The sequence below is a fragment of the Leucoraja erinacea genome, chromosome 11 (genome assembly GCF_028641065.1).
Source record: "Leucoraja erinacea ecotype New England chromosome 11, Leri_hhj_1, whole genome shotgun sequence".
In the NCBI taxonomy this organism is placed as follows: domain Eukaryota; kingdom Metazoa; phylum Chordata; class Chondrichthyes; order Rajiformes; family Rajidae; genus Leucoraja; species Leucoraja erinaceus.
Window position 1 is genome coordinate 689,866 of NC_073387.1, and position 144,179 is coordinate 834,044.

The 144,179-nt window shown below is 46.4% G+C and overlaps 2 protein-coding genes across 4 annotated transcripts; both read right to left on the reverse strand.

The window, feature by feature from the left end:
* Positions 1–26,789: 26,789 nt before the first annotated feature.
* LOC129701403 (polyadenylate-binding protein-interacting protein 2-like) lies at positions 26,790–90,328 on the reverse strand. Of its 3 annotated transcripts, none has more exons than XM_055642552.1 (5): positions 90,149–90,328; positions 89,245–89,391; positions 53,748–53,927; positions 43,065–43,108; positions 26,790–27,019 (listed from the first exon to the last, which is right to left on the reverse strand). In XM_055642552.1, the coding sequence occupies exons 1-5, from the start codon at positions 90,311–90,313 to the stop codon at positions 27,004–27,006; spliced, it is 552 nt and encodes a 183-aa protein (XP_055498527.1). In that variant the 5' UTR covers positions 90,314–90,328; the 3' UTR covers positions 26,790–27,003. The 3 variants fall into 3 exon arrangements, with proteins under 3 accessions (XP_055498527.1, XP_055498530.1, XP_055498529.1); XM_055642555.1 differs by having other exon boundaries at positions 90,098–90,216; XM_055642554.1 differs by lacking the exon at positions 43,065–43,108.
* A 41,418-nt stretch (positions 90,329–131,746) lies between these two features.
* On the reverse strand, positions 131,747–135,882 carry LOC129701404 (early growth response protein 1-like). The gene is given in 3 exon segments (XM_055642556.1): positions 131,747–132,742; positions 132,745–134,228; positions 135,350–135,882. Coding segments are annotated over 3 exon segments (1,893 nt in total). The 5' UTR covers positions 135,525–135,882; the 3' UTR covers positions 131,747–132,508.
* Between the last annotated feature and the right edge of the window lie 8,297 nt (positions 135,883–144,179).

Consider the following 144,179-nt stretch of genomic DNA (forward strand, 5'->3'; position numbering starts at 1 on the left):
TTCAATATGATCATGGCTGATCATCCACAATCAGTACCCTGTTCCTGCTTTCTCCCCATATCCCTTGACTCCACTATCTTTAAGAGGTCTATCTAGCTCTTGAAAGTATGCAGAGAAACAGCCTCCACCATCCTCTGAGACAGAGAATTATCATAACTCTGTGTGGAAAAAGTCCTAGGTTGTAATCTGAGGGGCAGCCTTTTCGCGCAGATGGTGATGTGTGTATAAAACGAGCTGCCAGACAAAGTGGTTGAGTTGGGTACAATTACAAGATTTAAAAGGCATTTGCATAGTTACATAGATAGGAAAGGTTCAGATGGGATATGGGTAAAATGTAAATGGTACTAGTTTAGATTGGTCGGCTTCAACAAGCTGGGTCAAAGGGGCAGTTTGCATGCTGATTGATTCTGTGTAAATACTGGTCAGGAGGTTGTCTCTGGTGAGGGGGAACTGATAAAGTTAACGGAGACAAAGGATAACACAGTAGTGTAACGGGTAACAAGGACGTAGTCAATCAGGAAGATAAATGGATACAGTATAAACAGAAGGTTGTATCAGACTCTAAAGGAAAATTGTTGAAAAAGATAACATCAAATTGTAAAGGAGTAGGGGGAAGCCACATGAGATAAGACCGTTAATTAATTAGAAACAGAAAGCATTGGTGGAAATTGTCTACAGTCCCCAAAAGAGAAATAGAAAATGTGGTATCAATTGGGAAGATAGAAGTGTCTGCACAAAAGGATGATACAATGATCACTGAGGACTTTAATCCACACTTAGAATGGGAGAACCATTCTAGATTAGGATCTTGAAGAAACAACAGGAAACTGGTTATGTTAAAACCAGTTTTGTGTAGAAACAGAAAATAGGTGCACGAGTAGGCCATTCGGCTCTTCGAGCCCGCACCATCATTCGATATGATCATGTCTGATTATCCAAAATCAGTACACCATTCCTGCTTTCTCCCCATATATCTTGATTCCATTAGCCCTAAGAGCTCTATCTAACTCTCTCTTGAAATCATCCAGTGAATTGGCCTCCACTGTGTTCTGTGGCAGAGAATTCCAGATTCACAACTGTCTGGGTGAAAATGTTTTTCCTCATCTCAGTCCTAAATTACCTTATTATTACCCCTTATTATTAAACTCTGACCACTGGTTCTGGACTCCCCCAACATTGGGAACATTTTTTCCTGCATCTAGCTTGCCTAATCCTTTAAGAATCTTATATGTTTCTATAGGATCTGGTCAATCCATTCTTTCATCATCCGGGAATTGACCTGGTGAACCTATGCTGCACTCCCTCATTAGCAAGAATGTCTTTCCTCAAATTAGGGGACCAAAACTGCACACAATACTCCAGATGTGGTCTCACCAGGACCCTGTACAACTGCAGTAGGACCTCCTTGCTCCTATATTCGTCCACTTGCTATGAAGGCCAACATGCCTTTTGCTTTCTTCACTGCCTGCTTTCATGTAACCCTTGCTTTCCCTCTTACTCCGCCTCTCCCCCATCTTAGTTCTCCAACTAGTTATACTGTCCTCCTGATTAAATATTACTGATATAGTATGCTGCATTGTCACCTTCTCCTCTGCTACCAATAAACCATTCTATAGGGACAATAGAGAAATTTTGGTTAACTTTTAAAGAATACACAATTGACAAGGAAAGCCAATCTTAAATTGCTACAATCTTTAAAGCAAAACCACCAATAAGGGAAACTTTCCAGGCAAGGTTACGTAGAAACGTTGGTGAGGGTAGAGCTGTAGATATGTACACAGACTTCAGTAAGGTGTTCGACAAGTTTCCGCATGGTAGGTTGCTCTGGAAGGTGAGATCGCATGGGATCCAAGGAGAGATAGCTGAATGAATAGCAAATTGGCCCCATGGAAGGAAGCAGAGGTTGATGGTGGAAGGATGCTTCTCCGGCTGGAAGCCTGTGACTAGTGGTGTGCCTCAGGGTTCGGTGCTGGGCCCGTTACTATTTGTCACTACATCAATGATTTGGATGAGAACATACAGGGCATAATTAGCAAGTTTGCTGAAACAAAAGTTATTGGTTTTGCAGATCGTGAAGATGGTTGTGAAAGATTGGAGCAGGATCTGGATCGATTGGCCAGGTGGGCCAATGGTTGATGGAATTTAATACAAAAAAGTGTGAGGTGTTGCATTTTGGGACGTTGAACAAGGGCAGGAACTACACAGTAAATGGGAGGCCTCTGGGTAGTGTGTCGAGCTGAGGGATCTAGGAGTACAGGTGCACGGTTCCTTGACGGTCAAGTTGCAGGTAGATAACGTGGTCAAAAAGGCTTTTGGCATCTTGGCCATCATCAGAGAGTATTGAGTATAGAAGTTGGGAGGTGATGTTGCAGTTGTATAAGACGTTGGTGAGACTGCATTAGAGTATTGTGTTCAGTTCTGGGCACCATGTTATAGGAAAGATATTGTCAAGCTTGAAAGGGTTCAGAAAAGATTTGCGAGGATGTTGCCAGAACTAGAGGGTGTGAGCTATAGGGAGAGGTTGAGTAGAATGGGTCTCTATTCCTTGGAGCGCAGGAGGATGAGGGGAGATCTTATAGATGTACTAGACTAAGTGGGACCCGTTGGATCACAGTCACACAGGAGGCCTTATCCCCCAATGCAACCCATTCCAGAAACGCAATATTCCACCACTAATCCATTCCCCTAATGCAATATTCCACCACTCACCAATAGCCTTTAACTGACCAGGCACAGCTAATTACCTCTCATCCCCAAGCACTCCCTCCCCCTCCTCTTCATGTGTGGGAGGGGAAGGGGGGAAGGAAGGAGGGTGTGGGGTGGGAGAGGTGGGGAGGGGAGGAGGGGAGCGTGTGTGGGCGGGGGAGTGTAGGAGGGTGGTGTGGGGGAGGGGTGGTGTGGGGGGAGGGGGGTGTGGAGGGGGAGGGGTTTGGGGGGGTTGTGGGGTGTGGGTGAGGGTTTGCGGGGGAGAGGGGTGTGTGGGTGAGGGAGGGGTGTGTGGGTGGGGCGGGGTTGTGGGGCAAGGGGCGTAGTGGAGGGAAGGGGTGTGGAGGGGGTGAGTGTTGTGGAGCCGGAGAGGGGAGGGAGGAGGGTGTGGAGGCGGGGGGGGGGGGGGGGGGGGGGTTGTGGGGGAGTATCACGGGGGAGGGGGGCAGGAGCCAGCGAGGGGGGCCAGAGGGGAAGGGGCTGGAGGACTCACAGCGGGCCATGTGGACTCACAGCGGGCGCTGGTCGCTGGATGTTCTCTGCCGGGATCAGAGTCTCCGTTTTCCGTTTGGCGACATCTCCGACTCCGCGCCGGGTTCGGGCCGAAAAAAAAAAAAAAAGACTTCCAGTTCCTCCGAAAATTGTGTCTGGTTGGAGACCTCCGTCGGCCATCCAGCACCTCCCTCAGCTCCGGTAAAGACGCGATGGCGCGGAAGGGGCGCATTGTCCCGTGGAGTGACAGGAGAAAAGACCAATCCATGTGACTGGCCGAAGAGTAGATCGATCTGCGCATATTTAAACCTCGCTGACTTTTACATTAGACCACTGATCGGAATGAAACTTAAATATAGATACAAAATCATGAGAGGAATAGATCGGGTAGATGCACCTAGTCTTTTGCCCAGAGTAGGGGAATCAAAGACAAGAGGACAAAGGTTCAAGGTGAAGGGGAAAAGAATCCAAGGGGTAACTTTTTCACACAAGGGTTGGTGGGTGTAAGGAACAAGCTGCCAGAGGAGGTAGTTGAGGCTGGGACTATCCCATCGTCTAAAAACAGTTAAACAGGTACATGGATAGGACAGGTTTGGAGGGAAATGGACCAAGGGAAGGCAAGTGGGACTAGTGTAACTGGGACATTATTGGTCGGTGTGTGCGAGTTGGGTTGAAGGGCCTGTTTCCACACTGTTTCACTCTACGACTCTATAAGTTAAATGTGGAAAAGGGAAAATCAATTAGCCTGACGTTAGTTGCAGTGGGGTGGAATGGGAGAATACTGTACAAGCAACCTTTAGACTTTAGTGATACATCGCGGAAATGAGCCCTTCGGCTCAGCGAGTCCACGCAGATCAGGGAGTCTGTGCAGACCACCTGTACACTAGCACCATCTTACACCCTAGCGACAATTTATAATTTTACCAAAGCCAATTAACCTACAAACCCGCACAGCTTTGGAGTGTGGGAGGAAATCAGGGCACTCAGAGAAAACCCACGCAGTCACAGGGAGAGTGTATAAACTCTGTACAGACAGCATCCATAGTCAAGATCCAACCCGGGTCTCTGGCACAGTAAGGCAGCAATTCTGTGACTCTGCCATTGCGCCACTCATAAAATAGAATGTGTTTTATGCATGTTTGACTAATGCATTTTTGAAATAATGTGCTTGTTTCTTTAATACCAAAACTTGATTTACACACTTGTATTTTCAGAATGACATACTTAAATTTACTGGTGACAGCATATATACATTGTGCATATATATATATAGTGCATATATATGTTTAATCTACGTAGATTTGAATTACGCCCTGCTTTTCAAGCACTTAACCCTACGTAAAGCAAGAGGTGCCTATAATTGGAAATGATGCATTTATAAATAAACTAGACCAAGTGCAGACCCGTTGGGATTGGGCTGTTAGCAAGGATTTATGAATGGGAATTGTGGAAATGTATTACATTTTTTAATTGTAACAAGCAAATAGAAAGCAAATAGATAAGACTAAATATGAAAAAACATTAACGGCGTTGATGTGGAGAAGGCTCTTGGGGTCCAGTACCATTGCCCGATGAAAAGGGCATCATAAGTACAAAAAGTTGTAAGAAGGTACATGGCAAGCTTAAGACCATAGAACATAGATGTAGAATTAGGTCATTCAGCCCATTGAATCTGCTCCGTCATTCAATCATGGCTGTTCTATTATTCCCTCTCAACTCTATTCTCAAGCCATCTCCCAGTAACCTTTGACGCTCATTCACAGATCACAGTCGGTTCGTATTGGTGGAAATGTGTCAGCCTCGATAACAATCAGCACAGGAGCAAGGCTGCGTGCTCAGCCCCCTGCTGTACTCACTCTATACTCATGACTGCGTAGCCGGTCATAGTGTGAACTCCATCATCAAGTTCACTGACTATATCACTGTTGTGGGACGTATCACTGATGGGGATGAGTCAGAGTACAGAAGTGAGATCGAGCAACTGTCCAAATGGTGCCAGCACAATAACCTGGCCCTCAACACCAGCAAAACCAAGGAACTGATTGTGGACTTTGGAAAGGGTAGGATGGGGACCCACAGTCCCGTTTATATCAATGGGTCAATGGTGGAAAGGGTCAAGAGCTTCAAATTCCTGGCCGTGCATATCACATGAAGAGCTTTCCTGGTCCGAGAACACTGATGCAATCATAAAGAAAGCACATCAGCGCCTCTACTTCCTGAGAAGATTACAGAGAGTCGGTATGTCAAGGAGGACTCTCTCTAACTTCTACAGGTGCACAGTAGAGAGCATACTGACCGGTTGCATCGTGGCTTGGTTTGGCAAATTGAGCGCCCTGGAGAGGAAAAGACTACAAAACGTAGTAAACACTGCCCAGTCCATCATCGGCTCTGACCTTCCTTCCATCGAGGGAGTCGCTGCCTCAAAAGGGCTGGCAGCATCATGAAGGACGCACACCATCCGGGCCACACACTCATCTCCCTGCTACCTTCAGATAGAAGGTACAGGAGCCTGAAGACTGCAACAACCAGGTTCAGGAATAGATACTTCCCAACAGTCACCAGGCTATTAAACTTGGCTCAGAGAAAACTCTGAACATTAATAGGTCATAATCTGTTTATTTGCACTTTATCAGTTTATTTATTCATGTGTGTATATATTTATACAATGGTATATCAAGAGTCAAGAGTCAATTTAATTGTCATTTGGACCCCTGGAGGTCCAAACGAAATGTCGTTTCTGCAGCCATACATTACACACAAATAGACCTCAGACACAACATAATTACATTTAACATAAAACATCCATCACATAGCTGTGATGGAAGGCCAAATAAATTTCTCTCTCCACTGCAGGGACTCCCCCCCCCCCCCCCCGATGTCAGAGTCAAAGTCATAGCCCCCGGCTGGCGATGGCGATTGTCCCGCGGCCATTAAAGCCACGCTGGGTGGTGCGAGGTCGCACACCGGGTCTTGATGTTGGAGCCCCCGGTGTGCGCTCGCAAAGTCCGCGGCCATTCCAGCCGCGCGGGGCAGTGATGTCAGGCCCCGCTCCAGGAGCTCTTCGACCCCGCAACTCGGGCGGGAGAAGTCGCCGCTGCAGAAGCCCCGAAAAGCGGTCTCCCCCCAGGGAGCCGTGGGCTCCCAGCGCCGCCGTCCACAGACCTGTAGAGAGCCTCCGACTCTCCGGCAGCTGCAGCAGCAGCAGCAGCAGCAGCAGCAGCAGCAGCAGCAGCAGCAGCGCTCCTCCACCGCTCCGGACTCGGCCAGCTCCGCGACGGTGAGGTGAGTCGACACCTGAGTCCCCGGTCTCTTCCTGTTGGAGGCCGCTCCTCGTTACGGCCTCAACGACGACTGAGACCCGACGAGAAAAGGTCGGGTCTCCAGTGCAGGGAGAGATTCAAAAAGTTTCCCCCCCCCTCCCACCCCACCCCCCACCCCCCCACACACACACCCCAACTAACAAAAAACTACATAAAAACACAGACAAAAATAATAAAAACGCGGACAGGCTGCAGAGGCCGCTGCTGGCCAGAGCCGCGCCGCCTACCGGTAACCGCCTACCGGTATATGAACACACTGACCTGTTCTGTATTCGTGCCTACTATGTTCTGGTGTGCTAACGGAAAGCAAGAATTTCATTGTCCAGTCAGGGACACATGACAATAAACTTTCTTGAATCTTAAATCTATCAATCTCTGCTTTAAAAATAGTCAATGTCTTGACTTCCACACCCATCTGTAGTAATGAATTCCACAGATTTATCACCCTCTGGCTAAGGAAATTCCTCCTTATCTCTATTCTAAAGGCAAGTCATTTTATTATTTTATATTTTCCAGCCTGTGACTCTGCCTCGGCTGGAAACATCTTTTCTATATCACTCTTAGGCCTTTCATTATCTGGTAGATTTCGATGAGATACCCCCTCATCCTTCTAATCTAGCGAGGTCAGATGCAGCACCTTCAAACTCTCCTCCTACATTAACCCAATCATCCCTGGGATCATTCTCGTAAACCGCCCCTGGACCACCTCCAAAACCAGCACATTCTTCCTCAGATGTGGGGCTCAAAATTGCTCACAATATTCCAAATGTGACTTCGCCAGGGCCTTACAAAGCTTCAGCGTTACATCCTTGTTTTCATATTCTTGCCCCCTTGAAATAAATGCATTTGCCTTCCCTTTTGGAATCTTGTACCAGCACGCCCATGTCCCTTTGTACCTCCGATTTCTGAATTCTATCCCATTTAGAAAGTAGTCTAAAAACCTTTATTCCTTCTTTCTTTTTTCTCTTTTTTGTTTTGTATGGATTTATTGACATTTGATCTGTTCAATTAATTTAATCAATCTCTGTAAAGCACTTTGGTTCAAATACTGGTTTTGTTGAAAAGTGCTATATAAATAAAGATTATTATTATTATTATTACCAAATGCATGACTGTATTCTATGTGGCATTTTTTGCCCACTCTCCCAATCTTCTGCAGCCCCCTGCTTCTTCAACACCACCTGCCACTCCACCTATATTCAGATCATGCACAAACCTGGCTATAAAACCATCAATTCCACCATCCAGATCATTAACATATAATGCGAAGAGCAGCGGACTCAACACCGACCCCTGCGGAACACCACTAGTTACCGGTATCCAACCAGTAAAGGCCCCTTTCATTCCCACTTTTTGCCTTCTGCCAGTCAGCCAGTCTTCTATCCATGCTAGTACCTTGCCTCCAATACAATGGGCTCCTACCCTGTTTAGCAGTCTCACGTATGGCACCTGGTACCTAATCGAAGGCCTGATGATAATCCAAGTAAACACCATCTCCATCCCTCCCCCACCCAAGTCGTACCAGCTTCGGTCCACATCACGAAGAAGGGTTTCGGCCCGAAACGTTGCCTATTTCCTTCGCTTCATAGATGCTGCGGCACCCGCTGAGTTACTCCAGCATTTTTGTGTACCAGCTTCAAAGTCGTCTTGTTGAGTCTCCTTGCCTTTAACTTGTTCTCACCTAACACACAGTTAACAATGGCCTGTTTGGTTCATCATCGTTACTTTTTTGCCTATATTTCATTCAATTGTTCTATAACACTCTACATCACATTCTACATCACATATATTTCCCTTTCCCCCTGACTCAGCCTGAAGATGGGTCTTAACCCGAACTTCACCTATTCCTTTTCTAGAGATACTGTCTGACCCGTCGAGTTACTCCAATATTTTGTGTCTATCCACTGATTCTCCTTTGTCTGTACTGCTCTTCCAAAAAATTCAACAGATTTGTTAGGCAAGATCTCCCCTTAACAAAAGCATGCTGACTTTGGCATATTTTATCATGTGCAACCTAGTACTTCTGAACCTCATTCTCAATAATGGAATCAACAATCTCACCAATCACCAAGTCTGACTAACTGGCCCATTATTTCCTTTTTTTGCCTTGCTCTCTTCTCACATAGTGATTTTCCAGTACCCTGGAATCATTCCTGACTCTAGTGATTCTGAAAGATCACCACTAATGCCTACATGAGCTACCTCTTTGAGAGCCTGGGCTGAGGTCCATCTGGTCCAGGTGGCTTTTCCACCTTCAGACCTTTCAATTTCTCAAGCACCTTCTCAGTAATAGTGACTGCAATCATTTCTGTCACCCGACCTTCTTGAATTTCTGGCACATTGCTGTTGTCTTCCACTTGGAAGATTGATGCAAAAAACAGTTCATTCAATAAACAATAGGTGCCATTCGGCCCTTCGAGCCAGCACCGCCATTCAATGTGATCGTGGCTGATCATCCTCAATCAGTACCCCGTTCCTGCCTTCTCCCCATATCCCCTGACTCCGCTATCTCTAAGAGCCCTATCTAGCTTTCTCTTGAAAGTATCCAGAGAACCAGCCTCCACCTTAGGCAGAGAATTTCACAGACTCGCATCTCTTTGTGAGAAAAAGTGTTTCCTCATCTCCGTTCTAAATGGCTTACCCCTTATCCTTAAACTGTGGCCCCTGGTTCTGGACTCCCCCAACATCGGGAACATGTTTCCTGCCTCTAGCGTGTCCAAACCCTTAACAATCTTATATGTTTCAATAAGATATCCTCTCATCCTTCAAAACTCCAGAGTATACAAGCCCAGCCACTCCATTCTCTCAGCATATGACAGTCCCGCCATCCCGGGAGTTAACCTTGTAAACCTACGTTGCACTCCCTCAATTGCAAGTATGTCCTTCCAAGAATGTCCAGTTTAGGAGACCAAAACTGCACACAATACTCCAGGTGTGGTCTCACTAGGGCCCTGTACAACTGCAGAAGGACCTCTTTGCTCCTATACGCGACTCGTCTTGTTATAAAGGCCAACATGCCATTCGCTTTCTTCACTGCCTGCTGTACCTGCATGCTTACTTTCATAGACTGATGAACAAGGACCCCCAGATCCCGTTGTACTTCCCCTTTTCCCAACATGACGCCATTTAGCCTCACATTTATCCACATTAAACTTCATCTGCCATGCATCTGCCCACTCCCCGAACCTGTTCAAGTCACCCTGCATTCTCATAGCATCCTCCTCACAGTTCACACAGCCACCCACCTTTGTGTCATCTGCAAATTTGCTAATGTTACTTTGAATCCCTTCATCCAAATCATTGATATATATTGTAAATAGCTGCGGTCCCAGCACCGAGCCTTGCGGTACCCCACTAGTCACTGCCTGCCATTCTGAAAGGGACCCGTTAATCCCTACTCTTTGTTGCCTGTCTGCCAACCAATTTTCTATCCATGTCGGCACTCTACCCCCAATACCATGTGCCGTAATTTTGCCCACTAATCTGTTATATGGGACCTTATCAAATGTTTTCTGAAAGTCTAGGTACACTACATCCACTGGCTCTGCCTTGTCCATTTTCTTAGTTACATCCTCAAAAAATTCCAGAAGATTAGTCAAGCATGATTTCCCCATCGTAAATCCATGCCGACTCGGATCGATCCTGTTACTGCTATCCAAATGTGCCGCTAATTCATCTTATAATAATTGATTCCAGCATCTTCCCCACCAGGCTAACTGGTCTATAATTCCCTGTTTTATCTCTCCTGCCTTTATGAAAAGGTGGGATAACATTAGCTACCCTCCAATCCACTGGAACTGATCCTGAATCTATAGAACATTGGAAAATTATCACCAATGCATCCACGATTTCGAGAGCCACTTCCTTAAGTACCCTTGGATGCAGACCATCAGGCCCTGGGGATTTATCAGCCTTCAGTCCCATCAGTCTACCCAACACCATTTCTTGCCCAATGTGGATTTCCTTCAGTTCCCCCGTCACCTCAGATCCTCTGGCCACTACTATATCAGGGAGATTGTTTGTGTCCTCCTTAGTGAAGATGGATCCAAAGTCCCTTTCAACATCTGCCATTTGCTTGTTCCCCATAATAAATTCACCTTTTTCCATTTTCAAGGGTCCAACTTTGGTCTTAACTAATTTTTTCCTCTTCACATACCTAAAGAAGCTTTTACTATCCTGCTTTATATTCTCGACTAGCTTACCTTCGTACCTCATCTTTTCTCCCCGTATTGTCTTTTTAGTTATCTACTGTTGCTCTTTAAACATTACCCAATCCTCTTGCTCCCCGCTCATCTTTGCTATGTTGTACTTCTTCTCTTTTATTTTTATACTGTCCCTGACGTCACTTGTCAGCCATGGTCACCCCTTACTCCCCTTGGAATCTTTCTTCCCCTTTAGAATGAACTGATCCTCCACCTACTGCATTATTCCTAGAAATACCTGCCATTGTTGTTCCACTGTCACCCCTGCTAGAGTATCTTTCCAGTCAACTTTGGCCAGCTCCTCCCTCATGGCTCCATAGTCCCCTTTATTCAACTGTAACAGTGACACCTCCGATCTACCCTTCTCCCTCTCCAATTGTAGATTAAACCTGACCATATTATGGTCACTACCTCCTAATGGCTCAAGTTCCTTTATCAAATCCGGTTCATTACATAACACTAAATCCAGAATTGCCTTCTCCCTGGTAAGCTCCAATACAAGCTGCTCTAAGAATCCATCACAAAGGCACTCCACAACCCATGACTAGTTTAGAGATACAGCCCGGAAACAGGCTCTTCGGCCCACCTTGTATGCGCCGATCGCTGGATCCATGCATTCTACATACTAACACTATCCTACACACTCTAGGGATCATTTACAAATGTACCAAGCTAATTAACCTACAAACCTGTATGCCTTTGGAGTGTGCGAGTAAACTGGAAATCACAGAGAGCAGGTTACAGGGAGAACGTACAAACTCCATAGAGACAGATCCTGTTGTCAGGATCGTACCTGGATCTCTGGCGCTGTAAGGCAGCAACTCTACCACTGTGTCACTCTGCCACCCCTAACTATACTACTTATGCAGCATCATTTTCCAGTGGTCCAATGTCCACTCTTGCCTTTCTTTTACCGTTCATTTATAGCTATCTATATACTGTATTACTGAAACTCTCATCTTGTTTGTTTCTATGTGTGTGTGTGTCTGCGTGTATGGATGTGTGTGTATGTGATCCCGGAACTAAGCCAAAGAGAGAGTACAGAGGAGATTTACTAGAATGTTGCCTGGGTTTCAGCAACTAAGTTACAGAGAAAGGTTGAACAAGTTAGGGCTTTATTCTTTGGAGCGCAGAAGGTTAAGGGGGGAATTGATAGAGGTTTTTAAAATGATGAGAGGGATAGACAGAGTTGACGTGGAAAAGCTTTTCCCACTGAGAGTAGGGAAGATTCAAACAAGGGGACATGACTTGAGAATTAAGGGACTGAAGTTTAGGGGTAACATGAGGGGAACTTCTTTACTCAGAGAGTGGTAGCTGTGTGGAATGAGCTTCCAGTGAATGTGCTGGAGGCAGGTTCGTTTTTATCATTTAAAAATAAATTGGATAGTTATATGGATGGGAAGGGAATGGAGGGTTATGGTCTGAGCGCAGGTATATGGGACTAGGGGAGATTATGTGTTCGGCACGGACTAGAAGGGTCGAGATGGCCTGTTTCCGTGCTGTAATTGTTATATGGTTATTATATGGTTATATGGTACAATATAGCGCTACAATTTTTGGACCACCTTACTCACAATTGTTTTGTGGTGTCTTTTTTAATCAAGTTTCGTTCACATTGATGTTATATTTTACAGGTTATTCACATTTTTAACTTTACAAAATCCAGTTTGAGAAAGAATCACTTGAACACTGCAGTGGCAGTTACAGCTATGATGTCACAATGAGATCTTATTTACATAAACTGTCCGTGAGCAGTGCTCCACCCGACAGTGACATCACAGTGGGATCTTATTTACATAAACTGCCTGTGAGCAGTGTTCCAGCCCACAATTCCATCATAATGGGATCAACAGCTTCCACCTCAAGGGGGGCTGGGGAGGGGAGAGGGGTTATGGAGGGAGGGAGTGAGATTTTAAAAAAAAATCAGTTTTAATCAAATTCTTGGGAGGTTTAATTTACTACAAAAAAAATGGTTTTCATTGTAGATTTTTTTCTTTCTTGTGGGGGGGGGAGGGGGGGGGGGGGGGGGGGGGGGGGGAGATGAGCGCCGACGCCGCCCGCCCCCCACATGGGGACGTTTGATTGGCTCCGTGGAGCGCCGAAACCGCCCCCAGCAAGAGGTTTCATTTACAAAAAAAAAGTTACGGTTTTCATTGTGGAGGGGGTGGAATAGGGGAGAGGTTTCATTTATTAAAAAAATCGAGATTTTCATTGTGGAGGTGTGGGTAGGGGGGTAGATGAGCGTCGCCACCCATGTGGGGATGATTGATGGGCTCGAGGGAGTGAGGGTAGGGGAAAGGAGAGGGAGGTAGAGGTCAGGGAGGGAGTGGGGAATGGGGAGTAGGAGAAATGTTATTTAAACATTGTGTTCAGTGGGGGAGTGAGATAGGGGAGAGGTGAGGAGTGGGGGAGCAGGGAGATAGATGTAGAGGAGGAGGGTAAGAAGGGGGGGGGGTTATGGAGGGAGGGAGGGAGTGACTGAGGGTAGGGGAAAGGAGAGGGAGGGAGAGGGAGGGGGGAGTGGGTGAGGGTAGGAGGAGAGCAGAAAGAAGTGGGAGGGCGAAGAGGAGGGGAAGGGAGTGCTGGGGATGAGGGGAAATGAGCTGCTCCTGCACAGTTGGGGGCTAGGGGTGAGTGGTGAACTGTTGCGTTGGGGGAACGGGTGAGTGGTGGAATATTGCTTTGAGGGAACGTGGCCCAACGGGTCCCACTTGGTCTAGTACAGTGCATTCAGACCACTTTTTCCACATTTTGTTACGTTACAGCCTTATTCTAAAATTGATTAAATAATTTTTTTTAGCATCAATCTACACACAATACCCCATAATATAAAAGTGAAAACAGGTGATTAGAAAATTTGCAAAGTAATTAAAAATAAATAACCGAAATATCACATTTACATAAGTATCAGACTCTTTACTGAATACTTTGTTGAGGCACCTTTGGCAGCGATTACAGCCTCAAGTCTTCTTGGGTATGATGCTACAAGCTTGGCACACCTGTATTTGGGTAATTTCTCCCATTCTACACTACAGATCCTCTCAAGCTCTGTCAGGTTGGATGGGGAGCGTCGATGCACAGCTATTTTCAGGTCTCTCCAGAGATGTTCGATCGGGCTCAAGTCTGGGCTCTGGCTGGGCCACTCAAGGACATTCACAGACTTATCACGAAGCCACTCCTAAATTGCCTTGGCGGTGTACTTAGGGTAATTGTCCTCCGCCCCAGTCTGAGGTCCAGAACGCTCTGGAGCAGGTTTTCATCAAGGATCTCTCTGTAATTTGCTCTGTTCATCTTTCCCTCGATCCTGACTAGTCTCCCAATTCCTGCCGCTGAAAAACATCCCCACGGCATGATGCTGCCACCACCATGCTTCACTGTAGGTATGGTATTGGCCAGATGATGAGCAGTGCCTGGTTTCCTCCAGATGTGATGCTTGGCATTCAGGCCAAAGAGTTCAATCTTGGTTTCATCGGACCAGAGAATCTTGTTACTCATGCCTTTTGGCAAACTCCAAGTGGGCTGTCATGTGCCTCTTACAAAGGAGTGGCTTCTGTCTGGCCACTCTACCATAAAGGCCTGATTGGTGGTGTGCTGCAGATATAGTTGTCCTTCTGGAAGTTCTCCCATCTCCACAGAGGAACTGGAGTGACCATCGGGTTCTTAGTCACTTCCCTGACCAAGGCCCTTCTCCCCGATTGCTCAGTTTGGCCGGGCGGCCAGGTCTATGAAGAGACATGGTGGTTCCAAAGTTCTTCCATTTAAGAATGACGGAGGCCACTGTGCTCTTCGAGACGTGCAATTCTGCAGAAATTGTTTTATACCCTTCCCCAGATCTGTATCTCGACACAATCCAGTCTCGGAGATCTACGGACATTTCCTTCGACATCATGGCTTGGTTTTTGCTCTGACATGCACTGACACTTATATAGACAGGTCTGTGCCTTTCCAAATCATGTCCAATCAATTTAATTTTCCACTGGTCAACTTCAATCAAGTTGTAGAAACATCTCAAGGATAATCAATGGAAACAGGATAAACCTAAGCTCAATTTTGAGTGTCATAGCAAGGGGTCTGAATACTTATGTAAATGTGATATTTCAGTTATTTATTTTTAATTACTTAGCAAAATGTTCTAAACACCTGGCTTTGCTTCTTCATTCTGGGGTATTCTGTGTAGATTGATGTTAAAAAAAATGAATTTAACCCATTTAAAAATAAGGCTGTAACGTAACAAAGTGTAGAAAAAGTGAAGGGGTCCGAATACTTTCTAAATGCACTGGTATCCATATCATCTCTATATCTATCTATATAATATTAAAACTGTGTGTTTCTGCCTGTCTTGTGGTTGCCAGCCTGTGGGTGCCAGCCTTTGATTCGTTGCTACGCCAACACCAGACCCACAAACGCCCAGATTTTTTCCATTTCGGTAGAGATTTCACTTTTCATTCCTAGTATTCCTGATTAAATTTTGTCGTGTTTATGTACACATTTTTAATAAAATCCTTCTCCCTCCCCCACTCACTCATTTTGTCGCCTCCTGCTGGCCAGCGACCACAACGGCTGCTGGCGCCCGCCTCTCGCCTCAAAGACGCCATTTAAAAACAGCCGCACTGCTGAGTGCTGGAATCTTATATTCAGGAACGGCTTGGGTTGGAGGACCACGTCTCCGGTGGGGGTTACGGGTAGGGAACGGCTGCGTTGGGGGAGCAGACCCAACGGTCTGCACTTGATCTAGTACCTATTAAAACTCTGATCTTGGATGTGTGTGTGTGTGTTTGTGTATAATCACACCTTCTCGATAAAACGACACCCTGGCGATACATTTTTAAAATATTCCGCTAAAGATGTGATGATGCGCCCCCCACCCCTCAAACTCTAACCCCCTACCTCTCTGCGCCACCCCCTCTCTCTGCCCCCCACCGTGGGGGCTACAGATAGGGGACGCCTGCGTTGGGGTAAAACTCGAGTTATTAATGAAAATGTTCAAAAATCTGAGAAAACGTTGAATCTAAACAAAATGGTCTCGGCGATGACATCACAATGGATCTAACCCGCCCAGCCTGCGCTGTGTTCCCCGGGGTATGAGTGACGTCACCCCCCCCCCCCACACCACCCCCGCCAAACTCGCAGTCCTTTGGTTGACACCCGTCGCTCCCCCGCTGCCCCCCCTCCGCCTCTCCCTCATCTCCTCTCCCAAGCCCCTCTCCCCCCCCTCCTCCCCCACCACTCCTCTCCCCTCTCCCCGGCCTCTCTCCCCACCTCTCTCTCCCCTCTCTCCCCCCCTCTCTTCTCACCCCTCCCCCCTCTCTCTCTCTCCCACTCCTCTCTTCCCCCTCCGCTCTTCCCCCTCTTTTCCCCTATCTCCATCCCCTCTCTCTCCCCCCTTTCCACCTCTCTCTCCACCTCTCTCACCCTCTCTCCCACCCTCTCCCCCCCCCCTCACCCCACTCTCCCCCCCTCTCTCTCTTTCTGCCCCTCTCTCTCTGTCTCTGCCTCTCTCTCTCTATCTCTGTCTCTCTCTAACCGTCCTTTCTCTCTACTCTCCCTCTCTAGATGCACCTGCGAGTTGGGGGTTATGCGTGAGAGGATAGGGCGGGGATGGGGTAAAAGGAAAAATATTAAGATAATATCAAAGGGGGTGATTAATGTGTATGTGTGTGTGTGTGGGGGGGGGGGGGTGGTTAGTGTGTGTGCGTGTGGGGAGTGGTGGTTAGTGTGTGTGTGATGCCGTAGGCCACCCACCCTCCCGCAACCGTGCGTTGAGGGGCGGGACCCGACGGGTCCCATTTGGTCTAGTATATCTATATACTTTAAAACTATGTGTGTGTGTGTGTGTATGTCATTTTTTTTACCTTTGATTCGTTACTCCGCCAAAACGGACGCTAACATGCTGAGATTTTTACCATTTCGCAAGCCATTTAACTTTTACATTCGCTCATCCACTCATCATTAAATTTAGTCATTTTTCTGTAAACATTTTTAATAAAATCCTCTCCCCCCCACTCACTCATTTGTTCGCCGCTGCTGGCAAGCGACCGTAACGGCTGCTGCCCCGGCTCTCCTCCAAAAACGCCGACATTTTTCCCATTTTGCTACCGATTTTACTTCCTCCACTTACCCCCGGCCCGGCTCTGTCACGCTGGCCGAAGCCAAAGATCGCCTGCTCCCCCCGCTGCTTTTCGCCATCCTCGCTGGCATGCACTGTCCGAAAATCCCGCGCGTCCACGGCCTGTCGGCCCGCAGGCGCATTGAGGGCGTACGCAGCGTCTCGACGTCGTACGCGGCGTCTTGATGGCGTACGCAGCGTCTTGACGGCGTACGCCTAGCGCGTGGCATTGCGCGATGATATCATGCTGCCCCCTCCCCTTGCAACCGCACGTTGCGGGAACAGACCCAACGGGTCTGCACCTGGTCTAGTCTATATTACTAAAAGTTTGAACTTGACCGCTTTTGGCTCGCTGTGGCGTGATTTCTGAGAAAACGCCGCCACCTATGGCCATCATTTTTGGCCACCTTGCTCAGAGCCCCACTCCGCCTTCCGGGACTGGCGGAATTTTCCCATCGATAAAAAATCAGAGAGATATTAATGTGTTTTTTTAAATTGCAATTCTCTCTGATCCCCCCTGCTGGTGGGAGGGGGGAGGGACTATAAAAGCCGGAAGTGGTGTGACTCACTCAGTCTCTGCAAGATGGAGGAACCAAGAGGATCACGTTTCTCTGAGCTCTGAATAACACTGAACACATGTGTACTCAACTGTGAGTGCCCTTAATGTGGTTTGAAAATGAAAATATGATTGGTTTGAAGTAAAAATGCACTGCTAATGAAGTAAAAATGCACTGTTAATGAAGTAAAAATGCACTGCTAATGAAGTAAAAATGCACTGCTAATTAAGTAAAAATGCACTGCTAATGAAGTAAAAATGCTCTGCTAATGGTTGTTTGGGTTGAAGTAAAAATGCACTGCAAATGGTTGTTTGGGTTTAAGTAAAAATGCACTGCTAATGGTTGTTTGGGTTGAAGTAAAAATGCACTGCTAATGGTTGTTTGGGTTCAAGTAAAAATGCACTGCTAATGGTTGTTAGTTTTTAAAAAATGTTGAGAATCTCTCACCTGTCAATCACACCATGAAGGCCACTCCTTTTCCGGTGGAAGGGTGAGGGATTATAAAACCCGGAAATGTGGGTTTGGCTCAGTCTCTGTATGATGGGGAGGGAGAGGTCACAACTCTGTCTGAGCTGTGAATCAACTGAACACACTGAATGTCTACTGAACTGTGTGTGGTGTATTGCTTGAAATGGTATGAAACAGCACTTGAATATGGTGGTTTCACCTTGCTTGAAATGGTATGAAACAGCATTTGAATATGGTGGCCTTGCACCCCGCTTGAAATGGTAGGAAAATGGATTTGAATTTGGTGGCCTTGCACCCTGTTTGAAATGGAATTTCAAGGAATAGCCGTGAGTCAACTGCCAGCCCACCAGCCGTGAGTGAGCTGTCAGCACATGAGGCTTGAGGGACTGAGCTGCCACCCCAAGAATCCATTTGGGCCACAATGTCCATACTAGCCCTCTGGAGACCAGTAGTCCCTGCAGCCAACAACACCCATACCAGCTCTCCAGAAAGCCCCGCCCCCCCACTGGCCACCAATATTGGAATTGGTGGAGAGGTGGAATATTGCGTTGGGGGACCAGCCCTACCTTGTGAACATGGGACCCAATGGGTCCCACTTAGTCTAGTATATTACTAAAACTCTCATCTTGTTTATTATTATGTCTATGTGTCTGATCCTGAAACTACGCCAAAACGGTACATGATAGGCTACAGTTTTGGCCCACCTTACTCACCACTGTCCTGTGGTGTGCTGTATCAAGTTTTGTTCAGATTGATGATATATTTTACAAGTTATTCACATTTTAAACGTTCCAAAAACGACTTTGACAAAAATCTCTTCCATCTGCACTGGCACTTAGCAGCGTATGACGTCACAATGGGATCTCATTTACATAAACTGCCCATCAGCAGCGTTCCACCCCACAATGACATCACAATGGGATCTCATTTACATTAAAAAAAGACTGTTTTAAAAAAAACACAGCAGCTTCCACCTCACAATGACATCAATGTGGGTAGGGAGGGAGTGACTGAGGGTAGGGGCAAGGAGAGGGTGGGATAGGTGAGGGAGGGAATGGGGGAGGGCAGGAGGAGAGGTGAAGAAGATGGAGGGTGAAGAGGAGGGGGTGGACGTGCTGTGGATTAGGGGGAATGGAGGAGTATACAGGTAGGTAGAGGGATGGCGAGGCACACTTGGGGAGGGTTCCTCATAAATCTTCCTTGCACCCTTTCCAGCTTAACATCATCTTTCCTATAACAGGGTGACCAGAACTGAACTCAATGCTCCCAATGAGGCCTCATCAATGTCTATATTCAATACTCTGACTGATGAAGGCCAATATGCCGAAAGCCTTTTTGATCACTTTATTTATGATGCCGTTTTTAACGAACTCTGTACCTGCACACCCAGATCCCTCTGCTCACAACACTCCCCAGAGCCCTCCCATTCACTGCTTAGGCTTGGCCCTGTTAGACCTTCCTCTGCAAAAGCTTTTGCTATCTTCTTTTATATTATTGGCTACCCTAACCGTATTTCATCTTTTCTCCCCTTATTGTTTTTTTCGTTGCTTTCAAGAAACAGATGCCTTTAAGAAACAGTTAGAAGGGTGCATGGATAGGACAGGTTTGGCATGACATGGACCAGACTATGGAGGCAAGATGGGAGAAGCTGACCAAAATTGACTGGAAAGAAACCTTAGCAGGGATGACAGTGGAACAACAATGGCAGGTATTTCTGGGAATTATACAGAAGGTGCAAGATCAGTTCATCCCAAAGAGGAAGAAAGATTCTAAGGGGAGTAAGAGGCAACCCTGGCTAACAAGGGAAGTCAAGGCCAGTATAAAAATAAAAGATAAGTATAACATAGCAAAGATGAGCGGGAAGCCAGAGGATTGGGAAACTTTTAAAGAGCAACAGAGGATAACTAAAAAGGCAATACAGGGAGAAAAGATGAGGTACGAAGGTAAGCTAGCCAAGAATATAAAGGAGGATAGTAAAAGCTTATTTAGGTATGTGAAGAGGAAAAAATTAGTTACGACAAATGTGATGTCCCTTGATGACAGAAACAGGTGAATTTATTATGGGGAACAAGGAAATGGCAGACGAGTTGAACAGGTACTTTGGATCTGTCTTCACTAAGGAAGACACAAACAAATCTCCCTGATGTACTAGTGGCCAGAGGACCTAGGGTGACGGAGGAACTGAAGGAAATTCACATTAGGCAGGAAATGGTGTTGGGTAGACTGATGGGACTGAAGGCTGATAAATCCCCAGGGCCTGATGGTCTGCATTCCAGGGTATTTAAGGAGGTGGCTCTAGAAATCGTGGACGCATTGGTGATCATTTTCCAATGTTCTATAGATTCTGGATCAGTTCCTGTGGATTGGAAGGTAGCTAATGTTATCCCACTTTTTAAGAAATGAGGGAGAGAGAAAACAGGGAATTATAGACCAGTTAGCCTGACATCGGTGGTGGGGAAGATGCTGGAGTCAATTATAAAAGATGAAATAGCGGCACATTTGGATAGCAATAACAGGATCGGTCCGAGTCAGCATGGATTTACGAAGGGGAAATTATGCTTGACTAATCTTCTAGTATTTTTTGGGGATGTAACTCAGAAAATGGACAAGGGAGAGCCAGTAGTCCCACGTAGGAGATTAGTGGGCAAAATTAGAGCACATGGTATTGGGGGGTAGGGTACTGACATGGATAGAAAATTGGATGGCAGACAGGAAACAAAGAGTAGGGATTAACGGGTCCCTTTCAGAATGGCAGGCAGTAACTAGTGGGCTTCCGCAAGGCTCGGAGCTGGGACCGCAGCTATTTACAATATACATTAATGATTTAGATGAAGCGATTAAAAGTAACCTCAGCAAATTGGCAGATGACACAAAGCTGGGTGGCAGTGTGAACTGTGAGGAGGACACTGTGAGGATGCAGGGTGACTTGGACAGGTTGGGTGAGTGGGCAGATGCATGACAGATGCAGTTTAATGTGGATAAATGTGAGGTTATCCACTTTGGTGGCAAGAACAGGAAGGCAGATTATTGTCTGAACTGTGTCAAGTTAGGAAAAGGGGAAGTACAACGAGATCTAGGTGTCCTTGTTCATCATTCACTGATGTACAGCAGGCAGTGAAGAAAGCTACTGGCATGTTGGCCTTCATTACAAGAGTATAATAATAATATATAAGTATAGGAGCAAAGAGGTCCTTCTGCTGTTGTACAGAGACCTAGTGAGACCACACCTGGAGTAATGTGTGCAGTTTTGGCCTCCAAATTCGTGGAAGGGCATTCTTGCTATTGAGTAGGTTCACGAGGTTAATTCCCGGGATGGCGGGACTGTCATATGTTGAAAGAATGGAGCGACTGAGCTTATATACACTGGAATTTAGAAGGAGGAGAGGGTATCTTATTGAAACATATAAGATTATTAAGGGATTGGACATGCTAAAGGCAGGAAACATGTTCCCGATGTTGGGGGAGTCCAGAACCAGGGGCCACTGTTTAAAAATAAGGGGTAGTGTAATTCTCTGCCTCAGAAGACAATGGAGGCCTATTCTCTGGATGCTTTCAAAGGAGAGTTAGATAGAGCTCTTAAACATAGCGGAGTTAAGGGATATGGAGAGAAGTCAGGAACGGAATACTGATTGTGGATGATCGGCCATGATCACAGTGAATGGTGGTGCTGGCTTGAAGGGTCGAATGGCCTATTCCTGCACCTATAGTCTATTGTCAAACACAGGCAGGTGGGACCAGCGCAGTTAGGACATGTTGGCTGGTGTGGGCAGGTTGGTCCGAAAGGGCCTGTTTCCACATTGTATGACTCCATGACTGGTTTTTAAAAGCTTCCCAAATCTCTAGCTTCCCACTAATCTTTTCTTTAGCTTTTATGCTATCTTTGACTTCCTTTGTCAGCTATGGTTGCCCCGTTCTCCCCTTACTATGCTTCTTCTTCTTTGGGATGCAAAAATGCTGCCATAATTCCTGCTGGGATCCCCTTAACCCAGCTCCTCCCTCGTGCTCCTGTGGGTGCCATTACTCAACAGTAATACTGACACATCTGATTTCAGCTTCTCCCACACCGCAGGTTGAATTGTGCATTGATTTAATTGATCACTGCCTCATAGGGGTTCCATCACCTAAAGGGCCTGTCCCGCTTACGCAATTTATTTCGCCCACTTGCCGGCCCCCGTCATAGCCGCAGCAGGTTGCCGAAAATGTTCCACATGTGGCGGGGTGACGCCTGTTTGGTGGTGAGTAGTCACCCAAAGAGTCATACCTTTTTCTGGTAGCCGCTGGATTTTCAGCATGTTGAACATTTTCGGCAACCTGCTGCCCCTTGAAGCTTCCTATCCAAGCTTGGTTCATTGCACAACATAAAACCCCAAATTACCTTTTCCTAAGTGGGCTCAACCACAAGTTGCTCTAAGAAACCGTATTATAGGCATTGTACAAATTCCTTCACTTAGGATCCAATACCAACCTGATTTTCCCAGTCTACTTGCATATTGAAATCCCCCATGATCGCTGTAACATTGTCATTTTTACATGCCTTTTTCATTTCCTGTTTAATTTGTGTCTTGCACCCATTCGGACTGTATATAACCCCCCTCAGTCTTTTTACACTTGCAGTTTCTTAACTCTACCCACAAAGATTCTACATCTTCTGATCCTCTGTTGTTTCTTGCTGATGATTGGATTGAATTCCTTACCAACAGAGCCACCCCAGCCCCCTCTGCCCACCTGCCATTCTTTTCGATATGTACGTATGTGTACGTGTGGATGTTCAGCACCCAGCTGTGATCCTCTGTCAGCAGCGACCCTTTGATGCCCACAATGTTGTACCTGCCAATTGCTAACTGCGCTACAAACTCATCCTCCTAGTTTTGTATCTTGCTTGTATTTAGATGTAGCACCTTCAGTTCTGTATTTACCACCCTTCTTCTCAAAATGGTCCCATGTTGCCTGACGTTAGACTCTCAAAACTTCCTGTCTGATTACTCATTCCGAATGAATGCATACTTTATTGTCCCATTTGACGAGTCTCAGCGCAATTCTGAAGACTTTGGTAACCTCTCCTGTACTCTCTTTCCCTTTATCTTTATTCATACTTTTCCAATCTGTTGTAGCCCCCCCCCCCGGATTTACTTTAAAGCCCTGCCATACAACTCTTGTTATGCGATTCACCAGGACCCTGGTCCCAGTATGGTTTAGATGTTGAACCACCAGTTGCCAGAAAATCGGTGGTGGACCTTTTCATGCATTCGAGTAGACAGGGCTGATTAGGGATAGTCAGCATGGTCTTTTACATGGGAGTTTGTGTCTCATGGTTCTGATTGAGTTTTTTGAAGAAGTAATCAAAAAGGTTGATGAGGGCAAAGCTGTAGATGGTGTCTATCAATAGACGTTGCCTTCAACAAGGCATTTGATAAGATTCCACATAGTAGGCTGTTCTGGAAGATTACATTGCATGGGACCCAGGGAGAACTTCCTGAATGGATAGAAAATTGGCTTCATGGAGGAAGTGGAGAAGGAAGATTGTGTTTTGGACTGGTGGCCTGTGATTAGCGGTGTGTCTCTGTGATCTGTGCTGTGCCCATTGCTGTTTGTGATTTATATCAACGATTTGGATGAGAATGTACAAGGTCTGATTAGTGAGTTTGACACAAAAAGCTGGAGTAACTCAGCGGGACAGGCAGCATCTCTGGAGAGAAGGAATGGGGGACGTTTCGGGTCGAGACTAAAGGGTCTCGACCCGAAACGTCACCCATTCCTTCTCTCCAGACATGCTGCCTGTCCCGCTGAGTTACACCAGTTTTTTATGTGTATCTTCGGTTTAAACCCGCATCTACAGTTCCTTCGTACACTGATTAGTGAGTTTGCAGATGGCACTAAAGTGGATGGTATTGTAGATAGTTGGTTATCAAAAATTACAGCAGGATCTTGATCAGTTGGGCAAGTGGGTTGAGGAATAGTTAATGGTATTTAATGCAGATAAGTGTGAATTGTTGCATTTTGGGCAGGACCTTCACCTGGGCAGTACCTTCACATTGAATGGCTGGGCTCTGGGTAGTGTTGTGGAGCAGAGGGATCTAGGAGTGCAGGTACTGTATATCGTTCTTCGAAAGTGGTGTCACAGCCAAATGACATGGGCAAGAAGGCGTTCATCACCTTGGCCTTCGTCAATCAGGGTATTGAGAATTGAAGTTGGAATCTATTTTATAGTTGTACAAGACATTGGTGAGGCCACATTTGGAGTATTGAATTCAGTTTTGATCATCCTGCTATATGAAGAATGTTGTTACATTGGAAAGGATGCAGAGCAGATTCAACAGGATGGTGCCAGAACCTGAGGGCCTGGTCTATAGGGAGAGGTTAGGCAAGCTGAGCCTTAGTCCTTGGAATGGAGGATGATGAAGGGTGATCTTAGAGAGGTGTATAAGACCATGAGGGGAGTAGTAGGGTAGATACTTTTACCCAGAGTAGGGAATCTTGGTGGCATGGCCAAGTTGGGCCAAAGGCCTGTTTCCATGCTGTAAGACCCCACGGCTATAAAATGTGTGGGACAGGTTTTTCAAGAGTGGTGGGTATCTGGAACACACTACCTGCGGTGGTAGTAGAAGCAGGTACGACAGTGATGTTTGAGAGGCTTATAGAGAGGTGCATGGGTAGGCTGGGAACGGAGGGTTATGGATCATCTGCAGCCAGGGGGATTAGTTTAAATGTTCAGCATGGACATTGTTCTGTGCTAACTGTTCTATGTTCTAACAGGTTACAGAGTCATAGAGTCCTGCAGCATGGAAACAGGCCCTTCAGCTCTACTAGCCCATGCCTACCAAGATGCTCCATCTACACTAGTCCTGTGTTTGGCCCATATCCCTCTCCACCTCTCCTATCCATGTGCCTGTCCAAATGCCCACTGATCGTTTATATAGTACCTGCCTCAACTAACTCCTCTAGCAGCTGGTTCTATATAACCACCACCCTCTGTATGTAAAAGCTGCAATGCAGGTTTCTATTAAACCTTTCCCCTGTCACCTTAAATCTATGTAGACTGTTTAGGTTTTAGTTTATTGTCACGAGTATCGAGGCACAGTGAATAGCTTTTTTGAAGCTTTCAACGTTCAGGGCCATCGTTGCAAAACAGGGAAGGAACCTCTTCACTTCCTGATCCTTATCTCCTTTGTCTTGTTGACATCTTGCTACACCAAGTCATGAGCTTCTTGATCTCCTCCCTGTATTATAGTTGTACAAAACGTTGGTGAGACCGCATTTGGCGTACAGTGTGCAGTTTGGTCACCCTGCTTTGGGAAGGATGTCATTAAGATGGAACGAGTGCAGAGAAGATTCTTGCCAGGATCCGAGGGCCAAAGGTGTGAGGAAAGGTTAGGCAGGGTAGGACTTTATTCCACGGAGCACAGTGGCTGATCTTATAGATGTGTATAAAATCACAAGGGGATTAGATAGGGTGAATACACCCAGAATCTTTTACCCAGGGTAGGGAAATCAAGAATCAAAGGCATAGGTTTAAAGTGAGCAGGGCAATATTTAATAGGAACCGAGGGGCAATGTTTTCACTTAGATGGTGGGGACTAGATGTAACGAGCTGCCAGAGGTGGTAATTAAAGAAACAGATACTACAACAGCATTTTAATCTAGAGATACAGCATTGAAACAAGTCCTTAGACTCACCATCTCCACGGCTACTATTGATCACCCGTTCACACTAGTTCCATGTTATCCCACTTTCTCATCCACTCCCTACGTATGCCTGCAACTGGGAACTCAAGAGCTCTGCAAATTGGTTGCCTGGTCTGCCCTTTGTCTCGTGATGCAGAGAAGGCCACATTAGGAGCACAGGATGCAGTAGCTGAAGATGAATGGGCTGCAAGTGAATTTTGGTTCAGCTGGAACAGCTGTTTAGGCGACTGGATGATTGTGAGAGTGAAGGTGTAAGAACGTGTGCGGCACTTCCTGGTGTTATGGGAGAAAGTGCCATGGGTCAGAGAGGGGTGGGATCCGGAACAAAGTCATGATCGGAACAGACAGTCGTGGGTGGAGCTATTGCATTGCAGCTGACGTAAAAGATGACGAATGATGTACACAAATTGCTGGAATAACTCAGCTGGTCAGGCAGCATCTCTGGAGAAAATGGATAGCTGACGTCTCGGGTCGAAGTGAAGAGTCCTGACCTGAAAAGTCACTGAACCACTGTCTTCAGAGATGCTGCCTGACCTGTGAGTTATTTTGGCATATTTGTCTACTTTTGATATCAACTACTGTCTGCAGTTCCTTGTTATTACATGAAGAATGATGTGCTCGACTTGGAGATTGATAGGGTGAAAGGTGAGGATGAGAGGAACTCTATGTCTATACAAAGGGTGATGTGGAAGAGCAGAAGTATATGATACAGAGCAAATGCAATCTGGGCTCCAACCACAGTGGAAAGGAGCCTTGTTTCCTGTAAAAGGCGGATGCTGTGGGAGTCAGTGCTTTTGCGTAAAAGCCAGTTGATGATTTTTCCTCCGAGTTGGAGACAGAGAGATGATGAAAAAGAGGGAAACGGTGTAAGTATGCCAAGTTGATTAAGTCGGAGATTCCAACATGTTGAAAGAAAAAAGCCAGCTGTGCAGGAAGGAACTGCAGATGCTGGTTTACACCGAGGATTGACACAAAATGCTGGAGTAACACAGCGGGACAGGCAGCATCTCTGGAGAGAAGGAGTGGGTGACGTTTCGGGTTGAGACCTTTCTTCCAAGAATAAATTTGTGGAATTAGCTGACCAGTTCCGGCCCCACTCAGTCACAGGCAAATGCCAATCTCATCTTTCACCTGGGCAACGTGCAATAAAGAAAGAGTCCACCTGGATGAGTCAAGACAGGAATTCTGTTCCACACTGTCTATTCCTCACGTGGCACATGTACGAGGATTGTTTTCATCAACAACTAGAACCATGTTATTGAATAATAATAGTCTTGGTACATTTATTTAGCATGCAACAGCAAGTGAAAACTTTGGCAAGGCATGAGTGTAACACAGTGACATAGAAGGCAGCTTCTATTATTGATTGCTCTGTTACTGACTTTGCAGTGTGGAGATTGTGCTACATTCACCCGCAGGTTAACAGTGTCAGTACTTTATCCCAGGGACGAACTCCTTCGCATTGGGGTTCAAATTGCTTCCAGTCTGCAAACAAAAAAGTTAACAAAGTATAAGTCAAATCACTTCAACTCAGTGAAAACGCTACTGCATCACTTTTTTGCACATTGATAATTCCATCACATTCTAACACAAGCATTGCCCATAGCCATTCAAACATCACAGCTGATCATATCTTAGATGAAATCCACACCTGTTTCTTCATCAGGTCATTCAATACTCTTATCAAAAATATTTTAAACTTCTAAATAGTAAGTTATATTCAAAAGATAAATTTATGTGGCAGGGATAGATACAAAATGTTGGAGTAACTCAGCGGGACAAGCAGCATCTCTGGTGAGAAGGAATGGGTGACATTTTGGGTCGATCAGATTCAGATTGAATCTTTATTGTCATAGTGCAGTGTACAGTACAGAGACAACGAAATGCAGTTAGCATCTCACCCAGAAGAGCGAACATAGAATAATGGAGCAGTAAAATATATATATGTATATACAGTAGCAGTAGTGCAATTTTTCTGGGGGAAGGAGAGTCCGGGGGGCGGGAGGTGACTGGCAATCACCAAGGTGCAGAGTTAAGTTGTGTAACAGCGGCAGGGTAGGCTGCCAATAAAGGCTGCCTATATTGGCAGTTTACAAACAAACCGTCATCAAATGAATATATCGCCAATTTATCAATAATACATCCGACCTCCCACGGCGACCAGCGTTCACAGAAGGCCTCCGGTCCCCGTGGACACGTGTTCCCGCTCCAGGGACACGCGGGCACGGACGTAACCCTGGGAAAGGGGGAGGCAGTCGACCCCGGTGTGGCCGTCGACTACCCGCTGCCTGGACCCGTGATCGGCCATCTTGGCCAGGCCCAGGCGCAGACGGACAGGGAGATCCCTCCCCTCCACCTTCTGTACCGGGTGCCCAAATATCAGTAGTGTGGGGCTAAAATGTAGCCAAAACTTGAGGAGCAGCCCCTTCAGATAGTCGAACTGGGGCAGCAACCTCGCGCACTGCATGTAGACGTGGAACACGGTCTCTTCCTCGTCGCGGCTGGCGAGTCCATGAACCGGCTCAAGTACCTGTTACAGGCCACAGCCATGTGCATGAGCCAAGGACTGCTCTCACCCCAACCATGGACTGTTTACCCTCCTACCATCCGGGAGGCGCTACAGGTCTCTCCGTTGCCGAACCAGCAGGTCGAGGAACAGCTTCTTTCCGGCGGCTGTCACTCTACTAAACAACGTACCTCGGTGACTGCCAATCACCCCCCCCCCCCCGGACACTTAGTATTTATTTTTTATTCAAATCGTTTGCTATGTCGCTCTTCAAGGGAGATGCTAAATGCATTTCGTTGTCTCTGTACTGTACACTGACAATGACAATTAAAATTGAATCTGAATCTGAACAGTCTCCATCCCAGGTCCCCGATGTAAAGGAGGAGGAGGCGGACTCCCTTATACTCCACTGGGGACCGCTCCCCGCCGTCAGGTGGTGACACAGGCCGCCAGGGCATGCCTGGACGGAAGACGAGGGCGTGGAAATGTGGCGTGTGCAGGAGCAGCCTGTGCAGGAACAGCCTGTACAGTATGCGCCTCTCAGCGTCACGCAACGGCACGTTGGGCATCTCATGTTCCATGGGGCCGGCTCTCGGGAAGGGACCCGGGCTGTTTATCCTTTCCTTCCACACTCTAAAGACGTGCAGGTTTGTAGGTTAATTGGCTTTGGTACAATTGTAAATTGTCCCTAGTGTGTGGGATAGTGTTAATGTACGGGGATAGCTGGTTGGTGTGGACTCGGTGAGCCGAAGGGCCTGTTTCCAAACTGTGTCTCTAAACTAAACTAAATTCATTCCCATTGACAAAAACAAAATTCCAAATGAGGTTCAATGGAAGGAAAAGGCATGTTCAAAACGACGGGGGCCTGGGAGCAGAAGCTGAACACAGGAAATATTGGGATATATCCAGCCACAAGTTGTTAGGTAGCTCACAACTGCCGTTCTGTTGTCACAGAGAGGGGTTGTGTTTATCATTATGGTCAGGTGTACCCAGATAATGTAAAGCTTGGTTTGCGTGCTATCCAGTCAAATCATTCATTACAGGAGTATAAACATGTATATGCAAGTACAGGAGGGGCAAGGAGAAAGTTCATAGTTGCAGAGTAAAGTCCCCGGTTTGCAATGAGGTCTGTTGAAAGATTGGGACTACACCCTAGCTCAGGGGAGGACCATTCAGTAGTCTGGGCAGCGGGGAAGAAACTATTTTGGAATTTGGTGGTATGTGTTTTCAAGCTCTTGTATCTTCTGTCCAACAGAAGAAGTCAATGAATGCGGTGAAAAAAGTGTCGGAAAAGCTCTTCCACCCCCATTACGATCAGTCTGAAGAAAGGTCCTAATCTGAATCCTCATCCAACCATTTTTACCGAGACACAGTCTGACCCACTGAGTTATCCAGCACTGTGTGTTCTTTTGTGTAAACCTTGTTTCTACACTGAAAAAAGTCCTTGATTGAGTTGACTGCTTTCCCGAGGCATAGATGGAAGTGTAGATGGAGTTAATGGTCAGGAGGCTAGCCTGTCTGACGGACTGGGCTACAAGCATAACTCTGCAATTTATTGCAGTCTTCAGCAGAGCTGTTGCCAATCCAGGTTGATTACGTTTGCTCAGTTGCCCCTCTGATTCCCTTCAGGTAGAGCCCAACTGATTTTGTTTCCACATCCCTAGAGGTGGTGAATCTCTAACTAATGAAAAACTATTGTGGAACGGGTGATATTTGCAGAAATTCAAAGCAGAATAGGTAGAGATGGACTATTTGGGAAAATCAGTGTGTTTGAATGGCACTGCAAACCCTTTACTTAATTTCTGCCCTCGCCCCCCACCCAGATGTACCATCAGTGCACCGTGATCACATTGTATACCTGCAAGGAGCACTGCAGAAATATGCCCAGGCTTAATTTGGTATTTCCTGCCAAACCCTAAATCTCCACTACAAGGCAGTATAAGAGCAGTAGGGCAGAAGGACTTCACTCCCTGATTCTATTTCATAAATAATCCTGACGTGCAAATGTATTGCTGCTGCTGGGTCTCTTTACCTGTGGAGTACTTTCACAACATAGACTGCAGTGGTTCAGGGTGGCAGCTCACCTTGACCTCCCACTGAGGGGTTGGTTATAATACTGACTGCAGCCATGCAGGACTGATTAAACTGCAGGACAGCTACAGTAAACTGCAGCAACCTACAAGGTGCAAACATTAACGAGGAACGGTTTTATGATTCTAAAGGGAGAAGGATGTCTATAACAAACTACTTCAACTTGTGCAGAATACTAAATTTGTTCTTCGAGTCATAGAGTCATACAGCATGTGCCTTCAGCCCAACTTGCCCGTGGCAACCAACATGCCCCATCTACACTAGTCCCACCTGCCTGCTTTTGACCCATATCCCTCCAAACTTACCCTATCCATGTACCTGTCCAAATGTTTCTTAAACATTCCTCCAGCAGTTCCTTCCATGCAACCACCACCCTTTATGTACAAAAGTTACCCCTAAATCTTTCCCACTTCACTTTAAACCTATGTCTTCTGGTTCTCGATTCACCGACTCTGGACAAGAGACTCTGTGCGTTTGCCTAACCAATTCCACATGATTTTGTACACCTCTAGAATAAAGCTCTAGCCTGCTCAACCTCTCCCTATAGCTCAGTCCCTCGAGTTCTGAAAACATCCTGGTAAATATTCTCTGAACCATTTGCAACTTAACATCTTTCCTATAACATGGTGACCAAAACTGAACACAATAGACAATGGACGATAGGTGCCATTCGGCCCTTCGAGCCAGCACCGTCATTCAATGTGATGATGACTGACCTTATCCCTGCCTTATCCCTATATCCCGACTCCACTATTTTTAAGAGCCCTATCTAGCTCTTGCTTGAAAGCACCCAGAGAACCTGCCTCCACCGCCCACAAATGCCTCAAAACTCATTGGCCAGCTGTTCATTCTACAGCAAGACAATGATCCCAAACATACTGCTGAAACAACAAAGGAGTTTTTCAAAGCTAAAAATTGATCAATACACTCTAGTGTTTTATTTATACTGCTCCCTCCATAATGTTTGGGACAAAGACCCATCATTTATTTATTTGCCTCGGTACTAGTTGTGCCAATGAAAGTCAAAGAAGTCATTATGAGACAGGGAAACAAGAATAAAACTGTTAGATACATCAGCCAAACCTTAGGCTTACAAAATCAACTGTTTGGAACATCATTTAGAAGAAAGAGAGCACTGGTGAGCTTAATAATCACAAAGGGACTGGCAGGCCAAGGAAGACCTCCACAGCTGATGATAGAAGAATTCTCTCTATAATAAAGAAATATCCCCAAACACCTGTCTACCAGATCAGAAATACTCTTCAGGAGTCAGGTGTGGATTTGTCAATGATCACTGTCCGCAGAGGTCCTAATGAACAGAAATACAGAGGCTACACTGCAAGATGCAAACCACTGGTTAGCCTCAAAAATAGGATGGCTGGGGGTTAGTTTGCCAGAAGTACTTAAAAGAGCAAACAGTTCTGGAAAAAGGTTAATGGACAGATGAGGACAAAGAAGTTATATCAGAGTGCATGGCAAGAGCAAAGTATGGAGGAGAGAAGAATTGCCCAAGATCCAAAGCATCCCACCTCATCTATGAAACACGGTGGTGGGGGTGTTATGGCCTGGGCATGTATGGCTGCTGAAGGTACTGGCTCACTTATCTTCATTTATGATACAACTGTTGTTGTTTTTTGTTATGTAAATGTTATTTTTTGGCCCGTTTTAATGTAGTTTTTATTTTTTTGATGGGGTATGTGTGTGTGTGTGGGGGGGGCGGGGGGTGGGGGGGGAAACTTTAAAAAAAAATTCCCCTGCACGGAGAACCCGACCTTTCCCTGTCGGGTCTCCGTTGTCGTTGGGGCTGCACCGTGAAGCGGCCTCCGGCAGGAACGTCCTGGGGCTCCAGCCACGGAGCTGCGGTCCTACTCACCATCACGGAGCTGGCCGAGTCCGGAGCGGGAGGAGCGGTGGTGGCGCGCTGCTGTGACCCGACCCTCGGAGATTTGGAGGCTAACCGCAGGTCTGGTGGACAGTGACACCGGGAGCCCGTTGGTCCCTGTTGGGAGACCGCTTTTCGGGGCTTCTGCAACGGCGACTTCTCCCACCCGAGTAGCGGGGTCGAGGATGACCTGGAGCGGGGCCTTACATCATCGCCCGGTATGGCTTCAACGGCTGCGGGACTTTGCCAGCGCCCGTCCGGGGCTCCAACAACAGGACCTGGAGCGCGGCCTTGCATCACCCGGCGCGGCGTTAATGGCCGCGGGACAATTGTTATCGCCCGCCGGGGGCTTTGGCTTTGACTCTGACATCGGGGGGAGAGGGAAGTGCAGGGGAGAGATACGTTTTTTTTGCCTTCCATCACAGCGAGGTGGAGATGCGCTGTGATGGATGTCTGTGTAAATTGTGTTGTGTCTTTGGTCTTTTTTTCTTGTATGTCTGACTGCAGAAACAACATTTCACTTGTATAAATTGTATTGTATAGATGGTAGTAGCATAATGAATGCTGAAGTGTATAGACACATCCTATCTGCTCAAGTTCAAACAAATGCCTCAAAACTCATTGACCGGCGGTTCATTCTACAGCAGGACAATGATCCCAAACATACTGCTAAAGCAACAAAGGAGTTTTTCAAAGCTAAAAAATGGTCAATACTTGAGTGGGCAAGTCAATCGCCCGATCTGAACCCAATTGAGCATGTATTTTATATGCTGAAGAGAAAACTGAAGGGGATTAGCCCCCAAAACAAGCATAAGCTAAAGATGGCTGCAATACAGGCCTGGCAGAGCATCACCAGAGAAGACACCCAGCAACTGGTGATGTCCATGAATCACAGACTTCAAGCAGTCATTGCATGCAAAGGATATGCAACAAAATACTAAACATGACTACTTTCATTTACATGCTGTGTCCCAAACATGACATTGCTGTGTCCCATTTTTCACATGCATCACGGTGCTCTGAAATGTGTAAAAATGGCCTTTATTAAAATCTGACAATGTGGACTTTAACCACATGTGAATTTTTCTATCACAAATCTCAAATTGTGGAATACAGAGGCAAATAAATAAATGATGGGCCTTTGTCTCAAACATTATGGAGGGCACTGTATATCCCACATAGAACAATGAAATTCTTATTCGCAGCAGCACAACAGAATATGTAAACATAGTGTTCTATAGACAATATATATACATACACTTAAAAACAAATAAACAATAATAGTGGAAAACCAATGCCCCCAAGTCTATGTAAATCAGAGCTTGACTAGGAAGAAAACTGCAGATGTTGGTTTAGATAGACACAAAATGCTGGAGTAACTCAGCAGGCCAGGCAGCATCTCTGGATAGAAGAAATGGATGATGTTTCGGGTTATGACAGTCTGAAGAAGGGTCAACCCGCAACGTCACCCATTTGTTCTGTCCTGCCCCACTGAGTTACTCCAGCATTTTGTGTCTAGTTCAGAGCTTATAAGGAGTTTGTAGTGTTTAATAGCCTGATGGCTGTGGGGAAGAAACTGTCCTGAACCTGGATGTTAACAGTTTTAACGCTCTTTTTCCCCCGATGGCAGGGGTTGAGGGTGGTGAGGGTCTCTGATGATGATGAGTCTCTGACCTGTAAATTCATTCGATGGTTGGGAGATCAGAACCCGTGATGGACTGGGCAGTGTTCACCAACTTTTTGTAGCCTTCTTCACTCCTAGACATTCAAGTTGCCGAACAAGGCCATGATGCTCTCTACTGTACACCTGTAGATGTTCAAGAGGATCCTCTCTGACGTACCAAATCTCTGCAATCTTCTCAGGAAGTAGAAGCGTGGATGGGCTTTCTTTATAATTGCATCAGTGTGCTGGGTCCAGGAAAGATCTTCGGAAATATGCACGCTCAGGAATTTGAAGCTTTTGATTCTCTTCGCCATCGTCCTGTCAATATAGACAGGTTTGTGGGTCCTCATCCTTTCTCTTCCAAAGTTCGCAATCAATGGGCGGCACGGTGGCGCAGCGGTAGAGTTGCTGCTTTACAGCGCTTGCAGTGCAAGAGACCCGTGTTCATTCGGGGATTCGGGTGCTGTCAATACAGAGTTTGTACGTTCTCCCCATGAATGCGTGGGTTTCCTCTGAGATCTTCAGTTTCCTCTCACACTCTAAAGACGTACAGGTATGTAAGTAAATTGTGTTGGTAAATAACAATTGTCCCTAGTGTGTGTGTGGGATAGGGTTAATGTGTGGGGATTGCTGGTCGGCGCAGACCGAAGGGCCTGTTTCTGCGCCAAATCTCTAAACTAAAGTTTCTTGGTCTTACTGACATTGAGAGCAAGGTTGTTGTGCTGCCACCATTTGGTCAGTCGACCGATCTCACTTCTATACTCCGACTCATCATCTTCTGTGATCCGTCCAACAAAAGTGGTATCATCGGCGAACTTGAAGATGGAGTTTGCACTGGGTCCATGGCTACACAGTTGTGAGTATAGAGTGAGCAGAGCAGGGTACTGAGCATGCGGCCTTGAGGTGCTCCCGTACTGATGGTTATCGTGGAAGAAGCGTTGCTGCCAATTCAGACTGTGGCCTGTTGATGATCCGGTTGTACAGGGATGCGGAGAGACCTAGTTCTGTGAGCTTAATAAGTAGCTTGGGGATGATAGAATTGAAAGCTATGCAGTAGTCTATAAACAACAGCCTGACATATGTGTTTTTATTGTCCAAGTGATCCAGTGCAGAGTGGAGAGCCAGTGAGGTCGCATCCTCCGTTGACATGTTGTGGTGGTAGGCAAATTGTAATGGGTCTAGGTTCTTCATAAGCTCATAAGTGATAGGATAAGAGCAAAATTATGCCATTCAGCCTATCGTCTACTCCGCCATTCAATCATGTCTAATCTATATCTCCCTCCTAACCCCATTCTCCTGCCTTCTCCCATTAACCCCTGACACCTGTACTAATCAAGAATGTATCTATCTCTGCCTTAAAAATATCCATTGATTAAAAATATCCATTAGCAGGTTAACCTATGATGAGCATTTGTCGGAACTGGGCCTGTACTCGCTGGAGTTGGACAGCGGGGGGGGGGGCACAACGACACATTGGCACATGCAGAATAGTGAAAGACCTGGATAGAGTGGGTGTGGAGAGGATGATCTGTAATACCTCAGTCTCACATTCCTGTCTACATTGTGTTATATAGTCAGTCAGACAGCCAAACGTACCCATACTGACCAACGTGGCCTATTTACACTAGTCCCACCTACCTACCTACCCATGCACATCCAAGTACCTGTCCAAATGTCTCTTAAATGTTGTGTTAGTACCTGCCTCAACCACCCTCTCCTGCAGCTCATTCCATTTACCCTCCACTCTTTGTGTTAAAAGATTACCCTCAGGTTCCTAATACATCTTTTCCCCCTCACCTTAAACCTATCACCCTTCCACCTCACCCTCTTTCCTCCATGAAGCCAATTTTCTATCCAGTTGGCTAGTCCAACCTGGGTTTGACGTAATTGGGCCTATATTAGCTGAGTTTAGAAGAATGAGGGGGGACTTCATTGAAACTTACAGAATAGTGAAAGGCTTGGATAGAGTGGATGAGGAGGATCTTTCTACCAGTGGGAGAGTCTAGGATTAGAGGTCATAGCATCAGAATTAAAGGACGTTCTTTTAATTTGGATGCCAAGTCAGTGGATATTTTGAAGGCAGAGTTAGATAGATTCTTGATTAGTACAGGTGTCAGAGGTTATGGGGAGAAGGCAGGAGAATAGGGTTAGGAGGGAGAGATAGATCAGCCATGATTGAATGGCGGAGTAGACCTGATGGGACGAATGGCCTAATTCTACTCCTATCACATATGACCTGGCTTATGACCTTATGACAGCCTCCACAGCCTTCTGTGGCAATGAATTCCACAGATTCACCACCCTCTGACTAAAGAAATTCATCCTCATCTCCTTCCTAAAGGAACGTCCTATAATTCTGAGGCTGTGGCCTCTGTTCTGAGCCTCTCCCACTGGTGGAAACATCCTCTTCGTATCCACTCTATCAGGCCTTTCACTATTCGGTAAGTTTCAATGAGGTCCCCTTCGTAAACTCCAGTGGGTTGAGGGCCAATGCCGTAAAATCCTCATCATATGTTAATCCACTCAGTCTTCACAAATCTAGTCTTCACATATCTAAACCAAAACTATTTTTAAAAAAAGGAAAAATTTCACATAACAGGAAATCAATAGATAAAATCCAAGTAAAATATGCAAAACAATCTGGTTTTGCACAACATTCCTTTCAGTCCATTCCTGGGATCATTCTCGTAAACCTCCTCTGGATCCTCTCCAGAGTCAGCACACCCTTCCCTCAGATAATGGGACCCTAAATTGGTCACAATACCCCAAATGCGGCCTGACCAGCACCTTAGAACATTACACCCGTTTTTGTATTCCAGTCCTCTTGAAATAAATGCTTGCATTGCATTTGCCTTCTTGTTGAGGTAGGTGTTGATATGTGCGATAAATAACCTCTCAAAGCACTTCATCATCACAGTTGTCGTTGAGGCACGTCACCTTACTCTGCTTGGGCAATACTCTTAAAGCAGGTGGGAACCTCAAACTTCAGTACAGAGGTTGAAAATGTCTGCAAAAACTGCAGCCAGTTGGCCTGCGGGGTTTTTAAGAACACAACCAGTTATACCATCAGGTCCAGTCGCCTTCTGAGGGTTCACCCCGCCTGAGGATCTTCTGACATTGGCCTCTATGACTAAGATTGGAATAGCATCTTGGGGGAAGGCACATCAGTGTTCTCCCAATCAAAGTGTGCGTGGAATGCTTTGAGCTCGTAGGGAGTGATGCTTCCCTGTCCCTTGAGCTGCCTCCTGATTTTGCCTTGTAGGAAGTGATGGCATTCAAGCCCTACCACAGTTGCTGAACATCCGCCTCATCCTCCAGCTTTGAGCGGATGTCTCTTTTGGCTTTTTTATGGCTTTGTCAAGATCATATCTGGCCTTCTTGTATACCTCTTCGTCGCCAGACTTGAATGCCTGGGATCTGGTCCTCAGAAGAATGCGGATCTCCTGGTTCATCCAAGGCTTCTAGTTGGGAACCACTCAGATGGTTTTTGTAGGAACACACTCTTCCACACATTTCCTTATGAAGTCAGTAATAACTGTGGCTCAAGTTGCTGAGTCCTTGAACATTGCCCAGTCTATTAACTCCAAGCAGTCCTGTAGATGTTAATCTGCCTCCCCTGACCAGCTGTGTGCAGTCCTCACTGCTGGGGGTGAACTCTTCAGTTGCTGCCTGTATGCAGGAAGAAGCAGCACAGCTGAATGGTCAGTTTCCCGAAGTGAGAGCGAGGGATGGAGTGATATGCATCTCTCTGATAGTCGTATGGTCAAGGGTGTTTAATCCTCTGTGGCTGCAGGAAACATCTTGGTGGTAGTTCGAGAGTGGTTTTTCAGGTTGGCTTGGTTGAAGTCCCCGTTTATGTTGATGGTAAAGGCTTTGGGGTACGCTGTCTGGTGCTTGTTTAATAAAAAACTGCTGATGCTGGAAAAATCAAAGGTAGACAAAAATGCTGGAGAAACTCAGCGGGTGAGGCAGCATCTATGGAGAGAAGGAATAGGTGACGTTTCGGGTCGAGACCCTTCTTTTCAGACTGATGTCGTGGGGGGGGGGGGAGGAAAAAAATGGAAGAGGCGAGGACTGTAGGCTATGTGGGAGAGCTGGGAAGAGGAGGGGAAGGAGGGAGAAAGCAAAGACTATCTGAAATTGGAGATGTCAATGTTCAAATTGGTGTTTGTTGCCCACGGTGTGCCGCTCCTCCAGTGTTAGACGGACGTCTGCCTAAGGTGGGGTGTCCACTGCCGTCATGATGATAATGGTGAATTTTGTCAGGAGTTAGAAGGGGCGACACTTCACCGCCAGATAGTTAGACAGGACTGCCACATCTGAGCACCACGCAGAGTTGACCATGAGGCAGACTGCCCTGCCTATCCCTTTCCCCGATGCCTGCGATGCGTTTGGTTCATACGATGGATGGGGAAACCTTCAGGTTGGATGACTAAATCTGGGGAGCTGGTGGTGAGACATGTCTCTGTGAAACAGAGCAGACAGTATTCCTTTGATAAAAGCAGCCTTGACCTTACATCCTCCACTTTATTTACCAGTGAGTGTACATTGGCCAGTAGAATGGTGGGTCGTAATCCCCTGTGCTTCAGTCTGACATAGTCCTGCCCGTTGGCCATGTTTCCGAACACACACTGGAGGCCTCCCTGTTGTTTCCAGGTACTGTACTCGCTGTTCCTGCGATCCCCGCGAGGTCGGGGATTCCCCTGCGATCCAGAATTCTCGTTGCCGTCGGTAGATCGCAATAGCGCTAATGCGTTTAAATGCATTAGGAGCTTGTAAGTTACAGCACTAATATTTGCTGTTTCTTTTATCTGCTAAGCTCAGAACTAGTATATTTGATTATTTGCTGTTGTGCAGCTTGCAATATGTCACCACATTCAGGTGCCATCTTCAATCACATTGTCCTCACTAATGTCTTATACAACTGTAACATGAACTCCCAACCTCTATGCTCAGTACTCTGACTGATGAAGGGCAATGTGCCGAAAGCCTTTTTGATTACCCTATCTACCTGTGATGCCAGTTTCAAGGAACTATGTACCTGCACTTCTAGTTCCCTCTGCTCTACAACACTCCTAGAGGCCTACCATTCACTGTGTAGGTCCTGTCCATGTTAGACTCCCCGAAATGCAACACCTCACACTTCTCCGTACAGTATAAAATTTCATCAACCGTTCCTCAGCCTACTTGTCGAATTGATCAAGATCCTGCTGTAACTTATGATAACCACTATCTACTATACCACCCACTTTAGCATCATCTGCAAACTTGCTAATTATGCCATGTACATTCTTAACCAAATCATGGATGTAGATGACAAACAGCAATGGGCCCAGCACTGAACCCTGAGTCACAGGCCTCGGGTCCGAAAACCATCCTTCCACCATCACCCTCTGCTTCTTTCCATAAAGCCATTCAGCTATCTCTCCTTGGATCCCATGCGATCTAACCTTCCAGAGCAGCCTACCATGCAGAACTTTGTCAAATGCTTTGCCGAAGTCGATATATACATCTACAGCTCTGCCCTCATCAACCTTTTTGGTCATATCTTCAAAGAACTCAATAACGTTTGTGAGACACGACCTACCTCATACAAAACCATGTTGACTATCCCTAATCAGCCCTTGGCCATCTAAATGCATGTTTATCTTATCCTTCAGAATATTCTCTAGTAACTTTCAGACTATAGAATGTAGCCCCCAGCATTTTCCCTGCAGCCCTTCGTGAAAAGAGGCACAACATTTGCCACCCTCCAGTCTTCTGGCACCTCACCAGTATTTAATGACGACTTGTCAATTTCAGCCAGAGCACTTGCAATCTCCTCTCTAGTTTCCCACAGTGTCCTCGGATATATCTGATCAGGTCGAGGAGATTTGTCTAACTTCATATACGTCAGATGTTCAGCACCACTTGGCTGTAATACTGACTGCTCTTAAGACACTTCCATTGACTGCCCCAAGTTCCCCAGTCCCTCAGGGCTTTGTTTAAAGTAAAATCAGAGGAGAAATACTCATTGAGGATCTTGCCCCTCCTGTAACTCTACATAGAGTTGACCGCTTTGATTCCTGATTCTCTCCCTGGTTACAATTTTCCCCTTTATATACACATAAAATCTCTTGGGATGGTCCTGCCTGAGCTATCTCCTTTCCCTTTTTTGCCCTGATTTACTTCCCGCTTGCTTCTCAGGTGGAATTGATTCTTGATGGAATTTAATTTGAATTTGAAACTTATCTTTATAAATGCTATTTCAGCAAACAACTCATCCATAGGTGGAGGAGTTCCCAAGTGAACGGCGTTAACAGTTTCAATCAGATGTAAGTTGGCAGGATTCTTACAGAAAATACCACGAGGAGGAAGTATAACTGATACATTAGACACGGTGATGTGATTCACTCTTCCAGTCAGAGGAAAGAATCCATTTTTGTCAAGTGAAGCATTTTGGGAAGTTAAACCAGGGTAGGGGACAGGGTATGATGACATGCTTGCCTTCATCACTTGAGGCATTGAGTATATGAGTTGGGATGTCATGTTAAAGTTTGGACAACACATTGACTAAACCACACTGCTCTGGTTCTGTACTTATCTGGTCCCCACACCATTAGCATACATAGGCATGATAGATATGGTGGGCCAAAGGGCATGTTTCATCCTGTACTGCTCTGACTATAACACTGCGCGGGAGATTCTTGCAGCTATTTTGAGAAGGTTTGTTTTGAAGTTGGAAACGTCAGTAGAGGGCACAGTGCAGGCTTTGGAGAAGAGGGCAAGCAGAAACATGGTAAGGCAATGTATGATATTCTATTTTCCTTCAATTGTTAAAAGAATTATGGCAGTCGGCCAAGTGGTTTTGTTTAGTTTATTTAGTTTAGATTAGAGATACAGCGCGGAAACAGGCCCTTTGGCCCACCGTCCGTTCCTGCAGAAATGATGTTCCTCCAATTCACATTGGGCCTCACTCTGACAGTGGAGGAGGCCCAGGACAGAAAGGTCAGTGTGGGAATGGGAGGAGGAGTTAAAGTGTTTAGCATCTGGGAGATTGCGTAGGCCTGGGCAGACTGTTCAGCAAAACGATCGCCCTGTGTGCGCTTGGCCTCCCCGATATATAGGTGTCCACATCTAGAACAGCGGATACAGTAGATGAGTTGGGAGGAGGTGCAAGTAAGGCCAAACATAAATTGGAAGAACAACACCTCATATTTCACGGGCAGCTTACAACCCAGCGGTATGAATAGTGATTTCTCTAAGTTCAAGCAACCCTCTCTCTCTGTCCCTCCCCCACCCTAGTTCTCTCCTTCTAGTTTCACTGCCCTCCTGATTAATTTTACTGTTTGTATGCCTCATTGTTACCTTCCCCTCATCCAATAATGAACCATTGCACATTTCCTTGATCATCGTCGGCTTTGATCTGTTCTTTTCACCTTACATGTTCGTTGAAGCATGCAGAGAGATGGGAAACGTTCAGAAAGAAATGAAACTTGCAGTCAGACACAAAATGAGCAGAGGAACGGGAACCATGCAAAGGGAAAGGAATCATTCAGGGAAGAGCAGAAGTGCGGAAAATGAAAACAATTGTGAATGAGGGCTCTATCAACCTGGAGTAGAAAGCTTCACTTCGATAACACCCGAGGCAGAGATGAAGAAAGAGATCTATCTTGGTTTGCAAGTCCACTGCTTCTTGAAACACCAGTAGATATAGAAGTAAAGAAGGCCCATGGCACAAGGCAGGCTGTTGGGTATAAAAGTTAGGAAGCCATGTTGCAGTTGTATAAAACTTTAGTTAAGCAACATTTAGAGCATTGTGTGCAGTTCTGATTGCCGCATTACAATAAGGATGTGTGGGCTTTGGAGAGGGTGCAAAGGTTTCACCAGGATGTTGCCTGGATGAAAGAGTATTAGGTTTAAGGATTTGGATTGTGTTCTCTGGAGCGTTGGAGGCTGAGGGAAGACCTGATGGAAATGTATTAGATTAAGAGAGGCAAAGAAAGAATATATTGGTCAGAATTTGTTCCCCTAGAGGGAAGTGTCAAATTATAGATGGTTTAGATTTAGATTTAAAGATGTACAAGGCATGTAATTTTACCCTAAGCGGTAGATGCCTAGAACATGCTGCTGGGAGGGGGTGAAATTACTTCTGATAACAACATTTAAGAAAGATTTAGACAGGCACATGAACCTGCAGGAAATGGATACCAGCCACATAAAGGCAGGAGCAGCTGAAACTGGCATCATGGTTGGCACAGACATTCTGTTCCTGTTCTGTACTGTTATATGGTCTAGATGTGTAAACAAGATTCCCCAGGCCCCTGTATAATGGAGCAAAGCATCTCCACTCTTGTGCTCATAACCTCTTAAAATAAAGACTGGAAACATTGTAGGTGAGGGATATATCAACAAGCGACAGCAGAGATGGAGAAACTGAGAGGAAAATATCTACCTTGAGGTACAAGTCCATAGCTCCTTGAAAATGGCACCACCAGTAGGTGAAGAATTAAAGAGGCCACATGGGCACACTGGCCTTCACCACATTGTGCTTTGCATCTTAATTGCTTTCTGAATCCACACACAATTATAGCAACATGAGGACACCCTGGTTCCTTGAACACAAACATCTCCCACCATTAAAAAACTAGATTTGCTAATTTTCTGCATATTATGTGTGATCTGCCACAACCCTATCCATTCTCTTTGCCTATATGTCCCTAATGCCTCTCTATCCTCATCACAGTCCACACTGTCTTCCTCTTTTTATTACCTGCATTACTTGATCCCCTATCATTGATGTGAACCATTGGTGTTCCTGCACTGGTATCTGGGGTCCACTGGTCACGGCCTTCCAACCTCAACATGACTTGTTTATTCCCACTCTTGCATTTCTGTTTGTTAACCAGTCCTCAACCCACATCAGTCGTAATCCAATGCGCTCTAATGTTGCACCCAAAACCTCTTTGTGGTGCACCTTATTGGAGGCCTTCCCAAAATCCTAATATACGATATCAACTGGTTTCTTCTTACCTATTCTGCTGCAAGCTCAAAATTCTTCGAACAAATGTCACAAATCTACACTGCTCCCGTCCAAACTTATCTTTATTTTGCCAGCCTCCTGCTACACATTCTTAACAATAGATTCCAGCATTTTTCTTTCTATTGGTGTACTGGAAGTCAAATTAATTGGTCTACTATCTACTTTCCTTTCCTTTAAGCAGTGAGGTTACTTTGCTAAATTCCAATTGCACAGAACCATTCTAAAATCTTTGGACGATAACAACCAGCTCCTGCACAATTAAGGATGTATGGAATCAGGCTGGCATTTATTGCTTTCCAGTCCCATTCATTTATCCAATACTAGGATTTTACTAATTCTAATTTCTTCTCCTCATTCTCGTGAGACCTGTAGTTCTCCAATATTTCCGAAGGTTTTCTGTGTCTTCTTCCCTGAAGACAGATACAAAATATTTGTTTAATTTCTCTACCGTTTCCATATTCCACCATATAAAATTAATCCTGTCTCTGTCTGCAGGGGATCCACTTATCTTTTCCATTTTACTTAGGTATGGAAATTCTTAGTGTTGCTTTCATGATTCTCGCTCATTTTCATTCATATTCTACTTTCCTTTTCTTTATCAATGCTTCGGTTTTAGTGGAATACTGAAATATCCCCAATCCTTGGTATACTGCTTTTCCATTATTGTATGTATGTACACATATGTATGTATGTAAGCATGCGTGTATGTAAGCATGTACATATATGCATGTATGCATGACTTTCTTTTTTTCTGTTTTGTGTAGGAAAGAACAGATGCTGGTTTAAACCAAAGACAGACACAAAATGCTGGAGTAACTCAGCGGGCCAGGCAGCATCCCTGGAGAGGAGGAATAGGAGATGTTTTGGGTCAAGACCCTTCTTTAGACTGAGAGTCAGGGGAAAGGTAACCGAGAGATATTGACAATGATATAGAGAAATATAGAACAAATGGATGAAAGATCTACAAAAACATGACGATCATCAAGGAAAGGTAGAGCCTACAATGGTCCATTGTTGGCTGTGTGCTAGATGATAACGAGTTATACAGACAATGAAACACAACAGGACAGTAAAACTAGAATGACGACTAGGGTGGGGGTAGGGCGGAGAGAGAGAGGGTTACTTGAAGTTAGAGAAATCAGTATCATACTGCTAGGTTGTAAACTGCCCAAATATGAGATGCCTCCAAATTGTATTTGGCCCCACTCTGACAATGAAGTAGACCTGGGTCAGAAGGGTCAGTATGGGAATGGAAAGGGTAGTTAAAGTGTTTGGCAACTGGGAGATCATGTAGGTCAAGGCAGATTGAGTGAAGGTGTTCAGCAAAAAGTTTGCCCGGTCAACGTTTGGTCTCGCCGATGTACGAGTCCACAACTGGAACAACGGATACAGAAGATGAGGTTGGAGGAGGTACAAGTGAACCTCTGCCCCACCTGAATGGACTGTCGGGGACCCTGGACAGAGTCGAGGGAGGAGCTATAAGGAGAGTTGTTGCATTTCCGGTGGTTGCAGGGGAGGAGGTGGTTTGGGTGGGAAGGGGGTGAGTTAAACAGGGATTTGTGGAGGGAACGGTTCCTGTGGAAGGCGGAAAGGGGTGGAGATGGGAAGATGTGACTAGTGGTGGGATGCTGTTGGAGGTGGCAAAAATGATGGAGAATTATGCGTTGTATGCGATGACTGATGGGGTGAAAGGTGAGGACTAGGGGGACTCCGTCCCTGTTGCGACTGGGGGGAGCGGAAGCAAGGGTGGTGCCCTATAGAATGGTTTATTATTAGCTGAGGGGAAGGTGACTACGCGGCATGCAATCAGTAATATTTAATCAGGAGGATAGTAGAACTAGTTGGAGAACTAAGATGAGGTAGGGACGGAGCAAGGGGGAAAGTAAGGGTTACGTCTGGGGTGGAGATGGGAAAATTTTACAACTGGTGGGATCCCATTGGTGGTGGCAAAAATGTCGGAAGATTATGCATGCGACAGCTGATGGGGTGAAAGGTGAGGACAAGGGGGACTCTGTCCCTGTTGCAACTGGGGGGAGGGGGAGCAAGAGTGCTGCAGGGTACAGAGGAGACGTGGACCTCATCCACGACAGAAGAGGAGAATCCCCGTTCCCTAAACAATGAGGACATTCAGATATTGGAACACCCCATCTTGGGTGCAGATGCAGCGTAGATGGAGGAATGAGTAGGGGATAGTCTTTGAAGGAGACAGTGTGGGAAGAGGTGGAGTCTAGATAGTTGTGGGAGGCAGTAGGTTTATAATAGTCAATAGTCTATCTCCTGTGATGAAGACAGTGGGATCAAGAAAGGGGAGGGAGATGTCGGAGATAGTCCAAGTGAATTTGAGTGATGGTTGGATATTGGTAGTGAAGTCTATGCTTCTGCATGGGTGCAGGAGGCAGCACAGATGCAGTCATCAATGTAGCGGAGAAAAGGGTTCGGGGGATAGGGCCAGTGTACGCCAGGAACAGGGATTGTTCGATGTACCCTACAAAGAGGCAGGCATAGCTGGGGTCTGTGCGAGTGCCCATGGCTACGCCTTTGATTTTGAGGAAGTGGAAAACATTGAAGGAGAAGGTGCCAAGAGTGAAGACCAGCTCTGCTAGGTGGAGGAGAGTGTTAGTAGAGGAAAATTGGCTGGCTCTGCGGTCGAGGATGAAACAGAGGGCTTTAAGGTCCTCCCGGTGGGGGATATAGGTGTCGTGACTGAACATCCATAGTAAAGATGAGGGAACAAGGGCTTGGAAATTTGAATTAATTTCCCTTATTTTTTTTTTTAAACTTATTTTGGTTGACAGCTGCAGCACATGTCCTGTTCATATTTGTTGCCTTAAAGGGATGTGTATAACTTAGAAACGGCATTATCTCTTTAAAGGCTAGCCACTATTTTGTTGCATAGCCCTCAGTGTATTTCCCAATTTACAATAACTTTCTATGCTCATACCTTCCCAGTTCATTATTTTAAATCCTGGTTTCAAATTCATACAACATGTTATCATGTTGTGATCAATCCCCTGATACTCCTCTTAATTAACTGATCACGATCTCCCATTACACAAAACTAGATAGTTACTCCAACACTTTGTATCTTTTTTTGTATGTACAGTTCCTTGCATCTGCAGTTCCTTGTATTTCCTCTAAAATTAACCCGTTTCCTGGCTCTTTGGTTGCTTGATTCATAAAATAATCTCTTACAAACTCCTTGAATTCACCTGCTACTACTACTGATCAATTGGTTTATCTCGCCTATGTGTAAATTGGTCAATGTATCACCCTTTTACAGACACCAATACTTTCTCAATTTATACTGTGTCCTGCATTGCCATCATTCTTTTAGAGACCTTCAGTCATCTCGCACTCTCACAAAATTAGTGTACACGGTTTTTATGTAATATACTAGTGGCAATGGGGATTGGTCAACAGATAGAAAACAGTCAGAATAAACACCTACAAACTGATTTCACTAATTGATTTCCTGAGCTGAGATTCACCTACTAAACTGTACATTTTTATATCAGCTACCACCCTTCCTTTTATATTTTTTTGTATTTCCTCCAAAATTTAAATATTCTGTTTTACTTAATTTCCAATCTTGATCAGATTCAGATTCCAATCTTGAAATGCATTATTTTGCAACTATTCTGTAATGGCTAATACACTTAAACCTATTTAATTCCGTTTGTACCATTAATTGGCATACCTTGATTCGAATGAAGATCCATCATTTATTCATTTGCATCTGTACTCGCTAGAATTTAGAAGATTGAGGGGAGATCTTATAGAAACTTACAAAATTCTTAAGGGGTTGGACAGGCTAGATGCAGGAAGGTTGTTCCCGATGTTGGGGAAGTCCAGAACAAGGGGTCACAGTTTAAGGATAAAGGGGAAATCTTTTAGGACCGAGATGAGGAAAACTTTTTTCACACAGAGAGTGATGAATCTCTGGAATTCTCTCCCGCAGAAGGTAGTTGAGGCCAGTTCATTGGTTATATTTAAGAGGGAGTTAGCTGTGGCCTTTGTGGCTAAAGGGATCAGGGGGTATGGAGAGAAGGCAGGTTCAGGATACTGAGTTGGATGATCAGCCATGATCATATTGAATGGTGGTGCAGGCTCGAAGGGCGGAATGGCCTACTCCTGCACCTATTTTCTATGTTTCTATGTTTACTCCACAATTTGAGATTTGTAATATCACTTGTGGTTAAAGTGCACATTGCCAGATTTTATTAAACGCCATTTTTCTACATTTTGGTTTCACCATGTAGAAATTACAGCTGTGTTTATACATAGTCCCCCCATTTCAGGGCACCATAATGTTTGGGACACATGGCTTCACAGGCGTTTGTAATTGCCTCCTTAATGCAGGTATAAGAGAGCTCTCAGCACCTAGTATTTCCTCCAGTCTTTCCATCACCTTTGGAAACTTTTATTGCTGTTTATCAACATGAGGACCAAAGTTGTGCCAATGAAAGTCAACAAAGTCATTATGCGATTGAGAAACAAGAATACAACTGTTAGAGACATCAGCCAAACCTTAGGCTTACAAAATCAACTGTTTGGAACATCATTAAGAAGAAAGAGGGCACTGGTGAGCTTACTAAACGCAAAGGGACTGGCAGGCCAAGGAAGACCTCCACAGCTGATGACAGAAGAATTATCTCTATAATAAAGAAAAACCCCAAACACGTGTCCGACAGATCAGAAACATTCTTCAGGAATCAGGTGTGGATTTGTCAATGACCACTTTCTGACCACTGAAGACTTCATGAACAGAAATACAGAGGCTACACTGCAAGATGCAAACCACTGGTTAGCCGTAAAAATAGGGTGGCCAGATTTGTTTGCAAGAAGTACTTAAAAGAGCAACCACAGTTCTGGAAAAAGGTCTTGTGGACAGATGAGACGAAGATTAACTTATATCAGAGTGATGGCAAGAGCAAAGTATGGAGGAGAGAAGGAACTGCCCAAGATCCAAACCATACCACCTCATCTGTGAAACACGGTGGTGGTGGTGTTATGTATGGGCATGTAGGCTACTGAAGGTACTGGCTCACTTATCTTCATTTATGATACAACTGCTGATGGCAGTAGCATAATGAATGCTGAAGTGTATAGACACATCCTATCTGCTCAAATACAAACAAATGCCTCAAAACTCATTGGCCGGCGGTTCATTCTACAGCAAGACAATGATCCCAAAAATACTGCTAAAGCAACAAAAGAGTTTTTCAAAGCTAAAAAAATGGTCAATTCTTGAGTGGGCAAGTCAATCGCCCGATTTGAACCCAATTGAGCACGTATTTTATATGCTGAAGAGAAAACTGAAGGGGATTAGCCCCCAAAACAAGCATAAGCTAAAGATGGCTGCAATACAGACCAGACACCCATTTCCATGAATCGCAGACTTCAAGCAGTCATTGCATGCAAAGGATATGCAACAAAATACTAAACATGACATTGCTGTGTCCCAAACATTATGGTGCCCAGAAATGAGGGGGGGGGGGGGGGGGGGGGGGGGGGGGGGGGGGGGGGGGGCCAAAATGTGTAAACACTGATTTTTGTAATGAGGCAAAGAAATGAAACAGGCCATCTCGGCCCTACAAGTCCGTGCCGAACAAATGTATAAAAATCCCTTCTCATCCATATGCCCAATTTATTTTTAAATTATTAAAATCTGACAATGTGCACTTTAACCACAAGTGATTTTTTTTCTATTCCAAATCTCAAATTGTGGAATACTGAGGCAAATAAGTAGATGATGGGTCTTTGTCCCAAACATCATGGAGGGCACTGTATATATGCACTATCCCTTTCTGCAAGATGCTGGCTGGCATTATCTGTTATAGTGTACTCTCCTTGGTGTCCAAGAGGGGAGGGGAGGGGAGGGGTGGGTCAACAGTGGTAGAGTAAAAGCAAAAAGAATTTACAGGCAGGAAAGAGAGAGGGATAAAGGGTCAGAGTAAAGGAAAGAGTGTGTCAAATGACACATAGAGAAGCAGCAGCAAAGACATCATTGTAGGAATAGATCAGGGAGTGATTGAGATGTGAAAGTTATCAGGATACAAGGGATAAATGGAGCCAAAGTCCAACAGCATGGAAACAGGCGCACCTCGTCCAATGCCAACCAAGATGCCCCATCTAAGCCTCTCACATTTGCCTATTTAACCTATGTCCTTCTAAATATTTTCCTATCCATGTACTTGTCCAAATGTATTTTAAATGTTGTTATTCTATCTACCTCAATTACTTCCTCTGGCAGTTCATTCCATATGCCCACCATTCTGCCTGTCCATATGCCCACCATTTCTCCCTCAGGTTCCTATTAGTACTTCTCCTCTCATCTTAACCCTATGTCTTCTAGTTCTTGATTCCCTTACCCTGAGAAAGATACTCTGCATTCACCTTATCTATTCCCCTCATGATTGTATACACTATAATGTCATCACTCCTCAGCCTCCTGCATTCTAAGGAGTAACTCCTAGCCTATCCAACTTCTCCCCAAAGCTCATGCCATTGAGTCGTGACATTCCTCGTAATCTCCATTTTCCAGCGTAATGCTAAGCTTTCTATAACAGATCAAAGCTGATCACAATACTTTAATGCTCCAGGTGCAGCCTCACCAACATCTTATATGAATGTAACATAATGACCCAACTTCCATGCTCAATTCCGACTGATGAAGGCCAACATACCAAAAGCCTTCTTCACCACGCTTTCTACCTTTGATCCTACTTTCCAGGAGCTCTGTATAAATAACTGTTGATCCCTCTGCTCTACAATACTCTTGTGGACAGTCCTGTTCATTGTCAACATTCATCCCTGGTTTGGCATGCCAAAATACAACAGCCCACACTTATCTTAATTATACTCAATTCGTCATTCCCCTGCCCACTTGCACAGCTGATCAAGATCTCTGAGTGTTTTCTGTCAACCATTTTCACTGTCTATGGTAGCACTTACTTCAGTGTCATCTGCAAACGTATTCACCATGCCTTGTACATGCTCATCCAAATCATCCATATAGATGACAAGCCGCAATGGGCCAGCAGCAATCCCTGCTGCACACCACTAGTCACAGGCTTCCAATCTGAAAAACTAACATGAACCACTACCGTAGTTGGATTAAAAGGCATTGGATTAGTAGAGAGTCTATTCCAGTGTTGCAGCAGCAGGAGAGTTTAAGATGCAGCTGTTGGATTTGGTCAAGTGATCAAACTTGGCTAACTGAGCAGCTAATAAAAAGGCAAGTTGTAGCGGAGGGGGCTAATGGGAGCGGCCATGTTGGGAGACAGGCTGTGTTGCAGTGAACTGCTACATTGAGGGTAAGTGTGATGCTTTCGCTCAAGAGGTTTCGGCGAAGAAGCTCAGCAGAGGAGGACAAGGCGTAAAGGTACAGTCTGCTGTTTAGTTTTGAGACACAGTGTCAATAAAGGCCCTTCGGCCCACCGAGTGCATCCTGACCAGCAATCACCCATACACTAGTTTTATCCTACACGCTTAGGACAATTTTACAGAAGCTGCTGTTCCACATTGTCGTGTGTGATTATTGTGCTATTTTGTCCTTTGGTGGTGATAGTGTAGAATGGTGCCATGTTCCTCCTGCAGGATGTGGTGAGTCAGGAAACTGCTGGTGTCCCTGATGACTACACCCGTGGGTATTGTGTCAAGGTGCAGCTCCTTACAGACCACGATAGGGAACTGCAGTTGGATTCATAGAGAGGAGTTATAGAAAAGTGCTCAGGAAGAGAGTAGGTGGGTGACCATGAGGAAAGGGAGCAGGCAGAGAGTGCAAGAGACCATTTCTCTTCAATACAGGCATAACCTTTTGGATTCTTAATTCTTAAGGGGTTGTACAGGCTAGATGCAGGAAGATTATTCCCGATGTTGGGGAAGTCCGGAACAAGGGGTCACAGTTTAAGGATAAAAGGGAAGTCTTTTAGGACCGAGATGAGAAAATCATTTTTTACACAGAGAGTGGTGAATCTGTGGAATTCTCTGCCACAGAAGGTAGTTGAGGCCAGTTCATTGGCTATATTAAAGAGGGAGTTAGATGTGGCCCTTGTGGCCAAAGGGATCAGGGGGTATGGAGAGAAGGCAGGGATGGCATACTGAGTTGAATGGTCAGCCATGATCATATTGAATGGCGGTGCAGGCTCGAAGGGCCGAATGGCCTACTCCTGCACCTATTTTCTATGTTTCTATGATTCTGTTGCGGGGGGATGGTCCATAAGGGGTGAACAGCAATAGGGCAGTGACACTGAGCCTGGTTATGAGGCACAGCAACAAAGAGTAATATCAGGCAGAGCCATAGTGGTAGGTATCTCTATTGTTAGGGGAGCAGATAGGAGATTCTGTGACAGCATTGAGACTCCAGGATTGTGTGTTGCTTCCCTGTTGCTAGGGTCCAGTATGTCTCGGAGATGCTGCATGACATTCTCAAGCGGGGAGTGTGAGCAGCCATTAGTCGTTGTGCACATTGGCACAAATGACATTGGTAGGAATAGGGGCGAATATAGGGAGCGAGACAAAAAGGTTACAAAGCAGGACCTGCTGGATAATAATCTCTGGATTACTCCCAGTGCCATCTGCCAGGAGGGTAGGAACAGGAAGATATCATAGAGTGATACAACGTGGAAACAGGCCCTTCGGCCCAACTTGTCCACACCGACCAACATGTCCTATCAATGATAGTGGCACCTGCCTCTAAACCTGTCTATCCATGTAACTGTCTAAATGTTTTTTAAACATTGGGATAGTGCCTGCCTCAACTACCTCCTCCAGCAGCTCTTCCATACACCCACCACCCTTTGTGTGAACAAGCTACCCCTCAGGTTCCTACTAAATCTTTCCTCCCGCACCTTAAACCCATGTCCTCTGTTCCTCGATTCCCCTACTCAGGCCAAGAGACTCTGTGTGTCTACCCAATCTATTCCTCTCATGATTTTGTACACCTCTATAAGATCGCCGCTCGTCCTGCTGTGCTCCAAGGAATAGAACCCTAGCCTGGCCAACCTCTCCTTATTGAATGGCGGTACAGGCTCGAAGGGCCGAATGGCCTACTCCTGCACTTATTTTCTATGTTTTCTTGCTGAAATTAATATATACATCTCTGCCTTCATCAACCTTTTTGATCACATCATTAAAAAGTTCAATCAGATTTCTGAGACACGATCTCCCTCGTACAAAACCACCCTGGCGGCCTGTGACTATCCTTATCTATTTGAATGCCTGGTAGACAAAAATGCTGGAGAAACTCAGCGGGTGAGGCAGCATCTATGGAGAGAAGGAAAAGGCGACCCTTCTTCATCTGTATATCCTATCCCTCAGAATACTCTCTAGTAACTTTCCGACTACAGATGTTAAGCTCACTAGCCTATAGTTCCCAGCATTTTCCCTGCAGCCCTTCGTGAATAGACGCACAATATTTGCCACCCTCCAGTCATCCGGCACCTCTGATGTATTTAATGACGACTCATAAATCTTGGCCAGGGCTCCCGCAATTTCCTCTCTTGCTTCCTACAATGACGCAAGATGTATCTGCTCAGGTCCGGGAGATTTATCTATCTTCATGTGCATCAGGACCTTCAGCACCTCCTCGACTGAATACAGACGGCTCTCAAGACATTCCCAATAACTGCCCCAAGTTCCTCCATCCTCCTGTCTTTCTCCACGGTTGAGTCAGGAGGATGGAGGATCCTCATTGAGGATCTTGCCCATCTCCTGTGAAACCCACTCTCTCTGCTTCTCTTTCCGTCCTTTATTTATATAAAATGTCTTGAGATTATCCTTGGTGCTATTGGATAATGTTGATAGGGCAGATGAAAGTGTGGCTGAGATGTTGGTGCAGGGAGCAGTGATTCAGATGTTTGGACAATTGCGATCTCTACGGAGGCAGAGGTGACCTGTACAAGAGGGACGGGTTGCACCTAAACTGGAGGGGAACCAATATTCAGGCAGGCGGGTTTGCCAATGTTACATGGGTGGGGGGGGATGTAAGACTGAGGAAGGTGAGAGGCTGATAGTCAGTATGGAAAGTGATGAAAGAAAGTTTAGTGGATAGAATAGGCAAGAGCACAACAGGGAGCGAGGAAGGACTGTTGGATTGAATTGCATTTATTTCAATTCGAGTCCTGACATGCACGATGGATAAATCAGGGTATTGATAGGTCCGTGTGACTGGGATTTTGTAGCCATTATGGAAACCTGGGTAAGAGAGGAACAGGAATGACAGCATAATGTTGTAGGATACAGGTGCTACATGAGATATAGAGATGTGGGGGAGAAAAGGAGGTTTTAGAGATATAGCGTGGAAACAAGCCCTTCGGCCCACCGAGCCCACACTGAGCAACGATCACCTGTACACTATTTCTATGTTATACCAGTTTTGCATCCTACACACCAGGGGAAATCTACAGAAGCCAATTAACCTGCTTCATCAGTTCAGGAGAATGTCATGGCAGTAAGATGATGCGAAGATAGGTGGAGGGGCAGGTGGTGTGGAGAAAGCGCGGACTCTGCAAAAGGACTTGGACCGCCGGTTGGGAGAGTGGGCAAAGAACCAGATGGAAAATTGAATAGCAAAGTGCAGTTATGCATTATAGTAGTACGGGTGAAGGTGTAGAATATTTTCTAAATGAGGGGAGCTCAGAAATTGGTCCAAAGGGACTTGGGTGTGGTAGTTTTCAAAAAGATCATTTGCAAATCAGGCATTCGAGAGGGTCCATTGGAGATCCACAAAAATCATCCCAGAAATGAGGGGAGAGAGGGAGGGGAGGGAGAGTGAGATAGAGAGAGAGAGAGAGAGAGAGGGAGAGGGAGAGAGAGGTGCAAAAGGAGCCAAGAGCCAGTGAGAGCAAGGACAACATAGCCAGAAAAGGGGAGCGAGTGACAGAGAAACGTCCACATACAGAAAGGAACAGATCCATCTTCCATTTTGTAAAGGTTATCTAAAACAAAGGAATGACATTACTTTCTCCTATAAAGCATCCACACAACACGGTGTCATCCATGTTTGCCCCGCACCATGTTCTCATTCAGATATGAGCTTGTCCTTACCACGATGTTCTCCAGTGATCCGCTGCTGTTGATCATGAGCCCACTGAGTTGATCCTGGATCTGTCCAATGGTCTGGGGAAGATCCCTTGCTGGAATAAACCATTCATGCTCCTCTTCTTCCTCCAGCATTTCCTGAAAACAGCGCTCGATAAATTCTTCCTCCCATAACTCCTCTACAATCTAGGATCAAAGAAACGTTTGGGAAAGCCTTGTTATACCAGAAACCCGTCTCCTGAACATGTACAAACGAGCAATGGTTTCTAGTGACTGTCACAATGGAGCAAAGTGGCTTGAGTACCAGTGAAATGTTCGTGGTGCAGGGAATCTGAATTGTGTTGATTCATGATCCAGAGATGCCTCAGTTTCATGTCTCTCAATGGCTTTTCCCTTTCCTCTCTCCCTTAATCATCTCCAGCCAAACATTTCTACACACCTCCGATTCTGACCTCATCCAAAATCAAGTTTTTTATTGCTTCATCAATAATAGCAACAAACACTGGACTGTCATCATTAATGCCTCAGAATCTATCTTTCCCACCTTAGAGATGCCTGAGAAATCTTTTATGACCATTTGTGAGATAACATCTCCTCAGGTGACCTAGTATCATCACATGGTTTGATAAAATATAGAAACATAGAAAATAGGTGTAGGAGTAGGCCATTCGGCCCTTCGAGCCTGCACCGCCATTCAATATGATCATGGCTGAACATGGCTGAAAAGAACATAGAACAGTACAGCACAGGATAAGCCCTTCAGCCCACAGTGTTTGTGCCAAACATGATGCCTAGCTGAACTGATCTGCCTGTACATGATCCATGTCCCTCTATTCCCTGCACTTTTATCTGAAAGCCTCTCAAATGCCACTATCATATCTGCCTCCACCACCACCACTCCTGGCAATGGGTTCCAAGCCCCCTTCACCCTCTGTGTAAAAACATTTGCCCCACACATCTTCATGAAACTTTCCCCCTCTCACCTTACAGCTATGTCCACTAGTGGCTCCAGGGAAACAGAGCAGAACTGCACACAATACTCCAAATGCAGCCTAACCAAAGTCTTATAAAGCTGCATCATGACTTCCTGACATATTCAATGCCCCCACAATGAGGGCATGTATACCATGTGCCTCCTTTACCACCCGTACTACTTGTGCTGACACTTTCAGTGAGGTGTAAATTTGTACTTCAAGATCCCTCTGCACATCAACACTGTTAAGGAACTAACCATTAACTGTATACTCTCTCCTTATATTCAAATTAGCAAAGTGCAACACCTTCCACTTGCTTGGTTTGAACTCCATCTGCCATTTCTCTGCCCATTTCTGCAGCTGATCTATATCCCGCTATATGTTCTGACAGCATTCCTCACTGTCGTAACTCATCCAATATTGGTGTCATCAGCAAACATATTCACCAACCCGTCTACATTTACACACAGGCTATTTATTACCAGTGCCCTCCATAATGTTTGGACAAAACCACATCCTTTATTTATTTGCCTCTGTACCTTTATTAAAATCGGACACTTTAACCACATATGATTTTTTTCTATTAAAATCTCAAACTGTGGAGGACAGAGCCAAATAAATAAATGATGGGCCTTTGTCCCAAACATTATGGAGGTCACTGTGTATCACAAACAACATTGAGTGTAAGAGTCAGGAAGTGACGATACAGCTCGGTAGAACTTTGGTTAGGCCACATTTGGAATATTGTGTGCAGTTCTGGAAAGATGCAAGCGCTTTGGAGAGGGTGTAAAGGACGTTAGGTGTTTTCAGCTACACGCAGAGGTTAGATAGACTTGGATTGTTTTCTCTGGAATGCCGGGTGTTGAGGGGAGACTTGATAGGTATGTAAAATTCCCTGTTGCTATCAAACTACTGAATGAACTTCACACAAGCTAATAGGGCAGTCTCCGATCTCCCAACCAACCTCATTGTGGCCCTTGCAATTTTTTTAAAATCTGCACTTTCTCTGAAGCAGCAACTCTATGATACTGTATCACGACAGTCTGCAGTCTGGCTATGTTTCTCTCTTCACTACCTGTTGTCCTTATGTATGGCTTGATTGTACTCATGTATAGCTTAATTTGGGCAAATCACAAAGAACTGGAGTAACTCAGCAGGTCAGGCAGCATCTGTAGAGGACGTGGATAAGCAGCTTTTTGAGTCAGGGCCCTTCTTCAGACTTTTTCAGCTTGGGACCCTTCTTCAGAATCCGTAATTTCTTGCGTCTGGTATAATTGATTGGATGGAATGCAAAACTATTTATTTCACTGTATCCGAGTACACATGACAATATAGATTCGTCATGTGTATTGAGATACCGTGAAAAGCTTTTGTTTGGGTGCTATCCAGTCAAAGAAAAGACTATACATGAACACAATCATCACAGTGCACAGATACAGGATAAAGGATACACATTTAGTGCAAGATAAAGTCTGACTAAAGATAGTTTAAAGGTCTCTAGTGAGGTAGATGGGAGATCAGGACAGCACTCTAACTGATGACAGGATCGTTCAGTTGCCTGATTACAGCTAGGAAGAAACTGCCCCTGAATATGGAGATATGTGTTTTCAAATGTCTGTACCTTTTGCCTGATGGGAGAGGGGAGCAGAGGGAGTGACTGGGGTGAGACTGGTCCTTGATCATGCTGGTGGCCTTGCCGAGGGAGCGTGAAGTGCAGATGGAGTCAATGCAAGGGAGGTTGGTTTACGTGATGGTCTGGGCTATGCCCACAACTCACTGCAATTTCTGGCGGTCCTGGGTGGAGCTGATCCCAAAACATGCATCCTGATAAAATGCTTTCTACAGCACATCTGTAGAGGTTCGCAAGGGGTGTACAACACATGCCGAACTCCCTAAGCCTTCTAAGGCAGTAGTCATGTACTCATTATGCTGGTGGCCGATTGGGAAAGGGGGAGATGCAGCGAGACCTGGGTGTCATGGTACACCAGTCATTGAAGGTAGGCATGCAGGTGCAGCAGGCAGTAAAGAAAGCAAATGGTATGTTGGCTTTCATAGCAAGAGGATTTGAGTATAGGAGCAGGGAGGTTCTACTGCAGTTGTACAGGGTCTTGGTGAGACCACACCTGGAGTATTGCGTGCAGTTTTGGTCTCCAAATCTGAGGAAGGACATTATTGCCATAGAGGGAGTGCAGAGAAGGTTCACCAGACTGATTCCTGGGATGTCAGGACTGTCTTATGAAGAAAGACTGGATAGACTGGGTTTATACTCTCTAGAATTTAGGAGATTGAGAGGGGACCTTATAGAAACTTACAAAATTCTTAAGGGGTTGGACAGGCTAGATGCAGGAAGATTGTTCCCGATGTTGGGGAAGTCCAGGACAAGGGGTCACAGCTTAAGGATAAGGGGGAAATCCTTTAAAACCGAGATGAGGAGAACTTTTTTCACACAGAGAGTGGTGAATCTCTGGAACTCTCTGCCACAGAGGGTAGTTAAGGCCAGTTCATTGGCTATATTTAAGAGGGAGTTAGATGTGGCCCTTGTGGCCAAGGGGATCAGAGGGTATGGAGAGAAGGCAGGTACGGGATACTGAGTTGATGGTCAGCCATGATCATATTGAATGGCGGTGCAGGCTCGAAGGGCCGAATGGCCTACTCCTGCACCTAATTTCTATGTTTCTATGTTTCTATGTCATTGGTCATGGCTTTGAAGTTGCTCTGGGATGCTAAATGCTTTCAGCTACGAAACCAAAACTGTCCTTGCTTCAGTGTATGGCCTTATAGAAGTTCCACTCTTCTCTTGCTACTTTCAGTTGTTGAACATTTCAGCATAAATAAGATTAAAGGACAAAAAGGTACCAATGGGAACTGTACCATGTCCTCTATTTAAAATCTGAATTAATTACTGGATGAAAGTACATGATAGATAAGTGTGAGGCGGAGACAAATCGCTTGCAAAGGGATGCAGAATGTTTATGGGATGAGTGGATATCATGATGGGAATGTAAACAATGTCAGGGAGTGTGTTATTATCTCTTTTCAGACAGTATAAGTAAAGAACGGTAAGAGAGCTATGCCACAGGAAGCTGTCCTATATTGCTGTAGGGAGGATGTTAAGATGGAAAGAGTGCAGAGCAGACTCACCAGGCCGTTTGCCAGGACTTGAGGACCTGAGCAATAGGAAGAGGCTTGGCCGGCTAGAACTATCTTCCTTAGAGCGCAGGAGGCTGAGGGGTGATCTTAAAATCATGATATTAAAATCATGTGTAAAATCATGAGATTCAATAGATCAGGTGGATGGATAGAGTGGGCCGAGTGTAGATTGGGCATCTGGGTCGACATGGGTAAGTTGGGCCAAAGTCTTGATTCTGTGCTATGTGACTCCATGGCTGGAAATAGGAAATGTTAATGTACAGAGTGTGCTTGCACAGGAAGTGCAGATTCAGCATGCAGTACTCATTATTGCAAGGACAATAGCAGGACAGGAATCTTGCTTGTTTGCCTCTCCCCTGACTCTCAGCCTGAAGAAGGGTAAAGGGCCTGTCCCACTTGGGCGACATTTGCACCTCATTTACGCGACATCCTAATATATTGGTTGGATTGTCGTGATGCGCGCATGGCGTGTGGCGAGACTTGGTGGCGTATGCAGTGAAGTGCGGTAACTGCAAAACCCCCAGGATTTTGCAGCGCTCAAAATCCTCGCGCGGCACCTGCATGACATATCCCTCGCGCACGCTGACATACTGATGGCATACGCTGACGTATTGACAGCGTACGAGTAGCACGTGGTGATGGATGGATACACACGGTGACGCACGAACATTGCCTACGCTAATTTATTACGCGTCACCGTGCGTCAACGTCCGTAACCATGCGCCGCCCGTACGCTGTCGGCGCGCCAATTGCACGTTATTGGAGCGCCGCACCACGTGACCACCTGGGTATAAAGCGCGCGTAGTTTTGAAAAATCTTCACCATAGTATCTTTGATTTTCACTGGGAAAATCCTTGCCAAGGAGATCGGAATAAGTACGAACGACATCGCAAATGGCTACCAAAAGATGCGGGCCCCTCAAGAGCATTTGGCGCGCGACTGTCGTACTGCTAGACGATTTTCCCGTGACTGTCGTGCGTCAGTCACTACCGGCCTGTCGCGTAAATGACCCGCAAATGACGCCCATGTGGGACAGGCCCTTTACTCCCACTGAGTTACTCCAGCATTTTGTGTCTATCTTCGGTGTAAACCAGCATCTGCAGTTCCTTCCTACAGAAGAATCTTGCTATAGTTCTGCTGGACTTCCACAAGGACACACCTGAATATTATGTGTAGCTGTGATTGCCATTCCTTAAATACACACTTGAGTTTAGTTCATTGTCATGTGTACCGCAGTTTTTGTTGCGTGCTAACCAGTCGGCGGAATGTCTACACATGATTACAATCGGGCCATCCACAGTGTACAGATACGTGACAAAGGGAATAACTTAAATAACGTTTAGTGCTAGATAAAGCCAGTAGTCCGATCAAAGTCAGTCTGTGGGTCTCCAGTGAGGTAGACAGTAGTACCTGTTGCCCCATAGTAGAGGAGCAAAGAGGGAGTGGCCGGATTGCGACTGATCCTTGATTATGCTGCTGGCCTTGCCGAGCCAGCCAGTGGTGAAGGAGCCAATGGAATGGGGGTTGGTTTGTGTGATGGTCTGTGTGGCATCCACTATTCTATGTAATTTCTTGTGGTCTTGGATGGAGCTGTTCCAAAACCATGCTGTGATGCATCCTGATAAAATGCTTTCTGCAGCGCATCTATAGAAGGCACCTATTTTCTATGTTTCTATGCACAGTACTCTTGGTGTACAACAGTGCGATAGTGTCATAGTTAAAATTGCTGAGGCTCCAAGTGTTGAGAGGCTCTGCCTCCAGCATCTTCTCAGCAGTGCACTCCAGATTCTGGGTGCATTTTCTTTTTTTTTAAGATTTCCTCTTACTTCTTTAACAGACTTACTTCCTCACCTATGGCTTCTATTCTTTGTCATCTCCATTAAAGGGATAAGTTTCTCACTATCCATCCATCCTCTCCAACTGATCGTCACCACGGGATTTCATTCCAGGCAAAATGCTGGTGAATCTCAAAAGTGCATTCCAGACTTTCAAAAGTGCATTCACGTCCTTTGTATCATGTGATGATTGGAACTGTATTCCATCTGTGTCTACAAAAGTATACTCTATGCTCAGCTAATGAAGGCCAGCATCCATCCCCCATACCTTCTTCGCCATCCTATCTACCTTTACTGTCACATTTACTGAGCAGTGTTGTACACCAAGTTTCTCAATGCTCCATCGATGCTGTATGCCCTATGCTATTAAACTCCTCAAACTGAATCACCTCTCAAATTCAATTTACTAATCCAGTAACTTAATTGTATACTACTATACCCACTCTTGAGATGCCCCACAAAGGCAGAATAAGATTGGCCCATACTCGCTGGAGTTTAGAAGGAGAGGATCCCGTTGAAGACTGGTGCTGAGAGCTATTTCCCCTGGCTAGAACTGAGGAGAAAAATGTGCTAGTTTAGGACTCAAATGAAGACACGTGCCTCATTCAATGGGTAAGGAATATTTAAATTCCAGAGGATTAGGTTATTGAAAACTGCAACCACTATACGTTTAACATCCTTGGAATCATCAAATATGGATATCGGTGGGAAACAAGACTGAGGGAGGAGATCAGCTAAATCATTGGCTCAAGAGGCTGCCGCATGGCTTCTTTTGGTGCATGTTCTGACATTGTTTCTGCTGATATCCTTAACCTTTTCACTTTGAATAATCCTTTCAAACTCCATGCTTTGCTTTTGTTTGCACGACTCATCATTATAACTGTCATCTATCCTGACAGCCATTGCACACTCACAGCATGGCCCCATACAAAGAGTCCACAAAAACCTTCCACCAGTCATTGTTCTTCAGTGTTACAGCTTGGAAACACACTGCCCTTCAGTCCACTGAGTCCATGCTGACCAAGTATCACCCACACATTCGTTCTACATTATCCCACTTTCATATCCCTCACAATAGGCATAAGCCAATTAACCTATAAACCTGGATGTCTTTGGAATGTGGGAAGTAATTGGAGCACCCGGAGAAAACCCACGTGGTCACAGGGATAATGTACAAACTCCGCACTGCCAACACCCTGACGTCGTCAGGATTGAACTTGGGCCTCTGGCTCTGTGAGGAAACGCCCCCACTGTTCACCACTTGTTACCCTTCACAGTGGAGTCACCATCCTATCTATCTTTAATGTCATCTTTACTGAATAGGGGAGTTGTACAGCAAGATTGCTCTGTTCCTCAATACTCGACAGAGCATGGGCCATGAATGGTGGCAGACGCTCCCCAGGGGGCCATGGAGAAGCTGGGCGTCAAAGCCTGCCTGGACCAATGGAACCTCATGGCACGATGGGGCCTCAGCGGGGGCGTTGGGGCCTTGGCGGCAGCATTGGAACTTCATGGTGAACTAAGCCTCGCGGCAGCGGCGGTGAAGCCTCGCGGATCAACCCGTGGTCGGCGGTCAATGAGGGAACTGAGTCCACACCGATCCATACACTATAGTCCCATGTTACTCCAGTTCACATCCTACACAGCACGGGCAATTTGATACATACAAACCTGAATGTCTTTAGAATGTGGATAAAAACAGGGGCACATAGGAGATAGTGATCAACTTCAGGAAAAGTTCAAATTCCTAGGAGTAACTATCACCAACAGCTTCTCCCGGACCACCCATATTGAAGAAACGACCAAGAAAGAAAGCTTAGGAAGTTCGGCATATCACCAACAATCTCTCACCAACTTTTACAAATGCAACATAGAAAGCATTTTATCAGGATGCATCACAGCTTGTTTTGGAGCAAATTATGGACGCAGCCCAGACCATCACACACACCAAAGCTGGACAAAAATGCTGGAGAAACTCAGCGGGTGAGGCAGCATCTATGGAGAGAAGGAATGGATGACGTTTCGGGTCAAGACCCTTCTTCACACAAACCAACCTCCCTTCTATTGACTGCATTTACACTTCACGCTGCCTCGGCAAGCTCAGCAGCATAATCAAGGTCAAGTTGCAACCTGGCCATTCCCTCTTATCCCCTTGGGCAAAAGGTATAAAGTGTGAAAACACACCCTCTAGATTCAGGGACTTTCTTCCCAGCTGTTATCAGGCAACTGAACCATCCTAGCACCAACTAGAGAGCAGTCCTGAACTATGATCTACTTCACTGGAGACCCCCGGGCTATCTTTGATCGGACTTTATTGGCACTAAACGACAGGTGGCACAATGGGCTAAGTGTTCGGCTGGCAACCGGAAGGTAGCCGGTTCGAATCCCGCTTGGAGTGCATACTGTGTCGTTGTGTCCTTGGGCAAGACACTTCACCCACCTTTACCTGCGTGTGAATGTGTGTGAATGTGTGTGAGTGATTGGTGGTGGTCGGAGGGGCTGTAGGCGCAGATAAGCAGCCACGCTTCCGTCAGTCTGCCCCAGGGCAGCTGTGGCTACAGAAGTAGCTCACCACCACCGAGTGTGACTGAGGGGTGAATGAATAATGCGATGTAAAGCGCCTTGAGTATCTAGAAAGGCGCTATATAAATCCCATCCATTATTATTATTATTAAACGTTATTCACATCATTCCTTTTATCCTGTGTACACTGTGGACGGCTCGATTGTGATCATGTATTGTCTTTCCAATGACTGGATAGCACGCAACAAAAGATTTTCACTGTTCATCGGTACATGTAACATTAAACTAAACTAAACTATCAGGGAACCTCCTTGCCTGAGGTATTCTGTTGCCAGTCCTGATTTGTCCTGGCGTTTTTTTCTCGCCTCCATTAACCCCCCCCCCCCCACTACAAATAGTCTGAAGAAGGGTCCTGACCCGATTCATTTTAATTTAGTTACAGTGCGGAAACAAGTCCTTCAGCCAACCGAGTCCATGCCGACCATGGATCCCTACACATTAAAACTATCCTACACACACTAGGGATAGTTTACATTTATACAAAGCCAATTAAACTACAAACTTGCACGCCTTTGGAGTGTGGGTGGAAACCGAAGATCTCGGAAATAAACGCACGCAGGTCATGGGGAGAACGTACAAAGTCTGTACAGACAAACACCCATAGTCAGGATCGAACCCGGGTCTCTGGCGCTGTAAGGCAGTAGCTCTACCACCGTGCCACCGACACCATCGTGCTGCCATCATTTTCTCCAGAGGTATTGCCTGACCCGGTGAGTTATAGTCATACAGTCATAGAGTGATACAGCGTAGAAACAGGCCCTTCGACCCAACTTGCCCACACCGACCAACATGTCCCAGCTATACTAGTCCCACCTGCCAAAACCTATCCTATCAATACACCTGTATAACTGTTTCTTAAATATAGGGCTGGTCCCAGCCTCAACTACATCCTCTGGCAGCTTGTTCCATACACCCATCACCCTTTGTGTGAAAAAGTTACGCCTCGGATTCCTTTTAAATCTTTTCCCCTTCACCTTAAACCTATGGTCCTCGATTCACCTACTCTGTGCATCTACGCGATCTATTCTCCTCTTAATTTTATACACCTCTATAAGATCAGCCTACTCAACCTCTCCTCATAACTCATACCCTCTAGTCCTGGCAACATCCTCGTAAATAGAGTCATTGAGTGATGCAGTGTGGAAACAGGCCCTTTGGCCCAACTTTCCCACACCGGCCAACAATGTCCCAACTACCCTAGTCCCACTTGCCTGCGCTTGGTCCATATCCCTCCAAACCTGTCCTATCCACGTACCAGTCTGTTTCATAAACAATGGGATAGTCCCAGCCTCAACTACCTCCTCTGGCAGCTTGTTCCATACACCCACCACCCTTTGTGTGAAAAAGTTACGCCTCGGATTCCTTTTAAATCTTTTCTCCTACACCTCGAACCTATGTCCTCTGGTCCTCGATTCCCTACTGTGGGCAAAAGAGTCTGTGCATCTACCCGATCTATTCCTCTCATGATTTTGTATACCTCAATATGATCTCCCCTCATCCTCCTGCGCTCCATGGAATAGAGACCCAGCCTACTCAACCTCTCCCTATAGCTCACACCCTCTAATCCTGGCAACATCCTCGTAAATCTTTTCTGAACCCTTTCAAACTTGACAACATCTTTCCTGTAACGTGGTGCCCAGAACTGAATATTCTAAATGCGGTCTCACCAACGTCTAATACAACTGCAACATGACCTCCCAACTTCTATACTCAATACTCTGACCAAAATGCCAAAAGCCTTTTTGACCACGTTATCTACCTGCGACTCGACCTTCAAGGAACCATGTTCGCCGAGATCCCTCTGCTCTACAACACTACCTAGAGGCCTACCATTTACTGTGTAGGTCCTGCCCTTGTTCGACATCCCAAAATGCAACACCTCACTCTTCTCTGTATTAAATTCCATCAAACATTCCTCCGCCCACCTGGCCAATCTATCCAGATCCTGCTGCAATTGTTCACAACCATCTTCACTATCTGCAAAACCACTAACTTTTTGTATCATCAGAAACTAACTAATCTTGCCCTGTATGTTCTTATCCAAATCATTGATGTAGCTGACAAACAATAGCGGGCCCAGCACCGAACCCTGAGGCACACCACTAGTCACAGGCCTCCAGTCTGAGAAGCAACCTTCCACCATCACCCTCTGCTTACTATCCATTCGGCTATGTCTCCTTGGATTCCATGCAATCTAACCTTCCCGAGCAGCCTACCATGCAGAACCTTGTCGAATGCTTTACTGTAGTCCATGTACACAACATCTACAGCTCTGCCCTCATCGACCTGTTTGATCACGTCTTAAAAAAAAATCAGATTTGTGAGACACGACCTCCCACGTACAAAACCATGCTGACTATCCCTAATCAGCCCTTGCCCATCCAAATGCCTGTATATCCTTTCCTTCAGAATACTCTCCAGTAACTTACCAATGACAGATGTTAAGCTTACCGGCCTATAGTTCCCAGCATTTTCCCTGCAGCCCTTCTTGAATAGAGGCACAACATTTGCCACCCTCCAGTCTTCCGGCACCTCTCCTGTATTTAAGGATGACTCGTATATTTCAGGGCTCTTGCAATTTCCCCTCTAGTTTCCCGCAATGTCCTCGGGTAAACCTAGTAATAAATCCAATAAGACTGCTTAGTCTGAAAGGTCTTGACCTGAAACGTCACCCATCCAGAGATGCTGCCGGTCCAGCTGAATTACTCCAGCATTTTATGTCTATCTTTGGCCATAACTGTACACAGTACTCCAAATGCAGTCTTACCAACATCTTGTACAACTGTAAGGTGATGGTACTCAATGCCCTGACCAGTGATGGCATACCACCAATTTTAATGACATCTGCAAACTTACTAACTATGCCACCTACATTCACATCCCATTGATATAAATAATCTGTAATAGTGGAGCCAGCAACGTCCCTGTGCTATAACATTGTCTCCATGCTTCCAGTCTGAAAAATAAACCTCTACCACAATCTCTGCTTTCTACATTTCAAACCAATTTTGTATCCAGCTGGATAGCTTGTCCTGCTTCCCAGCTAATCTAACTTTCCAGACCAGCCTACCATGACGTACCTTATCAAAGGCCTTGCTGGTCCAAAGGCCTTGCGGACAACGGCTACCCCACTGCCAACAGCCTTCTTGGTCACCGCTTCAAAAATCTCAAATATCCCTGCCTATCCACATGCATGTAGTCCTATCTGTCAGAACCTCCTCCAATAACATGGCCTGGATAACAAAAACACACCAACACTTCTACATCCTCTGAAAGCGAAAGAAATTGACTCAGTGACTCTTAGTAATTTGTACAGATGTACCACAAAGAGCATCAGGCCTTGGTACAACATCTGCTCTGCCCAAGATCACAAGAAAATGCAGAACTTGTGAAGACCATGCCGTGCAGTACACAAACCAATCTCCCCCGCCGCAATCAACTCCTACACTTCACGCTGCCTTGGGAAGGCAGCCAACATAATTCAGGACCACTCACTACCTGGTCATTCTTTCTTCTCCACTTTCCCATAGGCCAGAAGGTATGAAAGCTTGAAACTGTGTAGCACCAGATTCAAGAAGATGTTATCAGACTTTTCAACGTGCTTCTCTTATCCTTGCAAAAAAGACTGATATCCAAACCAGCCTTGCTGTGACACTTACATATTTGTACATTTTCTGTAGCTGTGATAAGACCATATAGGAACAGAAGTAGGCCATTCGGCCCATTGAGTCTATTCCACCATTCGATCATGGCTGATCTGTTATTCTCTCAACCCCATTCTCCTGCCTTCTCCCATAACCTTTGACGCCCTTACTAATAAACAAGCTATCAATCTCCACTTCAAAATACCCAATGATATGGCCTCCACAGCCATCTGTGGCAATGAATTCCACAGATTCACCACCCTTAGGCTAAACAAATTCCTCCTCATTTCCATTCTAAAGAGCCTGTCCCACTTGGCCGTCATTTGCGCCTCATATGTAAAATAGGTCGTCACGTTGTGACGCACGTGTAGCGTGTGGGTAGCGCAGGACAGGCGCATGGAGAGGCGTGGAGGAGTGTGGACTTGCGCGCGGTATCGTGCGGCGCTCCAGGATTTCGTCCTGTACGGAATCCTCGCGCGCCGCCCGCGTGACGTATCGTGTAAGCAGGCTGAGGCATTGGGTACGCACACTGATGCATTGGCGTCACACGCTGTGGCCCGACGTCTCACGTGTATCGCGTGGTGATGCATGGTTACGTCACTGTGCGTAACCATGCATCGCCGCCGCCGTAGGGTGTTCTAATGACGTCATGCACCAGGCGGCATGAAGACGTGTGATTTGCGCGTGACGTCACGTGTAACGGCGCGTCGACCTATTTTACATATGACGCATAAATGAGGCGCAAATGACGGCCAAGTGTTATATGGTTATATTAAGTGCGTCAGGCCCTTAAAGGTACGTCCTTTTCACAGAATCATAGTCATACGGCGATAAAACAGGCCCTTCGACACAATCTGCTCACGCCGACCCACATACCCCTGTAGTGATATTAGTCCTATCTGCCTAGGTGTTTGGCTCATATCCCTCTAAACCTATCCTAACTATGTATCTGTTCAAATGTTTCTTAAAAGTTGTGATAGTGCCTGCCTCAACAACTTCCTCCGGCAGCTCGTTCCATACACCCACCACCATATGTGTTAAAAAGTTGTCCCTAAGATTTCTGTTAAATCTTTCCCCATCACCTTAAACCTATCGCCTCTGGTTCTTGATTCCCCAACTATGGGGAAAAAGACATTTACCCTATTTATTCCTCTTACGATCTTATACACCTCTTTAAGATCACGCCTCATCCTCCTGCGTTCTAAGGAATAATGTCCTAGCCTGACCAACCTCTCCCGAGTGCTCAGGCCCTCAAGTCCAGGCAACATCCTCATAAATCTTCTCTGCACCATTTCCAGCTTAACAACATCTTTCCTGTAACAGGTGACCAAAACTAAACATAATACCCTAAATGTGGATTCACCAATGTCTTGTACAACTGATGAAGGCCAATGTACTAAAAGCCTTCTTGACTACCCTATGTACTGATGATGCCACTTTCAGGGAACGATGTACCTGAACTCCTAGATTCCTCTGCTCCACAACCCTCCCCGGAGTCCTACCATCCACTGTGAAAGTCATGTGCTGGTTTGATGGCTCAAAATGCAACACCTCATACTTCTCTGTATTAAACTCCATTAACCATTCCTCAGCCCACTTGCCCAACCGATCTAGATCCTGCTGCGATTTTTGATAACCATCTTCACTATCTTTGTATTTTTCAGCTTGAAATTGTGCAATCTGGTGCATACTGTAGCGAGTCTTTTAACTTACACTTGAATGCAATATTTATGCTTTAATTTGGTTTAACTATGAATAAGGTTAGGCTAAATTATTCATAATTACATTCCACAGTAGAGACAGGCTCTGATCAACAGGTGCAGCACATGAATGATCTTAGTATATTCATGCATGGAAATCAGATTATAATCAAACACTTGGCCCATGTTGACCAACCTGGGTCTCACTGCACACCTGGCACTACTACTGACCCTGACTCCAGTTGCATACCTTCTCTCATTCCTGACGCTGAGTCCAGCCTTACACCTGGCCCCCTACTCTGCCCTGATCGTTGCTGCTTACCTGCTTAGGTTCCCAGTGCTGAACACTCCCATTGTCCCAGCTTTGACTGCACACCCAGTACTATTCCAGACCTTGACTCTGGATGCACACTTGGCCTTGCTCCTAGCCCCTCTGCACTGACAATATATCTGGCCCACACATAAAGCCCCATATCTGACCCCCTGGACTTAACCTATTACGTTCAAGTCCACAGGTGCTTATCTAATGCGGTAATCTTTTATGGGGCACTTCACAGACCAAATTTTGAATAACAAAATTTGCTACATCCATTGGCTTCCTTGTTATCTAACATGCTAGTTACTTTGTCAAAGAAGTCATCAATTGGTTGAACACAATTTCTCATCCATAAAATTATACTCACTCAGCTGTATAAGTATTCTGTTACCATTTCTTTCATTTTCCTAACAAACTGTCCTGAAGTCATTTTCACCCCCAATATTTTCAGTATTTTGCTGTCTTCCTCTCAGCTGGGACTTTTCCGAAATGCAAAGTCCAATAACTATATATTTAAGCAATATTATTCTATTAAATGTGATCTTGAGAGTACATAATATTTTCTATGGTATTCATAACACAACAATGATAAAAAGATCTTTGTTTTGATTGCACCTACCAACATGCAAACATTATTATATTACAGTTAACATGTACCGAGGGCAACGTTTTGTTCCATTGCACCCCATTCCCAATTACTTTTACATTGAAGTGCTTGAAATCCAAGTGAAGTTTAAATAGCATCAGAAAAATAAAACCTCCGGAATGGATGATATTCATCACGAGGTTGGTTGGAATCAGTATCAGCACAATTACTATATTAAACTTTGAATCTGCAGATGTCCTGGTTCAAGTTAAAACTAAAGACAAATAATAACCTCCTCACACATTCCCCTGCAAGTGTCTCTGTCACTCCTTTCAAATATGCCCCTTCTTTGAACAAGCTCTTAAACATTGCATCTGAATCAGTTTCCATCTGATTCCATCCATCTGATTCCATCTATGTGTTCAATTAATAAAACAACGAGATTGGGGACATTTCTATTCAAACTGTCAAAGGAATTTGGGGGGAGGGGGTTAGAAATATTCAGTGAGGTAAACAAACATAATAGTTGAGTGGCAAGTGACAATTGTGGTACCTTCCCAATACTGAAGGAAATATTGGGTTATGTATGTTGTGACAGACAGCCTGACACCTTGCATGTCATTTTATGATTACACTTATCCCATCCCCCGGGATATTCTGGATTAATAAATTAAGGTTTTGTCAATTAATTACAAATCTTCAAATTACAAATCAATAACATTAGCCAACTCTGAAACACGAATCACTGAGCATTGGGATCCAGACATCACAGACAACTGGTCTCAGTTCCCCGCTCACATCTGGCAGTGTTCTCTGTCTGAACCAGCATTTTTGAAAGTGGGGGGCTGGGACTTTTTGAAATTTGATGTATTAAAATCATGTTTTAGTGCATTATAGAAGTATGATTTCAATTTTTTAAGAGGTAACTTTTTAAGGGTGGTGGGTGTATGGAACAAGCTGCCAGAGGAGGTAGGTGAGGCAGGGACTATCCCAACATTTAAGAAACAGTTCGACTGATACATGGATAGGAGAAGGTTTGGAGGGATATGGACCAAAAGCAGGTAGCGTAGCTGGGACATGTTGGCGGGTGTGGGCAAGTTGGGCCGAAGGGCCTGTTTTCACACTGTATCACTCTATGACTACATTATGCTTCCACTATGCATGAATACTTCAAAATCAAGTGGCCGAGTTTTATTGCCATATACTCAAGCATAGAAACATAGAAAATAGGTGCAGGAATAGGCCATTCAGCCCTTCGAGCCAGCACTGCCATTCAATATGAACATGGCTGTTCATCCAAAATCAGTACCTCTTTCCTGTTTTTTCCCCATATCCCTTGATTTTGTGAGCCCCAAGAGCTAAATGTAACTCTTGAAAACATCCAGTGAATTGGCTTCCGCTGCCTTCTGTGGCAGAGAATTCCACAGATTCACAACTCCCTGGGTGAAGAAAGTTTGTCCTCATCTCAGTTTACCCTTTATTCTTAAACTGTGACCCCTGGTTCTGAACTCTCCGTAACAGCGAGAACATTTTTTCTGCAGTTACAGTAAGTGAAAATCTAGCAGGCAAACAGGATGCTTTCTCCAACCACCCCCATTTGAAGGCCACTATCTTCCACCGTTTCTACCCAGTGCTTGGTATTACTTCCAGCAGCCACTGGTTGTCCTCCAGGATGCACCGAGCCGCACCCTGAATGGTTAATGCTAGTAAAACTCGTCCCTGACAGTCACCAAAAGAGTCGCCTCAGTGGGACAGGCCCATAAGTGCGTGGGAATAGCATAGATCAGGGTAGTCGCAGCCAGCTGTGTCACTCGTTGTCCAGCCCACTCTCCCAGTCACCGATAGACACAAAAAGCCAGAGTAACATCCAATTTCCTCTCTGTGTCTGTGGACCGACTCCAAGCACCAGATGCCCATTGATCTGCGTTGCTGCTCGATACGTGATTGGCTTTGTAGAGATCAGAGACAGATGTCACCGTGTCCCGGCACTCAGCCCTACATAGCCCTGCTAGCCGTACAGGGTTCAGTTTAGAGATACAGCGTGGAAACAGGCCCTTCGGCCCACCGAGTCCGCACCGACCAGCAATCGCCTCACATTAACACTATCCTACACACACTAGGGACAATTTACACTTATACAAAGCCAATTAACCAGACCTTCAGTCTGAAGAAGGGTCTCGACCCGAAACGTCACCCATTCCTTCCCTCCAGAGATGCTGCCCGACCCGCTGAGTTACTCCGGCACTTGTGTCTATTGGTTTAAACCAGCATCTGCAGTTCCTTCCTACATCTCAAAGTCAAGTCAAGTCAAGTCAAGTCAAGTTTATTTGTCACATGCACATACGAGATGTGCAGTGAAATGAAAGTGGCAATGCTCGCGGACTTTTGTGCAGACAAACAACAAAACAACCAAACAAATTATAAACACAATCATAACACACATATTCTTTTACATAATAAATAATAGAAGGAAAAACGTTCTGTAGAGTTAGTCCCTGGTGAGAAAGGCGTTTACAGTCCGAATTGCCTCTGGGAAGAAACTCCTTCTCAACCTCTCCGTTCTCACTGCATGGCAACGGAGGCGTTTGCCTGACCGTAGCGGCTGGAACAGTCCGTTGCAGGGGTGGAAGAGGTCTCTCATGATTTTGTTTGCTCTGGAGTTGCACCTCCTGTTGTATAGTTCCTGCAGGGGGGTGAGTGAAGTTCCCATAGTGCGTTCGGCCGCACGCACTACTTTCTGCAGAGCCTTCTTGTCCTTGGCAGAGCAATTCCCGAACCAGATGGTAATGTTCCCGGACAAGATGCTTTCCACCGCCGCTGCGTAGAAGCACTGTAGGATCCTCGGAGACACTCTGAATTTCCTCAATTGCCTGAGGTGGTAAAGGCGCTGCCTTGCCTTACTCACCAGTGCTGAGGCGTGTGATGACCATGTCATATCCTCAGAGATGTGGACTCCCAGATATTTAAAACAGTTCACCCTATCCACAGGATCCCCATTTATACTCAATGGAGTGTACGTCCTCGGATGATGTGCCCTCCTAAAGTCCATGATCAGCTCCTTCGTTTTTTTGATGTTCAAGAGGAGGCTGTTCTCCTGGCACCAGAGTGCTAGATCAGCCACCTCCTCCCGGTAGGCCTTCTCATCATTGTCTGAGATCAGGCCCACCACCACAGTGTCATCAGCAAACTTAATTATTGAATTGGAACTCAAAGGTAGGAGTTTCTCCACAAACATAGGTAACTCTTTCTCCTCCCCAGCTAGCATTTGCTGCAGGGTTCCACAAGGCTCCACCCTAGGCCCCATTCTCTTCTCCCTGTACATGCTCCCCTTAGGCCAAGTCATCCAAAGGCATGGCATTTCCTTCCACTGCTATGCAGACAATACACAACTCTATCTCCCCCTCAAACCCAACAAACGATCAAATCTACTCAGCCTTACCCACTGCCTCGAGGATATAAAGTGTTGGATGGCTCAGAACTTCCTCCAACTAAATGAGAGTAAGTCTGAGGTCGTCCTACTCAGCCCCTCGGACTCCATCAAAACGATAGCAGGCAGCCTTGGAAGCCTTACCCCATTATTCAAACCTCATGTCAAAAACCTTGGTGTGATATTTGACTCTGCGTTGAAATTTGACAAACAAGTCAATGCCGTAGTAAAAGCTAGCTTCTTCTTCCAGCGATAGCTAAAATAAAATCTTTCCTCCGATTTGACCACCTCGAAAAGATCATCCACTCATTTATCTCCTCCCACCTTGATTACTTTACACTGGCATCAGCCAATCATCCCTGTCCCGCCTGCAATTGGTCCAAAACGCCCCAGCGAGACACCTGACGGGCAACCAAAAAAGGGATCATATCACCCCAATTCTGGCCTCTCTCCACTGGCTCCCTGTGCGGTTCCAAATCAATTTCCAGCTCCTTCTTTATGTTTACAAAGCCTTTAACTGGCTTGCCCCCACCTACATCAAAAATCTGCTTTCCCACCACACCACCTCCAGGTCCCTCAGGTCGGCTGACTTGGGATTACTGAACATCCCGCGGTCTAGGCATAAGCTCAGGGGTGACCGCACCTTTGCGGTTGCAGCACCTAGACTATGGAACAGCATCCCTCTTAGAATAGAATGCCTTTTATTGTCATTCAAACAGACAAGTTTTGAACAAAATTGCATTCCTGCACTCATGACATTACCAAAACAAAAAACCAACACACACACTTAACACAATTTACACAAACATTCATCACAGTGAATCTCCAACACCTCCTCACTGTGATGGAAGGCACAAGTCTTATCTCTTCCTTTTGTTCTTCTCCCGTGGTCCAGCATTCCAACTGCAGCGTCGAGGCGACTGGGGCTCACGATGTTAAAGCCCCCGGCGGGCGATGGTAAGTCCCGCAGCCGTTTAAGCCACGCCGGGCGATATTAGGCCCCCCCTCCGAGTCATTTAAACCCCGTGATTCCGGCGGGGGAAGTTGCCGTTGCAGGAGCTCCGAAAAGCGGTCTCCCACCAGGGACCTGCGAGCTCCCGATGTTCCTGTCCACCGGGCCTGCGGCCGGAGCCTCCGAAGCTCCGAAGTCGGGTTGCAGCCGCGCGCCACCACAGCTCTCCCCGCCCCGAAGTTGGCCAGCTCCACGATGGCAGGTCCGCAGGCACCGCGACTGATGTCCTCAGGTTGGTTCCGCTTGGAGGCCACCGCCGGCTCCATTATGTTAGGCCCAACGACACCGGACACCCTAAAGGGAAAAAGTCGGGTCCCCGTACAGAGTAGAGATTAAACGGTTTCCCCCTCCCCCTCACATATACACAGCTAAAAAATAATAAAAATTATAACCAAAAACATACATCTAACGGGACAAACAATTAAAAAAAGACAGACGGACTGTAGTCGAGCCGCTGCCGTTAGGCGCCACCACACTCCACACTTCCCATCAGAACTGCCCCCTCCATCAACTCTTTTAAGTCTAGACTTAAAACTTATTTCTACTCTCAAGCCTTTCTTGAGGTCCTCTGAGGGAGCGCTGTATGTATGTGTTTATGTTTGTATTGTTAGATCTATGTACCACTGTATGTATCACGTTAGTACCTGCACTGATGTGAAGCACTTTGGTCAACGAGAGTTGTTTTTAAATGTGCTATAGAAATAAAATTGACGACTTGACTTGACGTGTACCTGTCCAAATGCCGTTTAAATGTCATTGTGGTAATTTCAAGTGTAGAATGAAGACAAGTGTGTTTAGTTGTCGCGTGCAGCGACATCAGAACAATAACATTCTCAGTTGCTGCATCTTAACAGGCCGGTTAAAGCAACAACACACAGATATATGTAAATAGATTGATTTAGTTTACTATTGCCACCTGTAGCGAGGTACAGGGAAAAGCTCATGTTGCTTACTACCGGTAAATGCAAGCAAGCCGCTCACAATGTACAGATAAAGGAGAACGGGTGCAACATATATAATCAATAATATAATGGATTAATAATCAGTAATATTGGGTAATCATCCCGGCATATCAGCGGAGGCCCATGTATTAGCATTACAATTAATGCCCCACAGCGCCGGAGACCCGGGTTCGATCCTGGTCTCGGGGGCTGTTTGTGTGGAGTTTGTACATTCTCCCTGTGACCGCGTGGGTTTCCTCCGGGTGCTCCGGTTTCCTCCCACATCCCAAAGACGTGCGGGTTTGAAGGTTAATTGGCGCTCTGTAAATTGTCCCCTAGTGTGTAGGGAGTGGATGAGAAAGTGGGATAACATAGAACCAGTGCGAACGGGTGATCGATGGTCAGCACGGAGTTGAGGGGCCGAAGGGCCTGTTTCCATGCTGTATCTTTGAATTAATTATAATAATTTGAACAAATCAAGACTTACCTATCGGAGTTGAACATGAACAATATTATCCCAAGGTTCCAGACTATTTGAATGGCATTTACTGCAAAATCCCTGAGGTTATTCTTTGTAAAGTGAAGGGCAAAGTTCATCTCTACAAGTTTCATTTTCTGCAGTTAATTTGTAGTTTATATTTACCATCTTGCCTTTGCTTATTTGTTCCCATGATACATGAATCCAAGACTTACATTTAAAGATGAACAAAATATCAATTTTAAGACAGATATCAACTAATTTCCCTGATTGAGTATGAATATCGATTTCTTTAACATCCCCACTCTCTCCGTCCCTCCGCCACCCGTGGTACTAGCTTCAAAGTCGTCTTGTTGGGTCTCATTGTGTGAGAAGGAACTGCTGATGCTGGTTTATACCGAAGTGAGACACACAATGCTGGAGCAACTCAGCGAGACAGGCAGCATCTCTGGGAAGAAGGAATGGGTGACGTTTCGGGTCGAGACCCTTCTAAGGTTTCGGGTCGACACCCTTAGAAGGGTCTCGACCCGAAACGTCACCTATTCCTTCTCTCCAGAGACGCTGCCTCACCCGCTGAGTTTCTCCAGCATTTTTGTCTACCTTCGATTTTTCCAGCATCTGCAGTTCTTTCTTAAACCAGGGCTGCCAACTCTCACATATTGAGCGTGAAACTCATGCATTTCGACAAATTCTCACGTTTTGTCGTGAGAAATTCTGTAATCAACAAGAATTTCAAAACTCATATCAACTGCATGGGCCACGGGTGTTGGAGAACCAGGGCTGAGGGAGGGATGGAAGCAGAAGCAGCGGCGGGTACAGATACGGACGGGGAGCCGGTGCTGGCGAGTGTTTGCCGGGCTGGCAAGTCGCTCGCTGCAGCTCCGGCCACGGAGCAGCCGCAGTGCAAGAGTCCCGGGACGTCGGAGGCGTCGGAAGCGTTGCGCCGCTGCCATTTGAGTCTCTGTGCCGAATTCCTTCGCTCCATAGATGCTGCCTCACCCACTGAGTTTCTCCAGCATTTTTGTCTACCATCCACTGTAGTGTTTTCTGCAAACTTACTAATCATGCATTGTACATTCTCTCCTTGGATCCTATACGATTTAACCTTCCAGAGCAACCTACCATGAGAAAACTTGTCAAATACCTATCTGAAATCCATGTATATGTCTGTAGCTCTGTCCAGATCAATCTTTTTGGTCACATCTTCATAAAACTTAATCAGATTTGTGAGACATACAAAATTATGCTGACTATCCTTAATCAGCCTCTGACAATCTAATTAAATGTATCTTTTATTCCGAGGTTGTGCCCTCTGGTCTTAGACACTCATGATCTTATAAGATCACCCTCATCCTCCCATGTATCAACAAATAAAATCCTAGCCTACTGATGAAGCTCTCCCGATAGCTCAGGCCCTCAAGTCCTGGCAATGTCCTCGTATATCTCTGCACACCTTCCAGCTCTTTGCAACATCAGGGTGACCAAAACTGAGCACAATAGTCTAAATGTGGCCTCACCAATGTCATGTACAACTGACCTCCAAATTCAGTAAGGTTCAATGAGATCCTCCTTCATCCTAAACTCCTGTGAGTACGGGCCCAGTACCGTCAAACACTCTTCATACATTAACCCAGTCATCCCTGGGATCACTCTCATAACCCTCCCCTCGACCCTCTCCAATGCTAGCTCATCCTTCCTCAGATATGGGGCCCAAACCTGCTCAAAATATGGCCTGACTAGCTCCTTATAAATCCTCAGCATTACATCCTTGCTTTTATAGTGCCATCCATAATGTTTGGGACAAAGACCCATTATTTATTTATTTGCCTCTGTACTCCACAATTTGAGATTTGTAATAGAAAAAATCACATGTGGTTAAAGTGCACATTGTCAGATTTTATTAAAGGGTATTTTTATACATTTTGGTTTCACCATGTAGAAATTACAGCTGTGTTTATACATAGTCCTCCCATTTCAGTGCACCGTAATGTTTGGGACACATGGCTTCACAGGTGTTTGTAATTGGTGGGGTGTGTTTTAATGCCTCCTTAATGCAGGTATATGAGAGCTCTCAGCACCTAGTCCTTCCATCACCTTCGGAAACTTCTATTGCTGTTTGTCAACATGAGGGGCGGCTTGAACTTACAATCTGGAGCCTGGGTTCCCTCGCCAGGGATCCCCGAAGAGCCTACAACATCCTGAAGCCTCGGTCTCCGGTGGGGAAGTGCCAATTCAGGACTTACCGTCCCGACGAGAGGTCCTGTACATCCGGTCGCACGTAGTGGCAACTGCAGAGGTTTATGGCCCCGACCACAGGGGAACAATGGAGGAGGACTGACTACTTTGTGCCTCCACCACAGTGAAGAATGCTGTGGTGGATGTTTGTGGTACATTTTTATTGTGTATTGTGTGTTCATTTTTGATTGTACCGCTGCTGGCAAATTCATTTCACTGCACTTTATTGTGTATGTGATGAATAAATCTGATTGATTGATTGAGGACCAAAGTGGTGCAAATGAAAATCAAAGAAGCTATTACGAGATTGAGAAGCAAGAATAAAACTATTAGAGACATCAACCAAACCTTAGGCTTACCAAAATCAACTGTTTGGAACATCATTAAGAAGAAAGAGGGCACTGGTGAGCTTACTAATCACAAAGGGACTGGCAGGCCAAGGAAGACCTCCACGGCTGATGACAGAAGAATTCTCTCTATAATAAAGAAAAATCCCCAAACACCTGTCCGACAGATCAGAAACACTCTTCAGGAATCAGGTGTGGATTTGTCAATGACCACTGTCCGCAGAGGACTTCATGAACAGAAATACAGAGGCTACAATGCAAGATGCAAACCACTGGTTAGTCGCAAAAATAGGATGGCCAGGTTACAGTTTGCCAAGAAGTACTTAAAAGAGCAACCACAGTTCTGGAAAAAGGTCTTGTGGACAGATGAGACGAAGATTAACATATCAGAGTGATGGCAAGAGCAAAGTATGGAGAAGAGAAGGAACTGCCCAAGATCCAAAGATGGCGGCGCTGCCTTAGCAGCTGCGGCTCGCCTGCAGTCTGTCTGTTTTTTTCTTCTTTTTTTGTGTTGTTCTTTTGTCCTGTTTAGTTGATTTTTGGTTTATTATGTTGTGTCTGTGGGGGGAACACGTTTTTGGTCTCTTCCTTCAGGGGATGCGACTTCTTTTGTCGTATCCCCCGTCTCCGCCTGCGGCGAGGCCTAATGGCGGAGCTGGCAGCCTCGGAGCTGGGGCAGCAGCAGCGGCCTCGGCGCAGAGGGAGAATAAGAAGGGATGAGACAAAGACTTAAGACTTTTGCCTTCCACCACAGGGTGAGGAGGTGCCGGGTGAACTCACTGTGGTGGATGTTAATTTGTGTTTATTGTGTGTTTTTGTCATTTTTTACTATATGTAGGACTGTAAGGCAACAAAATTTCGTTCAGACCGCAAGGTCTGAATGACAATAGCTACTTGTTACTGACAATAAAGGCTAGTTGTTATACCACCTCATCTGTGAAACACGATGGTGGGGGTGTTATGGCCTGGGCATGTATGGCTGCTGAAGGTACTGGTTTACTTTACTCAATCTCATACTTACTTTATTAGCCAAGTATGTTTTGCAACGGACAAGGAATTTGATTTGCCATACTGTCATACTAATAAAAAGGTCACAGAACACACAAAATACATTTTAACATATACATCCACCACAGTGATTCCTCCACATTCCTCACTGTGATGGAAGATGAAAAAAAGTTTAAATCTCTTCCCTTCTTTGTCCTCCAGCAGTCGGGGGCCTCTAACCTTCCGTATGGCTGCTGAAGGTACTGGTTCACTTTTCAGCATTGATGATACAACTGCTGATGGTAGTAACATAATGAATGCTGAAGTGTCTAGACACATCCTATCTGCTCAAGTACAAACAAATGCCTCAAAACTCATTGGCCGGCGGTTCATTCTACAGCAAGACAATGATCCCAAACATACTGCTGAAGCAACAAAGGAGTTTTTCAAAGCTAAAAAATGGTTAATTCTTGAGTGGCCAAGTCAATCGCCCGATCTGAACCCAATTGAGCATGTATTTTATATGCTGAAGAGTAAACTGAAGGGGACTAGCCCCCAAAACAAGCATAAAGATGGCTGCAATACAGGCCTGGCAGAGCATCACCAGAGAAGACACCTAGCAACTGGTGATGTCCATGAATCACAGACTTCAAGCAGTCATTGCATGCAAAGGATATGCAACAAAATACTAAACATGACTACTTTCATTTACATGACATTGCTGTGTCCCAAACATTATGGTGCCCTGAAATGGGGGGGGACTATGTATAAACACTGCTGTAATTTCTACATGGTGAAACCAAAATGTATAAAAATACCTTTTAATAAAACCTGACAATGTGCACTTTAACCACATGTGAATTTTTCTATTACAAATCTCAAAATGTGGGGTACACAGGCAAATAAATAAATGATGGGTCTTTGTCCCAAACATTATGGAGGGCAATGTATGTTCTAGTTCTCTCAAAATGAATGCTAATATTGCATTTACCTTATTTACTACCCACTCCACCTGTATATTGGGAATTCTGCACTAGCACTCCCCAATTCCTTTGCATGTCCGATTTCTGAATACTCTCTCCATTTAGAAAATAGTCTGCACCTTGATTCCTTCTGCCAAAGTGCATGACACTCTTTGCTACACTGTATTCCATTTGCCACTTCTTTTCCCACTCGCCCAGCCCATCCTAGTTCTTTGCAGACTCCCTGCTTCCTCAACACGACCTGCCCCTCCATCTCTCTTCGTATCGTTAAAGCCACCGTCCATAATGTGAAGAGTAGCGGACCCTGTGGAACATCACTAGTCACCAGATAGCCAACCAGAAAAGCCCCCCTTTATTCCTATTCTTTTCTGCCAGTCAGCCAATCTTCTATCCATATTCCTACCTTTGCTCTAATACCATAGGCCTCTATCCTGTTTAGCAGCCTCATGTGTGGCACCTTAACAAAGGCCTTCTGAAAATCCAAGTAAACAACATCCACTGACCCTCCTTTGTCTATCCTGCTATTTGCTTCTTCAAAGAATTCTGGCAGACTTGTTAGACAAGTTTTCCCCGTAAGGAAAGCTGGCTTACATCGGCCTGTTTTGTCATGTTCTTGCAAATACCCAGAAATCACGTCCTTAATAATAGACTAAAATCTTACCAACCACTGAAGTCAGTCTAACCGGCCTATAACTTCCTTTCTTTGGCCTCGCTGCTTTCTTAAACAATGGAATTACATTTGCGATTATTCAGTCGTCTGGAGCTGTTACCTACTCTGGTGATTCTTGAAAGATCACTACTAATGCCTTCACAATCTCTACAGCTACCTCTTTCAGAACCCTGGGCTGTAGTTCAGGTGACTTCCACCTTCAGAACTTTCAGCTTCACAAGAACCTTCACCTTAGTAGTAGCGAATGCACTCACTTCTACTCCCTGACTCTCTTGAACCTCCGGCATGTTACTGGTGTCTTCGACTGGGAAAACTGATGTAAGATCATTATTCAGTTCATCCGCCATTTCTTTGTTCCCCATTATTACTTCTCCAGCATCATTTTCCAGTAGTGAAATGTACACACTTGCCTCTTTTTTACTCTTTAAGTATCTGAAAAAAACATTTGGTATCCCGCTGATATTTTTGGCTAGCAAGCCATATGCTATACCCTGAAGCGGGCTGCTAAGGCTGGTTTTGGAAGCATATGCTACAGAGGCGTTTAAGAGGTTTTTGCATAGGCAATATTAGTATGCAGCGAATATATGGATGTAGATCACGTACTGGCAAAAATAATTTGTTTGATTTTGCATCATATTGAGCACTGACATAGGAGCCGAAGGACCTGTCATTGTGTTGCACTGTTCTATGTTCTATCTCCATACAATAATTTAATGTCAATGTACCCACCACCGATATCAGGTTCATCAGTCGGTAGCTCCCAGGTTTTTCCATGCAGCCTTTCTTAAATAGAAGCACATCAGTCACCCTCCATTCTTCCAGCATCTCACTAGTATTTATCAATGGTACAAAATTCTCTGCCAGTAGCCCAACAATTTCTTCTCCAGCTTCTCTCAATATTCTTTGATACACTTGAGCAGGTCCCTTGAATTTGGAGTCATTGAGTCATAAAGTGTGGAAACAGGCCCTTTGGCCCAACTTGCCCACACCTAACAACAAGTCCATCTACACTAGTCCCATCTGCCTGCATTTAGCCCCAAACCCCACTAAATCTATCTTTTCCATAGAGAGGTTAATTAACTAAAATTGCAGAATTCAATGTTCATACCATTAGATAGTAAGCTATCCCAGCTCAACATAACGTCCTGTTCCTCTGGTTTGCATGCTCTTGTAATGGAGGCGTTCGGACAGCAAAGGTATTGAGGTACAGCTCCTGAAGGACCGTGTTGGGGAACTGGAGAAGCAAGTGGATGACCTCATGTTCGTCCGAGAAACGGAGTCGTTCCTCGACAAGTCCTACAGTAAGATTGTTACACCTAAGGTACTGGAAGAGAGAAGGTGGGAGACAGTGAGAAAGGGAGGGAAGCATGGAATGCCAACGTCCCCGGGTGGTGTACCTCTTGTGAACAGGTTCACCCACTTAGAAGCTGTCGGGACAGAAGACGTGTTTACACTGAGCGGCGGACTGGCTTGCGATGCGAATAGGGCTGTTGAGCCAAAACCAAAAAGGCCAAAGTCTGGCAACGCCATTGTAGTGGGAGACTCCATTGTGAGATGTACGGACAGGGGTTTCTGCAGCAACAGACGGGATGCAAGGATGGTGTGCTGCCTTCCCGGTGCCAGGATCCAGGATGTCACGGACAGAGTGCAGAAAATCCTCAAGGGCGAAGGTGAACATCCGGAAGTGGTAGTGCATGTCGGCACAAACGATGTTGGAATGAAGGGGTTGAATATTCTGCAGCGTGACTTTAGAGAGCTCGGAAAAATGCTGAAAAGCAGGACCTCCAGGGTTGTTATCTCCGGTTTGCTTCCACTTCCTCGTACTGGCGAGATTCTTCAAAGGGAGATACGGGACCTGAATGTGTGGCTGAGGAACTGGTGCACGTGGCAGGGTTTCGATTCTTAGATCACTGGGATCTGTTTTGGAGTAAGGGGGAACTGTACAAAAGGGACAGATTGCATCTTAACAGGTGGGGGACCAGCATTCTGGCAGGCAGGTTTGCCACTGCTACACGGGTGGTTTTAAACTGAATAAGGGGGGTGGGGTGTTGAATGGGATAGTTGTGGATGGAGTTAAAGGGAAAGGGTTTCTTAAATGTGTGAGCGTAGAGACAGAGGGGTGTAAAATGAGGGTAGAAGCAATAGGTAGCAAGGCGAAAATTAAAAGTGGCAGGCAGACAAATCCAGGGCAAAAATCAAAAAGGGCCACTTTTCAACATAATTGTATAAGGGGTAAGAGTGTTGTAAAAACAAGCCCGAAGGCTTTGTGTCTCAATGCAAGGAGCATTCGTAATAAGGTGGATGAGTTGAATGTGCAAATAGCTATTAATGACTATGATATAGTTGGGATCACGGAGACATGGCTCCAGGGTGACCAAGGCTGGGAGCTAAACATCCAGGGATATTCAATATTCTGGAGGGATAGACAGAAAGTGAAAGGAGGTGGGGTAGCGTTGCTGGTTAGAGAGCAGATTAATGCAATAGAAAGGAAGGACATTAGCTTGGAGGATGTGGAATCGATATGGGTAGAGCTGCGAAACACTAAAGGGCTGAAAACGCTAGTGGGAGTTGTGTACAGGCCACCTAACAGTAGTAGTGAAGTTGGGGATGGCATCAAACAGGAAATTAGAAATGCGTGCAACAAAGATAAAACAGTTATAATGGGTGACTTCAATCTACATATAGATTGGGTGAATCAAATTGGCAAGGGTGCTGAGGAAGAGGATTTCTTGGAATGTATGCGGGATAGTTTTCTAAACCAACATGTAGAGGAACCAAAGAGAGAGCAGGCTATTCTAGACAGGGTATTGAGTAATGAGGAAGGGTTAGTTAGTTAGCAGTCTTGTTGTGCGTGGCCCCTTGGGCAAGAGTGACCATAATATGGTCGAGTTCTTCATTAGGATGGAGAGTGACATTGTTAATTCAGAAACAAGGGTCCTGAACTTAAAGAAAGGTATGAGACATGAATTGGCCAAAATAGACTGGCAATTGATTCTTAAAGGGTTGACGGTGGATATGCAATGGAAGGCATTTAAAGACTGCATGGGTGAACTACAAAAATTGTTCATCCCAGTTTGGCAAAAGAATAAATCAGGGAAGGTAGTACATCCGTGGATAACAAGGGAAATCAGGGATAGTATCAAAACAAAACTTGAAGTGTACAAATTAGCCAGAAAAAGCAGCCTAACAGAGGACTGGGAGAAATTCAGAGTCCAGCAGAGCAGGACAAAGGGCTTAATTAGGAAAGGGAAAATAGATTATGAAAGAAAACTGGCAGGGAACATAAAAACTGACTGCAAAAGCTTTTATAGATATGTGAAGAGAAAAAGATTAGTTAAAACAAATGTAGGTCCCTTGCAGTCAGAAACAGGTGAATTGATCATGGGGAACAAGGACATGACAGACCAATTGAATAACTACTTTGGTTCTGTCGTCACTAAGGAAGACATAAATAATCTGCCGGAAATAGCAGGGGGCCGGGGGTCAAATGAGATGGAGGAACTGAGTGAAATCCAGGTTAGCCGGGAAGTGGTGTTGGGAATTGAATGGATTAAAGGCCGATAAATCCCCAGGGTCAGATAGGCTGCATCCCAGAGTACTGAAGGAAGTAGTCCCAGAAATAGTGGATGCATTAGTGATAATTTTTCAACACTCTTTAGATTCTGGAGTAGTTCCTGAGGACTGGAGGGTAACTAATGTAACCCCACTTTTTAAAAAGGGAGGGAGAGAGAAAACGGGGAATTACAGACCAGTTAGTCTAACGTCGGTAGTGGGGAAACTGCTAGAATCAGTTATTAAAGATGGGATAGCAGCACGTTTGGAAAGTGGTGAAATCATTGGACAAAGTCAGCATGGATTTATGAAAGGTAAATCATGTCTGACGAATCTTATAGAATTTTTCGAGGATGTAACTAGTAGAGTGAACCGAGGGAGAACCGGTGGATGTGTTATATCTGGACTTTCAGAAGGCTTTCGACAAGGTCCCACATAAGAGATTAGTATACAAACTTAAAGCACACGGCATTGGGGGTTCAGTATTGATGTGGATAGAACTGGCTGGCAGACAGGAAGCAAAGAGTAGGAGTAAGGTACACAAAATTGCTGGAGAAACTCAGCGGGTGCAGCAGCATCTATGGAGCGACGTTTTGGGCCGAAACCCTTCTTCAGAAGGGGGTCTGAAGAAGGGTTTCTCCAGCAATTTTGTGTACCTTCGATCTTCCAGCATCTGCAGTTCCTTCTTGAACAAAGAGTAGGAGTAAACGGGTCCTTTTCACAATGGCAGGCAGTGACTAGTGGGGTACCGAATGGCTCAGTGCTGGGACCCCAGCTATTTACAATATACATTAATGATCTGGACGAGGGAATTGAATGCAACATCTCCAAGTTTGCGGATGACACGAAGCTGGGGGGCAGTGTTAGCTGTGTGGAGGATGCTAGGAGGCTGCAAGGTGACTTGGATAGGCTGGGTGAGTGGGCAAATGCATGGCAGATGCAGTATAAACGTGGATAAATGTGAGGTTATCCACTTTGGTGGCAAAAACAGGAAAGTAGACTATTATCTGAATGGTGGCCGATTAGGAAAGGGGGAGATGCAACGAGACCTGGGTGTCATGGTACACCAGTCATTAAAAGTAGGCATGCCGGTGCAGCAGGCAGTGAAGAAGGCGAATGGTATGTTGGCATGCATAGCAAAAGGATGAGTATAGGAGCAGGGAGGTTCTACAGCAGTTGTACGGGGTCTTGGTGAGACCACACCTGGAGTATTGCGTACAGTTTTGGTCTCCTAATCTGAGGAAAGACATTCTTGCCATAGAGGGAGTACAGAGAAGGTTCACCAGACTGATTCCTGGGATGTCAGGACTTTCATATGAAGAAAGACTGGATAGACTCGGTTTGTACTTGCTAGAATTTAGTAGATTGAGGGGGGATCTTATAGAAACTTACAAAATTCTTAAGGGGTTGGACAGGCTAGATGCGGGAAGATTGTTCCCGATGTTGGGGAAGTCCAGAACAAGAGGTCACAGTTTAAGGATAAGGGGGAAATCTTTTAGGACCGAGATGAAGAAAACATTTTTCACACAGAGAGTGGTGAATCTCTGGAATTCTCTGCCACAGAAGGTAGTTGAGGCCAGTTCATTGGCTATATTTAAGAGGGAGTTAGATGTGGCCCTTGTGGCTAACGGGATCAGGGGTTATGGAGAGATGGCAGGTACAGGATACCGAGTTGGATGATCGGCCATGATCATATTTAATGGCGGTGCTGGCTCGAAGGGCCGAATGGCCTACTCCTGCACCTATTTTCTATGTTTCTATGTTTCTACGAGGACAAGTTACACCAGGCAGAGGTGAGTGTGATGAGAGGGAAATGATTGGATCTGTATTCATTCAACACCTTGCTCATAATCCTATTCCTCCACACATAAACAACCTCATTCTCTCCCTGGTTCATCTTTTGTCCCAAATATCCCTGCAGAACATCTATGGGTTCTCCTTTACCTTCTCTGCCAAATCTATGTCATGTCCCTTTTTTCCCTCCTGGGATTGCGTGTTTCAGTTATCAGGAGGCCAGGTAGACTGGAATTGGTTCTCTGGAGTGGTGGAGACGGAGGACAGAATTGAGGTGTTCAAAATTATATAAGGCATTGATAGAATAGATGGAGAATTAATTTCCCCTCAGTAGAGATGTCTATCATCAGACATCATAGATTAAGATAAGCAGTAGGACAACTGCATGGATTTAAACAAGATATTTTAATCAAATAGCACATAGAACTCTAAAAGTCACTTCCTAATTAGATGGTAGAGAAGATGACCTGTAACATTTAAGAAGTATTTAGATGAGTACTTGAATTGCCATGACATTGAAGGCCACAGGAAAAGCCCACGACAACGGGATTAGTATAGACAGGTGGGCTGAGAGTCTTGATTTCGTAGTTTACGACTTAATGATGAGAAAGGTTGAGCGTGTAATGTGTCAAACGGGGCATATGGGACTAGCTTAGACAAAGCATCTTGGTTGGCAATGGACAAGTTGGGCCAAAGGGTCCTTTCCCTTCCTGTACGATTAAAGCAGAAAGACAGCGAGAGAATTAAGAGAGAGTAGTTTGGGAATCAGAGAGCCAGTCAGTATTGAGGCCCGAGGCAGAGCAGAGAAGTAAAGAGGCACAGCCGCAAATCAGAACAAGGGGAGGTATAGCTGAGCAGACTATTGAGATGGCTGTGTTGGGAGAAAGTGCGTGTTGAGATGAAAGCGCTGTCCCAGGGCAAGCGTTTGGGTTAGGCTCAGGAGGCTTCAGTGAGGAGGCTGAGCCGAGGTCGAGAGTAAAATAAGATGAGGTATTATTTTATTTTTTACGAGTTCCTCTCGTAGTAGTGCAGTGACAATGGCAGTTCGGGCAATGGTAAGCTGCTGTTGCAGGGAGAGTTCCAGCTCCCCTGAGCATTACATCTGTAGCAACTGCCCAGCTGCATAATTTAATTGTTCTATCTGGGACATATGACAATAAAACACTCTTGTCTTAACTCCTGGACCAGAGTTGCCCTCTACAAGTGGGATGAGTTTCACCTGAACTTTGCTGGGAGGTTCACTAATGTTTCCTGGGAAGGTTTAAACTAGAGTGGAAGAGGTGTGGGAACCAGAGCAGAATGTCAGCAAATGAAGAAGTCATGGGAATGTAGAACTTATGACTAGTCAGTCTCAAAGGAAAGACAGGCAGAGAGAAGTGAAGGAATATGGTGACACTGATGGTCTGAAGTAAGTGTTTTTCACTGCAAGGAGTGTTGTGGTTAAAGCAGATGAACCAACGAACGAATAAGGCCCATCAGCCCACGCCGACCAGCGATAAACCTGTACACTGGCACTATCACAAGGGACAATTTACAATTAATAGAGGCCATTTAACCTACAAACCTGTACGTCTTTGGAGTGTGGGTGGAAACCGGAGCACTAGAGAAAACCCACATGGTCTCAAGGAGAACGTGCAAACAGCACCGGTAGTCGGGATCAAACCCGGGTCTCTGGCACCGTAAGGTAGCAACGCTACTGCTGCGCCACTGTACCACCTCATTGACAGTTTAGTTAAATAGGCTAATTGCTTAAACCTCTGAAGGAGAGCAGGAGATGGTGATTTTCAACGGGTATTTAAGGCAGGCCTAAATAGCTGAAACTGTGACTATCAAATTGTGAAGCAAAAAAATGATTTGTCTGGTGCAGTTGGCCAGGTGAAGAGGGACTGTCATGTTTATAGAGGGATTTGAAAACAAGGATAGAAATTTCAAAATCAAACCAATGCTCAACCAATACCAAAATTAAGGAGCACAGTACCAATCAGTAAATTGGCTGAATTAAGACGAGGACAGCAGTGCTTCGGATGAACCAAATTGCAGGGAAAATTGTAAATGCAAGATTGGCCAAGGGACAAGTGAAGCTGTTGAGTACAGAGAAAATAAGAAAACAAGTGAGGATTTTTGCATAATATATGCCGAGGAAGAATTGGGAAATTATACAGAGGTAATGGAGGGAGGGCACATAGACTAAAGCACAGCTGAGTGAAGTTAAACAGAGAGGATTAACCTCCAAAGAGTGGACAGATACAAGGATGGAGTCTGTGCATTGAAAAGTGAGTTGGCAATGGGAATCAAAGGATGATGGTTTCAGTACTTTATGTATGCATTGATGACCCATTGAAGATGTTACATTTGGTTCTATCTCCATGAACATTGCCCCACTAATTAAGAATCTCTAGCAAATTGTGATTTCATCCTCTCATTCCGGATTAGATATCAACCAAGCAACATGAGAGTGGAAAGAAGGAGAGTAACTGGTGATGGCTAAGCAGACTCAAGTATAAGAACCTCAGTCGGTGCTTTAGGATAATGATGCAGGTGGACATCAGAACAGAAAGCCAAAGATTCCAGAGATATGTGTGGGGTGCTGGTGAGAAAATATCATTGGACACATCATAGGTGTTTTTGTCATAGTGCCCCAACTCCACACTGCCTACTTTTACCCCTTACCCGAGATGTAAACAGCACGGTTCTTGTAGGCCTATTTTGTCTGCCTATTCTTGCGCTCTGAACGGATTTTTCCATACCTTGACTCTATCCTGTTTTTTCTCACCCAGTTTATCAACGAGGCACGAGGACAGCATCTCAAACTAAACGCAAATTGGAGGAAAAGCATCTCATATTTTGGCTGGGCAGTTTACAACCCAGTGGGGTGTGAATATTCATTTCTCTAACTTTAGTAACTCTTGCATCCCCTCTTTCTCCACCCAAGTCGTACCAACTTCATCGTCTTGTTGAGTCTCGCTGTCTGTACTCATTTTCACCTAGCACACAGCCAACAATGGATTGTTTCCTTTATTATCATCTTACTCTTATGCATATCTTTCATTCATGTGTTCTACATCTCTCTACATCGTGTGTAGAAAAGAACTGCAGATGCTGGTTTAAATCGAAGGTAGACATAAAATACTGGAGTCACTCAGCATCTCTGGAGAGGAATGGGTGACGTTTCGTCTGAAGAAAGGTCTCAACCCGAAACATCAGCCATTCGTCTCCAGAGTTGCTGCCTGTCCCGCTGAGCCACTCCAGCATTTTGTCTCTACCCTCTCTCTACATCACCGTCTATATCTCTCGTTTCCCTTTCCCCAGACTCTGTCTGAAGAAAGGTCTCAACCTCAAACGACACCTATTCCACTTCTCCAGAGATGTTGTCTGACCTGCTGAGTTACTCCATCCAGCTTTTTATGTCTATCTTTGGTTTAAAGCAGCATCTGCAGTTCCTTCCTACATATTTCCAGAATATTCAGTTTTCAATAAATTGTGTTTGGGGATTTTTTCTGTCTTAACTCTAGTAAATATGTCCTCACGTTTGTATAAATATACTCGGAAAGCAGCACAGCAAGCCAGCAAAAGTTTGTTTGCAGAAAAGACGGACTAATTGTCCAAGTCATGTATCAGGGGCCTGATCGCATAATACACTCGCATACAGACTGATTCCTGGGATGGCGGGACTTTCATATGAAGAAAGACTGGAGACTCGGCTTGTACACGCTAGAATTTAGAAGATTGAGGGGGGATCTTATAGAAACGTACAAAATTCTTGTAATTTTGTAAAGGGGTTGGACAGGCTAGATGCAGGAAGATTATTCCCGATGTTGGGGAAGTCCAGAACTAGGGGTCACAGTTTAAGGATAAGGGGGAAGTATTTTAGGACCGAGATGAGAAAATCATTTTTTACACAGGGAGTGGTGAATCTGTGGAATTCTATTCCACAGAAGGTAGTTGAGGCCAGTTGGCTATATTTAAGAGGGAGTTAGATGTGACCCTTGTGGCTAAAGGGATATGGAGAGAAGGCAGGGATGGGATACCGAGTTGGATGATCAGCCATGATCATATTGAATTGCGGTAGGGCCAAATGGCCTACTCCTGCACCTATTTTCTATGTTTCTATGTTACACTGTATATTCATTATGTGAATTTTAAGTGTACAATAGTTTGATATGTTACACTGACACTAATCAATCTAGTTAAATATATGTAGGTTACATTCTGACAGACAGTAAATTGCAATTGCTGGAGCACGTTTCTGTTGCATCTGACAATATAGAAACATCCACAGCAGTTGTTACCTGTCTATTGAATTCCTCTTCGTTTTCCATCCACATGTACTCTGCAAAGGGATTATCGTCATCGAACGAGTGACCATTTAGTATTACGTCGTCATTGTTGATGCTTGGAATATTCTTGTTCTGACTTGGGTCTTTCATTCTTGCTACCTATTAAACAGAGGAGTTTGGAGAGGTTATGTGATCTCCAGACGTGAACCACTGCCTCTGGTGCCGTGCGGTTAGTTCCTGCAAACTGGGTTTGATCCTGGCCTCTGACACTGCAAGCTTTGCAAATTCTTTCTGTGATCCCTCACCCACATCCCAAAGATGTCGATAAATTAAATAACTCCGGTAAATTACCCCCTAGTGTAAGTGGGTTGAAGGAATATCAAGGCCTGTTAATGGGCGTATGTGAAAAAAAATAGGTTGCAGGACATGTGAGGGATAGGACGGAGTGACTCCACAAGTCAGCGTTGCATCAATGGGCAAAATGGTCTTCCATGTTGTGAGAAACATTAAATATAAATAATCTGCATCAGCCTGTGAACATTGACTGACATTGCCTAACTGCATCTTGCCTCACCTGGTGAACTTGCAAGCATAAGAGTTTGGTCTAAAAGATTTTTAAGAATATTGTTCATAATCGTGTCCAATGTGTGAAAGAATTGGAGTAAATGTCAAATGGTATGGCATTGGCACCTGAAATAGGATGATGTAGGTTGATGATCAGTACATACTGAATTGGCCGAAGGGCCTGGCTCCGTTTCTGATTGTGGCGACATTAACAGTTTATCTCACTGACCAGCATTCTGTTCCCAACTAAATCGTCTTTATCTTGTTTATCTCTGACCCTGATGAACATGATGCTACTCGCATCTATTTCTGGCATTTCCTGTGCATGTGAAGCGTATTACAGCCCCAATACCTGACACACAACAGCATCGCCCCCAAAGTTGAAGCACTGGCCTGGAGCTGAACTGAGAACGTTGCAGCGACGAGCCACTGGGAGACGAGCACTGTGGTGAGCGAGCAAGTAGCGAGGAACACTGTGACCCAGCAGGGAGAGCAAGATAAACGAGTGTTCGTTCATCCACTGAGCCGGGGTTAGTGGGGGTTGGGACCGGGTTAGTGGGAGGAGGGACCGGGTTATGGGGAGGGCCCAGGTTAGAGAGGAGGGGGGGACCCCGGGTTAGTGGAGTGGGCTGGGTCAAAGGGAGGGCCCGGGTCAGAGGGGTAGCCAGCAAAGATCTCGGGTTTGGGGGAGCCCGGGTTAGTGGGAGCTATGGCTCGGGGCGGGACTGGATCGCGGTGTTCCTCATAGTGGGGCTGGGTTCTTGCCAGCAAACTCTTGCCCAAAGATCCTAGAGCCGAGCGGATCTTTGCTCTGGCCCGCATGCAACGTTGGCTCGACCAAAGATCTTTGGGCTCGACTGTGTATCACTCACTGTGCGTGCTCAGGCCGGCTTCAATCCACAAGCTTACTGTCGCAGGGCGGCTCAGTGGCGCTGTGGCCAAGGCTCAGCAATGCTTTACCACTATTACTCCAGACTCAGCCCGCACACAGCGAGCAGCGCGGCGCTTACTGCGTGTACGCACCTCCCTTCTGTGACATCACATAGTCCACCCCTGCTGCAACTAACTGGAAGCACAAGGGCTGGAGAGTCAAGTTGCCTCTCCCCAAACCCCACTCCCTCCCCTCTCACCTACACAATCCCCCTTACACATACACACAACCCCTCACACACAACTATCCCCTCTCACACACACTCACAACTATCCCCTCTCACACGCACCTTACCCTCTTACACAACTACTTCCGTTCTCACACACCCTCGTCCCAACATCACTCCCCATAGATAGACAAAAAAATGGAGTAACTACTTCAATGTTACTTTGGGAATTGATTAGCAGAAAAAAAGCGGTCTTGGATTTAAATTGTGTAGGTAACCAAAAATTGTTTTCTATCTAACCTTCCTGCAGTATTGAAACACCATTGTTTCTCAAAAATGCAGCTGCTATTTTAACCGAGGGTAGCCATTGAAATTAACAAACATCTATTGACACTTATGCCACAGCACTAATAAACAATGCAAGGTACAGCTTTAGTATTTTTAGCTTGCAGTAACAAAAATAAACATTACTATTGAAACATTATCTTTAAAAATCCTACAGGAAAAATAACTCGAGTATTGCGAGTCTAAAACTTTGTGGTGTCAAACTGCCTTTCCAACATTGACAACATTGTCTTTTTCATGTGCTACTCCAAAATATGAAGTTTCTTAGGAACGCACCCATAGCATTGGAGCAGAACTACTGGTGCTGGGAATGTGTAGGAAGGAACTGCAGATGCTGGTTTACACTGAAGATATACACAAAATGTGGGAGTAACTCAGCGGGACGGGCAGCATTTCTGGAGAGCAGGAATGGGTGATGTTTCGGGTCGAGACATTGTATCCTGGTTGAGTCCAAAGAAGGGTCTTGACCCGATACATCACCCAATATTTTCTCTCCAGAGATGCGCCTGTCCCGCTGAGAAACTCCAGCACTTTGTGTCGATCTACTGGTACTGGGTATCCGAATTAAAAATAGAAAATGCTGGAAATGCTCAATGACTCAGTCACCACATGAAGAAAAAGAAAATATTTCATGAGAGTCTCTTTCTTACTATTGAGTAGACTTTCAGTTTCAAGTTTAAAAAAAAGAAAGAAAATCCAGTCCAGATTGTGAAATAAAGATACATACAGCTCCTGTGGTGGGACTCTTAGGCCTACTGTGTCCACAGTGACCATCACATACACCCCACCCTATCCCATTTTATCGGGCTTGGTCCACGGCCTACTATAGCTTGGTTTATAGCTAGGTTTTATACCTGTACAGACAGCCTATGTCATTGAAGACATTGCAATTGTGTTAGCAGCACTTGTTCTGTAACTGTTACATGATATCACTGTAATACTAAATTCTGCACTCTTGATATTTTTCTCTTTGCTTTACCTGTTGTACTTGTGTATCGCTTGATTGTTCTCTTGTGTAGCATGATTTGACTGGAAGGCATGCAAACAACGTTTTACACTATATGTCAATACACATGCCAATATTAAACCAGTACCCCCAGGCAGGTTTCAGGTTTAACCACCCTCGGGGTGGAAGAACATTTCTTCCTCATAAGTCCTCTATATCTCTTATTTCTTACTTTACTAGTTTTCAACAAAGCACCCAAATGTCACAGTCTGCCCTCTCCTCATTCTCATCCACTTCACCTCCCAGTACTTTTCCACCGGTCCCTCCTTCTCCTCGCCTGCCACTCCCCTCTCATCAGCCCAACTCTCCTCACCTGTTGCACTCAGTTGCCTCTGATCACCTATTAACCCGGTATATAGACTCTCCTCACCATTCACACAGTGCCAGATTGTTTTCAGCATTCATGCAAGACTCTCCAGCGATTTCCTGACTGCCTACACGGATTCGAACCTGCCTGCCCCTGACCATTCCGTCCTGTCGTCTTCCCGGATATCACCTCAGCCTTCTGTCCCCGACCACAGCCTTCGTCCCGTACCTCCTGGTTTCTGTCTGCCTCTCTCCTGGGCTGTTTGGTGTATCCCTGCAATGGCTCCTCGACTTCCTGCCTGGCTTCGACTCTCCTTTCGTCTGTCCCTCGCTGGTTTGTTTGCATCGTGTGTTGGATCTCCTGGTTACCGGACCTTCCGCTACCCCGACTACGTCTCCTGCCTGCCCCTCTTCGGAACCCTCGCTCAATCCTGAGCCTCTGTGTGAGTACGGTGTACCCATTCCTGTGTTACTACTCTGTGCTGCTATTGGGTCCAAGCTATACCCGTTACACCCAAACCCCTCTACTTCCTCCAAGAAAGGACCCAATGCCTCTACTTCCTTAGAAAACAGGACGTTTGGCATGTCCCCAACAACTCTCACCATCTTCTACAGAGGTACCGTAGAAAGCATTTTATCGGCACGTATCACAACAAGGTTTGGGAACAGCTCCGTCCAAGGCCACAAGACATTGCAGAGAATTTTAGATGCAGCTTAGACCGGCATACAAACCAACCTCTTTTCCATTGACTCCATCTACACTTCATACTGCCTCGGCAAGACCACCAGCATAATCAAGGACCAGTGTCATCCCGGTCACTCCCTCGTCTCCCCTTTCCCATCAGCAAGAGGTACAGAAGTGTGAAAATGCACACCTCCAGATTCAGGGACAGTTTCCTCCCAGCTGTCATTAAGCAACTGAACCAACAACTAGAGAGTGGTCCTGAGCTACCATCTACCACTTTGGAGACCCTTGGACTATCTTTAATCGAACGTTACTGGATTTTATCTTGCACTATACGTTATTTTCTTTATGCTGTATCTGTACTGTGTGGATGGTTCGATTGTAATCATGTAGAGTCTTTCTGCTGACTGGATAGCACGCAACAAAAAGGATGTTACTCTACCTTGGTACACATGACAGTAAACTAAACTAAACTAAACTACTAAAAAGTTTTATACACAGGGAAAACATTCTCACCAGCACCCCTTGACCATCTCAAAATGGTTACTCTTTTATTATGCAGGGCTGCCAACTCTCACGCTTTGAGCGTGACACTCATGCATTCCAGCCAATTCTCACGCTGAAGACTGAATTCTCACGCTGTCTTCAATCCCTGCACAGCAAAGATCCTATAGCGGAGCTAAAGGGTCTTTGCTGCAGTTTGTCTCTTTGCGCCACATGACAGCGATCTGCACGGATTAGGGAGGCGCGTCGGTCCCGGGCAGCGGGTTTCAGCGCTTTTGTGCGCCGTCTGCGAGCTCTGCGATGCCGGCTGCCGCGGTAACCTCGCTCCCTCCCTCCCTCCCTCCTGCCCTTCAACTCACACGGCAGCGCCAGCGCCGCCAATCCACACTGCACCGTGCCCGCCAGACTCCCCATTGGGTGGCCGGGGAAAGAGAGGGAGGGGGGGAGGGGGAGAGAGAGAAAGAAAAAAAGGGAGGGATGGAGGCAAAGAGAGACGGGGGAGGGAATGTAGAAAGGGGATGAAGGAAGGGAAGGAGAAAGGGGAGAAAGAGGAAGTGTGAAGAAAAAGGAGGGTGAGGGAAGGGGAGGAATGAGGGATGGAGGGGGGGAAGGAAAGGTGTGTGTCTGTGGCTCCCCGTGTGTGTGTGTCTCCCTGTGTGTGGGTGTGTGTTTCCCTGTGTGTGGGTGTGTGTCTCCCTGTGTGTGTGTGTGTGTCTCCCTGTGTGTGGGTGTGTGTGTTTCCCTGTGTGTGGGTATGTGTCTCCCTGTGTGTGTGTGGGTGTGTGTGTCTCCCTGTGTGTGGGTGTGTGTCTACCTGTGTGTGGCTCTGTGTCTACCTGTGTGTGGCTCTGTGTCTACCTGTGTGTGGCTCTGTGTCTACCTGTGTGTGGCTCTGTGTCTACCTGTGTGTGGCTCTGTGTCTACCTGTGTGTGGCTCTGTGTCTACCTGTGTGTGGCTCTGTGTCTACCTGTGTGTGTCTCCCTGTGTGTGGGTGTGTGTTTCCCTGTGTGTGTGTCTCTGTGCCTCCCTGTGTGTGCGTGTTTGTCTCCCCGTTTGTGTCTCTGTCTCTCCCTGTGTGTGTGTGTCTCCCTGTGTGTGTGTCTCTATGTGTGTGTGTTTCCTGTGTGTGTGTGTGTGTGTTTGGCTCCCCGTGTGTGTGTGTCTCCCTGTGTGTGTGTCTCCCTGTGTGTGTGTTTCCCTGTGTGTGTCTCTGTGTCTCCCTGTGTGTGTGTGTCTCCCCGTGTGTGTGTCTCCCTGTGTGTGTGTGTGTGTCTCCCCGTGTGTGTGTGTGTGTGTCTCTGTCTCCCTGTGTGTGTGTGTGTTTGTCTCGTGTGAGTGTGTGTCTCTGTCTCTCCCTGTGTGTGTGTGTGTGTGTGTGGCTCCCCGTGTGTGTGGCTCCCCTGTGTGTGTGTGTGTTTGTCTCCCCGTGTTGTGTGTCTGTCTCTCCCTGTGTGTGTGTGTGTGTGTGTGTGGCTCCCCGTGTGTGTGTCTCCCTGTGTGTGTGTGTGTGTGGCTCCCCGTGTGTGTGTCCCTGTGTGTGTGTCTGTCTGTCTCCCTGTTTGTGTGTCTGTCTGTCTCCCTGTTTGTGTGTGTGTGGTTCTGTCTCCCTGTGTGTGTGTGTGTCTTCCTTTGTGTATGTGTCTCCCTGTGTGTCTGTTGTCACATCCTGGCCTTAGACTTTGAGCGTGAGAGTCACGCATTTCAGCCAATTCTCACGCTGATGACAGAATTCTCACGCTGTCTTCAGTCCCTGCACAGTTTGTCTCTTTTGCGCCACATCAGAGCGATCTGTGCGGTCTGGGGAAGCGCGTCAGTTGGCGGCTGTGAGTGACGTTGCATCTCTTCTCTTCTCTTCTTTCTTGGTTGGATGTGCAGCCGCCGACAACATGAAGCAGCCGGAGATAAAACTAACCAGGTGAATCGGTTGTAAAACATGGGGGGACCACAATGAGGCCAAACATCTAGGACAGGGTTCGGCAACCTACGGCACAAGGGCTGAATCCGGCCCGTAGCTTGAAAAACCGCGTTTATTTTCAATTCGTTTTCGCGGAGTCAGGGCAGGCGAGCCGACCTGAGAACTGCAGCCAGTCCCTGGGACGCGAGCTGATCTGGGAACGGCAGCCAGTCCCTGGGCACGCAGAATGCCAACTTGATCATTATGGACAAATTGGGCCAGCCATGTACATGTTGTATAACTCTGACTCTATGCTGATCTGAATGGGCTTAGAATGACCATTTAAGCAAAATTGCCCCCACTTTCCCCATTTTGATTCTTGAGATTAATATCCCTTTGCTCTGTTAGCAGCGTTAAAGTACTTATGAGGTAGAGTCAGGAAAGGGAACATGTTATTTTTTTTTAGTTTGCTTTAATTTGTTAGTTGATTTTTTGTTGACTGCCATAATTTCTGAAATGGTCTTAAAGTAACTTAGCAGTAATATGTGATTTTTGTCCAGACTTACTTAAAATGTTTGCATTATTAACAGGGCTGCCAACTCTCACGCATTGAGCGTGAGACTCACGCATTTCACAAAATTCTCACGCTCTCCCGCTGATCACAAAATTATATAATGAGAATAGGACCTGTTTTGCTTAACAAATAGTGTAGGAAGGAATTGCAGATGCTGGTTTAAACTGAAGATAGACACTAAAAACTAGAAAAACTCAGCAGGCAGCATCTCTGCTGAGAAAGAATGGGTGATGTTTCGAGTTGAGACCTTCAGCCTGAAGAGGTTGAAAAACAGCCATGGAACACAATGACTGGATATGTCTGTTATCCAACTAAGGACAGAAATCAGAATCATGTGTTCATCTTTATTCACGTGACACCATCATAAATATATTGGAGAAAGGAAAAGGAGGTGGGGTAGCATTGCTGATTAGAGAGGAGATTAATGCAATGGAAAGGAAGGACATTAGTTTGGAGGATGTGGAATCGGTATGGGTAGAGCTGCGAAACACTAAGGGGCAGAAAACGCTGGTGGGTGTTGTGTACAGGCCACCTAACAGTAGTAGTGAAGTTGGAGATGGTATCAAACAGGAAATTAGAACTGCGTGCGACAAAGGCAAAACGGTTATAATGGGTGACTTCAATCTACATATAGATTGGGTGAATCAAATTGGCAGGGGTGCTGAGGAAGAGGATTTCTTGGAATGTATGCGTGATAGTTATCTAAATCAACATGTAGAGGAACCAACGAGAGAGCAGGCTATTTTAGACTGGGTATTGAGTAATGAGGAAGGGTTAGTTAGCAATCTTGTTGTACGTGCCCCCTTGGGCAAGAGTGACCATAATATGGTTGAGTTCTTCATTAGGATGGAGAGTGACATTGTTAATTCAGAAACAATGGTTCTGAACTTAAAGAAAGGTAACTTTGAGGGTATGAGACGTGAATTGGCCAAGATTGACTGGCAATTAATTCTAAAAGGGTTGACGGTGGATATGCAATGGAAGACATTTAAAGACTGCATGGATGAACTACAAAAATTGTTCATCCCAGTTTGGCAAAATAATAAATCAGGGAAGGTAGTACATCCGTGGATAACAAGGGAAATCAGGGATAGTATCAAAGCGAAGGATGATGCGTACAAATTAGCCAGAAAAAGCAGCATACCGGAAGACTGGGAGAAATTCAGAGACCAACAGAGGAGGACAAAGGGCTTAATTAGGAAAGGAAAAATAGATTATGAAAGAAAACTGGCAGGGAACATAAAAACTGACTGCAAAAGTTTTTATAGATATGTGAAAAGAAAGAGATTAGTTAAAACAAATGTAGGTCCCTTGCAGTCAGAAACAGGTGAGTTGATCATGGGGAACAAGGATATGGCGGACCAATTGAATAACTACTTTGGTTCCGTCTTCACTAAGGAAGACATAAATAATTTGCTGGAAATAGCAGGGGACCGCGGGTCAAAGGAGTTGGAGGAACTGAGTGAAATCCAGGTTAGCCGGGAAGTGGTGTTGGGTAAATTGAATGGATTAAAGGCCGATAAATCCCCAGGGCCAGATAGGCTGCATCCCAGAGTACTTAAGGAAGTAGCTCCAGAAATAGTGGATGCATTAGTGATAATCTTTCAAAACTCTTTAGATTCTGGAGTAATTCCTGAGGATTGGCGGGTAGCAAACGTAAACCCCACTTTTTAAGAAGGGAGGGAGAGATAAAACGGGCAATTACAGACCAGTTAGTCTAACATCCGTAGTGGGGAAACTGCTAGAGTCAGTTATTAAAGATGGGATAGCAGCACATTTGGAAAGTGGTGAAATCATTGGACAAAGTCAGCATGGATTTACGAAAGGTAAATCATGTCTAACGAATCTTATAGAATTTTTCGAGGATGTAACTAGTAGCATGGATAGGGGAGAACCAGTGGATGTGGTGTATCTGGACTTCCAGAAGGCTTTCGACAAGGTCCCACATAAGAGATTAGTATACAAACTTAATGTACACGGCATTGGGGGTTCAGTATTGATGTGGATAGAGAACTGGCTGGCAAACAGGAAGCAAAGCGTAGGAGTAAACGGGTCCTTTTCACAATGGCAGGCAGTGACTAGTGGGGCACCGCAAGGCTCAGTGCTGGGACCCCAGCTATTTACAATATATATTAATGATATGGATGAGGGAATTGAAGGCAATATCTCCAGGTTTGCGGATGACACTAAGCTGGGGGGCAGTGTTAGCTGTGAGGAGGATGCTAGGAGACTGCAAGGTGAATTGGATAGGCTGGGTGAGTGGGCAAATGTTTGGCAGATGCAGTATAATGTGGATAAATGTGAGGCTATCCATTTTGGTGGCAAAAACAGGAAAGCAGACTATTATCTAAATGGTGGCCGACTAGGAAAAGGGGAGATGCAGCGAGACCTGGGTGTCATGGTACACCAGTCATTGAAAGTAGGCATGCAGGTGCAGCAGGCAGTGAAGAAAGCGAATGGTATGTTAGCTTTCATAGCAAAAGGATTTGAGTATAGGAGCAAGGAGGTTCTACTGCAGTTGTACAAGGTCTTGGTGAGACCACACCTGGAGTATTGCGTACAGTTTTGGTCTCCAAATCTGAGGAAGGACATTATTGCCATAGAGGGAGTGCAGAGAAGGTTCACCAGACTGATTCCTGGGATGTCAGGACTGTCTTATGAAGAAAGACTGGATAGACTTGGTTTATACTCTCTAGAATTTAGGAGATTGAAAGGGGATCTTATAGAAACGTACAAAATTCTTAAGGGGTTGGACAGGCTAGATGCAGGAAGATTGCTCCCGATGTTGGGGAAGTCCAGGACAAGGGGTCACAGCTTAAGGATAAGGGGGAAATCCTTTAAAACTGAGATGAGAAGAACTTTTTTCACACAGAGAGTGGTGAATCTCTGGAACTCTCTGCTGCAGAGGGTAGTCGAGGCCAGTTCATTGGCTATATTTAAGAGGGAGTTAGATGTGGCCCTTGTGGCTAAAGGGATCAGAGTGTATGGAGAGAAGGCAGGTACGGGATACTGAGTTGGATGATCAGCCATGATCATATTGAATGGCGGTGCAGGCTCGAAGGGCCGAATGGCCTACTCCTGCACCTAATTTCTATGTTTCTATATTACATAAAAAATAATTTAATGGTGTGACACGGTGGCGCAGCGGTAGAGTTGCTGCCTTGCTATCACATGGGTTTTCTCTGGATATTCCGGTTTCTCCCATATCTGAAAGAAGCGGAGGTTTGTATGTTAATTGGCTTCTGTAAATTGTCCCTGGCGTGATGGGTGGAATTGGTGTATGATAGATTGCTGGTCGGTGTGGACTTGGTGGGCCGAAGGGCCTGTTTCCATATATATTTTTACATATATATCTTAATTTCGTTGAACCATATATGATTGAATATGTGGCATTATTTTCGTCTTGTTTCTATATTCAAAGGGTAAGGTTGAAACTGTCTGAAGAAGGGTTTCAGCCCGAAACGTTGCCTATTTCCTTCACTCCACAGATGCTGCCGCACCCGTTGAGTTTCTCCAGCAATTTTGTCTACCTTTAATTCTCCAGCATCTGCAGTTCCTTCTTAAACAAGTTTGGGTTAATTATTTGTGCAGAACAGTGATGGAAGTCGAACTTTTGCTTTGTTTCTCTGAAATGTTCTCTATATATATGCATAACAGCATGAATATAATCTGATTTCCATACATAAATATAGTCATTCATGTGCTGCACCTGTTGATCAGCCTGGCTCTATTGTGGAATGTAATTAGGAATGTAATTTAGCCTTACCTTATTCGTACCTAATCCACTTTAAAGCATAAATGTTGCATTCAAATGCAAGTTAAAAGACTGGTTACAGTATGCACCAGATTGCACAATTTCAAGCTGAAAAATGCAAAAGCTCCCTACCGTGGTGTGATAACCAGATCTGCACCTTACTCCAGCTGGGGCCTGTCCTTTCTTTCAGCTTTACTTGACCTAACCTCCACCTTCCTCTCAATCCTTCCACTTGCTGACCTCCTGGGTCACATCTCCTGCCTCCTGTTTAATCCCTCCCCAGTAGCATGGAAATCTCTCTGCGAGGATATAGATGCTCCTCTAGTTTTGGTGCAACCTCTCCTTGTACAAGTCCCACCTGCCTGAAAGAGTGCCCAGGCAGCGATGTATGTACAGAACCCCTCCCTGCTGCATGAGTTCCTTAGTCACATATTGAGCTATATTATTTTCCTGGAAAGAAAAAGGAAGCATATTTAATGTTTGGAATCAGATAGGGCCCTTGAGGAATACAAAAGAAGCGGAAATTAGTTCTTTACCATTAGAAAAAGATCCAAAAGCATTTTCTGCCTCCATTAAAACCAAGGGGGTAGCTAGTGTCAGACGATGCAAGGACAAAACAGGGAATTTATACCTGGAGCCAGAGAAAGTGGATAGGATACTAAATGATTACTCGATGAAGTTGATATTCATCAAGGAGAAGGACAGTGGATATTGTGAAAAAAAAGGAGTATGTTAATATTCTGGAGCATGTTGCTATCAAGAAGGGAGGGGAAGGTGATGAATCTCTTGAAGAATATTAGAATGGATAAGTCCTCCGGGAGCTGACGAGATTTATCCCAGGTTACTGCGGGATGCAAGAGGAAATGTTATTGGCCTTGACACGCAAGGACCTAGAGGACTGAAGAATTGTCAATGTTGTTCTTTTGTTTAAGAAAGGCCAAAGAGATAATCCAGCAAATTATAGGGTGCTCGGTGAACCTTGGTAGGTAAATGACCAGAGAAAAGTGTTAGGGGTAGGATTTGCTTATATTTGGAAAAGCATGAGAGACGATATAGACAATCGACAATAGGAGCAGAAGGAGGAGGAGGAGGCCATTCGGTCCTGCGAGCCAGCACCGCCATTCAATATGATCATGGCTGATCATCCACAATCAGTACCCTGTCCTGCCTTCTATCCATATCCCCTGACTCTGCTATCTTTAAGAGCCCTATCTAACACTCTCTTGAAAGCTTCCAGCCCCTTCCCCTTCCCCTTCCTCTCTGGTCCCCCTCGCTGGCTCCTGCCCCCCTCTCCCCCCACTACCCTGTATTTTCTCCGCGCTCTCTTCCCCCTGCCCACCCACCCCCTCCCCCCACAATCGCCCACACACCCCCTCCCCCAGCCTCACCCCCCGGCCCCACACAATCCCACCAGCCCCACACCCTCCCTTGCCCCTACACCCCCCCCACAACACCATGCGCCCTCCATCCTCACCATCACCCCACCCACACCGCCTCCCTGCCCATACTGCCTCCCCACACTCACCCCTCGTACTCACCCCCCCCCTCCCCCCCACCCCCCGGCCCACATAACAACCCTGCCCACACACCCGGCCCACAACACCCCCCCCCCCCCCCCAACATCTTCCCCCCACACCCGATGTCAGGCTAACTGGGAAAGGTACTGTGGCATGGCTTTTTGTGGGAGAGATCCATTTGCCCTTTCTCTACACATAGCTGCCATTTCTCTGCCTAAATTTCCAACAGATCGACACACTGCTGTATCCTTTGGCAATTTTCATTGCTATGTAGAACTCTGCTAATTTTTCTTATAATCTATAAACTCACGAATCAGACCACCAATATTTTATTCCAAACGATTCATATATAATACAATCAACTGATCCCTGCAGAAGACAACTAATTACAAACCTCCAGTTAGAAAAAAACACACCTCTACCACTATCCTCTGTGTTCTAGCCCACCAAATCTCGTTGCACTGACGTGCAATGACAATAAAAGATATTATTATTATTATTATTATTATTTTGGATCCAATTACCAAGTCATTGTCAATATCATGTGACTTAATTTTCTGCAGCAATCTACCATGAGAGACCTGATCAAATGCTTTACTAAAGTCCATGTAGACAACACACACTGCCCTACCATCATTACGGTAATCATTTTCATAATTTCCTCAAAAAAAATCAAATTTGCACTGCACAATGTCATACTGCCCATTCCAAATGCATGTAAATCCTATCCCTAAATAGCCCATCTTCAATAATTCTCCTACCACCAACGTAAAACTCGCCAGCCTACAATTTCCTGGTTTGTTTCCATTGAGCTTCTTGAACAGAGAAACAACATCTGTGAATGTATTCACCACAACTACATTTACATCCAGATTGTCAATGAGTGCAACAATCAGCAAGTCCCAGCATCATCCCTGTGACGTAGCACTGATCAAAGTTGAGACTCGTAGTATAAAATCCATGCTTTATTCTTCACCTGTCCCCCCTTCTCCCTGGCTACCCATTTGTTTTTAATTTAGTTATAAAAGGCCATGTAATTTTCTTTAATCCAACTTGTCAAATGCATTTTGGGCCCCGTTTGGCCATTCTAATCGCTCACTTGACTTCTTTCCGCCTTTCTTCATATTCCTCAAAGGGCCTATCTAATTTCATTCACCTAAACTTTGCATGCACTCTCTTTTTCTTTTTAACTGAATTTACAACCTCTTTGCTCATCCAAGATTTTCTTACTTTGCCATCCTTATCCCTACTACCTGGTCGGTGAGGCAGCTTTGTCTCCGGGCTGCCCGTCGACCCGTCCTCGTGGCCTACCAGCGGGCGTGGAGCGCCGTTTCCTGGCGGGGACCGCCCAGCACCTCGGCCTTGGTGGCGGCACAACGCTGGAGCGCTATCGTGGAGCGGAGCGGGTGATGCCTTGCCTGGGTCGCCGCGCTGGATCGACGCGCTGGAGCTCTGGTGAGTTGTGACCGCCGTGTTCGACACCTCCGGGCTGCGGGTCTGTGGAGCGGGCGGCGCTGACTTCATCATCACGAGCCTGGGAGCTCCAAACCGGCGCGGCCTTGTCGGCTTCGGAAGCCGCGGTCCCCAGCTAGGAAGCGGCTGTTCCAGGTGGCCCAGCCGCTGAGAGGACTCTCCCGATGCCGGGTCAACAACACCCGGTGAGAACAGCCAGGAACATCGGGCCTCCGTAGAGGCAATTGCGGTGGCCTCAATAGGCCTGACATTGGCTGAACTTGGGGTGGGGACTGGACATTGTGCCTTCCCCCACAGTGGTAACCATTGTGGGGAGATGATTTTTTTGTCTGTAATGTAATCCTGTTAGTCTGTGTCCAAGATGGCTGCCGTTAAGGGAGAGTGGACGCTGGCGCGCTTTAGCTGCCGCTGCTCTCTCTTCACATTGTGTTTTTGATTTTCTGTTTTTGGACTGAATTCTGTTTTTAGTTTGTGTCTCTGTGATGTCTTTATTATTTATTTTACTCTGATTATATGTTTATATTCCTGTTAATCTCTGTAAGGTGTCCTTGAGATGTCTGAAAGGCGCCCAATAAATAACATTTATTATTATTATTATTATTATTACTACTTACTGGAACATGCCGGTTCGAAACTTCGATTAATTAGCCACGTTAGAGGTGGACTTACCCAATAACAACAGCTCCCAGTGTGCCCTTGCAAGCTCCTGCCTGCAAATGTGGTCATTGAAACAGGAGATGTGGATAGAACTAAGGAATTGTAAGGGTAAAAATATCTAAATGGGACATCTCCAGGCCCCCAAGCAGTAGCCTGGATATAGCCATTATTATTCATTTTGTATATCAATAATATATGTGAAGTGTCAAAAACTCTTGGAACTATTCTCTTTGCTGATGATACTAACGTACTCTGCTGTGGAGACAACTTGGAACAGCTCCTGGATAGTATGGAAAAGGAATTGAGCAGGATGAGGATCTGGTTTGACGAAAATAAACTCGCATTGAATTTAAGTAAAACAAAATTCATAATATTTGGAAATCTATCAACCAACACAGAAAAAAAGCTGATGATAAATGGCACAGAAATAGAAAGAGTATCTGAAATATAATTTCTTGGAGTATTAATTGACAACAAATTAACTTGGAAACCTCACATAAATTATATTAAGGCCAGAATATCCAAATCAATTGCAATACTGAATAAAGCCAGAGACCTACTAAATCAAGCCTCCCTGTATATGTTGTACTGCTCCCTCATACTCCCATACATGACCTACTGTGTGGAGGTATGGGGGAACACATACTGTCATACATGATCTACTGTGTGGAGGTATGGGGGAACACACAATCTCATACATGATCTACTGTGTGGAGGTATGGGGGAACACATACTGTCATACATGATCTACTGTGTGGAGGTATGGGGGAACACACAATCTCATACATGATCTACTGTGTGGAGGTATGGGGGAACACATACTCCCATACATGATCTACTGTGTGGAGGTATGGGGGAACACATACTCCCATACATGATCTACTGTGTGGAGGTATGGGGGAACACACACTCCCATACATGATCTACTGTGTGGAGGTATGGGGGAACACATACTCCCATACATGATCTACTGTGTGGAGGTATGGGGGAACACATAATCTCATACATGATCTACTGTGTGGAGGTATGGGGGAACACACACTTTCATACATGATCTACTGCGTGGAGGTATGGGGGAACACACACTTTCATACATGATCTACTGCGTGGAGGTATGGGGAACACATAGTCTCATACATGATCTACTGTGTGGAGGTAATGGGGGGAACACATACTCTCATACATGATCTACTGTGTGGAGGTATGGGGGGAACACATACTCCCATACATGATCTACTGTGTGGAGGTATGGGGGAACACATACTGTCATACATGACCTACTGTGTGGAGGTATGGGGGAACACATACTCCCATACATGATCTACTGTGTGGAGGTATGGGGGAACACATACTGTCATACATGACCTACTGTGTGGAGGTATGGGGGAACACATACTCCCATACATGATCTACTGTGTGGAGGTATGGGGGAACACATACTGTCATACATGACCTACTGTGTGGAGGTATGGGGGAACACATACTGTCATACATGACCTACTGTGTGGAGGTATGGGGGAACACATACAAAACAAATACACATCCAATCTTCATCCTCCAAAAAAGAGCAATATGAATCATACATAAAACCACCTACAGACAATCAACAAAACCATTATTTATCACTTAAAACATTAAAATTTCAAGATCTGACATTATAAAACTATCCAAATTATGTTCAAAGCAGCTAATCAGCAATTGCCTTGTAATATCCAGGGGTTGTTCCAACGGAGAGAAAGCTAACACAACCTGAGAGGAACCTATATATTCAAAAAACCGGCAATAAGAACTAATGCAAAACTCCATTGTGTTACAGCAAAGGGTGTTAGTCTCTGAAATAACTGCCATCATGAGCTGAAAAAATGTAAGACTCTATTCAAATTAAAAACACTCTTCAAACAAAAGATTGAATGGTTATGAGCTGGGCCAGTGATTTTCTTTTTTGTTTGGTTATTTCTTGTTTGTGGACTGTTCAACAGATTTTGGGTCCATTTGTTCCCATTATTTTGTTTTTCCATGAAAATGTATAGAAAATAAGAGGGGGTAGGACCAGAACAGTTTTCGAACTTCTTCTAACCCCTTTTGAACATGAACGATATTATTTGTATTAACCATATAACCATATAACAATTACAGCACGGAAACAGGCCATCTCCACCCTTCTAGTCCGTGCCGAACACGTATTCTCCCCTAGTCCCATACACCTGCGCTCAGACCATAACCCTCCATTCCTTTCCCGTCCATATAACTATCCAATTTATTTTTAAATGATAAAAACGAACCTGCCTCCACCACCTTCACTGGAAGCTCATTCCACACAGCCACCACTCTCTGAGTAAAGAAGTTCCCCCTCATGTTACCCCTAAACTTCTGTCCCTTAATTCTCAAGTCATGTCCCCTTGTTTGAATCTTCCCTACTCTCAGTGGGCAAAGCTTATCCACGTCAACTCTGTCTATCCCTCTCATAATTTTAAAGACCTCTATCAAGTCCCCCCTTAACCTTCTGCGCTCCAAAGAATAAAGCCCTAACTTGTTCAACCTTTCTCTGTACCTTAGTTGCTGAAACCCAGGCAACATTCTATTATTATTTGAGTTACTTATTTGTTTGTTTTCCTTTGTGTTTTATTTTATTTTTTTATTGCTTACAAGTTTATTTGTGTTTGTATTTTTTTAACATGTTCAATAAATTAATAGATAAAAATAGATATAGGGTGCATGGTGAATCAGGAGTTAAAATTGGCATGTGGTAAAGGTAATGCTTCGGTTGTTATGGGAGATTTCAACATGCAGGTAGACTGGGAAAATCAGGTTGGTACTGGACCTCAAGAAAGGGAGTTTGTGGAGTGCCTCCGTGATGGATTCTTAGAGCAGCTTGTACTGGAGCCAACCAGGGAGAAGGCAATTCTGGATTTAGTTATGTAATGAACTGATTTGATAAAAGAACTTGAGGTTAATGAGCCATTAGGAGGTAGTGACCATAATACGGTCAGGTTTAATCTACAATTGGAGAGGGAGAAGTGTAAATCGGTGTCAGTGTTACAGTTGAATAAAGGGGACTATGGAGCCATGCGGGAGGAGCTGGCCAAAGTCGACTGGAAAGATACACTTGCAGGGATGACAGTGGAACAACAATGGCAGGTATTTCTGGGAATAATACAGAAGGTGCAGGATCAGTTCATTCTAAAGGGGAAGAAAGATTCCAAGGGAAGTAAGGGACGACCGTGGCTGACAAGGGACGTCAGGGACATTGTAAAAATAAAGGAGAAAAAGTACAACGTAGCAAAGATGAGCGGGAAGCAAGAGGATTGGGTAATGTTTAAAGAGCAACAGAAGATAACTAAAAAGACAATACGGGGAGAAAAGATGAGGTACGAAGGTAAGCCAGCCAAGAATATAAGGGAGGATAGTAAAAGCTTCTTTAGGTATGTGAAGAGGAAAAAATTAGTTAAGACCAAAGTTGGACCCTTGAAGAACAAAAAAGGTGAATTTATTATGGGGAACAAGGAAATGGCTGATGAGTTGAACAGGTACTTTGGATCCGTCTTCACTAAGGAGGACCAAATAATCTTCCTGATGAACTAGTGGCCAGAGGATCTGGGGTTATGGAGGAACTGAAGGAAATCCATATTAGGAAGGAAATTGTGTTGGGTAGACTGATGGGACTGAAGGCTGATAAATCCACAGGGCCTGATGGTCTGCATCCCAAAGTCCTTAAGGAAGTGGCTCTAGAAATCGTGGACACATTGGTAATTATTTTCCAATGTTCTATAAATTCAGGATCAGTTCCTGGTGTTTGGAGGGTGGCTAATGATATCCCACATTTTAAGAAAGGTGGGAGAGAGAAAACAGGGAATCATAGACCAGTTAACCTAACATCGGTGATGGGGAAGATGCTGGAGTCAATCATTAAAGATGAAATAGCGGCACATTTGGATAGCAGTAACAGAATCGGTCCGAGTCAGCATGGATTTACGAAGGGGAAATCATGTTTGACTGGAATTTTTTGAGGATATTACTAGGAAATTGGACAAGGGAGAGCCAGTGGATGTAGTGTACCTGGACTTTCAGAAAGCATTTGATAAGGTCCCACATAGGAGATTAATGGGCAAAATTAGAGCACATGGTATTGGGGGTAGAATGCTGACATGGATAGAGAAGTGGTTAGCAGACAGGAAACAACGAGTAGGTATTAATGGGTCCCTATTGTTTATTGTCTATTGTCTATTGCTTATTCTGTACCATCCCGCAAGGTCCAGCCTTATTCGTATTCAAAATAATCTTAAAACACTGTTGTGATAACAAATGCTCTTCCACCGAATCACCAGTCATCCCGTCAAGCTCATTTCACAACAGAAGGTCCAGTATGTTCCCTTTTCGGGTTGGACTCTGTACACACTGTTTAAGAAACCTTCTTTGATACACCTAATAAATTTTGCTCTGAGTAAGCCTTTGGCACTAATGTTGGGAAAGCTAAATTGGCTCACTAAGTTCCTGCCTCAACCATCTCCTCTGGCAGTGCATTCCATATACCTACCACCTGCTGCGTTATAAAGTTGCCCTCAGCTTCCTATTAAATCCTTCCCCTCTCAGCTTCAACCTATGTCCTTTGTTTTTTAATTCCCCAACTCTGGCTAAAGGGCTCTGTGCAATCTGACTATATATTTGTTCACATGTCTCCTATTTAATATTGCAGGACCTATCATACAATTCCATTTGAGTGTGTTCTTGTTTTTAACCTCTATCCATATCGCTGCTGCAGTCGAACCCTCCAGCATGCCCCTACAAGTGCTGTTATGGGTGTAGAGCAACTTCTCATCCCTTTTCCATCACATCGGAAAAATCAAAACTCTAGAATATTTAGCTGCCAGTGTGTCCCTTTCACAACCATGTTTCTGCATCATAATCTCAAGCACAAATCATCTGCTTTCCCCACAAGACTCCTTGCATTGAAATATCCACATTTCAGCCCAACAGCTTTGCAATAGTCCTTCACCTCTCCCTGTTTGTCCTTCCTTTGAACTTACTGGTCCTCACCTCTACCTTCCGATAAAAGGGACACAAAGGACTCAACTGGTCAGGCGGCATCTCAGGAAAACATGGATAGGCGACGTTTCAGGTCAAAATGCTTCTTAGTCTTGGACTCACCAGATGTACCCTTGTGCTAGGAGTCACCCGATGTAGATGCGGTAATAAATGAGCATTTAGCATCCGTTTTCATCACGTAGAATGACATGGAGTTAGATCAGTACGGAGGATGCTAATGCAAGGGCAGTCTGAGATTAAGAAGGAGGAGGCATTGGGCTCTTGAAGAACATTAAGGTGATTACATTTCCAGAGCTGATGCGATCTATCGCAGGCTATCGAGAGTAGCAAGAGAGAAGATTGCAGGAGCCTTGAAAAAGATGTCTGCATTTTCTCTCGCCACAGGAGAGGTCGCAGAAGACTGGAGAATAGTCAATATTGTTCCATTGTTTAAGTATGGTAAACATTCCAGATTAATGGACTATTTCAATCAATGATACTGGGTTAACAGAAAGTGGCCTAAATGACTGGAGTTATATAACATATTCTATACCAATGAAGTAATAGATAAAACTAATAGATGAATGAAGCTGACGACATCCTGGGTTAATGCATTAACAGATTCCTCCATATAACTGGTTTTAACAGTAGGTATTCCAACTCACTGAAGATGTCCCTGGTTTCTAGTTTAACACAAGGACACGAGTTACTTGGGAAAGAGAGGCATTACTGGAGGACCAGGTCCAGTGGCAATCTTTACTCCTGCATTAGGAGTACCCAGAGATACCCTTTGTTATTGTAGAGCATTGCAAGGTGGTTTAGTTTACTGGAGTAATCGAATAGATTTCTGTTTAAAGAAATTGCAGAAGGCACTGGAGGTCACTGAAGTAGTAGAGATACCCAGGCTCTTGGAGTTACATAAAGTATTCAGAGGTCATACCATGCATTCTTGGTTATCATTAATAAAATATTCTTTAGATTAATAGAGTTGCACAAGATATTCCATGTAACAGAATATACTCATGTTGAATGGAGTAACAGAATGCTATCCAGGTTATTGGATCAAGTAAGCTGATTGTTTAGTAAACAGGTTGGTCAGTAAGTTTGCAGATGACACCAAGATTGCTGGAGTGTCAGACTGTGAGGAAGGCTGCAGCAACAAAAACATTCCAGTTGGCTACAGAGACAGGAGGTACCCCAGAATGAACCTGTTTGCCGGATTAGTTCAAGTATTCGAGGTTACTAGAATAGTAGATGGTACTGCACTTTATTGAGATAGTATTCCAGGTTACGAGTAACAGAGACACTTTTTTAGTCACTAAAGTAACTAGATATTCCATGTAATGGAGTAATCAATGTTGCTGCCGGTTACTGCATTAGCACAAGGGGCAGTCTGTATTTACACAATCGAGGAAACTGGAGTATCAGAAAGAATTGTACTTTCCTGGAACAACAACCTGTACATTAGGTTTTTTCTGCATGCATCCCAGGCTAGGTTTCTGCATGCATCCCAGGTTAGGTTTCTGCATGCATCCCAGGCTAGGTTTCTGCATGCATCCCAGGTTAGGTTTCTGCATGCATCCCAGGTTAGGTCTTGCATGTAGGTTTCTGCATGCCCAGGCTACCAGTGAAGCAGAACAGCCTCTGGTTTATAGATTTACAGGCCATTGGGTCCATTGAGTTCATGTTGGATTTCAGGGCATCCTCATGAATCTCATTCCCGCACATTTGCCTGTAACACATTTTCTCTTGTCCTCCAGGAGAATCGGCCCGATTCTCCTGCCACCTACCGACCCCAGGGCTCATTTCCAGTGATCAATTAACCTGCACGGAGAGGCAGGGGAGGGAGATAAGGGGTGGGAAGATGTGGGATAAGGGATGAGAAGATAGTTCTGAGGTTGATCCCATTTTATTGTCTGGTTTTACCTGGCCTGGAACACCATAATTTCACAAACATTTATCTACCGATAACCTAGTTGTAGCCACATTAACTACAGGAAGTACACAGTGTGTATTGTGTTAAATGTACTATCAGGGGTTGTGTGCAATGTGTGAGCTGGCTTGGCGCTGGTCCGATTGCCTGTTGCAACACGCTGCTGCTGCTGGCTGGATGACATGGCCCCTGCAGACTGCTATTGTAAGTACTGACATCATCGCCTGGCTGTGTTCCAGCCTCCCCCGGGAACCAGCTTCATAACCTCGCTCCCTCTGGCTCCGCCTCAGCCTTTGCACTTTGTCTGCATGGATGTGAAGGCGCAGGCAGCCTTGGCTCTGAAAGTGCCTGCTGTGTAATGTGGTGAAATAACTCGCCCTGGGGAGGTTAGGTGTGTCACTTGCTTCTGAACTGTTTACCGTCACATGACCTTCAAGCTGCCAGAGAGAGGAGGATCTTTGGCAAAGATCTCAGAGCGGATCTTTGAGAGGAAGTTTCCATGTGGCCTGCGAGGGCCATATATGGAGTGCAGGAATCTCCAGATAAGGAGGTTCCTGTTTCCACAGATGGTGTTTCCTGCCCTGAGGCTGCCTCTGCTCTATAGGCAGTGACTGGGCGAGTGATGAGGAGGTGGATCAGGAGGAGGAGACTGCTGTATTTGGCAACCGATGGGAAAGTGGGCTGGCACTAAGCTGGCAGAAGTGAATAAATCTGATAGCACGGTCAAATCATAGTTCCACACAGGGCATTAAAAACAATCTCCAAGTAAAAGTGACTTTTTTAAAATTTCAAAGTAGACTTTATTCAAGTAATAACTATATACAATACAGGAACTGTGCAAAAAATTCATCCGACATTCTCGGAGGCTATACAAGCATACAATACTGTTTACACAAAGTATACCAATTTTTTCCCCCCACCCTTGCCACTCATGTGGCCCACTAGCATGGAATGTCTTACCTTATTTTTGAGGGGTGCCTCTACCACACTCCACACTCTGCCCCCCATGTCCAGCAGCAGGAGGACCCGAAACTGTAGTCCACCCCCACCGAGCCTTGGCGTTGGCTGCACCAAGCTTCAGTGCGACCCTCAGCATGTACTCCTGCAGTCTGCAGCGGGCCAGTCGGCAACATTCCCCGATGGACATCTCGCTCTGCTGGGTGGTCAACAAAGCTCGGGCAGAGCAAAGAGCGTCTTTCACCGAGTTAATGACCTTCCAGCAGCACTCGATGTCAGTCTCTGAATGTGTCCCTGGGAACAGTCTGCAAATCACAGAGTCCTCTGTGACGGAGCTGTTCGGAATAAATCGTGACAGGGACCCTTACAAACCTCTCCACACTCTGCAAAGAGGTGGGCAACTGTCTCCTCTCCATAGCAGCCGTCCCGAAGGCAGCGTGCGCTGGTAGTGAGGATCCGGCGGTGCAGGGAGGACCTGACTGGGAGGGCTCCCCTCACCACCAGCCAAGCCAGGTCTTGGTGCTTGTTGGGGAGTTCTGGCGATGAGGCATTTTGCCACTCAATTACTAATTCAGCGTGTTCAGATAAAGCATCAAATGGCGATTGGGAGTGGCAGAGATCTGCTCTTACACACCTCTTACACACCTCAACTGGTGTTTTTATGGTGGGACTCTCAAGAGTCAAGAGTGTTTTATTGTCATATATCCTGCAGCAGCACAACAGAATATGCAAACCTAGTGCACTGTAAACAATATAATAAACAAGAACAAAAAGTTCAGTGTGTGTATATAAATATACACATACATATACATATATATTATATATTTAATATATATACAAATTTATACACACACATACACACACACACACACACACCCACACACACACACACGCGCGCGCACACACACACACACACACACACACACACACACACACACACACACACACACACACACACATTTACGTGCACGTAAATAACGAACAGACAATAATAGTCTACGTAGTTCAGAACTTATTTGGAGGTTGTGTTTTACTAGAATGTTGCCTGGGTTTCAGCAACTAAGTTACAGAGAAAGGTTGAACAAGTTAGGGCTTTATTCTCTGGAGCGCAGAAGGTTAAGGGGGGACTTGATAGAGGTCGTTAAAATGATGAGAGGGATAGTCAGAGTTGACGTGGATAAGCTTTTCCCACTGAGAGGAGGGAAGATGCAAACAAGGGGACATGACTTGAGAATTAAGGGACAGAAGTTTAGGGGTAACATGAGGGGGAACTTCTTTACTCAGAGAGTGGTGGCTGTGTGGAATGAGCTTCCAGTGAAGGTGGTGGAGGCAGGTTCGTTTTTATCATTTAAAAATAAATTGGATAGTTATATGGACGAGAAAGGATTATGGTCTGAGCGCAGGTATATGGGACTAGGGGAGAATACGTGTTCGGCACGGACTAGAAGGGTCGAGATGGCCTGTTTCCGTGCTGTAATTGTTATATGGTTATATGGTTGTAGTGTTTAATAGCCTGATTACCTAGTTGTAGGGAAGAAGCTGTTCCTGAACCTGGACATTACAGTTTTCAGGCTCCTGTACCTTCTTCCCGATGGCAGGTGTGAAATGAGTGTGTGGCCAGGATGCTGTGGGTCTCTGATGATGCTGGCTGCCTTTTTGAGACAGTGACTCTGGCAAATCCCTTCGATGATGGGTGGTCAGAGCTGGTGCTGGATTGGGCAGAGTTCACCACTTTTTGTAGTCTTTTTCGCTCCCGGGCGTTCAAGTTGCCGAACCAAGCCGTGATGCCGTTGTAGACACAAGGAACTGCAGATGCTGGAATCTTGAGTATAAAACAGAGCGGGCACCCCTGGAGAAGATGGATGTGTGATATTTTGGATTGTGACCCTCCCACAACTTGTCACACCGACCAAGATGCCACACCTATGTTGGTCTCATTTATAGAAACCTAGAAACATAGAAAATAGGTGCAGGAGTAGGCCATTCGGCCCTTCGAGCCTGCACCGCCATTCAATGTGATCATGGCTGATCATCCAACTCAGTATCCTGTACCTGCCTTCTCTCCATACCCCCTGATCCCTTTATCCCTTGATCCCTTTGTCAATGCTTATCAATGCTTGATCCATATTGCTCTAAATTTATCCTATCCATGTAATTGTCCAAATGTCTTAGATGGTGTTATTGTGCCTTCCTCAACTACGTCCATTGACAAAGTGTTCAAGAAGGAACTGCAGATGCTGGAAGATGTCCATTGACAGCTCATTCTATATACCCCCTTCTTTAATCCTCCGCATGTTACATCTTTTCTCACTTAAATCTATGCCATTCACCTCCACTGGGAAAAATTTACTGTGCATTCATCCCATCTATTCCCCTTCATAAGATTGTACATCAGCCACCTACGATCCAAGGAATTATCTTCTAGTCTGCCCAATCTCTCCCTATAGCTCAGGCCCAATGAGCCTTTGCAACAACCTCGTAAATCTACTCTGTGCTCTTTCCAGTTAAATGGCATCTTTCCAGTCACTCTCTGTAGCTGAAACCCTCAAAATGACCATAGCTGAACATAATACATGGGTTACCTCCCATTATTCCAGCATGCAAGGAAAAGCCTGAGAATTGCAAGGAATAGAGCTGTATAAAATCATGAGCGGAATAGATCGGGTAGATGCACAGAGTTTCTTGCCCAGAGTTGGTGAATCGAGGGCCAGAGGACATAGGTTTAAGGTGAAGGGGAAAGATTTAATAGGAATGTGATGGGTAGCTTTTTTACACAAAGGGTGGTGGATGTATGGAACAAGCTGCCAGAGGAGGTAGTTGAGGCTGAGACTATTCCAACATTCAAGAAACGGTGGCGCAGCAGAAGAGTTACTGCCTTACAGCGCTTGCAATGCCAGAGACCCAGGTTCGATCCCGACTATGGGTGCTGTCTGTATGGGGTTTGTATTTTCTCCCTGTGGGTTTTCTCCGAGATCCATGGTTTCCTCCCACACTCCAAAGAGGTACAGATTTGCAGGTTAATTGGCTTGGTGTAAATGTAAATTGTCCCTAGTGTGTATAGGATACTGTTAGTGTACGGGGATCGCTGGTCGGTGTGGACTCGGCGGACCAACGTTTACTCGCTGTATCTCTAACCTAACCTAACCTGAACTAAACAGTTGGACAGGTACATGGATAGGGCAGGTTTGGAGGGACATGGGCCAAATGCAAGCAGGTGGGACGTGTGTAGCTGGGACATGTTGGCTGGAGTGGGCAAGTTGGATCGAAGGGTCTGTTTCCACACTGTATCACTCTCTGACTATGACAACCTGGGGGACTATAGACCAGTGAGCCAAAAGTCTGTGGTAGGCTAATTATTGGAGAACATTCTGAGGGATAAGATATATATGCATTTGGATAGACAGGGGCTGATTAGGTATAATCAGCATAGTTTGTTTTGAGTTTGAGTTTTTATTGTCACAAGTCCCAGGTACAGTGAAACATTTTGTTGCGTGCTAACCAGTCAGCAGAGAAACAATACATGATCACAGTCAAGCCATTCACAGTATCCACACACACAAGATAAAGGCAATCACGTAAATAACGATTAATGTCCAGTAAAGTCCGATCAAAGATAGTCCAAGGGTCTCCAATGAGGTAGATAGTAGCTCAGGACTGCCCTCTAGTTGTTGATAGGATGGTTTAGTTGCATGATAACAGCTGGGAAGAAATTGTCCCTGAATCTAGAGGTGTGCGTTTTCACACTTTTGACTGATGGGAGGGTGGAGACGAAGGAGTAGCCACGGTGCGGCTCTACTTAGGGGCCTTCAATGCAGACTGGGGTATGTGTACCACTTCACTTCCTGAAGTCGATCACTATCTAGACCTTTGTCTTGCTGACATTGAAGGAAAGGTTGTTGTCTCAACACCAGGACATGAGGTTCTCAATCTCCTTCCTGTACTTCAACTCATCATTAATTGATCTCCGGCCCACAATGGTGGTGTCATCTGCGAATTTGTACATTTAATTGGGTTTGTACATGGCTGTACAGCCGTGGGTGTACAAGGAGTAAAGAAGGGGGCTGGGAACACATCCTTGTGGAGCACCAGTGTTGAGGATTATCGTGGAGGATGATTTGTCCCATATCCTCACTGATTGGGGTCTGTTGATCAGGAAGTCAAGGATCCAGTTGCAGAGATGAGTGCTGACTCCAAGTTCCACAAGTTTGTTGATGAGCTTGGATGGGATATGGTGTTAAAGCAGAGCTATCGTGTATGAATAGGAGTCTGACGTAGAGGCCTCTCTTCTCCAGGTGTTCCAGGGATGAGTGTAGGGCTAAGGCGATGGCATTATCCGTGGGCCTGTTGTGGCGGTAGGCTAATTGCTGTAGGGGAAGGCTGCTTGGTAGACTGGATTTAATGCACTCCATAACTAGGCTCTCAAAGGATTTCTGCGGTCGAGGAGGAAACGGAGGGCATTACGACCTTCCCAGTGGGGGATGGAGGTGCAGAGCGACTGGACAGCCATAGTAAAGATGAGGGAGTGGAGGTCTGGATAACGAGTCATTGAATGAGACGAAGAGCGTGGGGGACATTGGTAGCGATGGATTGGACCTGGGTGTGATAGTATGGAGTCGAGGTAGGTGGAAATTAAGGGGACATGAACAAGGCAGTAAAGAAAGCGAATGGTCTGCCAGGACATTGTCTGTTTGTGAGATTAGGGCAGGAAGATAACTGCAGGCTGTACGGGGCTTGGTGAACGATAAGGTTGGAGCTTTAGGGGGCAGAGAGCCCTCTGTGGTAGATTTATTAGGAAAATAAAAAGCTAATGGAATCCTAGGTTAAGTAGCAAATTGGTTTAATAAAAGATACTGTGAATTCTGCAAATACCCAGCACTTCAGGCCACATTTCCTGCTATAGAGTCATAGATAATGGTTTGTGCCGATCACCACTTCGTCCCAAACATGATGCCAGTTTAAACTAATCTCCCCTGCCTGCATCTGATCCATATCCACCCATTCCCTGCTTATCTATATGCCTATCCAGAAGCCTCTAAAATGCCACTATCATATCTGCCTCCATCACTATCCCTGGCAGCATGTTCCAGTCAGGCATCATCTTCTGTGTAAAAAGATTGCCCCACATATCTCCTTTAAATGTTGCCCTTCTTACCTTAAAGCTATACCCTCTAGCCTGGCATCCCCACCCTGGATAAAAGGTTCTGACTGTTCACCAAATCTACACCTCCATTTTTTAATATACCTTTATCAGGTCTCCCCTCAGCCTCTGGGGCTCCAGAGAAAACTATCCACATTTGAAGATACAAGATACAAGATACATTTAATTGTCATTTGGACCCCTTGAGGTCCAAACGAAATGCCGTTTCTGCAGTCATACATTACAAACAAATAGACCCAAGACACAACATAATTTACATAAACATCCATCACATTGCTGTGATGGAAGGCCAAATAAACTTATCTCTCCACTGCACTCTCCTCCCGCCCCCCCATGTCAGAGTCAAAGTCAAAGCCCCCGGCTGGCGATGGCGATTGTCCCGCGGCCATTAAAGCCACGCCGGGTGGTGCGAGGTCGCACACCGGCTCTTGATGTTAGAGCCCCCGGCGTGTGCTCGCAGAGTCCCGCGGCCATTCCAAGCCGGGCGGGGCGGTGATGTCAGGCCCCGCTCCAGGAGCTCTTCGACCCCGCAACTCGGGCGGGAGAAGTCACCGTTGCGAGAGCCCTGAAAAGCGGTCTCCCTCCAGGGACCCGCGGGCTCCCGGTGCCGCCGTCCACCAGACCTGCAGTTGAAGCCTCCGACTCTCCGGAGGTCGGGCCGCAGCAGCAGCAGCAGCAACATCGCTCCTCCACCGCTCCACCCGCTCTGGACTCGGCCAGCCTATCCAGAAGACGGTAAAATGTCCACTACCAGAGTGCCCCGGTCACTATCCCTGTTGGAGGCCGCTCCTCAGTGCAGGCAACGATAATGGAAACCCGACGAGAAAAGATTGCCGGGTCTCCCGTGCAGGGAGAGATTTAAAAAGTTGCCCTTCCTACCTTAAACCCCACCCCCACCATCCCCACCCACATAAAACCCCTGACAAAAACTACATAAAAACATAGACAGAAAATAATAAAACGTGGACAGGTCTGCAGAGGCCGCTGCTGGAGAGTCGAGAAAACTACCGACACTTTGGTCCAACATTTCAATTTCAGTTAATACCCATTAATCCAAACAGTATTCTGGTAAATCTCTACTGCACTCTCTCCAAAGCTCCACACCCTTTCTGTAACGGGCACCAGAACTGCACAGAATTTTCCAAATGTGGCTGAAACTAATCCTATTAAGCTGCAACATAACTCCTTGCCTCCTATAATCAATGTCCTGGCTGATGAAGACAAGAATACTATCTACCTTCTTTACCATTATCCACGTGCCCCTATCTAGGGAACAATGGGCTTGGACCCCAAGATCCCCCCCCCCCCCCCCCACAAGATACATCTATGCTCTTAAGGATCTTGTCATTAACTGTATACTTTGCCTTTACATTTGATCTCCCAATGTACAACACCTGCTAGGATTAAACTCCATCTGTCATTTCTCTGCCCATTTCTGAGGGTGATCTATATCCCGCTGTATACTTTGACAGCCTTGCTTGCTGTCAGCATCTCTAAAGAATCCTCTCCAATAGCTTCCCCATCACTGACAGGAGGCTATTTTATATCTGGCCTATATAAAGAAGAAGGGTCTCGACCCGAAACGTCACCCATTCATTCTCGCCAGAGATGCTGCCTGTCCAGCTTTTTATGTCTATCTTCGGTTTAAACCAGCATCTGCAGTTCCTTCCTACAAAGGAACAGGCCCTTCAGCCCACAATGTCCGTGCTGTAAATAATGCTAAAATGAACTAATCTTATCTGCCTGCTCATGATCCACACTCCTCCATTCCCTGCTTATCTGAAACCTTCTATTCACCTATCATTTCCTTGATTATCTCTACTTCACCTCTGAAACAAAGGATCAACATTTACTGTTCTCCAATCCTCCAGAACCTGGCCTGTGGCTGGAGAAAATACAAACATCGTTGTCAAGGTTCCTTCAATCTCCTCCCTTGCCTCTCTCAATAACCTGGGATTGGGGACACTTCCTTCTCAATACAGGGGCACCGCAAGGCCATGTGCTCAGCCCCCTGCTCTACACACTCTATACTCATGGCTGTGCAGTTGGAACAGTTCCACTTCCATCTTTAAATTTATGGGCCAGACCACCATTGTTGGACGATTGTGGATAATGAAGAGCCAGACTATAGAAGGGGAGGCTGAATGTCTGACTGAACAAAAAACATGCGCTCAACATCACAGGGTGGCCTGGCGGCGCAGCGGTAGAGTTGCTGCCTTACAGCGCCGGAGAACCGGGTTCGGTCCCGACCATGGCATGCCGTTTGTACAGAATGTTTACATTCTCCCTGTGATTGCGTGGGTTTTCTCCGGGTGCTCCGGTTTTTTCCCACACTCCAAAGGCGTACAGGTATGTAGGTTAATTGGCTTGGCGTATGTGTAAATTGTCCCTAGTGTTTGCTGGATAGTGTTAAAGTGTGCGGGCATTACTGGACGGTGCGGACTCGGTGGGCCAAAGGGCCTGGTTCCGTGCTGTACCTCTAAAACTAAAACTAAAAACAAAATCAGTAAAACCAAGGAGCTGATTGTTGACTTTAGAAGAGGGAGGAAAAGGATGCACAAATCTGTTTTCATCAATGGGTCAGTGGCGGGGAGAGATTCAACAACTTCAAGTTCCTGGGCATGCATATCTCTGAAGATCTGTCCTGGTCCCAGCACATTGATGCAATCACAAAGAATGCCCATCAATGCCTCTACTTTCTTAGAAGATTGAGCAGATTCAGTATGTGGACAAATAATCTCTTGAAAGTGTATTCTACAGTTTTATAGGGTAGAGAGGATATTGACTGGTTGCATCACGTCCTGGTTTGTCAACTCAAACGTCAGGAACAACCATCAGATCATTGAACTCTACAAACTCTGAACCATGAATTGCCTTGTTTGCACTAGGGATTTCAGGCTTTGGTGTTGTTTTTGCACTGTATATATTTTTTAATCTCTATATCTTTCTGGTGTTCATTACGGTATCTATTCAGCATCTACGCCACTATTTTTTACCTGTTGTGCAGCTGCAAGTAAGAATGTTATCCCCAACTCTTAAAATGTGGATTACAAACATGTCTGAGACGCTACATCTTGAAGATATGAGAAGGGTTTCGGCCCGACACGTCGCCTATTTCCTTCGCTCCATAAATGCTGCTGCACCCGCTGAGTTTCTCCAGCATTTTTGTCTACCTTTGAAGATATGAGACTTGTCTTAGCAGGAAAATCAGAGCAATTTTCAAAGATATTGATTCATTACAAGGATAGTATGGTGCAACACAACTTCGGAATGAAACCGAATTACGGACTGGGTGATGGGTGCGGTGAGAAATGAAGCAGGTATATCAACACTTTTTTTTTCTTTTTCTTTTTTCGTTTTTATCTTTTTATTTTTTTTAAGTTTTTACTCACTCACTCTTTGATGTATTTGGTAGTTTAGGGGTTCTATTCTTACAGATTCACTCTCTTTCTCACTTTCTTTCTTTCTTGCTCCTTCTCTCTTTTTCGATTTCATCTTTGTTAAGATCAAAATGGAAGCTGTACAATAAATGTATTATGTCATATGCCACGGTTTATACTTTTGTACACGGCTTCTAATAAAAATATAAAGAAAAAAATAAAAAAGAATGTTATTGTTCTGGTTCAGGACATATAACAATAAAACACTCTTGACACTCGAGACATTTGACTCTTGATCCCATCATGCCCTCTTCAAGAGACACAACACCACCTCCACCTTGATCTCAAACTTCCCTAGCATACTGATCTCCCCACACTCTCACTGTCCACTATGTTTATATCAATGATTTGGATGGGAAACATACGTGGCAAGGTTAGCAAGTTTGCAGATGTCACAAAAGTGGGTAGTATTGCAGATAGTGAAGATGGATGTAAAATGTTGCAGCAGGATCTTGATTGGTTGGGCAAGTGGGCTGAGGAATGGTTGATGGAGTTTTAGAGAAATGTGAGATGTTGCATTTTGGGAACACGAGGGCAGAACTTACACAGTGAATGGTAGAGCTCTGGAGTAGAGCTGAAGTTATACAATTCAGGAAGACAGCAATGATGGGCCAGAGGAGTGACATGATGCATTTGGAGAGGGCAACAATGAGTAAAGCAATCAAGGCAGCCATTGAAATTGTTCTGCAAGGTGCAATGCTATTGCTGCAAACTAAATCCTCGCACAGCAGAAGATGTTTGCAACCCCAAAGCAACTGACAAATTCATCCCACCAGTCTTCCAAATGCTCATTTGAAAAGAAGAGTACATGAATCCGGTGTCCATCACCAAAAGGTTATACTTGTTTTGGACGCAAGGTCTACGAACTGACTGGGAAAATCTTTGTTCTAGAATTTGCATGGATTTTGGGCAGATCCAGAGAACAAAATTGCCAGACATCCACAATGCCTGTAACACAGGGTTTGAAATCTGCTTTGCGACTCGTCTTGTGCCAACACACAGCTTCTGTCCATGTTCTTTGAGAAAACTCAAAAGACATTCAATAACGTTTTCTGCCTCCTATCTGAACCCAGCTCTTCAGTGTGCTTGGAGCTGCATTTGAAAGCAATAACAGAACATACAATAGCAGGGGATGGTGGGTTATGGAACGAGCTGCCAGATGGAATAGTTGAGGCAGGTGTAAAAACAACATTTAAAAGACATTTGGACAGGTGCATGGATAGGAAAGGTTTAGAGGGAAGGTTTTGGAGGGATATGGGTCAAACCTGGGCAGTTGAACATGTAGATGGGGCATCTTGGTTGGCATGGGCACGTTTGGCAGAAGGGCCTGTTATTGTGTTGTATAAATCTATGACATGAAACGCAGAGCCTTGGATTGGCAAGACCAGAAGCACGCATCACACACAGGTCTGCGAGACTTTAATTGTGGGTCACTGGAGGCATCTGTGAGACATCAAATTCAGATGCCTCGATCTGAGAAAATCAAATGAGATCCTGGATCTGTGAAATCATGGATCCCTGCAAATGTAAAGTGCAGTTCCCTAGTCTTTGGGACATCTAACACAGGTCCATGGTCTGTGGGACATCTAACACAAGTCCCTGGTCTGTAGGACATCTAACACAGGTACATGGTCTGTGGGACATCTAACACAGGTACATGGTCTGTGGGACATCTAACACAGGTACATGGTCTGTGGGACATCTAACACAGGTACATGGTCTGTGGGACATCTAACACAGGTACATGGTCTGTGGGACATCTAACACAGGTACATGGTCTGTGGGACATGGGGACATCTAACACAGGTTCATGGTCTGTGGGACATCTAACACAGGTTCATGGTCTGTGGAACATTCAACAGAAGTCATTTCATTTATGAAACATCAAACAACAGTCCCTGATCTGTGAGACGTGAAACACTAGACCCTGGATCTGCAAGACAACAACACAGGCCCCTAGATCTGCAAGGCAGCAAATGCTATTCCTGGACCTCCGTAACATTTATCATGGGACATCAAACATGAGTTTCCGTATTTGCGACACAACAGATGCAGATTCTTAGATCTGTGAAGTGTCAAACACAAGTTCCTGGATCTGTGAAATATCAATTGTTAGTCCCTGAATCTGTCACACATCATTTGTGGGTTCATTGGTGTCAGTAAAATTGTCCTTAGGATATGTAGGATAGTGTTAGCATATGTGTTGATCGCTGGTCGGCATGAAATCAGTGGGCCGAAGGGCCAGTTTCCACACTGTTTCTGTAAAGCCTAAAGAAAAGCAGAGTTTAAAGTCTACCTGCCTCAACTTCTCCCTCTAGCAGCTCGTTCCATATACCTACCTGTGTATGAAAAAGTGGGCCACAGGTTCCTATTAAAGCTTGATAGACACAAAATGCTGAAGCATCTCTGGATGCAAGATAGGCACAATGACTATAGACACAAAATTCAGATTCAGATTCAGAAAACTTTATTGTCTGTCGTAACAGAAAATCTTCTTTGACGTGGCTCAACATACAGACAGGACAATGTACTGATAAGCAGACATACAGCACAGATTTCTGCGAGCACACACAGTGTGTATCGATCTTAAAAGCAAATATAAAGATTAAAAACTGTAAAAATAGACAAGATAAAAGTTGTGGATACGTGTAAAGTGACAATGCGTCAGGGTTAAATGCTGGAGTAGTTCAGGCATCAACTCTGGGTAGAAGGACCTCCTGCTTGAACTACTGAGTTACTCCAGCATTTTGTGTTTATTATTCATTGTGTCTATCTTGTGGGTCATCGTGTCTTTGTGTCTATCTTCCTACACATCTATATAACTAATAGAAACATAGAAACATAGAAATTAGGCGCAGGAGTAGGCCATTCGGCCCTTCAAGCCTGCACCGCCATTCAATATGATCATGGCTGATCATCCAACTCAGTATCCCGTACCTGCCTTCTCTCCATACCCCCTGATCCCCTTAGCCACAAGAGCCACATCTAACTCCCTCTTACATATAGCCAATGAACTGGCCTCAACTACCCTCTGTGGCAGAGAGTTCCAGAGATTCACCACTCTCTGTGTGAAAAAAGTTCTTCTCATCTCGGTTTTAAAGGATTTCCCCCTTATCCTTAAGCTGTGACCCCTAGTCTCATCTTGACCACTTCATGTCTGCGCTGTATATTGATTTTAGAAAAAACACTACCCTATACTTCTATGATTTTTGGCCATCTTACTCACAACCCTCCTCTGCTGAGGCAGCCCTGAGGATTTATGCGATCGATGAAAATAGAAAAGTTATGAGTGTTTAAAAAATCTTGAGATCAGCTGATTGGTCCTCTCGCCGGTCAATCACCACGATGAAGGTAACGCCCCTTCTGGGTGGGAGGGTGACAGGACTATAAAACCCCGGATGCCTGGACGCGAGTCAGTCACTCTAGAAGATCACAAGGGAGAGTCCACAACTGTGATTCTAAGGTGTGAATCAACTGAACTGTGAGTCTGCAATGTACTTGTAATAAATGATTTGTTAGCCTTTAATGACAATGCAATGAGTTGTTTGGCAATTTGGTGGCCCGCACTCTGCTTGAAATGCTATGAAATTGAATTTGGTGACCTGCACTCTGCTTGAAATGGAATTTCAAGGAATAGCCATGAGTGAACTGCCAGCCCACCAGCCCTGAGTGACTGAGCTGCCAGCCCACCAGGCCTGAGTGACTGAGCTGCCAGCCCAAGAATCCATTCGGCCTACAATGTCCATACTAACCCTCTGGAAACCAGTCCCCTCAGCTGACAACACCCATACTAGCACTCCAGAAAGTCCCCCCAACTATCCTATCTATTTTCTACATGACCTTACACTATTTCAAAAAGATCACCCCTCATCTTCCTGCACTCCAAGGAATAAAGCCTTGGCCTGCCCAACCTCTTCCTATAGCTCAGGTACACAAATCCTGGCAACATCCTTGGAAATCATCTCTGCACTCTTTTGAAATTAACGTCTTTCCTACAACCAAAACGGAACTAAATATTCCAAATGTGGGCCCACATTGTCTTGCACTACTGTAACATAACATCCCAACTTCTATACTCGATATCCTGGGGACATTGTGCCAAAAGCCTTCTTGATCATCATATCTATCTGAGACACCACTTTCAAGGAACTATGTACCTGCACCCGTAGATCCTTCTGCTCTACAACACTACCCAGAGCCCTGCAATTCACTGCGTTGGTCCTGCCCTGGTTCGACGTACCAAAATGCAACACCTTGCACTTACCTGCATTAACTTCAATTAACTTTTTCTCAGTCAACTTGCCCAACTGATCAAGATCCTGTTGTAATTCTTTCTCCGAGATCCTTTCTCCAGCTCAGTAATTTTCTGCATTGGTCCTCTGCAACCTTATCAGATAGATTATACATGACACAATTCCAGCATGACCTGCCTGCTGTTACATTATATCCTGGCCAAAAGAGTCTCCTCCATGCCCTCTTACCTACCTTATCTGTCCACCCTGCCATCTTCAATCTGATTCCTTCCTTTATAGTTTAGTTTAGTTTAGTTATTGTCAAATGTGTCAAGGTTCAATGAAAAGCTTCAGTTGCATGCTAACCTGCCTGTGGACAGCCAGCACATTCTGTTGCCTTGTGCCATCCTTGTGTCTCTGACATGGTAGTGAGCAGCACAGGGGCCCCACAGGGAACGGATCTCTCTCCCTGTTCATCCTCAGACTTCAGATACCTCAGATTCCGGACACCTGCAGAAGTTTTCAGATGACTGCAAATGTGGGCTGCATCGGTGAGGAGAGGGAAGCTGAAGTAATCAACGACTTTGTCGAGTGGTGTGGGTTGAATCACATGCTGCTCAACACCGACAAGACTAAGGAGTTTGTGGTGGACTTTAGGAGGAGAGGAACACCCCTGTCCCCTGTCTCCATCAATGGTGTGGATGTGCAGTTTACCAGGGAGTACAAGTACCTTGTAGTGTACCTGGACAGTAAACGGGACTAGTCCAGGAACACTGAGGCATTATATAAGAAGGGACAGAGCCATCTGTATTTTCTGAGGACAATCAATCAATCAATCAATCTTTATTGTCATCTTGCCAGCAACAGATATACAGTGCAAAATGAAAAGACGTTTCCCAGGGAATACCGGAGCATCGCACATGAAATTTAAAACATTTCACACATAATAACACTAAAAACAATCCAGTCCCTGATGGAACAGTATAAATAAATAGTTAAAAGCAGGTAAAACACAACGTTAAAATACAATAAACCAATCATAAAAATGTCCGGGGCAGCTGATTTGAGTGGCCAGTGCCAGTTATTAAAGTGTCCGTGCCAGCCGCAGAATCAAGTGACTGTGAGTACAGAGTGACTGTTTAGCAGCCTCACAGCCTGTGGTAGGAAGCTGTTTAGCAGTCTTGTAGTCCGGGCTTTGATGCTGCGATATCTCTTGCCTGATGGCAGGAGATCCAGGTGTATGTGGAGGGGGTGCAGTTTGTCCTTAGCAATTCTCTGAGCTTTTTTCAGACAGCGGTTCTGGAACAGTTCTTGTACCGAGGGTAGGGAGACGCCAATGATCCTCTCTGCTCCCCTCACTACCCTCTGCAGAGCCTTCCTGTCCGAGCAGTTGCAGGTGGAGTACCACGTATTTATGCAGTACGTGAGTACAGACTCCACCCGTACCCCTGTAGAAAGTCCTGAGGATGTTGGTGGGGAGTGAGGCCTGTTTTAGTTTCCTCAGGAAGTGCAGTCGCTGATGGGCCAGTGGTGTTCCTGGACCAGGTGAGGCTGTCTGTAATTTGCACACTGAGGAACTTTATGCTCTCCACTCTTTCCACTGCAGTGCCACTGATGTTGAGGGGTGTATGCTTTGGCTGCGCCCTCCTGAAGTCGACAACCATCTCCTTAGTTTTGTCGACATTCAATTCTAGGTTATTTTTGCCGCACCAGTCCACTAGTTGTTCTACTTCCTCCCTGTACATTGATTCACCATTTCCGCTGATGAGTCCCACCACTGTTGTGTCATCCACGAATTTTATGATCTTATTGTCCCTGAATCTGGCAGCACAGTCATGTGTGAGCAGTGTGAACAACAGCGGGCTGAGCACACAGCCTTGAGGGGAGCCGGTGCTCAGCGTGATCGAGCCTGAGGTGTTCTTGCCAACACGGACTGAATGCGGTCTCTCTGTCAGAAAGTCCAGGATCCAGTGACACAGGGTGGTGTTGAGACCCAGCAGGGTTAGTTTCTCCACAAGTCTCTGTGGGATGATGGTGTTAAACGCTGAGCTGAAGTCAATGTACAGGATTCTGGCGTATGTGTTTTTGTTTTCCAGATGCGCGATTACTGTGTGCAGCGTGGTAGAGATGGCATCCTCTGTAGAACGGTTGGGGCGATAGGCAAACTGGAGGGGGTCTAACGATGAGGGGAGGCTGGCGGTAATGTGGGGTTTCACCAGGCGTTCAAAACACTTCATTACTATAGGGGTCAGGGCGACAGGGCGGTAGTCATTTAGGCAGGCAACCACTGGTTTCTTCGCTATGGGGATTATCGTGGAAGTTTTGAGGCATGTGGGGACAATGGCTTGACTAAGGGAGATGTTAAAGATGTCTGTTAGCACATCTGCTAACTCCTCAGCACATTCCTTTAGCACACGTCCTGGGATGTTGTCGGGTCCGACTGCTTTCCACGGGTTGACCTTAGACAGGATTCTCCGTGTGTCCATCGGGTCTATGGTCAGGACTGGCTGGTCAGTTTGTAAGCAGGGGCTGGCTCTCCCCTTGGGTGTGGGGTTAGCTGCATCAAAACGTGCAAAGAAGTTGTTCAGTTCATCTGGGAGAGAAGTGTCCGTGTCGGTTACCTGCTGCCTTGCCTTGTACCCCGTCAGTGTTTGGATTCCCTTCCACATCCTCCTGGTGTCTCCTGCATCACAGAGGTGTCCCTGGATTTTCCCCGCGTAGGCACGTTTCGCTGCCCTGATTCCTTTTACCAGTGCAGTCCTGGTGGATCGGAGAGCGGCTGTGTTACCGGCTCTGTAGGCTGCATCACGAGCCCTCAGCAGCGAGCGCACCTCTGCTGTCATCCATGGCTTTTCGTTTCCACGTGCAGTGAAGGTTTTCATGATAGTGACATCCTCAGTGCACTTGGCAATGTAGCTGGTTACAGTCTCTGCGTACTCCTCGATGTTGATGAGGTCATCATAGGATGCTGCTGTCCTGAACACATCCCAGTCAGTGTGCAGGAAGCAATCCTGCAGTGCTGAGGCTGCTCCCTCTGGCCAGACCCTGGTGTGTTTTCTCTCCGCTCTGACTTGTTTTTGCAGAGGTCTGTAGGCTGGTGTTAAAAACACTGAAATGTGGTCCGAGTGGCCCAGGTGAGGGCGTGGGGCTGCCTTGTAAGCCTCTGGGGTGTTGGTGTAAACCAAGTCCAAGATGTTCTCTCCCCTGGTCTCAAAATCCACATATTGCTTGAATTTTGGGAGCACAGTCTTAAGGCTGGTGTGATTAAAATCCCCGGCCACCACAATGAAGCTATCAGGATATTTGGTCTGGAACTCACTGATGGCATCATGCAGGGCTCCCAGTGCTCCGTTGGCCTTAGAATTTACATTAGCACTTGGAGCAACATATACAGCCACACCAAAAACAACGGAGAATTCCCTCGGCAGATAGAAAGGCCGACATTTCACGATGAGGAATTCTATCAGCGGAGAGCAGTGTTTCCCGGCTATCGTAGCGTTCACACACCAGTCCTTGTTTATGTACAAGCACAGGCCTCCACCTCGGCTCTTACCAGAGCTAGCTGCCTCTCTGTCCGCACGGAACGATGTCATTCCCTCCAGCTGTATTGCCGTGTCCGGGATATTGCCGTGGAGCCATGATTCCGTGAAAACAAACACACAGCAGTCTCTTATATCCCTGTATGTTGTCTTGAGAAGACGCAGTTTGTCAGGTCTGTTGTCCAGGGAGCGGACATTAGAGAGAAGCGAGGGCACTGCAGGTCGGGTGGGGTTGGCTGTTAGCCTAGCGTGAATGCCTGCTCTTTTCCCCCGTCTCCGCCTCGTGTAAGAGCCTGCTCTTTTACCCCGTTTCTGCCTCCTCTCACACAGCTTGCGTCTCCTCCTCCTCTCTCCGGTCGTATTCATATCTGCGGCCGATATGTTTGGCTTCGCAGCCGGTAGTAGTAGTCCATAGCGGCGTATTTGGTCTAAATCACACCAAAACGCGCCCGTACTACTACCGTGGTTTGCCCCGATGTTTAGGAGCATGTTCCTGCAGTACATATATCTTGGACAGACTGGACAAAACACACAACACTCACTTTTTAATGCTCCGACTATCTCCCGAGGGGCCGCTGCGACTGTGCACGCCGCCATCTTGTTCCAATATCTTTAAATGGCCAATGGACAATAGACAATAGGTGCAGGAGTAGGCCATTCAGCCCTTCGAGTCAGCTCCGCCATTCAATGTGATCATGGCTGATCATCCCCAATCAGTACCCCATTCATGCCTTCTCCCCATATCCCCTGACTCCGCTATTTTTAAGAGCCCTATCTAGCTCTCTCTTGAAAGCATCCAGATAACCTGCCTCCACCGCCCTCTGAGGCAGAGAATTCCACAGACTTACCACATTGTCTGAGAGAAAAAGTGTTTCCTCATCTCCGTTCTAAATGGCTTAATCCTTATTCTTAAACTGTGGCCCCTGGTTCTGGACTCCCCCAACATGGGGAACATGTTTCCTGCCTCTAGCATGTCCAAACCCTTAACAATCTTATATGTTTCAATTAAATCCCGTCTCATCCTTCTAAACTCCAGAGTGTACAAGCCCAGCTGCTCCATTCTCTCAGCAAATGACAGTCCCGCTATCCCGGGAATTAACTTTGTAAACCTACGATGCACTCCCTCAATAGCAAGAATGTCCTTCCTTAAATTAGGGGACCAAAACTGCACACAATACTCCAGGTGTGGTCTCACTAGGGCTCTGTACAACTGCAGAAGGACCTCTTTGCTCCTATATTCGATTCCTCTTGTTATAAAGGCCAACATGCCATTCGCTTTCTTCACTGCCTGCTGTACCTGGAGGCTCTGCTATTTCAAAATCTGCAGTAAGATGCGGAAGATGTTCTACCAATCGGTGGTGGCCAGTGTCATCATCTTCGCTGCCATGTGCTGGGGCAGCAGAGCCAAGGCCACAATGCCAACAGGATTAGCAAGCTCGTCAGGATGACTGGCTCCTTACTGAGGGCGGAGTTCGATTCACTGGAGATGGTCTTGGAGGGAAGGAAGCTCCTCAAACTGTGGAGCATCCTGGACAATACAACTCACCCCTCCATGACAAACTGGTCAACCTGAGAACCCCCCCCCCCCCCCCCCCCCCCAATCTTTGCACATCCCCAATCCCAGACATTCCACTCGTCTCTTTAATTTCATGTTTCATGTATGTTGTTGTGTTTTACGACAGTTGGCAGACTAATTACCCTCCTGGGATAAATAAAGTTCTATAGTATCGCATCATATTAATGCTCCCTCTGGTCTGAAGCTGCAGGTGTCATTTTCCTCTCCTGGAAGCGGTTGAAAATTAAGTAGGTGTGAGTGAACAGGCCTGTCGCTGACATGGGCAAGGATTGGCTGTGATCGATAGCACTGCTTCTCAGTAATGGAATGGTCCAGTAGACCGCTGGCCCTTTAAGTCAAGGCTTTGACTCTGAGAAGAATCCCACCCTTGGACTCTAGTGCTGAAGATGCATGCGATGCATGTTCACAGATGGTAACCTTTAGCCTCCAAAGGTGCAGAACACTAATTGCTGTAGCTCTGGCATTTTGCAGGTTAGACCAAACCATCTCCACCTGATGAACACCACACCAATATGCAGTAATTTAATGTATCCTGTAACTGACCTTATGTTGTGCTAGTTACGAAGGTAAGGCAGCACACTTGCAGTGTACAGTAATTGATTGTGCGAGTTACATATATGTTGCAACCGGTGGTGGAATACTTCACTGTTCAAACTTCATTGTTAACCACAGATCGAAGTTTCCTGCTTTGATTAAAGTCGTCATGCAGTAATGCAACAGCATTTCTTAGCCATTTTGATGGTCTGAATGGGTATGGTTGAGGAATAGCTGGGGAGTAAATTTGGAGTCGGAAGGAACTGCAGATGCCAGTTTACACTGATGATAGACACAACATGCTGGAGTAACTCAGCAGGACAGGCAGCATCTCTGGAAAGAAGGAATGGGTGGCGTTTCAGGTCAAGTCCCTGCTTCAGACTGAGAGTCAGGGGAGCCGGAAATGAGAGATCTGGAAGGGCAAGGTGTGAAAACAATAGATCAAAGGGGACAAAGTGTAAGGAAACTGTAGAATGGATCATTGTTAGCTGGGGAGGCAGCAACAAGTCATACAATGTAGCATTTAATCAGGAGGCCAGTCAGACTGGTCAGAGAATTAGGATGGGGGAGGGATGGAGAGAGATTGAAACCAAGGGTTACTTGAAGTTAGAGAAATCTATAATCATACCGCTAAGGTGTAAGCTACCCAAATGAAATATCCATTTGCCATTTGACAATGGCGGAGGATCAGGTCAGAAAGGTCAGTTTGGGAATGGGAGGGGGAATGAAAGTATTTAGCAACCAGAGATCATGTCGGGCTAGGCAGACTGAGCGGAGGTGCTCAGTGAAATGATTGCTGAGGCTGCGCTTGGTTTCGCCGATATACAGGAGTTGACACCTGGAACAGCGGATAGCGTAGATGAGATTGGAAGAGGTGCAAGTGAACCTCTGCCTCACCTGAAAGGACTGTTGGGGTCCCTGGATGGAGTTGAGGGAGGACGTATAGGGACAGGTGTTGCATCTCCTGCGGTTAAGGGGAAAGTACCTGGGGAGGGGGTGGTTTGAGTGGAAAGGGACGAGTTAACAAGGAGTTGCGGTGGGAATGGTCTCTGGATTATGTGCTGTATACAACATTTGGAAATTGGCTCTGGCTGGTCAATGAAACAACTTGTATGGCATCCATTTGTTTTTTTGGGATTGAAGAGAAAGGTTTAGGACCATGAGACAAGGATGATTCCAGGAATGAGTGGGTTAACATATGATGAGTATTTGGCATCACTGCGCCTATATTCGATGGAGTTTAGAAGAATGAGGGGTGTTCTCGTTGAAACGTATAGAATAGTGAAAGGCTTGGATAGAGTGGATGTGGAGAGGGTGTTTCCACTAGTTGAAGAGTCTAGGACTGGAGGTCATAGCCACAGAATTCAAAGACGTTCTTTTAGGATGGAGATGAGGAGGAATTTCTTTAGTCAGAGGGTGGTGAATCTGTGGAATTCTTTGCCAAATAAGGCTGTGGAGGCCAAGTCCGTGGATATATTTAAGGTAGAGATAGATTCTTGATTAGTACAGTTGTCAGAGGTTATGGAGAGAAGGCAGGAGAATGGGGTTAGGAGGGAGAGATAGATCAGCCATGATTGAATGGCAGAGTCGACTTGATGGGCCAAATGGCCTAATTCTTGCTGCTATCACTTATGATAAGACCATATTTTTTCGCCAGTGGGAAAGCGTGAGACTGCTCCATTTTTTTTTCAATTTCAGGATTCCAAGTCGTGCAAATTTCCCCCCATAAATCATAACCCAACAAACTTAAGAGAAATCTTTTAAAGATTTATTTTTCGTCAGGGTATATTGTACACCAAATATCCGCTCGGCAGTAAAGCGCATTCCATTGTGTGAGAAGCGTGAACAGGCAGGTGCTCCGTTTACAAACACTACATTGAAATGTATCCACCAGTTAAACGCAAATTGGGAACATACAAAAAAATACACGCCTACTCGGTAGGTAACATAAACATCCCGGCTCTGAATCTATTTACACTCAGATTACAAAAATATACTTTAGATATTTTTTGCATACTTTCGAGGGAAATGCGTTGGCATTTCTTCCCTCCCCTCTAACAGCAAAGTGCCTTTAGTGACCAAGTCTCCTTTTCACCTTTAAGGCTTTGACACATCACATCCACTAACAGAAATACATGTCAGCAAGCTGCACATAAAAGGCACACAGACTTATCAGAACTTTACCAAAGAACAAAGCAAGGTTCAGCCACTTGGCAACCGCGGGGGCAGCTTCCCCAGCATAAAGACATCTCCGGTACATGCTGGTACACGGCATTCCAACTGCATTTCATTGCGTTGAAGGGATCGGAGACAGCATTGCACGATAGAAACATTAACCCTGTTCCATTCCAGACAATACAGGATGGAATATGAAAAGGCATAGCCCCCTCATGTTAGACAACCGTACCTGCAGAACACTGAGAGGGGCACTGCTTGGCACATGTACACAAGAGCACGAAGAAGTCTATTTATATAAAAACATGTCCATTCCCAGAGACCTGAGTAAGTTCAGATTTCAATTGTCCTTGGTGTGAGTGTCGATGACATTTCCGACGTGGCTGGGCTCACTGCATGAAAGGTGCTGGTGACTGGAGAGTCGAAGGATGAGCTCACTACTGCGCACGGATACGTGTTAGTGACTGGAGAGTCAAAGGATGTGCTCACAACTGCAGAGGGATATGTGTTAGTGACTGAGGCGTCAAAAGTGCTCACTACTGAGGAGGGATACGTGTTAGTGACTGGGGGGAGTTGAAGGATGTGCTCACTATTGAGGAGGGATACGTGTTAGTGACTGGAGAGTCAAAGGATGTGCTCACTATTGAGGAGGGATACGTGTTAGTGACTGGGGAGTTGAAGGATGTGCTCACTATTGAGGAGGGATACGTGTTAGTGACTGGCGAGTCGAAGGAAGTGCTCACTATTGAGGAGGGATACGTGTTAGTGACTGGCGAGTCATACGACGTGCTCACGACTGCGGAGGGATACGTGCTGGTGACTGGGGAAGAGTCAAACGAATTGCTCACTACTGCGGAGGGATACGTGCTAGCGACTGGGGAGTCAAAGGTACTCACGACTGCGGAGGGATACGTGCTTGGGACCGGGGAGTCATACGACGTGCTCACGACTGCGGAGGGATACGTGCTGGTGACTGGGGAGTCAAAGGACGAGCTCACTACTGAGGAGAGATACCCGCTGGTGACTGAAGCATCGAAGGAGGTGCTGGCCGCGGGGTAGGTGGGGACAGGGGACTGGTAGGAGATGGTATTGGCGGCGTTGGAGCTGGAGATACACATGGCCTTTTCAGCTTTCTTCTCCTTCTGCCGCAGGTGTATTTTAGTGTGTCTTTTCCTCTCATCGCTCCTCGCAAATTTCCTGTCGCAGATTTCGCAGGCGAAGGGCTTCTCGCCGGTGTGGGTGCGGATGTGGGTGGTGAGGTGGTCGCTTCTGCTGAAGTTCCTCATGCAGATGCGGCACTGGAAGGGTTTCTGCCCGGTGTGGATGCGGATGTGGCGAGTGAGTTCATCAGACCGGGAGAAGCGGCGGTCGCAAGTGTCCATCGGGCAGGCGTAGGGCCGCTCATGGGGCGGGGTCTTGCTGGGTCGGTTTGGATATTTCCTCAATCGAGACGGTTTGATCAGTTGAGAGTGGTAAGTGTTGATATTTTTCAGCTCCGAGCAGCTGGTCTGGTTGGCGATGGCTTTGATAGTGGACAGTGGGATGAGAGAAGGCTGCGCTCTGGGTTCCAAGTTTTGGAAAGGTTTCTGCTCCGAGCTGCTCACGCTCATGTCCTCTTGCGGGGAAAACATATAGTCTGGGATCATCGGTAGCTGGAAGTTGCTGCTACAGTTCTTAGTGTCGGAGAAGCTGGGGGGAGGGTAGTGAACGGAGCTGGCCGGGCTGGGGAAGCCCTGAGACTGCGCCTCCGTGAACATATCGGAACTAGTGTTGGTGAAGGTTGAAGAAGCAGAGTAGATGGCATTGGACTGGCTTTGCTGTACCGAGCAACTGATGGGCTGGCTGGACGAGGCTGCGTTTGAACAAGGAGCACTCATGCTGACGATGCCGCTGACCAGGCTGAAGAGGGGCTCCGGCCACAGGCTGTTGTTGCTGGAAGCGGGCTCCAGCGAGAAGCGGCCCGTGTAGGTGACGGATGGAAGCCTGCAGTTCTGGGCTGCGTACGACTCAATGAGGGACTTATCACCATTGGGCGAAATGTCGGTGAACGTGTCTGCAGAGAGAAGTGGAGATTATTTTAATAAATTAGATCAAACATACATCATTGATATAACATTAGGAGGGTAAATGTGGCACTGTTAATCTGTGGATAGTCTTGTACGTAAATCCACCTTTGTGCATTTGTGGTGTGTATTTGTCAGCCTATTTCTATTTCAGACGCACTTCTTCGCATTCCTGCCTTGCGAACTATATCTCAGGAATAACTTCTCTATTTCGCAGCACTTTTAACATTATCACAGCGGTCAGAGATGGCGATATTATGACTCAATAGTTGGTCTAAAATGTATGGACTGTCCAAAGGAGGTGGAGCAGTGGAATGTTTGAGTTCTAGGTTTGTCACCGTAGTGGTTGGATGTTGAAGGGGGGGGGGGGTCTCATCAGTAGTTTTTTACCCCCACGTTTATCTCTGTATACATTTCTCTCCAATCACATTGAATGCAGTGTGCTTTGTACATCGTGTACATTCACTGTGCTGGTTTATTTGTGCCTAGTTTTTATTTTGGTGTATATATATATATCTGTAGCTTTTGGTATATATCACTGAAGTCGTTTATTTATGTGCCCTATGTCCATCGCGGTACATTGTCACCAAGCGCGTTTTATATGTTTGTAGTTCCCTGTCCCACTGGTGTAGATTTCGCCTCGTCCAGTATATTTCCGAGTCCCGTGTTCATTGCCTGTAAATTGTACTGCGTTTATTGCCTTCTGTGTGTGTGTGTGTGTAGGCGTGTGTGTCTCCTTGCCTCTGGTTCATTCGTTGACCGTTTCACCGTTCCCCATGCGCCGTATGTGACTCTGCGTGCAAGTCGACGTTTGGATTTCCCCGTGTATTGTCAGCGCCGAGTCCTCCCCGCGTATTCCCTGCCCTGTCACTCGCTGTGTGGCGCCGTGTCCTCGCACTGCACAGGGATCAAGGAGCAGGGCATTTCCTCACACCTTCTCGGTGTATAACGTCCGGGGAAGTCCGGGTCATGTCGGTCGGTCGGGGGCAGCTGGCGTGTGGCCGGCCGGCCGGCCGCTCACTGTCGGTGTCGGCGATGCATGGACTGCGGGCGGAGGTGAGATGCCGGGGCTCGGTGCGGGAAGAGATGCCCGCGGAAGCCAGGGACTCACCTGCCGGCAGATGCTCGAACTGCTCCAGGGGTTCCCCATAGAACGGTTGGTCGGTGGAGGCGGTGACAAATGTGCCCGTCATCATCACATCTTCCAGCTTCGGGTAGGAGTCCAGAGCCTGATAGAGCGGCTCGGGCAGCAGCGACGGCAGACTGATCTCCGCCTTGGTCACCATTCTCTCTGGCTGTTTGTCTGTCTGTCTGTCTAGCGGCGCCGGGCTGCGGTGCGGGTACGGGCCGGGGTAGAGGGTCTGGGCTGGGCTGCCGCCGCCGCCACCACTACCACCGCCTGTACTACTGCTGCTACTGCTCCGCTCCGCTGCTGCTCTGCGCTCTCTCCCCGCGGGATGAATGCTATCCCCGCCAGTCGCCGCTATTTAGCAGCCTTGGCTCCACCCCGCCGCTGACGTACATGCCCAAACATGGAGCGCAGGAAGCCCATGTATGGGCAGCGGCTTCTTCCACGGCCATTGCTCCGTGACGTTGCGGGGGAAGGGGAGACCCCGGGCCGGGGAGAGATCACCTCTCTTCCCCCTGCAGCGGTAAACAAGCCGGTTCCCCGGCGCGTCGGCAGCCGCCAGCCCCGCCCGTCCCGCCCGCCCCGCTGTCCCGCCGCACCGGGAGCTCCCCGGAAGAGCCGGGGCTCCGCCGGACCATATTTGGTCTGGCCGCTCCCCGGCCCATATTTGGGCATCCGGCGGGTCCTGGGCCCGGACCAAATATGGAGCTTCCGCCGGACCTGGCGGCGGAGAAATGCTGAGCCGAGTGCCCTGCTGCCAACGACCGGGACACCGTGCAACCGGCTCCCGGCAACAGGCTCCAGGCAACAGGCTCCAGGCTCCCGGCAACAGGCTCCAGGCTCCCGGCAACAGGGTCCAGGCTCCCGGCAACAGGGTCCAGGCTCCCGGCAACAGGCTCCAGGCTCCCGGCAACAGGCTCCAGGGCAACAGGCTCCAGGCTCCCGGCAACAGGCTCCAGGCTCCCGGCCAACAGGCTCCAGGCTCCCGGCAAACGGGCTCCAGGCTCCCAGCCACAGGCTCCAGGCTCCCGGCAACAGGCTCCCGGCAACAGGCAACAGGCTCCCGCTCCCGGCAACAGGCTCCAGGCTCCAGGCTCCCGGCAACAGGCTCCCGGCTCCGGCTCCCGGCAACAGGCTCCAGGCTCCCGGCAACAGGCTCCCGGCTCCCGGCAACAGGCTCCAGGCTCCAGGCTCCAGGCTCCCGGCTCCCGGCAACAGGCTCCCGGCAACAGGCTCCCGGCAACAGGCTCCAGGCTCCCGGCAACAGGCTCCCGGCTCCGGCAACAGGCTCCAGGCTCCCGGCAACAGGCTCCAGGCTCCCGCAACAGGCTCCCGGCAACAGGCTCCAGGCTCCCGGCAACAGGCTCCAGGCTCCCGGCAACAGGCTCCAGGCTCCCGGCAACAGGCTCCAGGCTCCCGGCAACAGGCTCCAGGCTCCCGGCGACAGGCTCCCGGCAACAGGCTCCAGGCTCCCAGCCACAGGCTCCCAGCCACAGGCTCCAGGCTCCCGGCAACAGGCTCCAGGCACCCAGTCACAGGCCCCAGGCTCCCAGTCACAGGCTCCAGGCTCCCAGCCACAGGCTCATACAACAGCGGCGCCCACACCCTGCACAGGCAACCCCCCCCCCCTCCCCCCTGCACAAAAGCCAGCGGGGGAGAGGGAGGGAGCGACAGAGGTGCAGCCCAGTGCAGCTCTCGGTGGGTGTCTCGACACGAAACGTCACCCATACCCTCTCTCTAGAGACGCTGCCTGTCCCGCTGAGTTACTCCAGCATTCTGTGTAAAGCAGCGTCTGTACTTCCTTCCTCCACGGCCTGGCCTGTCCCGGGCCCCAGTCACATGTAGGAGCCGCTCCTAGACCCGGGCACACGGGCAGAAGCAACTAGATACGCTGCCCCGTCTGCCCAGTGCTGTTACCGGTGTGTCCCGGAGATAGCCCGCCCCTGCTCCACTGGCGGGCCCGCCCCCGTCCCATTCATAGGTCGTGATCGCGTTTCCTGGCCTGCAGCCCAGCCCTACCCGGCCTGACCCGACCCGACCCGACCTGCCCCGCCCCGCCGTGCTGCCAGGCACCTGGGCTGGCGAGCCGGATTCCCGCCGGGGCTAAAGGCCGTCTGGACGAGGGCAGTACAGTACACAAAATGCTGGAGTAACTCAGCGGGACAGGCAGCACCTCTGAAGAGAAGGAATGGGTGACGTTCCGGGTGGAGACCCTTCTTCGGACCCGAAATGTCACCCATTCCTTCTCTCCAGAGATGCTGCCTGTCCCGCTGAGTTACTCCAGCATTTTGTGTGTATTCGGTGTAAATCAGCATCTGCAGTTGCGTCCTCCACTGTACATGTACAGTCCGTGTGAGGGTATTCGTGCCGGCACTCCCACACTTCACTAGCGCAGTCGGAACAGGAATGTGAGCTGGCGAGGCTTATGTAACAGTCCGTGTGGCACCTGCCTGTGCTCTCCTGTACCGCTGCCGTATCTTCGTTAGACTCCCCCTCTCCCCCACACGCACACTGGATAGTAAACATCCACATGTCATTCGCCACTGGCGAGCGTGGGCGCGGTCTCACACACTGACACTGACACTGACACAGGAACTGCCGCGTTTGTCAGCACGGGATTCCTGCTCTGCTACAGACAGCATCAGCAACCATCTTAATGGGGCGGCTTCCCCGTCAGAGATTCCGCCTTATCAGCCCACGTTTGTCTTTTCTAATCAATAAACAATGAATGAAAATGAACACAGAGAAATACACAGTTGTGGAGAGACAACTGTCAGGGGGAGGGCGGGGGGCGAGGGAGAGAGGGGGGAGAGGGGTGGGGGGACGAGGGACGAGAGGGGGGGGGGGACGAGGGAGAGAGAGGGAGGGAGGAGGGGGAGAGGCGGGTGGGGGGAGGGATGACTACCATTTCACAAGGTGAGGAAGCGGGGGGGGGGAGACGGGGGATGATGTGGGGGGGGGGGGTGGGTGGTGTCTAGGCGTGTGTGTGTGTGTGTGTGTGTGTGGGGGGGGGGGATATAACCCGAGGATGAGGTAGCGGGGGCGAGGGAGAGAGGGGATGCAGGAAGCCTGAGCAGTGCGAGAGAGAGTTCCCAGTGAAGCCGCCAGCTGCGCTCTCCCTTCCATCCTCGGCTTTCCTGCCGCAACCCCCGCGTTTGCCAGTAAATCAGAGTAAACACCAGGCGAGGTGGAGCTGTGTGGGGCGGTCCGCACCCCGGCACTTGTCATCGAGCAAAACTGCATTCAGTGCATCTGGTCACGGTTAGAATCAGCACCCCTCCCCTCCTCCCGACCCCCCTCCCATATTAGAGCCCCCGCAACCCCAAGGCAGTGAGTCTGGGACAATCAGAATGAGTCCCCTGTCCCACGGCGCCGCAAACCGCTGGGTTCCCCGACTCCCAATCTGAAGAGGGTCTCGATCCGAAACGTCACCTATTCCATTTCTCCAGAGATGCTGCCTGTCCCGCTGAGTTACTGCGGCATTTTGTGCCTAGTTCCCCCGGGCAGCTGGACTCTTCAATCCAACAGTTCCCCACGACTGACAGGCAGCAGTTTCAGGGAGGCATTGTAATGGTTTTACAAAGAGCTCTCCAGGCGAGTGTGTGACTGCCCCCACTCCCCCGTCCCACCAGCTTCTGCCCGCGCACACACCATCCGGAAGCTCCTTAATCATCGTTTTTGCATATCTTTCATTCATGTTTTCTATCTCTACATCACCGTCTCCTTTCCTATTCCCCCGACGAAGGGCCTCGACGCAACCTGACCTGCTGAGTTACTCGAACATTTTGTGTCTATCCCCTACGGACTGTACTCGCCAAGTCTGTAACCGTGCAGTAAGTCAGCCATCTTACAGTTCGTACTAGATGCCACCATAGAATGGATAGAGAGGGGCAAGGACAGCTGCCCATAATGGTGGGGGTGCATAATACACAGCCCACACAGTGAAGCATGTACACGCACACAGAGGCAGGCCCTCGCCACTACAGTCAGACGGCCCCAGAGAGATTCCCTCACTAGTCATAGAGTGATATTGCACGGAAACAGGCCCTTCAGCCCAACTTGCCCACACCGGCCAACATGTCCCACTACACTAGTCCCACTTGCCCGCGTTTGGTCCAGATCCCTCCAAGCCTGTCCTATCCATGTACCTGTCTAACTGTTTCTTAAACTACCTTCTCTGGAAGCTTGTTCCATACACCCACCACCCATTGTGTGAAAATGTTACCCCTCAGATTACATGTTTTCCCCTTCACCTTAAACCTATGTTCTCCAGTCCCCGGTTCACCTACACTGGGTAAGAGTGTGCATCTACCCGATCTATTCCTCTCATGATTTTATACACCTCACTTCAGTCGCAGTCTACACTACACAACCTCTCCCTATAGCCCAGACCCTCTAGTCCTGGCAACGTCCTTGTAAAATCGTCTCTGTACCCTTTCCATTTGACTATGGTCGGGATATCCCCAAATAGAGGGAGACTGCTCACTGCAAGCAGACAGTGAGAGGTGCCCGCAGCGAGGCGCTGGGTTACCCCGCTAATCCTCTCTGCACAGAGCCTGGTTATAGCTGGCTGGCGCGATGCCAGCGCAGGTTTCGACGCAGTCAGATTGCAGTGCGGTTGCGTGTTGCTGCCCGGGCTCCCCTCTTGTATCTGCCAGTCGTGCGTCATCGTGTGTGTGTGTGTGTGTGTGCGGGCTTCCCAAAGCTTCCGCATCGACCCGGCTCCTCGCCTCATCCATTATTGATGGATGGCTCCAGTCAACTGAGCTGCCAGCCTCCGCCGGAAACTCCCTAACAGGGAATGCCGCACACGGCTAGCACCAGTGGCTGACAACGACACAGCAATCCCCCGTGTACAGGTGCCCCACGCATCCCCGCCCCGCACGTACACACCGCGGCCAGGGACCCCCCCTCTTCCCCAGACTGAGCGAGCAGCCCCCGCCTGGATGCTGCCTCAACGCCTGTACTCGCCACCACGCACCCAGACTAGGGTGCCAACATTCACATTGTGCCGCGGAGAGCGGAGGGGAGGGGAGGGGGGCAGTACGGACGGACGGTCTGAGACTCGTGTGGGAAGGGGCTGCAGATGCTGGTTTACTCCGAAGACAGTCACAAAATGCTGGAGTAACTCAGCGGGACAGGCAGCATCTCTGACTGGAGAGAAGAAATATCTTCTCGACTCGAAACGTCAGCTATTCGTTCCTTCTTTCCAGAGATGCTCCCTGTCCCGCTGAGTTACTGCAGCTTTGTGTGACTGTGTGCAGACTGAGACTCCATGCGATCCAGTCCGCAGTCCAAGCGGGACACGGGCTACCCTCGGAACTGACGGGAATTGCGTGAGGGGGGGAATGCACCGGCGTCTGGGGGCGGTGGATAAGCGCAGATAGCCGCACTCAGCCCGGCCTCACACTGTGGCACACACACGGCCCGACCCATGGGAGTGCAACATTGCTGGGGACATGCCAATAGAGTGTATAGATAGAGGCATGTTTACAGCTTCAGCAAATGCAGTGGCAGTGGGGTTGATGACTGAACGGGTGAAAGATGAACGGGGAAGATGCGGCGACATAGATCAGCATCCCTGTCTGAATAAGGGTCTCGAGTCTGCATTGCTTCTCCAGTGATGCTGCCTGACCCACTGAGTTACTCCTGCATTTAGTGTTTATCTTTAGCGTCTGTCCCGGGGTATCTTACATCGCACAGACAGAACGTTGACGGTGCCTCTGTCGGCAGCTGCAGTCTCGTCTGAGTTTTTCCAGCAGGATTTCAGATTCTCAGCAGCGGCATTTTGTAACTGTTCTCGCCGCCTCTTCTCCCACAATATCAAACCTATTTGATTTTTAACATTTACCGGGAATGGTCGACCTGTTTGATGCAGCCTGGCCAGTAAACGCATTTGCTTCCCACACACATGGAGGCCATTCGCTCTATCACTGGCCATGCCAGCTCCCATCCCCTACACCCTATTCCCCCCACACATTCCCATCAACTTCCCCAGTTTCCACGCTTCACCTACACGCTCGGAGCTCTTTACAGCGGCCAATTCACCCACCGATCTGCACGTCTTTAGGATCAGGGAGGGACGAGACGGGGCATGGCAGAAACCTAATGGGTCACCGGGAGAGCCTGTAAACCACCGCACGGATATCTGTCAAGGACATGATATGACCCGGGCCACCGCATTTGAGGTCGTGGCTCTACCGTCTGTGCCACTGCCCCGCTGCCCTGTTCTTGGCTGCTACCTCCAAACTACGTTTTACGTTGTTTTTCGAGAAATGTCAGCGAGTTGGCTTTGGAATTTCCTTATGGCAATCGTGCAATGGGCCACGAGTAATGATCGATAAATTCTAGCGCGCTGTCAGGGTTATGTTTTTGCGGCTTTTCACTGATCGCGGAGATGGAAGATAGATGGAGACGTGTGTGCAATACCATATGACACTTCCCGTGAACAACTCGCAGGCCAGCCAGGGACCGAGTCGGCGTAGGCTGAACCGCGTGTGATGAAGTGGGACTGAGAGAAAGATGAACGTGGCAGACATGAGAGAACACCAGGGTCTTTAACGCACAGGTGGCTGGTGGATTGGGGAAGTACCGGCATCGGACATAGAACATAGACACATAGGAAGAGGTCCTTCCTGTCATAGAAACATAGAAAATAGATGCCATTCGGCCCTTCGAGCCAGCACCGCCATTCATTGTGATCATGGCTAATCGTCCCCAATCAATAACCCGTGCCTGCCTTCTCCTCATATCCCTTGACTCCACTAGCCCCTAGAGCTCTATCTAACTCTCTCTTAAATCCATCGAGTGACTTGGCCTCCACTGCCCTCTGTGGCAGGGAATTCCATAAATTCACAACTCTCTGGGTGAAACGTTTTTTCTCACCTCAGTCTTAAATGACCTCCCCTTTATTCTAAGACTGTGGCCCCTGGTTCTGGACTCGCCCAACATTGGGAACATTTTTCCTGCATCTAGCTTGTCCAGTCCTTTTATAATTTTATATGCTTCTGTAAGAAACCCCCTCATCCTTCTAAACTCCAGTGAATACAAGCCTAGTCTTTTCAATCTTTCCTCATATGACAGTCCCACCACCCCAGGGATCAATCTTGTGAATCTACGCTGCATTGCCTCAATCACAAAGATGTCCTTCCTCAAATTAGGAGACTAAAACTCAACACTCTGGAATACACAATACTGCAGATGTGGTCTCACCAGAGCCCTATACAACTGCAGAAGAACCTCTTTACTCCTATACTGAAATCCTCTTGTTATGAAGGCCAACATTCCATTAGCTTTCTTCACTGCCTGCTGTACCTGCACGCCAACTTTCAGTAACCGGTGTACAAGGACACCCAGGTCTCGCTGCACCTCCCCCTTGCCTAACCTAACCCCATTGTCCGTGTCGAAAATGGAGCCAGGGCAAACTAATCTCCTCTGTCTGCACGTCATTCATATCCACCCATTCCCTGTGTATCCATGAGTCTATCTAAAAGCTTCTTAAAGGTTGTGATCATGTCTACCGCCACCACTAACCCTGGCACCCACCAACTTCAGTGTAAAACACCTGCCTGCACGACTCGTGTAAACCTCTCACATTGAAGGGCCTGTCCCACTTGGGCGCCATTTGCACGTCACGCAGGTGGCTCGCGAGGATTTTGCGAATCTCCAAATCCTGGGGCGCCTCGCGCTACCGCGCGTCACTGCCAACGCCACCACGTCTCACCACGCGCACCATGTGCCCAAGTGGGACAAGCCCTTAAAGCTGTGCCCTATAGATAGGACTGGTAGGCTGCATGGTCTGTTGTGTCTGCTCCACCTTGTCCGTTAGATTGTGGCTGATCTTTTACCTCAGCAACACTTTTGCGTACCAACCTGGTATTTCACTAATATCCAAAAGTTGACCAATCTGTTTTGAGTACACACACGGACTGAACATCCGAAGCTTTCAAAAGCGTTTCCATTCGCCGCGGGAAAAAATGCCATTCATTTCGCTTATTCTGAAGCCAACAATTGAGTTTATTTGAAGATACAACAAAGATGGTGAATTTGATGTGATGGATTTTAGCATGATGTATGCCAGGGCTCCAAGTGGCAACTTAAGATATAAAAACCTTTCTGGGATACAAAGGAGAGTGGCAAAATATGTCCAACATTGGCACAGGGTCCCAGAAAGGTGTGTGTGGAAGGCTCCATAAGATCATATGTGATAGGAATAGAATTAAGCCATTTGGCCCATCGCATCTACTCCACCATTCAATTATGGCTGATCTATCTCTCCCTCCTAACCTCATTCTCCTGCCTTCTCCCCATAGCCCCTGACACCTGTACTAATCAAGAACCTATCTATCTCTGCCTTAAATTTAACCACTGACTTGGCCTCTACAGCTGTCTGTGACAAATAGTTCCACAGATTCACCCCTACAGGCTTCGGGCTGTAGGTGGGCTGGTCTGTAGGTGACTCTGTCCTCAGTTGAACAGAATAATATGGGCCAAGCACTTCCCATGTCTGAAAGAAGTGGGAAGTGCAATGGGACAAAATAGTGTGCCATAAATCGGAGGCTATTGGAGGCTGTAGAGACCAGCGGATTTTGTTATGGGTATTAAAAGTTCCCTCAAAGTAGCAGCAAAGATCAAATAGACACCTGGTTTCATCAAGGAGTAGGACAAGGAGGACAGTGTGAACAATACTAACATGCAAGGGCAGTTTGAGGTTGAAGAGGAGGAGTTTTGGGGCCCATAAGGTGGATAAGTCCTCAGGGCCTGTTGCCATCTATCCCAGGTTAGTGAGAGAGGCAAAATGGACATTGCCGGA

Bases quoted from the DNA above. Each gene is read 5' to 3' on its own strand.
- LOC129701403 (XM_055642552.1), bottom strand. From the start codon at position 90,313: ATGAACGAACACTCGTTTATCTTGCTCTCCCTGCTGGGTCACAGTGTT. The intron at 89,392-90,148 runs GTATTGGGGCTG...TCTGTTTAATAG, and splicing joins GCGATGCTGTTGTGTGTCAG to GTAGCAAGAATGAAAGACCC. The intron at 43,109-53,747 runs GTAAGGACAAGC...ATCTGTCTTCAG, and splicing joins GATCACTGGAGAACATCGTG to GGAAGAAGACACAGAAAACC.